The sequence below is a fragment of the Rhinoderma darwinii genome, chromosome 2, assembly GCF_050947455.1.
Source record: "Rhinoderma darwinii isolate aRhiDar2 chromosome 2, aRhiDar2.hap1, whole genome shotgun sequence".
In the NCBI taxonomy this organism is placed as follows: Eukaryota; Metazoa; Chordata; class Amphibia; order Anura; family Rhinodermatidae; genus Rhinoderma; species Rhinoderma darwinii.
The window spans coordinates 464,382,159-464,526,337 of NC_134688.1; the positions used below are offsets into that span (position 1 = coordinate 464,382,159).

General features: G+C 44.6%; 1 protein-coding gene across 2 annotated transcripts; it reads left to right on the top strand.

Annotated features, from left to right (window-relative positions):
* The first annotated feature begins 10,040 nt into the window (after positions 1 to 10,040).
* DYRK1A (dual specificity tyrosine phosphorylation regulated kinase 1A) lies at positions 10,041 to 92,459 on the top strand. Of its 2 annotated transcripts, XM_075854606.1 has the most exons (12): positions 10,041 to 10,504; positions 42,545 to 42,616; positions 71,815 to 72,014; positions 73,213 to 73,305; positions 74,197 to 74,385; positions 75,991 to 76,138; positions 77,679 to 77,965; positions 78,050 to 78,196; positions 79,168 to 79,308; positions 80,329 to 80,635; positions 85,638 to 85,762; positions 87,627 to 92,459. In XM_075854606.1, exons 2-12 carry the CDS (start codon positions 42,607 to 42,609, stop codon positions 88,233 to 88,235), a joined length of 2,256 nt encoding a protein of 751 aa, XP_075710721.1. In that variant the 5' UTR covers positions 10,041 to 10,504; positions 42,545 to 42,606; the 3' UTR covers positions 88,236 to 92,459. The 2 variants fall into 2 exon arrangements, with proteins under 2 accessions (XP_075710721.1, XP_075710720.1); XM_075854605.1 differs by lacking the exons at positions 10,041 to 10,504; positions 42,545 to 42,616 and adding an exon at positions 57,514 to 57,577.
* The last annotated feature ends 51,720 nt before the right edge of the window (positions 92,460 to 144,179 follow it).

The following is a 144,179-nucleotide window of genomic DNA, read 5'->3' on the forward strand; positions in this document are numbered from 1 at the left end:
AGGTTTTTCTCTCTCGTTCTGGTCCCAAGAGGAGGGGGCATATGAGGGGGGATACTGTAACGTCCGTGGTCGCTGACCACAAACTCCTTCCATCCAGTCTACGCCCTTCTCTCAAGAGATGTCTGCACATGCCAAGCCTGCCTTGCTACTGTCCGAGCTGCAACAGGTACCCTATATGAACCAAGGCGGTACGGCCCAGTGGGTCAACGAACCCTACGTGACAGCACCTAGAGGATTTTGGGGCCTCCTTTTTATTAGAATATATTTTAGGCACCATGTCAGGTTTGAAGAGGTCTTGTAGTGCCAAAACAGTGGAAACACCCCCAAAAAGACACCATTTGGCAAACTACACCCTTAAGGAATTTATCAAGGAGTATAGTGAGCATTTTAACCCCACAGGTTTTTTGCTGAATTTAGTGGAATTAGTCCGTAAAAATTAAAATCGAATCGCCTTCAATAGATGGCAGACCGAAAGCCTTTGTTAGGCTTCCAGTTGCCATGGCAATCGCCCCCCCGCAACAATCTGCCCCCGCAATCGCGTAGCGGGTGCCAATGTTGCTATAACAACTTAAATGCGGCGGTCGCCATTGACTGCCGAATTTAAGGGGTTAATCAGTTCAGATCATCGCTGTGATTCGACCCAATATTTTCCCCCAGTACTAAGGCTGCTAGTAGACATTTAATGAAAAATAAACAAAATGTAAAAAAAATTTAAATGATTATTTTCTTTTTTGAAATGAAAGTCATAAAACATGCTAAAACATATACATATTTGGTGCCCCATTGTTACAACTCATACAACAAAGATATGTAGTTTATAAAAAAAAAACAAAAACAATGGAGTCATTGATTTATTTTTCCATTCCGCTTGAAAAATAAAATTATATAAATAAAATGTTATATGGACCTCAAATTCATGGCATAAAAAAATGACACCTCAAATCGCAAAAAACAAGACATGGCTCACACAATACAGTGAGGTAAATAAAATAAAAAAATGCTAAAAACATTCAAAAATGTTTACCCATATCCAATCTCCATGATAGGAGAAAGTCTGTGAGGACTTCCTACAAAAATGTCTAACGATTGATGTAGCCAGTAAGAGATAGATTTCTCCAATAATATCTTGGCTTTGCATATTACAATTGCCTTTCGTGCTGTAAAAAACGTATTTGCCCCTCACCCAATTTCTTCTATTTTTGATAATTTGTCAGATTGTATGTTTCAGATCATACAACTAATTTTAATATAAGATAAAGATGATTCGAGTTAAATCAAAATGCAGCTTTTAAATGATCATGCCATTTAGTAAGGATAAAGATTTATTCAAAACCTATACCATCAATAGGAGAAATAAATTAACCCCCTAAACCTATTAACTGGTTGTGCCACCATTGGCAGTAATAACTGCAATGAAACATTTGCGATAACTTGCGATCAGTCTATTACATGGCTGTGGAGGAATTTTAACCCACTCTTCTCTGCAGTATTGTTTTAATTCGGCTACATTGAAGGGTTTTCGAGCATGAACTGACGGTTTAAAAGGGAATGTGTCGCTAGAAATGTTTTTTTTTTTTAGCTAAACAGTTAGTATATAAATGATTACACATTGTTCTAATTTTTTACATTTTTTCACAAGTCAGGAAATATTATAAATTAGATTCTAATTTATAACATTTACATGTGCTGGTCACTAGAGGGAGCAATTCAAAAAATTGCAGCATTGGCATGTGGTAAAGCAACCTCATTGCTTTATGCTGCAAAATTGGAGAAGACACACTCGCTCTAGTGTGCTCAAACAATCCCCCCTCCTTTATCCTGGCTAGTGCCAGGAGAAAGGAGGGGGTTAATGTTCAAACCTCCTACACTGTGTGCCGCCATTTTTTGAGCGAATGCACAGTGTATGAGGATTAGATACAGTGGTAATCAGACAGTATAACAAGAACATACACACACACACACACACATCAAATACACAAACATAACTTACCTGCTCCTGCCGCTGCCTCTGCTCCTAGTCCTTGCTTCTAAACATATGGCCGGAAGCCACGACCGGAAGTAGTTATCTTACTGTCCGGCCGCGTCTTCCGGTCTACATGAAAATGGCGCCGGATGTAGCTCTGCCGAAGACCTTCCTTTTGGATTGTGTGGGAGCGGCGCATGCGCCGTTCCCACACAGACGGCGTACAGTATATTGAATGGAACGGCTCCCGTTCGCATTCTTTATGGGGATGTATGTGCCGTATTCCATCTCTGTATGTGACGTTAATCGACACATGCAGAGATGAAAAAAAAAATATGCCAACCCCCATAGAGAGGTAAAAGAAAGAAAAAAGTACAACACAAAAATTTAATAAAATAAAACCAAGGTCTGAACATGTAGGACCCCTAGATAGTGGTAATGGGGAGTTGGTCACAGGGGATCAAGAGAAGGCAGAGTTACTAAATGGGTTCTTTAGCTCTGTATATACAACAGAAGAAAGAGCAGCTGATGTAGCCGGTGCCAGTGCTGAGGAGTTGATGTAGCCGCTGCCAGTGCTGTTAATATATCAGTTGATATACTGAATTGGATGAATGTAGATATGGTCCAAGCTAAATTAAATTAAATAAATGTGCACAAGGCCCCGGGACCAGATGGGTTATACCCTAGAATTCTTAAAGAGCATAGTTCAGTTATTTCTGTCCCCCTCTTTATAATATTTAGAGATTCTCTGGTGACTGGTATAGTGCCAAGGGACTGGCGCAGGGCAAATGTGGTGCCTATTTTCAAAAAGGGCTCTAGGTCTTCCCCGGGTAATTATAGACCAGTAAGCTTAACATCCATCGTGGGGAAAATGTTTGAGGGGCTATTGAGGGACTATATACAGGATTATGTGACCAAAAATAGTATTACAAGTGACAGCCAGCACGGTTTTAGTAAGGACAGAAGTTCTCAAACTACCTGATCTGTTTTTTTGAAGAGGTGAGCAGAAGCCTAGACAGAGGGGCCGCTGTGAATATAGTGTTTTACTGTCCCTCATAGACGTCTAATGGGTAAATTAAGGACTATAGGTTTAGATATTATAGTTTGTAATTGGATTGAGAATTGGCTCAAATACAGTATCCAGAGAGTTGTGGTAAATGATTCCTACTCTGAATGGTCCCCGGTAATAAGTGGTGTACCCCAGGGTTCAGTGCTGGGACCACTATTATTCAACTTATTTATTAAAGATATAGAGGATGAAATTAATAGCACTATTTCTATTTTTGCAGATGACACCAAGCTATGCAATATAGTTCAGTCTATGGAAGATGTTCGTGAATTGCATGCAGATTTAAACAAACTAAGTGTTTGGGCGTCCAGTTGGCACATGAAGTTTAATGTAGATAAATGTAAAGTTATGCATCTGGGTACCAACAACCTGCAGGCATCATATGTCCTAGGGGGAGCCACACTGGGGGAGTCACTTGTTGAGAAGGATCTGGGTGTACTTGTAAATCATAAACTAAATAACAGCATGCAATACTTCTGAATCTTTTCTGTGAGATTTCCAGCAAGGGAAACGAAATCTTGTTTACCTCGTAATCTCGCGAGATTACGTGTGGCTTGCTGGAATCTCAAAGAAAAGATTCAGAAGTGTCAGGATTCTGAATACACATGACGTCCAGGCTGGAGGTCATGTGTATTCATTATCAGGACACTTGTGTATGTGGCTGCATATTGTTCTAGTAAGAACGTGATGCTGCTGTGTAAATGAATGGAGAGGAGTGCATGATGCTGATTGGTCACTGATTCGTCAGCATCATACACTTCTATTCACAACGCCCAGTTAGTAAAACAAGTAAACATGCTGTAATGACGGGGTAGGGAGACAGACAGGCGAGCCATAATCTACCTGCCACTCAGTCCCCGCCTACCTGCAACGACCCGTCCTAGGCGACGGGGTACAACTGGGCGACGTTCCCTACGCTCAGTAAGTGCACGACAGACAAACAGACAAGGGTACACAGAAGCTAGGGAAACGGGGCAGCTGCCCACGGAGACACCGTGAGCAACGAGAGTAGTGAACGAGCCGAGTCAAACCAGGAGTGCACGAGGTACAAAACCCTGAGCAGGAGAGTGGTTAGTAAGCCAAGGTCAATAACAAGCAGGGGATCAGTAGTTCAAGCAGCAGCAGAGCCAGGAAACAAGCAGAGCAGAATCACAGGCAAAGGAGGAACAGGAAAGGCAGGTATAAATAGACAGTGGGCGGGAGCTAGCTCCGTCTGGCCAGGCTGTGATAGGCTCTCCCACTCCTAAGCCTGCCATCCTGAGTGGTGGAAGATGGAGTCAGTCTCACAGACATAGGCATAGGAGCAGGTGCAGACTGATTACCCACGGGCGTCGACACAGAAGCTGTGTCTGGCAAATCCTTTACACACGCCCAGTTAAAAACACAATACACGCCCAGTTGGACATACGAAAAAATACACGCCCAGTTGTCCATTTCAAAGCTCATTTGCATATATATATATATAGAGATATATATATAAAGTAGCTCATAACTTGGCCAAAAATTAACGTTTTAAAAAAAACAAAACGTTACAGTTATCTACATTGCAGCGCCGATCACATGCAATAGGAGATAGGGATTTGAGAATCTGGTGACAGAGCCTCCTTAAACCCATTTAGCCTTGAAAAAAGACGACTAAGGGGGGACATGATTAATTTATATAAATATATTAATGGCACATACAAAAAATATGGTGAAATCCTGTTCCTTGTAAAACCCCCTCAAAAAACAAAAAGGTTCAACCTGCAGAGGCGACAAGTCTTCTTTAGGCCTCATTTACACGAGCGTGTGCGTTTTGCGCGCGCAAAAAACGCTGCGTTTTGCGCGCGCAAAAGGCACTTGGCAGCTCCGTGTGTCATCCGTGTATGATGCGCGGCTGCGTGATTTTCGCGCAGCCGCCATCATAGAGATGAGGCTAGTCGATGCCCGTCACTGTCCAAGGTGCTGAAAGAGCTAACTGATCGGCAGTAACTCTTTCAGCACCCTCGACAGTGAATGCCGAACACAATATACACCAACCTGTGAATAAAAAAAGACTTTCATACTTACCAAGAACTTCCTGCTTCCCCCAGTCCGGGCTCCCGGCCGTTGCCTTGGTGACGCGTCCCTCTCTTGTCATCCGGCCCCACCTCCCAGGATGACGCCGCAGTCCATGAGACCGCTGCAGCCTGTGCTTGGCTGCAGCTGTCACTTGGACTGAACTGTCATCCCGGGAGGTCGGACCGGAGTTATCGGTAAGTCAGAACGTCTTTTTTTTTTACAGGTTCATGGATTTTCGGAGCGGAAGTCACTGTCCATGGTGCTGAACCAGTTTAACGCTTTCAGCACCGTGGACAGTGACTGTCTCCTGACGTCGCGTACCCGAACATTTTTTACCGGTTTCGGTCAAAACGAGTTTGGCCGAACCCGGTGAAGTTCGGTGCGCTCATCTCGCATTTGACACTCCGTTTGGATGTTTGTAAACAGAAAAGCACGTGGTGCTTTTCTGTTTACATTCAGGAGTTTGACAGCTCTTGCGCGAATCACGCAGTTCGCACGGAAGTGCTTCCGTGCGGCATGCGTGGTTTTCACGCACCCATTGACTTCAATGGGTGCGTGAGTGCGCGAAAAACGCACGATTATAGAACATGTCGTGAGTTTTTTTCTGCGCACACGCGCTGAGCGCAATTCACGCATCGTCTAAACTGCCCCATTGACTAATATAGGTGCGTACGACATGCGTGCAAAGCACGCGCGTCGCACGCGCGTATATTACGTTCGTGTAAATGAGGCCTCACTGTGAGGACTGTGAATCTATGGAATAGTCACTGCAGGAGCCGTCACAGCAGGGACAGTAGATGGCTTTACAAAAGGCAAAGATAATTTCCTAGGACAAAAAAGTATTAGCTCCTATGTGTAGAAATTTGTCCCTTCCTTTTTCCCGTCCCTTGGTTGAACTTGATGGACATGTGTCTTTTTTCAGCCTTACTAACTATGTAAAAACACAAATAAATAAAATGTATTTTAATAACATACTAAAAGCAATAACATATAAATTATTTTTTTTTCGTGACACCTTCCCTTTAACAGAGACAAGTGACGCCGGCAGTTCTCTAGATGTTCCTCTTGGTTCTTTTGTGACCTCCTGGATGAGTCGTTGATGCGATCTTGGTGACATTTTGGTTGGCCGGACACTCCTGGGAAGATTCACCACTGTTTCAAGTTTTCTCCATTTGTGGATAATGGCACTCACTGGGGTTCGCTGGAGTCCCAGAGCCTCAGCAATAGCTTTGTAACCCTTTCCAGACTGGTAGATTTCAGGGGCTTTGTTTGGCATAAGTATTTGAATCTCTTTAGAACGTGGCTTCATGTGCTGCTTTTTGAGAACTTCTAGTCGGCTTCACATTGTCAGACAGGTTCTATATAAGTAATTTAGATTTCACAGATCTGCCAGCAATCATGGCTTCCGTTTGCATTACCATTGATTTCAATGGTATTTTTTCTCTTTCAGTTGGTATGTTTGCCTCCGTTCCGCTAGGTTTCCGTTTATTCACTGAAATAATAGCGTAGTCGACTACGCCATTGTTTACATGAAAGAGACAGAAACCTAGCGTAACGGTGCCACACGGCTCCATTAGCCAGGCAAAGACCAAAAGAGTGTCCTCTTGGCCTCTTTCGGGCTGGTATACATCAGTACACATTCTTTTTGAAGGACAAAATAGCGCATTAGAATACACTTTTCCATCCCGCAAATAAAAAATATACCGCACAGTATGTTTTTTTTAACGTGGTGGCCTATGTGACGGATGTCACTGTATGGCCTCCATTAAACGTAAGCGTGGGAATCTCCAGTGATGGAACTGTCCATCTATGGACGGGTAGTGTTTGCAGTCCCCGGCCAGAGTATCATATATGGAAAGTGACGTCAGGAGCTTCCCCGGGCACAGCTCTTCAGGTAGCGTTCTACCCGGTGGGTCTGGGTGACTTATCCCACTGTATACTTAATGTAAGTATCTCTCTCGGCGGCTTGTCCCTCCTCAAGGCCACCGGCGTCTTCTATTGTCCTCCACTCGCGTCCTCAGTGCGCTCCGGCTGCCTCTTAAAGGGCCAGCGTTTGTGAAATTCAAAAGTGACTCAACCAATTCCTTTTACCCCCAGGACTATTAAAGGCACCTCCCCTATCCACCTGGTGCCTGAGTAACATTGGATCAACCTTATTGTATCCTGCGAAGGTTCCTGTGTGCACCTGTATCCAGTCTGCTATTGTTACCTGTTGTCAGTCGGTATCCAGTCATCTGCCCTGCCTGTATTAAGCCCGCTATTGCTCCCTTTTGCAGCCTGTATCCAGTCTGCTATTGCTGCTCGTTGTCTGCCAATATCGTTATCTGCTGTCGGACGGTGTCCAGTAAGCTGCCAGTGTCCATCTACCCACTACTTGCATGTGTCTAGATATCCACTATCCACCCGTGACCAGTGATCTGCTATCAGCTTCTAAGGTACCATCTGCAACTACCTGTTTATTGTCTGTTTGGCCAGCAGCTACTCTGCCGGGACCACCTCAAGAGGTAGCGACCTGGTAGCCTCCCCGCAGTGATGACCAGATCCGTGTATAGGGGTTAAAGGGTTAAGACCGGGGAGCCTACTTAGATAATGCCCTTAGAGGTGGTCATAAACCAAACCCATGGAGTAGCCCATGGGTCCGCAAACCGCTAGTCGTAAAACACTTAAACAGTGGGATACGTCGCAGCCTTTGTCGGAGGTATACGTCGGGAGTACTTGACGAATACCTCCAACGGAAGGAAGAAACGCAATGTGAACTAGGTCTAACAACTTAAAGAGGCTCTGTCACCAGATTTTGCAACCCCTATCTGCTATTGCAGCAGATCGGCGCTGCAATGTAGATTACAGTAACGTTTTTATTTTTAAAAAACGAGCATTTTTGGCCAAGTTATGACCATTTTTGTAGTTATGCAAATGAGGCTTGCAAAAGTCCAAGTGGGTGTGTTTAAAAGTAAAAGTCCAACTGGGCGTGTATTATGTGCGTACATCGGGGCGTTTTTACTATTTTTACTAGCTGGGCGTTGTGATGATTAGTATCATCCACTTCTCTTCAGAACGCCCAGCTTCTGCCAGATCACGCTGAGACGTCACTCACAGGTCCTGCATCGTGTCAGACGAGCGAGGACACATCGGCACCAGAGGCTACAGTTGATTCTGCAGCAGCATCGGCGTTAGCAGGTAAGTCGATGTAGCTACTTACCTGCAAACGCTGATGCTGCTGCAGAATCAACTGTAGCTTCTGGTGCCGATGTGTCCTCGCTCGTCTGACACGATGCAGGACCTGTGAGTGACGTCACAGATCTGCACTGCCAGAAGCTGGGCGTTCTGAAGAGAAGTGGATGATACTAATCATCAGAGCGCCCAGCTAGTAAAAGTAGTAAACACGCCCCGATGTACGCACATAATACACGCCCACTTGGACTTTTACTTTTAAACACGCCCACTTGGACTTTTGCAAGCCTCATTTGCATAAATACAAAAATGGTCATAACTTGGCCAAAAATGCTCGTTTTTTAAAAATAAAAACGTTACTGTAATCTACATTGTAGCGCCGATCTGCTGCAATAGCAGATAGGGGTTGCAAAATCTGGTGACAGAGCCTCTTTAACATTATTTACCCGCAGGGTCAAAAAAAATAAAATAAGAATTTGTTATTTGGTCAGCTTAGATTCCCAAAAAAAGTCGTATGTATAGCTCGCATCGCTCCATCGACGGAAAAATAAAAATGTTATGGCTCTCAGAATATGGGGACACGAAATGCTTTCCTTGTAAAAGTGGAAAAACAACATAAAACTATATAAACGGGGTATTGCCGGAATCGTATTGATCCTCAGAATAAAGTTAACATGTCATTTGTATTGCACGGTGAACGCCCTAAAAACAAAACTATAAACGTAGTCGACTCCGGTATTCATCCCGTCAAAACCCTTGCACAACGGAGACAAACTGAAACCATTGGCACCGGATCCATCACGATTGAAACCAATGGTGATGGAAACGGAAACCTTTGGTTTCAGTTTGTCAGTCAGCGCTCCGTTTCTGACCGAAAGCTCTGACGGAACGGAGCCCTGAGGCAGATGTGAACGAAGCCTTAGGGCCTGTTCACATCAACGTTCGCTTTCCGTTCCGGGGTTCCGTCTGAGGTTTCCGTCGGGTGAACCCCACAACGGAAAGTGAAACTGAAACCACAGCTTCCGTTTGTCACCATTGATATGAATGGTGACGGAGACATCGCTAATGGTTTCCGTTCGTCACCATTCCAGCAGGTTTCCGTTTTAACGACGGAATCAATAGCGGAGTCGACTGCGCTATTGATTCTGTCTGAAAAACTTTCAGTCGCGGGGTTCACCCGACGGAAACCTCCGACGGAACAGAAAGCAAACGGTGATGTGAACAGACCCTAACTGATATCATTTACTGTAGACTTGATAATATCTCTTTAACATATAATGCCACACAACCATACTATCTCTTATACAGGGTGGCACGAAAACCCTTTGTGGATGCACTCGCCTATAGATGTAGTTGTGTCGCTATTGCTCCCGACCACGCCGCCCTAAGTATCTAATAAACACAATATTTACATAACTCGATTTATGAGCTTGCGAGTTCACGCCCCAGCCGTTTTTTTTTCCCATCTCTCGCTGTCCCCGCCCCTCCGTCATGTGACCCTCCCTCATCGTCACTACCCTGACCACAGCAGCAGCGGCGCCACCTCCTCGATCTGCTTACGTCATCGCGCATCCGGGGGACTTTGCGCTGATTGACAGTCTCCATAGCAACACGTTCATCTCGCCGCCATTTTGTCGGTCTTTTTTTTTTTTTTTTTTTAAACCGATTTGTTCCCGCCCGAATAAATAACGAAACCTGTGTGAGGAAAAAAAAAAAAAATAAATAAACGATAACGTGAATAAATTATTCGTGACTAAATATTAAAAACGATTGAGAAGTGGGCGCGGGAAATCTCACGACGATGCTGATAATGATGAAGGAGGAGGAGGTTGTTGTTGTCACGGTGTCAGAATCCGGTGGTGGTGGGTGTCGTCGGTGTATGAGGGGGCGGTAGTGGCTTCCCTCTCCTCCTCCCATTCCCTCCTCCTCCATTGCTCCGCAGCTTTGGAAACGCGCGCCATTTTGTGACTCCCCCCTCCCTTCCTTCTCCCTCCATCCTGTATACGGCCGGGACCCGAGGAACAACCGCCGCCTCCTCCCTCAGCAGTGGCAGCAGCAGTAGACTGTGTGGCATCCGTTACACCGGGATATGAGCGGTAGTGGCGGCAGCAGGCGGGGAGAGCTGGGGATGCTGAGCGGGCTGGCTGTGTGAGGAGACCGGCTCATCATCACCGTCATCGCCGCCTTTCAGGCCCCGGGCACCGCCGTGTCTTTGCTCGATGTGACTGGAGAGCTGTGGCGAGCAGCGGAGGAGGACACGGGTAAGGACGGAGGAGCCCCCCGTATAACTGCACACAGGGGTCTCCATCGCCCCCTCCTCTCATTTCTGCTGCTGACATTTCGTCTCTACATTTGTTTAAGGTGCCGCCAAGGCAACCACCGGCCTCGGGAGGGGGAGCTTCTTATGTGGGGGGCATCCTGCCCTGGCAGGGTTATGAATAGTGGGGGCAGTGGGTGTGGTGAGAAGCCCCCCATGTTGTCTGTATATAGATGAAGCCCCTCTGTGTAGATGTCCGCAGGTTGTTTTTTTTTTATCTTGTGTTTTTTCTCATTATTTGTTGCTGGTTGATTTGCTCTTCACGTTTATTTTGTGTCTTTTTCTCTTCTTTTTTTATTCCTTGCCGCCCGTGATTCAGCCTGGTGACAGCGCTGTCATTTGCTCTGACTGGCTCCGATCACATGTGGTTGGATGTATAGGATTCAGGCTGACGTGTAGGGGTTGTCATGATGACCTGTAATGTATGTATGTGATGGTTGTTTACATCCTGGAGGATGATGAGTGTGATCCCTGCAGACAGTGCGGGATGGTTTTGGCTGCTGGTGGTGGTTGTTGTTGCCCGGTAGGTGTCTGTAATTTTGTCATTTCCATTCACGTGCAGGACTGCAACTACAACCCCCAGTATGTTATGCCGGATGTATTTAGAAAGCCAGGACATGCTGGGGGTTATAGTTACGCAGCGGCAGGGAGTCACGTGTTGCAGTCAACAACTCCTATCCTGCTGAAGGCTCGTAGGCCATGCTGGGAGTTGTAGTATCAAGGGCCCAACATTTTAATTTTTTTTTAATGTTTTTGAAGTTATTTGGGTTGTGTTTTATACATGTCGTACAATTGTCTTAAAGGGATTGTCCAGAAAAAAAATAACCTAATGACTGTATAATGAGAAGTTATGCAACTTTCCATTTCAATTCATAGTTTTATATTCGGAGACTGGAAGCGTGTTTTCCCACTAAAACAAAGCAGGATGGTGGTTGATCGCCGGGACCCCCATTGGTCACGAGAACAGGGGTCCCGATTTCCCTTTTTGAACAGATCGGCAGTCTCACGTGCGCGCTGACGCTCCATTCATTCTCTATGGGGCTGACGGAGGTATCCGAGCACTGTACTAGGTTATCTCAGTCCGTCCCATAGCGATTGCATGCATGACGACCGATCCGTTCAAAGAGGAGACTGGTGATCGGTGGGACCCCCCGGTGATTTATGGTGGGATAACCCCCTTTAAAGCTGGCGCTGACTTATTACTTTTTATATTACGATGTATCATCTGGTCAAATCCTCTTAAACACAGCTGCCCAAATTTCTATCCGGTCCTGGATTCCTGCTTTTTGAAGCACTTATCTACACTGATACATTGTAACAGACCCTCCGCTGTGAGCAGCACTCGGTCAAGATGGTTTGAGCCTCGGAATGTAAACCATGTAACCCATCCAATGACTAATAAGTAGCGATCTTGAGAACTGTAGGGAGTTGAAATGCAAAGTACATTAGGAAGTTGTGGAATTGAAAGGTTCGGGCTCTGTTCACACCTCGACTGAGGATTCTGTTCATTATTAAAGCCACGAACACGTTTCATATCCAAACGGCACCGAACGCACCCCATTTACTGCCGTCCGTTGGAATTCTGTCAAGGGCTCTGCTATTTTGACAGTAATGATAGCGTTGCAGGCAGGCTTGCCTTGCTGTCAATAGTGACAGGAATGATAACCGAGCCCCTGGAGCAGATGTGAACATAGCCAGAAGACCCCTGTCAAGCCAAGTGGGGGCTCCACGCATTAAGAAGGGGGATGATACCTGGGCTTCACGAGACTGGATAAACCCCTATAAAAAGTTTGTCGTAAGGGTCAGAATATAAAATTTGTTTCGGGATACTTTTTTATTCATTTGTAGAAAGTTTATTGTATGACACTGAATGATATCATTTCCCAGCCCGGTGCTTCTTATACCCTATGTGGACAGGGCCGGAGACTCTTATAACTTTGGGTTATCGTTCTGTATCGATAAGGGCAGGACGAATCTCATTAGCGATGTTGCCAGGACTCCTGCAAACTATAATGGCACCTAACTTTTTTTTATTTTTTTGTACGTTTTTGAATTCACATGTGGCAGTTTTGTTGCTGAAAATTTCTGCCACTGAAAATCGATTTCCATTCGTGTGAATGAGGCTTCCTGAAATCCACCATGCACCTGTTGCAAAAACCACCCCATTCAGATGTACGGAACAGATAAGTCGTAGAAATTTTCTGCAACTAATCTGGCGCCTGTCTATTTACCCTAAAGGTCTATGTAGGTTCTCGTGTCCTAATATCTTCAGTGTAGGAAATGATGTTAAAGGGGTTGTCCAGGTTTGGGGGGGGGGGGGCAGTTTTTGATACTGATGACCTGTCTACAGGATAAGGCATCAGCATCTGATCGGTGGGGGTCCGACACCTGGATCCTGCACTGATCAGCTGTTTCGACTTCCTCCAGGTATCGGAAGCTCTGCAGTGGGTAATGCTGGAACAGCTGATTAGTGGATCCCCACCAATCATATACTGATGACCTATCCTGTAGATAGGTCATCAGTATGAAAAACTGCCCCCCCCCCCAAACTGGACCAGCCCTTTAACCTTCAGCACGCTGTTGTGGAACTACATTTCCCAGAATGCTCTGACAGCCTTTGCCTGGAATAATAAACCCTTTGGCTGTCGGTGCATGCTGGGAGTTGTAGTTTCTTAACAGCGGGAGTGCCGAAGGTTTCTGACCCTTGCTCTATCCTCTGATTGTAATCCATTTTTCTTCCCCAATATCTGAGCGCCCGATCTGAGGAAACTTTCCGATGGATTATTAGAAGCAGTTACCTAAATATTGGTGTGAGTGGATCTGGGGGCTGGCAATGTACTTAGAAATTGGCTACTGGGACCAAACTTTGAGTTGTTTTTCTCTGATGACTATTACCAGGTCTCTAAAATCTAAATCTCCAAAACTTTACAGCAGAGGTCCCCAACTTTTCAATAAGGGCGAAGATATTGCGCCATACCAAGTTATATCCCCTACCCCGGACTCTGGTATCTCTCTCCCGGGATTGTGTTCTGTCCGGGACTTGCGGCCGAAATACGTTCCGTCCTTTACGGACCGAACATGCTCGTGTGAACCCAGCCTTATAGTGCATCCAGATATTATTGGACATCTCTTGTATCACCCGCTCATGCTTACGTGTTGGTTTGCATGGCGTCTCCTGAGAAGTTAGAGCTTGGTATATTGTTTGCTCAGCAAACACAAAGCTCATTGACAAAGCATGTAACCATCCCATCAGAGGGGTAAGTTATGGGGAAGAACATCTTGGATATGTTCGTTTATTCGGTAAGGAGCTGTTACAGTTGAAAGTTGGGACGTATCGTGCACATTTCTAAAGTTTTAGGGTATGTGCACACAACGTGTTTTCGACCGTTTTTCGGGCTGTAAACGTCCCGAAAAAACGGAAGCACCACGTCACCTGGTGACAAGGTTTCTTTAAAGGAGTTCTCCCGTAATCCTTATTTATCACCGATCCAGAGGATTGGTGATAAATATCTGATTGGTGGGGGTCCGACCACTGGGACCCCCACCGATCACGAGTATGGGCTTACCTTGCCATTTTAGGAGCGGTAGAGCGCACTCTCGGCCACCGCTCCATTCATTTCTATGGGGCTGCCGAACGCTATCTTCGGCAGCCCCATAGAAATGAATGGAGAGGTGGGAGTTGTAGTTTTTTTTAAAATAACTGGAGACTACGGCTGTAGTACATATTGAAAAAAGTCCATCACTATATGTAGTACTTCTTCTCCCTTCCGGGCATCATCCGGTACACCCATTAGGAAGGTGCGTGAATCACTAATTTGAATTTGAAGTGGAAAAGTTTCTTCAGTATTTCTGGACATGTATTGTTTCTTTAATCCCAGTTCTATGAGTGACCAGGAGACCGTCCTAGGCCTGATTGGCTTTTTAACTGTCTGCGAACCCCGGCTCTCACCTCTCCTGGTGGAGGGGTGCAAATTTTTATCCAGAACTGCATTTACACCACTTTTCTTGTGAGCTCTAAGGCCTAGTGCATACAACCACAGTGATTTTGCGGTCTGCAAAACCACGGATCTGTTGCAATCCATTGGACTTGGTTCATCCGAGTGTCATTAGTATTACGGGATCCGCAAAAAAAAATGTGCAGGAACGGTCATGCACGATGGGCGAGTCTGTGCCGCAAATGCGAACCATAAAATGACGTGTCCTGAATTTTTGTGGCCCAGATTCACAGCCCCCACACAGATCCGGTTGTTTCATTGAGCCATGGATATGTATGGGTCCGTGTGCTATCAGCAAAATTGCGGATCGCGCATGGACATAAAACCACGGTCGTATGCATTGGGTCTAACTTCACATCCTCAAGCATCCCTTGCTGGTTGGTGAAGTGTCTGGACATAGGATTCCTTGCTTTTGCTTTTGGTCATTTTAAGGCTATGTTCACACGCTAAGTCAAAAACGTCTGAAAATACGGAGCTGTTTTTAAGGGAAAACGGCTCCTGATTTTCAGACGTTTTTTAAGCCACTTGCGTTTTTTGCGGCCGTTTTTGGAGCTTTTTTTCAATAGCCTATGAAAAACGGCTCCAAAAACGTCGAAAGAAGTGACCTGCACTTTTTCACTGCCGTTTTTTTTAAAAAACGGCATATCGGAACAGAAAGTTTTTCCAATTGAAATCAAAGGGCAGATGTTTGGAGGCGTTCTGCATCCGATTTTTCGGCCGTTTACGCCCCGAAAATAGGCCGTGTGAACATACCCTAAGAGTTGAAGTATTTACACCAAGACGGGACATTGACAGGGAGCCCATGTGTCTGGAGTTTGGCACATAAAATAGTAGCCTATAAAAATCACATTATAGTTTTTTATTTGAATTTGACATTTTTTCTTTTTGTAGTAATTTAGTTTTATGGCAGTGATCTATGTTTGGGGTTGTAGCTCCCCTGCACGTATAACAAGCGGCCTGTTGTGTGTATAAGGCATCAGAGCTCTGACCCCGTATAAATGATATCACAAAGTGCTCCAAGAATTAGGCTATGTTCACACGCTTAACAAAAAACTTCTGAAAATACGGAGCTGTTTCCAAGGGTAAACCGCTCCTGATTTTCAGCCGTTTTTAAATCAAACTAGCGTTTTTGCAGCGTTTTTTTTTTTACACCTGTTTTTGGAGCTGTTTTACTATTGTGTCCACGAAATACGGCTCAAGGAGTGACATGCCCTTCTTTTTACAGGGCATCCTTTTTACGCGATGTTATTTGAAAATGAGGCGTAAAATAACGTCCCGACGGAACTGAACGACCATATTTCTCATTGAAATCAATGGGCAGATGTTTGTAGGCATTCTGCTCCCGATTTTTTTTCAGCCGTTATCCGGGACGTTGACAGCCCGAAAAATGGCTGAAAAGAGCCCCTGAGAGAATCAGTACAAAATATACACGTGTCTAGAGGTAACTGGATCCTAAAGCTTACAGCACTTGGTCCTGGTTTACACCAAGCACTGTACAGTAGTCCGGAGCCTGACATGTAGTACATATAGGAGCGCGGCCGTGCTGTTCGCTATAAACCAGCCCAATTGTGAATGCAGCTGTAGAGAAGTGAGTGTAATATGAGGTAACTCAAGATCCGTAGTGGAGAAGTGATGGATAGATAATCCTTTTCTTACTGGTCCATCCTGTCATACAAATTTGCTCTATGCATCAACATCCTGGAAAACTTGTACTTATTGACAATCCGAGCTGCAGTGTAAAGCATGAGGGAAGGCCAGAGCAGCAGTCTGAAGGATTTCATACTACTTGAGCTGAAGAAAGCTGGCTGTATTCAGGTTTATAACTTAAATAAAACAAACCTGATGAAGTAATACACAATTACTTGTATAATGATATGGAAATTGTACAGGTGTCCTCACTCTCTGCTGCTGGTCCTATGGATATACCTTGTGCTGCTGTGCCGGGTGATTACAGCATTCGAAAGCAACCTTTTCTTAGATTATGGCCCACGTTTATCAATATATTTGCATAATTCTTTGTATTTCACTCAAATAGTATTGAATCTGCTTTGACATTTTATTAAAGGGGTTGTCCAGCCACGGTACTATTTTTCATACTGGTGACCTATCCACAGGATAGGTCATCAGTATATGATCGGTGGTAGTCTGACACCCACGCCGATCGGCTGCGTCCGGACGCAGGGTGTTATGCAGATGGACCCCCACCGATCATATACTGATGACCTATCCTGTGGTTTCTTCAATATTTTTTTTTGCAACTGTATCTGCATCCTCTGGACACCGATACCATTGAACTCAGGGGATAAACATTAATTCAATGGTGTAGCATTCAAATAGGGGGTGTGGCCTAAATGGTTCATTAATTGTACTCCAGGTTACATGTTCAATTAATCGCGATTTTGATTTGGGTTCTAATCGCCCAGCCCTATAGAAAAGTACCAATGTTTTTGCAAGTGACAAAGTTAATAGCAGCGATGCATGTCGTGACACATTTATCAGAGGGGATACTTCAACTCTTAGGGTATGTTCACACGGCCTATTTTCGGCCTTTTTTTCGTGTCGTTAAAGCCCAAAAAACGGCTGAAAAATTGGAAGCGATTGAGCGTTTTTCGTGGCATTTTTTTTACGTGTAAAAAAACAGCTGCGAGAGAAGTGCAGGACACTTCTTGGAACATTTTTGGAGCCGTTTTTCATTGACTCTATTGAAGCGCTCCAAAAACGGCCGTAAACAACGCTGCGTAAATCGTGAGTGGCTTAAAAAACTTCTGAAAGTCAGGAGCTGTTTAACCTTGAAAACATCTGAAAATACGGAGCTGTTTTCGAGTTTGCGTGTGAACATACCCTTAAAACGAAAGGTTCACCATGGTGTCCATACCTTCAGATAATCAGCATGTTTCCGGAGTTCCCAGCTCGATCTCCTCCATCCTACCCACCCACTCATTGAAGGTTGGAGGTTCTGTTGACTTACAATGGAGTGGAATCAATAATTTGGCCACTGTGATCATCTGAGTAACCAGGTCATTGGAATTGGGGCGGAACTTGTCTGATGGGATCCAGAGGAGCATCAGAGGGGCGTTAAGGAGGAACTCTAATGATGTGACCTTTTGTATATCATCAGACACCATATCACTTTAGAGTTTGATTAAAGGGCAATCCCACCAAATGTGAGATGTTACCAACTTGGGATTTCCATCTCCAACACTTGTTGGATAGGATTAAGTTATTTTTATACAAAAAAATCAGGTGTTCTGTACCATCTGGTTACGACTTTAAAAGAATTCTCGTGGATCTTCACCCCTCTAGAGAAGCCATGAATTTGTTTCTAAATAAAGGAAATCTCTTCCAGTTCCTTTTCCCAGGCTAGTAGAAAGCTAAGTTTGGCAGGAGGTCCTTCCAAAATCAAACCAGAATATATCTTGGAGAGTAGGCCTTTAGGGAGAGTAGGCCTTTAGGGAGAGTAGGCCTTTAGGGAGAGTAGGCCTTTAGGGAGAGTAGGCCTTTAGGGAGAGTAGGCCTTTAGGGAGAGTAGGCCTTTAGGGAGAGTAGGCCTTTAGGGAGAGTAGGCCTTTAGGGAGAGTAGGCCTTTAGGGAGAGTAGGCCTTTAGGGAGAGTAGGCCTTTAGGGAGAGTAGGCCTTTAGGGAGAGTAGGCCTTTAGGGAGAGTAGGCCTTTAGGGAGAGTAGGCCTTTAGGGAGAGTAGGCCTTTAGGGAGAGTAGGCCTTTAGGGAGAGTAGGCCTTTAGGGAGAGTAGGCCTTAACAGGTATGTTTCTAGCCAGGTGGGTTCTGGGATGTTGGGAAACTTCTTTAGAAAGAAATGAAGCCCAGGGGATGCAAGAAAGGAAGGTTGGAAGGTGTATTTCCAGGAAGAAGAGACTGCAAGGTAGGGATCTGACCTACACCAAGAGCTTCCGCAATAGTATAGTCCTTTAACCCCTTCCCGACATTTGCCGTATCCATACACTAAAGTCGGGTAGGGGGAAGTATGGAACGGGCTCACGGAGTGAACCCGCTCCATACGATGCTGGTGTCGGCTGTTTGTTACAGCCGACACTTTAGAGTAACGAGCAGCATTTAAATCGTTAGAAATAGGGGGTGACCCGCTCTAACAGCTCATCGCGCCCCCCACAACGCAATCGCAGGGGAGGGGAGATGGTTGCTATGGCTGCCTGGGGGCCTAATGCTAAAGCCCTCTGGCAGGGCTTAATAGTTGCCTGTCAGAATCACGATCTACTGCAATACATTAGTATCTAACGATCGCTGGTTGAAGTCCCCTAGGGGGACTAATAAAAAAAAGTAAAAATTAGTTCGTTTTTTTTTTTTTAAATTTGTAAACAAATTCAAAGTAAAAAAAAAAAACGCTGCATCCGTAAAAGTCTGAACTATTACAATATATCATTATTTAACCCGCACGGTGAACGCCGTAAAAAAAACAAAAAACTGTAATCACCAGAATCTCAATTTTTTTGGTCACCTCATCTCCCACAAAAAATGAAATAAAAAGTGATCAAAACATTGCATGTACCCCAAAATGGTATCATTAAAATCTACAGCTTATCCCGCAAAAAATAAGCCCTCATATCACTTTATCGACGGAAAAATAAAAAAGTTATGGCGCTCGGAATTTGGCGACACAAAATACATTCTTTTTTTTACACTTTTTGGTTTTTACTTGTAAAATATAGAAAAAAACTATATATATTTGGTATCGCCGTAATTGTTTTGACCCACAGAATAAAGTTAACATGTTGTTTTAATTGCACAGTGAATTCTGTAAAAAAACGGCGCGCAAAAAACCATGGGGGAATCGCTGTTTTTTTCATTTTTTACCCCACAAATATTTTTTTTCCCGTTTTTCGTAGTACATTATACGGCAAAATAAATGGTGCTCCGAAAAACTACAACTCGTCCCGCAAAAATCAAGCCCTCATAGGACTATATAGACGGAAAAATAAAGAAGTTATGGTTTTTGGAAGGTGGGGAGGAAAAAAACGAAAATGCAAATCTGAAAAAGGGCTGCGGCGGGAAGGGGTTAAAGAGGACCAGAAAGCTTCATGGTTACATGTGCAGCTAGTGAGTGTAGGGAGTAGGTGGCGCGGTGTAAGGATTTTGGTCGTCGGAGCACAATCGTGAAAGAACTTCCGAAATACTAAAATGGTACCTTTGACCGTGGGGCTTGTTGAATTGGTAGGACTTGTTTTTAGAGAGGGACACCATAGCTGGGCTTGTAAATCCCGAGAGAGTAAGTCTCTCAGCTTCCAAGGCCGGAGATGAATCTTTGGGTTTATTTAAGGAAATCCATCTGCTAAGATGCATGGCCTTATAATGGGTCAGAGTGTCTGGGGGGGTCCGTGTCGCTAGAGTGGGGTTTGAGAATCAAATGTCTGTGCGCTAATCAGGGTTTTCTAGAATTCCAGAGAAATCTAGAAAAAAGGCACTTGATGGAGTATAAAGTGTTGGGCAAGTAAAAGGGGACAGTTTGGAGCGTTTACAATATTTGAGGAAGGATGTAAGTGTCTAGATACATATTTTTTTTTTTCTCCCTATCCAGGATAGAAACGGGGATATGCAGAAAATTCAGTTGGGTTTTAACTTTTGTGTAGCAGGGGGGACGAAGTTTGTGGCATAAAGTTGAGGGCTTTCTAGTAAGCTTTGATGCCCAGGTATTTAATGCTATGCTGTGGCCATTGGAACGGAGCGAGGTGTTGTAAGGCATGCATATCTGTTGGGGGCGCAGAAACATTAAGAACTTCAAATTTGGAATAATTTTTTCATTTGACACACCCCCAAAAGAGTCAAAGGTTTGTAATATTGTTGGCAATGCTTATTCAGGCTTTGTGACCAGCAGTAAGAGGTCCTCTGCAAGAGCTGCTGGTTTATGAGTATGGCTTCCCAGTGGTAGACCCAGAATGTCATTGGTTTGTATCATTTTCTGGATAAGTGTCTCCAAAGTGGGAATGAACAAGGACGGGAAAAGGGGGCAGCCCTGTCGTGTACCGGTCCTAACGCCAAATGTAGGTGTAGTGTATAGAGAAAACCGCAGAAATACATTTAGCACCGCCACTTTTAATTAAAAAAATTATCTTTATTCCATATCACAATTAAACCAACTACATTCAATAAAAAACTGTGGACCATGTAAATAAACTTACAGCACAAGGGAGGAATTCTATAACCAGTATAAGGGGTTAGATGGAGAAAACGCTCCAATGTTGCAAAATCATATAAAATGCCAGTGCAATAAATCCCAAAAATAATCCACATTACTATAGTAGCACAATATGTATACGTCCTATAGGACGCGCAGACCCCTGACCAATCACTTCGTCAGGGAGACGCGCTCAGTTTTCTGGAGTTTCCCTTTAGGTTAGGGCTTCAGGGGGCCTGCGAGACCTGATAAAATGCTTCTCTGAGATTTTGTGTGTTGATATTTTGCAGCAGAATAGTGGGATGAAAGTAACATGTAGATGTGACTGCAAACGACCGCGGCGCTTATGGTCACGAAAATCACAGCAAAAATGACTCCTGTTTACACCCTTATATTATGGAGCGTTAATAGTATGAGATTTACTGCAGCAGAGTAGCAGTAAGATTAGTTTGACAACATACAATGGGGCAGATTTACTAATACTGTATACATTTTAGAAAGCGTAAATTTGGACCAGGCAGTTAGAAAATGTGCAAAATTATTAATTTGGTGCATCACGCTAGACGCTTTTCTCTCCCTTATACCACCTATTAGTTAGATCAGTGCACGGCGGCACATTTTAAGCGACGCCCCTTTCCACAAGAACACGCCCCCTGCCATGCCACTCCCTTTGTCAAGCGTGAAAACTATTAATGTGGCACACAGCATGTACCCCAAAATTCTGGCGCATTTTCAATAGTAAATCTGCCTCAGACTTGGAGTACAATTTGACTTTAAAACTACCCTTCTAGTATATGGCACTGCTGGCATGAATTCTCTGCCCAGTCTAAAGTGGTGATGGAGGGTAAACATGGTAGACAGAAGCTCTCACATTGGAAACTTGCTTTTATCCTAATCCTTTACGTAGCAGTCCTCTTATATACCGGCATCGTATGGGGGAGGGGCAGGAAGTTGATGGTGGTCTGTGGCCCATCTTTGATTGCAGTACATGGCAGATTTACTTGCTCTGAGTAGAAAGCAGTTTATAGTTTACACCAATGCCATCTTCTAACCAGGAATATTTACCATGGTATTTTCCTTTTTTGTAAGTTTGCTGTACGGGGTAAATCGTACAAGAGTTTTCTGGGTTAATGTAAATAATGCAGGACTGTATTTAGACTCTGGGTGGAAACAATGAATGTTTCTATTTACTGGCAGCAAGCAGAGTAGAGTTTATTAAGCTGGCCATACACTTGAGATGCCATCTGAACTAGGGATGCACGATGCATCGAAACTTCGATACTGTTATTTCATGTATTTCGATACTTCGCTGTGCCGCCACACAGCTAAGTATAGTAACACGTGACTGTATGAGAGCGGGGCTGCGGCTGTGTGATACAGCCACTGCCCCGCTCCTGAGTCCTGACATTAAGTGCGCACGCGGTCAGCATGAGGTTATGCGGCCAGCGCTGCACTAATGAGCGCTGGCACCGAAGACCGAATATGGCGGGCACACTGCAAAACACCCCTATGTTCTGTCTTCAGAGCCTGCGCCACCGCTCATTAGTGCAGCGCCGGCCGCATCACCTCATGCTGACCGCACGCGCACTTAATGTCAGGAGCCGGGCAATGGCTGTAGTACACATCCGCAGCCCCGCTCTATAACGGCGGAGATCAGATAAACCTCTCATCTCCACCGCTATTCTCCTGAATGCTGCGATCAAAGCTGACCGCAGCATTGAAGAGGGAGTGAGAAGGGGGGGATGCCCCTTGAATGGACATACCATATATGGGCAGACAGCCCAGGGTCCATTGAAGGACCCCAGGGCTGTCTGACCATATTTCCTGTTGTTGGGGCATACTGAGGTACGTCCTAACAACTGCCTGTCTACTATCCGTACACAGGCTAATGTACTGGCATATAGATCTATGCCTGTGTACTATCAGTATATAGATATATGCCTGTGTACTATCAGTATATAGATGTATGCCTGTGTACTATCAGTATATAGATATATGCCTGTGTACTATCAGTATATAGATATATGCCTGTGTACTATCAGTATATAGATATAGGCCTGTGTGCTATCAGTATATAGATATATGCCTGTGTACTATCAGTGTATATAGATATATGCCTGTGTACTATCAGTGTATATAGATATATGCCTGTGTACTATCAGTATATAGATATATGCCTGTGTACTATCAGTATATAGATATATGCCTGTGTACTATCAGTATATAGATGTATGCCTGTGTGCTATCAGTATATAGATATATGCCTGTGTACTATCAGTATATAGATATATGCCTGTGTACTATCAGTATATAGATATATGCCTGTGTACTATCAGTATATAGATATATGCCTGTGTACTATCAGTATATAGATATATGCCTGTGTGCTATCAGTATATAGATATATGCCTGTGTACTATCAGTATATAGATATATGCCTGTGTACTATCAGTGTATATAGATATATGCCTGTGTACTATCAGTATATAGATATATGCCTGTGTACTATCAGTATATAGATATATGCCTGTGTACTATCAGTATATAGATATATGCCTGTGTACTATCAGTATATAGATATATGCCTGTGTACTATCAGTATATAGATATATGCCTGTGTGCTATCAGTATATAGATGTATGCCTGTGTGCTATCAGTATATAGATATATGCCTGTGTACTATCAGTGTATATAGATATATGCCTGTGTACTATCAGTGTATATAGATATATGCCTGTGTACTATCAGTATATAGATATATGCCTGTGTACTATCAGTATATAGATATATGCCTGTGTACTATCAGTATATAGATATATGCCTGTGTGCTATCAGTATATAGATATATGCCTGTGTACTATCAGTATATAGATATATGCCTGTATACTATCAGTATATAGATATGTCAGTACATTAAAGTTTAAAAATAAAGTAAAAACATAAAGTAATGTTAAATTTTAAAAAAAATCCACATACGCCTTTTTTACAATAATCAAAAATAAGTCTCAATATATAAAACATACACTCGTATTGGCGCGGCCGTAATAACCTGCACAACTATTTTTTTGCGTCATTTATGATGTGTACGCTGTAAAAAAAATAAAAACTGCTTTCTATCACTTCTTGTGAGGCACGAGGTGCGATGATGAATTTCACCTCCATGTGCCTCACATTAATAGTAATTAACCCCATCATGTACCTTACACATTAACCCATTATGACTGAGAAACATGATGGGGTTAATTACTATTAATGTGAGGCACAGTCAAAATTCATCATCACACCTCGCGCCTCACATTAGAAAACGGAAGAACTTTTTTGTAATTTTTTTTATTACTGTTGGCAAAGTATCGTTTTGGTATCGAAATCGCAATACTACACGAAGTATCGGTATCTAAGTCCAAATTCTGGTATCGTGACATCCCTAATCTGAACCCATCGATCTGGTGTATATGGGACCTCTCAACTGTCCACAGATGGCAGATGCGGGGAGGGCACGGACGATTGGATATGTGACGCACACTAACTGGTTCTTTATTTCAGGGGGTTCTCCACTTTGGACAATCCCTACTTGTTAGTCACTTGATAATAAGCTGATCACAAAGAGTCCTCCTACAGGGACCCCCAGCGATCAGCTGTAATCGGTTGGGAAAACTTGGCAGTAAGTGTTCAATTTTCCTGCAGCACCGCCACAGGGGAAATGAAGCATTACACAGTGTCCATTCATAGCAATGTGAATGACGTTCTATGTAACCGCTCTCCACTCTGGCCTAGAGATGAGGATCCTGAAGATAGGACCCCTCTACTAACTCTGAATTCCCTAAAAGGGTGCATGAATATGGGTTTTCTTAATTGGACAACCCATGTAACTGTTGGCCTTGTGGATATCCAGTAAGGTCCTGTTCACATCAGTGTTGCCCTTCCATTGAGGGGTTCCATCTGAGGTTTCCGTCAACAGAACTCGGTCACAACGGTGACCAACGGAAACCATTAACAATGTTTCTGTCACCATTGAGATCAATGGTGAGGGAAACGGATGCTACGGTTTCCGTCTGCCTTTCAGTTGAGGGGTTAATCTGACGGAAACCTCCGACGGAACCCCTCAACGGAAGGGCAGCGCTGATGTGAACAGGCCTTTACATTCATCTGTATCGTCCATATGGTTGCAGTGTTAGTAAACAGTGACCCAAGCTCACCCCGAGTTCATCACTCAGGGCGGCATTGTAAAAGTGACTATAATCCTGCCAGACCAACGTTGTCAGCAGACGCAGCTTACTTTACACCAGCCCTGCGTGGCTGCCGGATCATGGACTCCATAACCTGAGGTCTTGGGTTAGAGTTCTATTATCCACGATTTCATACGGATAAAACCTCTGTGTGTCATTGAAGTGGTCTCCAACTGCGGATGTGAGGGCATTCTGGGAGTTGTAGTTTTGCAACAGTTGGAGACTTGCTGCTATTTTCGACTTCATTCATTCTGACTTTGTAATTCTTTCAGTATCTGATATCATTCTTCTATGTACCAGTTTCTGCTTAGCTGTTGAATTCTACAACTTTTTGCACCTCTGTATGTGAAAGTGTCTAATTCAGTAGAAACTGTGCCTTGTCTGTCTCGTGTTCTTGGAGAAATTGGTTTGATGAATAGTGATATTGACTGGGTGTAAACAAACTTCTGTGTACTGTTCTTGTACTTTCCGCTCCAAACCCGCTTTTACTAAGAAGCAGAATGATGTAAATGATAGGATTGTACGGTTGTTCATATTTGGGGAGGCTTGCGGCGTGCATTTACTTTTTTATGAATCTATTGTCTATATTGAATTGACGTTACTAAACCATAAAAGTAATTTGTGGAGGACTTTTAGCCCTTATGCACACGACAGGGTTTCCCGGCCGTTCAAAAACGTCCGTCACGCGGCTGCAGTAGGAATAATAGACTCCAAACGGGGCTATTCACACGACCGTTTTTGTTTTTTTTGACGGCCCGGGAAACAGGACCCTGAACAGACAGACGGAAACCAGAGGTTTCCGCTTCCATCACTGTTGATTTCAATTGACGGATCCGGTGCCCGTTTTGTCTTTTGTTGTGCGCTGGACTCGTCGTTTTGCCGGAAGCAATAGCGTAGTTGACTACGACCTCTGGTTTCCGTCTGTAATTTTGTGTCCAGGGTCCCGTTCTGACGGAAAGCTCCGACAGAATGTCAGAACGGGACCCCAATGCAGATGTGAACAAAGCCTTAGTGAAACATTGACCCTTAGGCAGAGCTTAATAGGAGGACAAAGATGGCAGACCTGGGGGACTAAATTAGGCCCCCGGGCTGCCATGACAACTAATGGCACCCCGCAAACTCGTCGCGGGGTAGACTATTGGACGTCGGAGGGGGCCGTTCCCACTTTTTAATGGCTTAGATGCCGCGGTTGCTTCTGACCATGGCATCTAGGGGGTTAAATGAGCAGGTTCCCACTCGTTGCAGTGAAGTGTCGGCTGTGATATACAGCCGACGCTCAACTTATGCAGTGGTCTCCGACTGTGAGCCCGCTCCATTCTTTAGCCCCCGGCCTTCGCCCTATATATGCGGCAGGTGTCGGGAAGGGGTTAGTCATTGTATAATGACAATTCTGCAACTTCTAAGGCCCCATGCACACGACCGTAAAAACTCCCGTAATTACGGGCCCATAGACTTCTATTGGCCACGGGTACCTCCCCGTATGCTTACAGGAAGGTGCCCTTGCCGTTGAAAAATATAGAACATGTCCTATTTCAGGCCGTAATTACGCGGAAGTCTATGGGGCTCCCATAATTACGGGTGACTGTGTGTGTGCATAATTACGGGAGCGTTGCTAGCCGACCTCAATAAATAGTCACTGTCCAGGGTGCTGAAAGAGTTAAACGATCGGCAGTAACTTTCAGCACCAGGAACAGTGGCTACCAATCACAATATAGATAAAGCTGTAAAAAAAAAAAAAAGACGTTCATACTTACCCAGAACTCCCTGCTTCTTCCTCCAGTCCGGACTCCCGGGATGACGTTTCAGCACATGTGACCACTGCAGCCAATCACAGGCTTCAGCGGTCACGCGGACTGCCGCGTCATCCAGCGAGGTCGGGATGGATGTCAAGAGAGGGACGCGTCACCAAGACAACGGCCGAGTAAGTATGAATTTCTTTTACTTTTATTTCAGAAAGGGCTGCCCCTTCTCTCTATCCTGCACTGTTTTTTTTTGCTTGCTATCAACAAATCAGAACATTCTTGTTTTTAGCCGGAGACTGATAACCTGTGCAGGCCGAAGACTTCTCACAGCTGAGGGTTTGCTACAATTGTATCCAGTCCAGACAATGGTCTATAATCTAAAGAGCTCGGTCTTTAGGCTGACACATTTTGCCGCACTGACACATTGTGCCAAAAATCAGTAAAGGAGAGAAATTTTGTGCTGCTGATTTTATTTTAATTTTTTAAATGGGAATCTGACACCAGCACAGACTTGACTCTACAAGGCCTCATGCACACGACCGTGCCCGTAATCACGATCCGTGATTATGGGTACGGACGGCTGCGGACAGTCATCCGCATTTGCGGACTGTACTCCCATTACAAAGTATGGGAGCGCGGTCCGTAAAATAAAAACATGTCCTATATTTTACGGAAGGTTTATTCGCCCTGGACACCAAGGTGTCCGTCGGCCATATAAATTAATGGGACCGTAATTACGGATGAAATCTATGGTCTATGGTCATGGCCTTAGAGACACGTCAGTGTTGGGCGTTGCACCCTCATTTTTTGCACCGATTTACTATATGTAAATAAATGTGAGCTCCTGCCTGATTGGCTGAAAGGCATCATGTGACCACAAGACTTTAGTACTTGATGGCTGTGATAGCTCCAACCACCAATGTCTTTATGGAGCTCCTTATAAATGCTCTGACTTAGAGGGGTTCTCTCTTCAGACATCGCTTGGATACCCAATGACTGACTCTTGGCGGTCCGCTGCTTTGCTTCTTCGGCCTTTTTTGGTTGTCGCATGGCTGGCCAATGTAGTTCATGATGATGGGCTCTCCCTTTAAGCTATAGCAACCCCTTCAATTTCTAAGATAATTCCTGTAACTGGAGGGTTTGGTCTCGGGAAGGTGAATGGGTAAATGATGTAATGACCGGACGACGTCCGTTTCTCAGATTATATTTCTCTATAATGTCTGCAGGGTGAAGCTCCGTGTTGGTTAATGCAGCTTTCGTTGGAGACTGTACATAGTAGTAATCTTTGTGTATGTACCAGTGGCATCCTGATCTTGCGTTGCCATGGAAACCTACACCGCTTTCCCGGCCGCTCTACGTCTTCTCAGTATATGTGAGCAATTTGCAGCAACAAGGGAACGTTTTCTTGTTTGGAGTGATGGGGAGAGGAATTTTAGTAGGAGTGCACCCCCCCTTTCTGTTCGCCCCCTTTTTTTCGGGACACGTCTTACAGCGCCTCTGTCTTGCAGGTTTTGCACAAGTATTTTTCAATGTAAGTGTATTCTGTGATGGATTTTACATTGTGATCTTCCTAAGACCTCATTCAATAAAGGGAACACTGATTGGAACTCCAAAAAAAGGGACAGGTGCTCTTTAAATAATTTTTTGGACAAAACCTTATCCCCCCTACACGGAGTATTTTGGGGGAGGAATATCTGCCTCAAAATTCCATTTGGAACTTTGAGGCAGATATTCCTCTCCCTGCACGCCGATTTTCGCGGCAATTATCGCGCCGTTTTTCGCCCGCGGCCATTGAGCGCCGCGGGCATAAAACAGCGAGATATACGCTTTCTCCTGCCTCCCATTGAAGTCAATGGGAGGTCAGAGGCGGAAGCGCCCGAAGATAGGGCATGTCGCTTCTTTTTCCCGCGAGGCAGTTTTACTTCTCGCGGGGAAAAAGACGCCGACGCCTCCCATTGAAATCAATGGGAGGCGTTCTCGGGCCGTTTCTGCCGAGTTTTGCGACGCGGTTTCCGCGTCAAAAAACTCGGCAAAATACCCCGTGTGAACATAGCCTTAGGCCCTGTTCACACGGAGTTTTTTGCAGGAGGAAAATTCCTCCTGTAAAAACTGACCCTGGAGGTTTTCATGTTTGACGTGGTTTTTGACGTGGTTTTTGAGGCGGTTTTCCAGGCGGTTTTTGCCGAGGTTTTCACACGCATGAGGCTGGGTTCACACAACCATGTTACGTACATAATGTACGGAACGTATTTCAGCCGGAAGACCCGGATCGAAGACAGTGCAGGGAGCCGGGCTCCTAGCATCATAGTGATGTACGACGCTAGGAGTCCCTGCCTCTGCGTGGAACTACTGTCCCGTACTGTAATCATGATTACAGTACGGGACAGTCGTCCTGCAGCGAGGCAGGGACTCCTAGCGTCGTACATCACTATGATGCTAGGAGCCCGGCTCCCTGCACTGTCTTCGGTCTGGGTCTTCCGGCTGAAATACGTTCCGTACATTACGGACGTAACATGGTCGTGTGAACCCAGCCTGACATCCTTCTGTCAACGGATCTGTCACCATTGAAATGAATGGTGATGCAAACGGAACTTACTTCACACTTGCCTTTCCGTTGAGGGGTTCCCCTGACTGAAAGCACCGACGGAACCCCTCAGCAGAAACCACGCTGATGTGAACAGGCCCACATTAAAAAAAACATTGTTTTCTCTTTGCATCATCATTGACTTCAATGCTGATGGATCCGTTGCTAATGGGATTCCCTACACTGCGGTATTGGTTCAGTCGACACGACAGAACCCTTTGCACAACGGGGACAAACAGAAACCATTAGCAACGGATCTGTCACCACTTCACACTTGCCTTTCCGTTGAGGGGTTCCCCTGACTGAAAGCACCGACGGAACCCCTCAGCGGAAACCACGCTGATGTGAACAGGCCCACATTAAAAAATAAAAGTATACTTACTTCTTGAATCAATTTCCCAACATCAATGTCCATTCGGTGGTACACCTCTGCTGTCGTCATTTCTGTTCCTGAAATGTTAAAAAAAAATAAAAAAGAGATGACATACATGAACAACTGCATAACAAAATTAAAAAATTAAAAATAAAAAAATCTAAAAAAAAAATCTAAAAAAAAAATCTAAAAAAAAAATTTTAAAAAAAAATTCTAAAAAAAAAAATGCACAGCTCCATACATGTATAGCATGTATGGAACATAGGAGCAATTGCACTTACTTGTATTCGATTTGGATGCAGGACTTCGGTTTTCTGTATCCCTGAGTTCTGTCCACGATGTTTTTCAGGCTCCACGAGCAGACAGGAAATGACAGCCCCTTGCTGGGCTGGACTAGCAGCAGGAGACGACTCCTGCAAAACACTCGGCAATATACTCGTCAGAAAACACCTCACTAGTTCGAGGTGTTTTTTGACGTGTCCCCATTGCTTTCAATGCGGTTTTGGACGCGGAAACCGCATCAAGAAGGGTCATGTCCCTTCTTTTTGCCGCGAGGCGTTTTTTTTACTCGCGGTAAAAAACCGCCTCCGTCTCCCATTGAAATCAATGGGAGTCATTTTGGGTCGTTTTTGGCGCTTTTTCCGACGCGTTTTCCGCGTCAAAAAACGTGTCAAAAAACTCCGTGTGAACAGGGCCTTACTCTGCCAGATAAAAAAATAAATAAATAGAGACGTCCACGGGGGAGGAGATTTATTATAGGGGTTTTCCAACACACATGTATCCCCCTATCCATAGGATAAGTGATACATGTGTGATCGCTGGGGGTCCAACCGATGGGACCCCCCGTGATGAGAACGGGGGACCGAAAATCCCCCCAAAGTACTCCATGAGATTGGAGCGCATGCTTGATCAATGCTCCATTAATTTCTATAGGACTCCAGAGAACGGTCTCCGACCGCTTCATAGCTATGGGGGGGGGGGGGGAGGGCATTATACTGTGTGGAGGGCAGATATAAGGGAATTATACTGTGGGAACAGCTATGGGGCATTATACTGTGTGGGGGCAGTGTCGGGGAGTATATTATACACTGGTATACAGCAGGCTCAGGGAATCAATTTTAATTCAACGGCGTAGCATGCGAATAGGGGGCGTGGCATGTAAAAGGGGTGTGGCCTAAATAGTTCAGTAATCGTACTCGAGGTTATATATTCAATTAATTGTGATTTTGATTTCGGTCATAATTGCCCAGCCCTAGTTGTGTGGTGAATTTGTGGTTTAGAGGTGGTAAATGTATTATAGGTGTGATTAAAATCCTGACGTGAAGTGCGCCAGCCACGAGGCGGCAAAAGAGAAAAGTTTCTAATATATCCGACCAGTTACGCCAAATCTATCACGTCTCTCCTGCCGCTTTCACCAAGTGGTAAATTCATGCACCATTCATCACTATTCCTAATTCTCCCCACTGTTTGGTGTAAGGCTCAGTTCACATCTCGTTCAGTGCACACGTTTGTGGTATATGACGACGTATACGTTCTTAAAGTTACAGAAACGTATTCATTTCTAACACACGCTTACGTTTTTTGCAGTATAGATCGTATACGTTTTTATACATTTGTGTCCGTTCTAAAAACTTTTTGTTCTTGAGCAAAATCAAACTTTGTAAAGTCAAGATTTCCCGTATATGGTGACAAAAACCTATGTTTTACGTATGCGATCGTGGGGTTAAGATTGCCTACGTCGCTCGTTGACTTCAATACAAACAAAAACGTATACGTGTGGCTTAAGTTTTGAGAAAGTACTGAAAGCGTAGTAGACTACTCGATTCAGGACATGGAAAAATAAGGGTAGAACGTAAGCTTCCAAAACGTGTGCAAACGACACCATTAGGGCGTCCGTCCTGACCATATCAATGTACACGCTGTGGTACGCGTTTTGACACCGTTTTTTAATGTCAAAACCTGCTGGTCAGACGTACAGTAAAAAGGAGATGTGAACTTCGCCTAAGTTATGGCCATACGGCACATTTTTTTTTATACCCAGTGCCAGGAAAAACCTCTGTACTAGAAATTGCAAGGTTTGCCGCTAAGGCTCTGTTCACATCTGAATCATGTTTTTTTTTAGTATTCTGCTACATTATAGAAACAACACCGGGGCCACCGGATACGTCACTTGATAGAAACCAATGATGTTCGATTGACTTTAATGGGACCAGTTGGGTTTCCGTCATGGCGTCGGTTGTTTTGCTGCATAAAATAGAGCAACGTGCTGTACAACTTTGTCTGGCAAAACTGACGGAATTTACGACCGAGGTGAACATGGCTTTACACTGACGCTGCTGCAGTCGTACTCCTGGAAGGTAATCGGACTCTCATTGAACTACGATGGTCATCTGTTGTTTTGCGGCAATGGTCATGTATTTTTACTTTTTTTTTTTTTTTGGGGGCGGTGCAAAAAAGTTGCTTCAGTAAAACCAGCACGAAATGTGCACCTTTGTGGCTCATGTTTAGCACAAACAATGCGGAAAAATTATTAAAAAAAATTAAAGATCCTCCTAGTATTGGTAAATGGAACATAGTAGTGATTAGAAGGGAAAGGGATCTTTTTTTTTTTTTTCGGGACTTCCTTTCAGTCATCCTAGTAAAGAACACTACAGTCAGCCTCTCCCCAGTCTGAAATGGCTGATAGCAGGGAACAATAGCTGTTTCCCCGCTCCATAGCAAGTGTTCTGGTGTCTACAGTTTTATCAGTGTATTTTCAGATGTTTGGGAGGGGGGTACAGGCCATTTTGTCTTTATTGGACAGTATTCGGAGCAGTTGTTGTGCTGAATGTTCTATGAGGAGCAGAGCGTGATGTGCCGTCTGCAGGAGATGATCTGGAGTAACCTGACGCTTTGTGTTGTTTGCTTCCAATCCTGCTCCGTGTGATTCACTTCCGGGGGTGGATGAGTCAGCCCAGTCACTCCATCCATTTGTGACCTTTTCTGGATGTTTTTTAAAGCCCAAAAAGTATTATCCCAATAAAATAATGGCCGTATGTTCTTGTTTCTTAATGGATTTAAAGGAAACTTATCAGCAGGAGTAGTTACTTTTAGGTCAGCTGCGGGAAAATGTTACATGATGGCGCCCCTCAGCGGGCTCACAGAAGATAGGGGGCTGGTTTGTCTGTTTTTAAAGCCTCTAGTGGGCGCTGTGTTTAGTGAGTGCGGTTGTACCCTCCTCTTCAGTTGTTTTATGTTGAGATCTTCAATGCCGTTAACCATAAAGCGATCCCTAGGATTTATTAATGCAAGGATCTATACAATGGCGGATATTTCTATGTAAATAAACTTATATCTTACTATTGAAGTGTTCATTGAAATTCCATCATGTTCTCCCGCATCATTTGGTTACATCAGTGGCTCCTGCTGTATGGTAGACAAGTGTCTAAAGAGGCGCCAAATATAAGACTGCGTTCACACCAGCACTCGACTTTCTGTTGTCCTGCTCAGTCAGAGGAGCAGATCATCGGAAATACCAGAAGCGACGGTGTCATTTCATGGCAGACACCACCGGCGGCTGCTGGAAACCATTTGACTTTAATGGATTGCGTTGAGTTTTCATTGGGGTGTCCGTGGCTTTACCGGAAACTATAGCGCAGCCGGTTTTCAGCTGGAGTGGGCCACTAACGGATCCTCCATTGCAGATGTGAATGAGGCCTAACTTTATGCCACCTCTTGGTTGGCTGTATTTTTTTTAAATCAAAATTTTGCCACGATGTGTAGCATTTTAGCCCACACCCTTTTCCTCTAAACCATTCCCCTGGTCGAGCGCAACAAGTGTCTAAAACCTCTAATGTAGCGCACGTCATTTGCGCCAGAATTCTGGCGCATTTCTAATAATAAATCTGCCCCATGAGTTGTGAAAAAATAAGCGTTTTTTTTTAACGCGGAACCGCGTCGGAAAACGCGTCTAAGAACGGCCCAAAATGCCTCCCATTGATTTCAATGGGAGGCGGAGGTGTTTTTTTTATCTTCTCGTGAGCAGAAAAATCGGCTCACGTGAAAAAGAAAGGACATGCCCTATCTAAGGGCGTTTCCACCTCTGACCTACCATTGACCTCAATGGGAGGCAGAGAAAGCGTATTTAGTTGCGGTATTTTTGGCTGCGGCGCTCAATGACGTGCAGTCCGAGCAAAATCTGCCTCAAAATTCTAAACGGAATTTTGAGGCCGATTTTCTGTCTGGAAAAAACTGTGTGAACCTGGCCTAAGAAATATCCTATTATCTATTCCAGTAGTCTCTATCCTGTTCTTTCATGCTGGGATTTGTAGCAGCTGAACAGATACAAGTTGGAGATAATTGATCTCGGTAAACCGTACATGATATGTGCAGGATCACTGCCGCGGTGTACTGTAGAGGACGGTGATGTGTATGGGGTCGTGTGAAGTGCTGGGGCAGGTGGAATGGGTTATAAAGATTTGAGATGTCCCCCAATCCCAGATCGCTCTAAAGGTCCTCTTACACTGCCTGATATGGGCCGTGAAAATGAGCGCCGATCAACGTGACCGCTCGTTGATTGGCTCTCGTCTGCACCTTTCACAAGGAGCTATGGTCACTATTGTATGGAGACGAACGTTATTCCAATCGCTCGTCCCTATACATTTCTATCATGTTGGCAGCACGTCGCCCTGTGTACACCAGGAGGTGTTCTGCCGACAATGATACGATCAGCCGATGAACGAGTGTTTGGGCGATCATCGACTGATCATTGCTCGGTCTACACAGGGAAATGATCGGCAACGAGTGTACATCTGATCATTGGACCGTGTAAAAGGGCCCTTACTATTCTCCATTCTTTAGATGTGGGATCGTCTCAATGATGGCCTATGTGGAGGGAGGCGGAAAGAAACCCAGCACAAGTGGTTAGTCATGGCCATTCTGAAGCTCATCTTGATTGGTTGTTCACTTTTACCTTGAGATGGACACAAGGAAAAAAAAAAAAAAAAAAAACTTTTTTTCTTTTTCTTATTTCCCCCCCCCCCCCCAAACATCAGTATGTAACGGGGAGAAAACCAGTTCCTTCAGAAGTCCGAACCATGTGATTATATGAGAAGAGGAATGAAATCTAATGTCCAAGGCCCCCCCCCCCCCCAAAGCTTATCAGCATATTTACCATAACTCCTGATCTTTTACACCTTTTGGTAAGTTTTTGATGCACATATTCCTTACTATTTGGATGCCCCTTTTCTTTGAGTTTGTGGCCAGTTGTATTGGGACTGGCTGGTGTTGTAGAGATTATTTATACCTGTTGTGGTCACCTCACACAGGTTCTTCTGATGCTTTTATAGTCGTTGTATCATCTATTCTCACTCTGGACTACTAAAATGTGTAGTTCTACATCTGGGTATAATTCGCTTATGTTTAAACGGTTTGTTCAGTCCGACTACTTCGATTATAGAAGTCCTCGCCGTCTAGAGAACAATGGAGTTCCCGTTGCATTATCCAGTGGACAGTGTAGTCTTGTGTTTGCTGCACAAAATTCTGGTAGTATATTTCTTTTATTTTATTTTAAAGTACATTATTGGATCTCGCAAATGAGCAGGATTCTGAATGCAGCTCTGGGTGTGACTACAGTATAAATCCCTAGAGTCAGGTAGCTTGTGCGCCCAGAAATGTTCTGCTGGTGCCTAACTTTTTGGGATTTTTATGTAGACTGTTGGAGTTCTTAATGTTTTGTATAAACCATGGAGTGAATGAAGGATGAGCTGGCAGGTGAGCGTTTCATGTAGGTTGAAATTGTAAAATCTTGTTGAGTTTACGACTTCGAGGGGTTTTGCTGATAAATAATCAAATAACTGTCAGACGTGAGATTTATTAGGCATGAGTTAAGTAAATGGTGCCCCCTTCCTCCAATGGATGTTGAAAGTAAAAGGGTCTTGTACTGGTATTCATGAGATTGGGCCGCACTTACACGACCTCCTGATTGTTAGAAAGGTTATATACATTGATGCATCTTCTATTATATCCGTATTTATTGTGCGCTTGTAAGTTCATCATTCACTGGATCCCCCACATGATGCTGACCACAAAGGGACTGCAATGCATTATGAGAAACTCGTCATCTATGCGCAACACCCGTGTGACCGCGCGCAACACCCGTGTGACCGCGCGCAACACCCGTGTGACCGCGCGCAACACCCGTGTGACCGCGCGCAACACCCGTGTGACCGCGCGCAACACCCGTGTGACCGCGCGCAACACCCGTGTGACCGCGCGCAACACCCGTGTGACCGCGCGCAACACCCGTGTGACCGCGCGCAACACCCGTGTGACCCATACTATGGAGGGCCCTCCGTGAGCCGCTGTATGGCACCATTATAACAGTCAGTGGTTTCTATGAGTAGCGGGATCGTTGAGGGGTCGATGTTGGATGATGCATACATTTTGGTCTTCGATCAGACTAAATTATCCTGGATTACTCGTGATTCTCCCGACATGATATTTGAAGAAATGTTGCCTTCCCCGGTGTACTCGTCCTATGTTTTACATATATTACACTTCTAGTAAGCACGTGATACTTTATACCATAGAGTTTTTAATAGTTTTCACCCTTGTCAGCAGGCGGGCATAGAACTTGGCAGAAGACGTACCTGACTGTTTTGTAAGGTCTTATTCACACCAGTGTGTTTCTCGTCCGTGTGCTGTCCATTTTAATAACAAACGGCACCCTGACCCAATTCAATTAAATGGGACTATTCACACATTTGTAGTTCGCGAGACCCGTGTCCGTTGCGAGAAACTCACTGTGTCCCCTATTCTGGTCACTTTGCACGTACCAGACTCGCCCTGTATGGTTGCGGGGGGGGGGTAACGGTCAGCACACAGACATGCGTGAAAAAAAGCGGACAGCACACGCATCGGTTGCTAAAGAAATGTGGAGAAAAAAACAAAAGTGAAGCCAGGAACCGCTCGCAGAGGAGAAAAACTTATAATACACGGAAACCACACTGACGCAACACAGACCGTGATATGCATGAAAAACTGTTTTGTTTTTTTTTTGTTTTTTTTTTTTAAACGGAAACAAAACCGGACACACTGGTGTGAATAAGGACTAAACCGAACGGTCATTTTCAAACCTTTTACCTGCTCAGACCTGAGACCTTCTCCTGCGCATTCTGTGAACGCTGCATTGTGGGAATTAAGACCAGGACATCATTTCATTTTAACAATCCTGTGCCTTTCATGCTGCATCACGGCTGGACCGAGATCCGTCTCAGCAGCGGTTGTGATTCTGTGCATTTGAAGTGTCTTGCGTCTCTTATATAGGTCACCTATTGGAGGGAGACGAGGGATGATTCATAGACTATTCATCACCCGTATGCAGCCAATCCGTGGGACTCCATTTCTTCATACACCTGCTGTGTAGGTTTGGAGAGAAGTCTATAGACATATACATTTTTATCATAATCCCTTCTAACAGATCTGGCAGCCTGGGTCTCTCCAGGTGTTGTGGAATTACAAGTCCCATCATGCTGTGCGAGTCAGGGGCTGGCATGACATGCTGGGGGTTTGGAGCTGTGGAACAGCTGGCCAGCTGTCGGGGGTAATTGCCATTAAATAGACCCCACAAATATTGCAGTTACAGGTGCAGATTAATTCTGATCACATTAAATCTCCGTGACCCTGTCCCAACCTGGGTTTGTCCATTTTAGCCACACCCATTGCGACCAGGTGCACAAAATCAAGCTTTAGCAACGGATTGACTTGCAATGGGGTCCATTGTTGTTCTGTTGTCTGATGGGAGTAGTGCTGCGTGCACGGGGCCGGCAATGCAAATGTGAATGGAGCGTTATTTTTTTTTTCATACACCAGTAACCGAATAATGGAGTTTTCTTATGAGAGAGATCTGATCGATGTGTCTGACCCCCTTCATTCTAGGTCATCCGTTTTGAGAAAGTGGACAACCCCTTTAATACCTTTCACTCTGGCCAATTATCGGGCAAATGAGCATTCATAGAATGCTCGTTCATATAGTTTAATACTGAAAATATTATCGTTGTCCGTAGCTTGGTTGCCGACTTGATATTTATGTATGGGGACGAGCGATTGGAGTAACGAGCGCTTGTCCCCGTACTAGGTTCTTGTGAAAGGAGCAAACGAGCGCCGGTCAACGAGCTGTCTCAATGATCGGTACTCATTTACACGGCCCAGGTCGGTCCATGTAAAAGTACGTTTAGATTAAGATGCACCCACGTGAAGATGGAAGAGGGGAAGAATAGAGCCTGCCAACTTATGCTCACGTTAAAACACGATCCAGAAAAATACAATATATAACTAGGTTAACGGTAACCCATTTATAATCCTGCCTACGCAACTGAAGGTTTGGTTACACGGGACGGCAGTCAGTGGCGTCCATGCTCAGAATGGTCGCTAACAAGTGCGGCCGTATCAGATTCTGTCCGGTGTGCCATTCTATTGACATGGTTGGTAAAAGGCGTTGCGTGACGTGTTGAGCGGTAGGTATGGAACTCCTGATGTAACATAAGCATGACTGGAATAGTGACGTACAGTTGGGTTCAGTTCCCCAGAGTTTGCTAGATTTTTGATTTTTAGAAAACATAATTCACAGATTTATCCTTTACTCTTAAAGGAAATGTATTCCCCCTAATTTAAACAGATAGTTTCACTTTCTTTTTTTCTTAATCGGTTTTGTTACATTTTTTTTATTTTTTTAATTCTATTTTCTGTACGTAATTATGGGGTAGTCATCTTGCCTGAGCTGATGTTAACAACACTTAGAGAGATGTTTTACAGCAGCCACATGGACCATAAGAACCTGTGAACTAGAGGGGACCCATTGACTTCTATGGGAAAGTGTAGTGGGCATGCTCTGTGACCTGTACAGAATTCACTGTGCAGAGAGGGGGGGCCTATAGTCACTGGTGGATTCAGTGTTATCTATTTTGAGGTGTTGCCTGGCAGTGTAATCCTGCCTGCGATGATAATCAGATTATTGCTGAGAAGTGATCTCTACAGAACAGGAAGGATCACACTATTGGGAGGCTCAGTGACCAGTGTGAAAACTGCAAGATTTTAGGAATATTGTTTTATATAGAAAATATTATATATATATATATATATATATTTCACTACAAATTCTTAAATATATTTAATATAACACAAAAACTTGATTTAAACCATGTAATTTTCTGATGACACACTCCCTTTAAATCACTACTCAACTAGGCAGATTTATCATTCAAGAATCCAGGAAAGTTAGATTACAAACCCTAATGGGTGGTGTGATAGTTGTGCTCAGTTGTATGACAGTCCAGTCTCCCATCCCCCACGCTGCATTGTTTAGTTATGGTGCGTGGAATACACCTCTTATATGGTTACATGGCGCTCAGGTCTGTGCCATAATCGTAGGTGCATTTTACTGATTTGGTTCTTTTATGGAGACCTCTTCGCAGTTTAATAAGGGGCATATTGGCTCCTGGGTTGCTCCCCATGCTATACTGCAAGCATCACATCACCTTCCGTCTGAGGTTTCAGTCGGGTGAACCCCTCAACGGAAAGGCAAACTGAAACCTCCTCTTCTGTTTTCCTCACCATTGATCTCCATGGTGACGGAAACGTTGCTAATGGTTTTCGTTTGTCACCGTTGTGACAGTTCTGTTTTGACGGAATCGATAGTAAAGTCGACTGCGCTATTGGTTAAGTCAAGAACCGAACCCTGTCAATGGTGACAAATGAAAACCATTAGCAACGTTTCCGTCACCATTGACATCAAAACGGAAGCTGAGATTTCAGTTTGCCTTTCCGTTGAGGGGTTAACCCGACGGAAACCACCGATGGAAATAATCAACGGAATTGCAACGGTGATGTGAACAGGCCCTAATCCACAATGTGTAAGTCCGCAGTCCTGTTGGTCTCTTGAACTTCCCATCCTTTGCTTATGTATCAATACAATAAAGGATTCTCTTCGGGGCCAGAAAAGTTTAACGGTCCTTAAAGGGGTATTCCTGTATCGGCAATACAGGTGGTTCTTTTTGTAATCGAAAGTTATATAATTTTTCAATATACTTTATCAATTCCTCAGTTTTCAAGATCTCTGCTGACTGCCAGTAGATAAAAAAATCTGTCCTGGTCATGTGATGGACACACAGCTGCAGGACTCGTTTCAGTACAGTTATCAGAGCTGTGACTTGTAAGCGGAGGGAATTCATAAAGAAATTTTACCACTTTTTGGAATATCCCTCTAAGGCGGGAATAGGAGTTTAGTAGCAGTAGGAGTTTAGTGCCTGGTACGCGGACTTTACCTGCCGTTTTTTGTTAATTAATTTCCCGGCCTGACTGATGACCATTTCGTTTTGGTCAGAGAATAAATATTTCAGAAGAACATTCGTTCTTATTTCTGACATGTGGAAATGGCCAAATTAAATCTCCATTTCTTCATGGCTTGTAGGGATTGTCTTGCCGTTTGCTAGGTAATAAGTGTTTTGTATAAACCGGACAGACCACAGCTGTTTACATCACGGGCCCGTATATAAAGTGAAGAAGAAAAATAATTGCAAGGACCAATTGTAATCGTAGCACAAAAATGTTGCCAACTTTATTATAAATGACCCGTGGCTCTGATGAATACTTTTTGTTTGGGTGAGGTTTTGCGGTTTTTAGCAGGATTGTGCCAGTCTCTTCCTAGAATCGGTGCTATGGGCGGTTATTATTTGGAGGTTCGATAACAGATCCGCCGTGGATCACATCAGTGCAATCGTTTAACTGTCTGCTACATGTGAGCCAAGAGGACAGTTTCAGCCGTTGGGCAGCCCATGTAGTTCTGTGAACTGTATGATTCTAACAAATTGAAATTGACAAAGCAAAATGATTTGTATGTTTATCAAGTTCATGGAAAGTACATTTCATTGTTTGGTTGCCATCCTTGCACGCATGCATAATGTCATTGTAGGCAAACGAATGCAACTTGCAGCTCGACTTTTTCCTTCGCAAGGAAGTAGGTCTGTGAACAATTCTCCATTTTACAGTTGACATATAAAAGCAACTTGCATAGATACATTACTTATCTTGTACCGATCCTGAGTTCTACCCTTTATTATACTCCAGAGCTGCACTCACAAACCTGCTGGTGCAGTCACTGTGTACATACATTACATTACTTATCTTGTACCGATCCTGAGTTCTACCCTTTATTATACTCCAGAGCTGCACTCACAAACCTGCTGGTGCAGTCACTGTGTACATACATTACATTACTTATCTTGTACCGATCCTGAGTTCTACCCTTTATTATACTCCAGAGCTGCACTCACAAACCTGCTGGTGCAGTCACTGTGTACATACATAACATTACTTATCCTGTACTGATCCTGAGTTACATCCTGTATTCTACTCCAGAGCTGCACTCCCTATTCTGCTGGTATAGTCACTGTGTACATACATTACATTACTTATCCTGTACTGATCCCGAGTTACATCCTGTATTATACTCCAGATCTGCACTCACTATTCTGCTGGTGGAGTCACTGTGTACATACATTACATTACGTATCTTGCACTGATCCTGAGTTACATCCTGTATTATACTCCAGAGCTGCACTCACAAACCTGGTGGAGTCACTGTGTACATACATTACATTACTTACCCTGTACTGATCCTGAGTTACATCCTGTATTATACTCCGGAGCTGCACTCCCTATTCTGCTGGTGGAGTCACTGTGTACATACATTACTTATCCTGTACTGTTTCTGAGTTACATTCTGTATTATACTCCAGAGCTGCACTCACAAACCTGCTGGTGGAGTCACGGTGTACGTACATTACTTATCTTGCACTGATCCTGAGTTACATCCTGTATTATACTCCAGAGCTGCACTCACAAACCTGCTGGTGGAGTCACGGTGTACGTACATTACTTATCCTGTACTGATCCTGACTTACATCCTGTATTATACTCCGGAGCTGCACTCACTATTCTGCTGGTGGAGTCACTGTGTACATACATAACATTACTTATCTTGCACTGATCCTGAGTTACATCCTGTATTACACGCCAGAGCTGCACTTATAGTTTTGCAGGCTTTTGAGCTCCCAACAGTCCTTGCTGGCTCACTGTCTCCGCAGAACTTTCTGTGTTGATTTTGTATACTAGAATTTGTCATCTTTACACCAGACACTGTTCAGTAATGTGATGTTGGAAACACGGTCTTCTTGAGTTACAGCAGCTAAGCTTTTAAGGCTGGGTTCACACGACCATGTTACGTCCGTAATGTATGGAACGTATTTCGGCCGGAAGACCCGGACCGAACACAGTGCAGGGAGCCGGGCTCCTAGCATCATAGTGATGTACGACGCTAGGAGTCCCTGCCTCTGCGTGGAACTACTGTCCCGTACTGTAATCATACTGTTATAATAAAGTTGGCAACATTTTTGTGCTACGATTACAATTGGTCCTTGCAATTATTTTTCTTCTTCACTTTATATACGGGCCCGTGATGTAAACAGCTGTGGTCTGTCCGGTTTATACAAAACACTTATTACCTAGCAAACGGTCATGATTACAGTACGGGACAGTTGTCCTGCAGCGAGGCAGGGACTCCTAGCATCGTACATAACTATGATGCTAGGAGCCCGGCTCCCTGCACTGTGTTCGGTCCGGGTCTTCCGGCCGAAATACGTTCTGTACATTACGGACGTAACATGGTCGCGTGAACCCAGCCTTAGGGCTTTTCTGACAACCAGCTTGCTGACTGTTTTCAATAACAACCAGCAGAAGTGTGAATGCATGTAGTATTGCATTTTATTTAGTTACCCAAACGTCTATGTGGATATTATATATAGATGTAGTCTTCAAAGGTCAATGTAGAGTGTGGGGTTCACAGAAATACAATGTTTGTAATGTAGTGTTTTTCTTTTTTCAGTGTTGCGGTTTGCTGCTGGACTCTCCCCTCCATTCACAGGATATGAGACTTGAAAGAAGACGATGCATACAGGTAAAATCGGTCTACGGATTCCGTTTCACTATTTAAAGTACCTGTCATTCCTCAGATGGGGTAAAGCCTCACGTCGGTTTTTTCCTTTTTTTTTTCTTCTCCAGTGGTTGGATTTCTTTCCACTGGCGCTTCAACCTTTGAGGATTATAATACTTACGTTTCTTTGGCCAGTCCATCCCAGTTTAGTTGTTTATTGTGTGCTGGAAGATTCCCAAGAGCCATATAGAGAATGCACCTAGAAAACAGCGACTGAGGCCTAAGGCTTTGTTCACATCACGTCTGAGCCTTCCACCGGTCTGATGTGTTGAGCATATTGCCCGATGTATACCTCTGATGGAAGGCTCTAATGTATGCCATTCTATTGGTATACAGTGACATACGTCGCCCATATGCTCCCTTGTTAAAAAAAATAAAACAAAAAACCTATACCCATCGGTATGTGTTTTTTTTGGGTTTTTTTTGCGCTGTGCCTGTAAATAGAAATATACGTATACGTCGGGAGCTTTTCCCGGCGTATATGCTCAATTGTGGTGTGAAGAGCCTAACTTTTTTTTATTTTTTATTGAGACTTTAAATCCGGGGTCACTAAAAAAAAGTCACATTGGCTCCGAAGGTATTATGTTTACCTCCGAGCACAAAGAGGCTGCTGACCCGCTTTATCATTTGCTAATTTTGAGTATTAGGTTTGTTTTTGTGCAGCGCATTTTGCAATCGGATAAACAGTCCCTATTCCAGGATCTGTATTTGTTTTAAGCGTGAGCTTCGTGTTTTCTGTAAAACTGAAAAGTCCTCTCCACAGTACTAGTTGTGAGGGGCCCAGTCTCGGTTGTGTAGAGTTATTTGCTTTTTCTTCTAAAGCGAAAATCTTGTCTCGGGACAAAATTCTAAATGTGATGGTGTATATGGAGTAATATCTGGTGCCCTTCAGTTGTGCCCCTTTGCCATGGGACCGCAGTTTTAGGGTCCCCTCTGTAATGTTTCAATATGGCTGCATTGCTTCTAAGACATGAGCAGATCTGGCCAATCCGAGAACAGTGGGAGTGTCTCAGACTCCTAGTCTAGGAAGAGCTGCAGCCATTTTGGGACAGCACAGAGGGGACCCTAAAACGGCAGATCCACGTCAGCGGCACAACTGGAGGGCACCATTATATTTAAACTGTTGTCCCGGGACCAGAGGTTCGCTTTAAATGTTGTTGCCCAGATAGTTGTGTGCCCCTCCAGACCCTTTAATTCCTATCACTGCTTTAGTCTCCCCTTTTTGACGGCAAGGCTGGATCCATCCCTGGAAACTGGTGGCCAATGTGGTGTCTAACTTTTTTCCATTGTTTTCTATGGAAGTTCTTATTGCAGGGGGCTAAAAGCTAATGTGATTCTGGATTGGGGAACACCCAGGAATGTCCAAAGTGATTCTTTAAAAAGGCTCTGTCACTAGTTTAGTAATGCCCTACCTCCTTGCTAATCTAATAGGCGCTGTCACACTGATAATAGTGAAAATTACGTCCCAAAAAGTTCTATTTTAAAAGTTATGATCTTTTTTTCTAAATATGTAATGTGGCTATACTAGACAAGTGGGTGTGACCACCAGCGATTCTCCTGAGGTGGAGCTCCTCCCAGCCTCTGACGCCGTCCAATCCACATGAAGCTGCTTCACACAGTGTGAGAGACTGAGGCTGGAGGGAAGAGGGGATCACTTCAAATAGCCATATCTCCAGCTGTAGACCACCTAGAACAGCGGTTCTGGTGGCATATGAAAGAGGAGATTCTAATCTTTCATATGGCACCATGATCACCAGTTGAGGGGGAGAAGCTGTATGCTGATTGGACAGTGTCATACAGAAAACATTACACCGCCCAAAGTGAAAAGAAGGTAACCTCCCATTTGGCAAGTATAGCCAAATTATATTTAAAAAATGCTAAATAATGTTTTTGAAAAACAAATGATGCTAGTTATCAGCAGCATGGCGTCTAATAGATTAGTCAGGAGGTAGGGAATTCATAAACTAGTGACAGATCCTCTTTAACTGGCTACTCTACATATTTAGGTCCTGATGTTTTTTTTTACCCTACTATTGGCATGACTTTAGCTTTTTGTTTGTACGTTAGTGATTGTCTGCCCTTGAACAGGTTCACTATTCTGTGCTAATTAAAATGCTTACATTTTTATATTGCTATAAATCCCCAGTATGGACATACATATAAAAGATTACATTGTGGCTACCACTAGAGGATGCTGACTGCATACGGTCTTATTATTGATTTCAATGTATAACCGTATGCAGGGAGCTCCCCCTAGTGGCGGCTACAGGCAGACAGAATGTTATGTTTTACACCTGTCTATTCAGGGGAATTGGCAGCAAAACTCTTCTCCAATATAGTAAGAAATTGATTAGACCAGAGTTTTGAAGCTAAAAGCAATATGATGATAGAATGTGGAAATTCACGTTAACTTTTTAGGAATTGTTTAGGTAACTGGTAACTTCACTGGTTGCCAATGTTATGGATGTCTTAGAGTTGTTCATAGAAGTGAGACTCTTCCAGGCCTGCAGTGTGTTCCGGTTTCGCTATGATAAGTCCATTGCTGGATGGTGGTGCGGCAATCTGATTATCCCGGTAAAATGGAAATAACCTGCAGGACATTGTAATGGACTGTTGGGAAATGTTCCACCATGAGGTATTTAGTCTGAGCAGCGCCGCCTCAGTCCTGCAGTACAATATATTTCTTGGCTGCGTCTACGTTCTTAATCTGTTCGTTTTTACACCAATCTGAATGTGTCCGTGGCGAGCGCCCTCCCACCAGCTACATCTGTTACACGTGGAACTTCAGCTTTAATTTTGACTGGCAAATTTGGAAATGTGAGCGGTGAAATCTGTTTCTCTTGTATGTTCTCCAGCTGCTGGCGACTTCCGTTCAGAAATATTTTACTTCTACAAATTGTTCATTAGTGATTTGTGTAGGATGGTGATGTGGTAGTACATGGTAATATAAGAATGGCACAAGATTTGACCAGTAGTCTCTCTAACCGTGCCGGATCACTTAAAGGGGAACTTTATTTGTGACTTGACTGACACTTCTGATGGGGAGCTGGGGTCAGGAACAGGAGCTTATTCACAGCTTTAAAATTATCCCTAAATTTCAATGGCCCTATTACATCCACATTTTAGGGTCCATATTATGGCCTCCGCACGGAAACTAACTTGGATTACCATAGAACCGTCTTTTTGCATCTTTGGGTCCGGGTGTTGTCGCTGTTTTCAGACTTTGCGCGGGGATTGCAGAGCATTTCCACGGTGGACTTGTCCTTAGTGTAACTAAACTTTTGACATGTCATGGTGACAGAAGTTTTGATCGGTGGCGGTCTGAGCACGCAGACACCCACTGATCGCAAAAACAAAGCGGCACTGAGCTTGGGTGAGCAATGTGCTGCTTCGTTAATGATTAACTTTTTCTGTCAACGGACTCATAGGCTTTCTATTGAGCCCATACAACGCTCCGAGGAAAGCCGATCAGAAACTAAGTGGCACAGCGCTCAGCCTAGAGCTTCGTTTTAGTGATCGGTGGGGGTCTCAGTGCTCGAACCCCCACCATTAAAAACTTCTGAAGTGTCACTACATCCTGTCAAAAGGTTTTTTTTTTTTGTTTTTTTTTTTAAAGTGGTAGTCCACAAAAAGCATTCTCTCTTCATATGGTCTTTTATTTGCCTTTTGTTAGGTATTTTGGGGCAATAGATGGGGAGACTACTACGCTATAAAGGACCTTGGTCTTCCAGTAGTAAAATGAGCCCATTGTCTGTGACACACGTGACGATACTTGGGTAGGACAACTAGACGGCACATGTCTATGGCGGACGTGTTTCCACATGGGGAGAAACATGCTCGTCCTGCTATCAGATCAGCTGGATACAGTGCACCTTGTATATTGCTTTCATGTTGTTGTTTGGTTATCGCTCTGTCAATATTAGCACTATAAAGCGTTCGAACAACTACCACAATGTAAAACTAGTTGGCGGAAGTTTACAGGTCCCACAAAACTTGGCCAAGATCCGAGAAATGCTGTCAGATAATGACTCCAAAATCTGCTACCAAAGAGCCATTATCAGAAAACAGTAGATGTGACTCTGTCTGTGTAATAGATGTCACCTGGGTAATAGGTCTGGGTTGGTCTTACGTTTTACAGATTCAGCTAGAAACCTTTTGGATCATCCATACTCGCAGATGGCTGGATGCAAAAGGAAGAAAAAGGAAAAAATAAAAAAATATTTTTTGTATTTTTTTTTTTACACCGTATTGTTTTCCTTTCTTACCATAAATTTGAGGTTATGGCTGACTACTGGATAAGAAGGCCACCAGGATGGTTCAGTATTTCTACGGCAGTTGCGGAAAATTGTCCATTTCAGCCGACCATTCTCTCACGTATTTGGCCACCGAAAAATGTTTGTCCCAACGCTCCTGTGCATGGGCCATATTTGGAGCAAAGACCCGCTGCAAAGATGGTCTTCTGATCTATCAGACTCGTGAGTGACCATGTATTAACATGGCTGAATATTCATTTGAATATCCGATAATCACCAGCTGCCAGATCTACTGGGGCTTGCTATTGAGAAGGGGTCTTCCAGTGAATGATGCATAGGTGACAATATACAAAGGTACATAATGAACCTGGTCTGTGGTCCATCACTGGATCATTTAGGCAGCACTCAAATTGCTTTCCTTTTGGTCCATACATTTCTTACAAGAGTAGATTCCATAGGGAAGGGTTCCCGGCATTGGATTGTCGGGTAGTGTTCAGACCTAACATGGGCCGAGTCTGTAGCGATGTGGATGCCCCTGAACTGTTGGACCTGCACGCTGTCATTCATCCCGAGGCTTGGTGACCAGAGACAGACGCCTCTTAAATGTACTGAATTCCCTTCTGTATCAGTCTGGAGCCCCCGGCTGGCATACAACATTCCCCAAGAGAATGACGACAGACTCCACCACCAGCATCTGAGGTCGGCAGGGTGTCTGGGAGGCTGCAGAACATAGAACTCAGCGGATTAATCCAGAAATGTATTCCTTGTCCTGCTACAAAACGATATTCTGCTTTATAGCGCAGGCTCAAATATCGGGGAATCGCGGGAGATACAACTCCTACATGATGATGGTTTTGGCATTGTAGAAGAGACCAGCTCACATCTTTTCTACAAGACTTTGAGAATCTGTGGCGCGGACTACAGGCTGCCACAAACTGCAATCTGTGTGTCTGAGGGAGTACAATGGGGAATTTTATATGGATCCGTTCAGGTAATATCAAAAGATCGAAGAATTGCAATTCTAGTATTTCTCCACTAAAATCTGCCAAATTAACCCTAAACGTACAGTCCCTTTAAAAATGACTGTACACGTGGCAACAATGAGACATTAAGCAACCACATATCAAACTGTCTGCCTCATACTAGTGTTCTCCACCTAGGTCTTTACAGGGACAAAACTACTACCAGCATGCCAAAATGATGAGAGTTGTAGTTTTCTGACCGCTGGAGAGTCAGATGTTGGAAACCACTGCTCTGAATCATATGTGTATTGTATAGCCTGCCAGCTATTATTATTGTTTTTATGGTTTATATTCATAAATCCTGATCGGCGTTTAATGAAAAGCGCCGCAACTTTCTAAGTTCACCATTTTCAAGATCTCGATTTGCTGTCGGGGAATAGAAATATTCTTGTTTACACTCGGACTTGAGAAAACCTGTGGTAATCCTGTCCTGCGCACGTGTGCATGGCTCGAAGTGGTTCAGAGCTCGGCCTTGTCACGAGCCCTACAGCTGTGTCGGCCGCAAATGATCAGGACGGGTTTTAGAATGTTTCTTCTTTCGCACCACTTTCGAGATACCTGCTTGCGGTCAGTAAATAGAAAGACCATAATAGATCGGAAGGTTTAATAACTTTTAATGAATAAGCCTGATTTATGTCAAACTGGAAAATATGTGCATTACCACATGTCTGGGTATGTGTCTATAGTCCTCTTCCGTAATATGTACGGTTTCTGCGGCTGTTTTCCTGCCAATCTCTGATCTAGGAAAGTTATGTCTTCCTTGAGGTACGAAGACTGCTGTAAGGGGTCACCTTGGCTTCAGGGTCTACATACGGAGCATATCCATCCACATACAGGCTGCAGATATCTATACATCCCTGGTAGGTTCACCAGCAGCTTCTCTTCCCAGCGTCTGGTTATAGAGGTGAACCTGGAGTTGGTAAATATAAGTGAGTGTTCACGCTTCTGTGTCTTCACGCTGTTTTTGAGTCGCACAGAAATAGCAGAAACGGGAATAGAATGGCTATATATAGCCCAATTGTCGGGCAGAGCGCGCTGCCGCACGTGACTGCAAATATCATGTGTCTGATAATTGATGTGAGGGGAACATGCGAAAAATCTGAGTGTGCATCGTTTCTATGTGAGTGTGAGGGTCGGCGTCCCTGCCATCTGGCAATGGACGGACAGCTGGTCTGGGTATAGGAGGCATGTCTGTGCTATAGGTTTACTGGGCATTCTCATATACATTATGGGTCATGCTAGTGAGGGCTGGCGGGTATGGAATGAGGTACTAGAGTCCCGTCCAGGAGTATGATGATAAAGTCCCTAATTTATGTTACACAGCGTGTCCCTCATCCTAGAAATGTAAATGCGGCCATAGAAGCTGTGGTCTTCTATATTATCTGACCAAGGACGGCTGCAGGAGTAAAGTGTGGCTGGTAAGAGGTAGTGCAGGTGTCATCTATTCAATGCCTAGAAAGGGATAAAACGGCAGGGGCAGAGCGGAGTACAGGGGGGCTCTCCTCCAGGGCCGCGCGCATGTCCTTGTCAAAACGACTTAAAGGGGCTGTCCAAGAATAAAAGAGGAGAAACTAGATGCAGGAAATGTGGGAAGATAACAAACCAAACAATACTTGCCTTTTAATTGTCCCACCGATTTGGCGCTGATTCTTTGGTGGCCTCAGCGGTCACATGCTGTACATACCAGCATCGTTGATTGGCCGCAGCAGTCACATGGTTGTACAGCATGTCATCACGTCAGGAAAGTGAACACAAACCAGCGGGGAGCACAGTCGCATCATTGGTCGAGCGGCGGGAGCTTTAATAGGAAAGTATTGTTAGGATTGTTTGATCATATTCCTTCTTTTTTTTTTTTTTTTTTTTTTTTTTTTTTTTTTAAATCTTATCCCAGAATTCCCAGAGGAAGGAAAGTATTCCCTGCGCTAAAAAGGAAATAACTTTTATAAAGTGCCGATATCATTGCGTCGCGGTCGGATGTGACTCCCATTGTTCTCTTTGGGAAATTTATTATGGCTTTTGTGGTGTTGTGTAAGTTTCCATATTTTCTATTTGCAGTAGTCTGCCATATGTGGGGGATTGGCAACATGCACTCAGTTGAGTGTTTGGGTATCAGTATTAGGCCCTGTTCACATAACGTCTAATTTATATATATATATATAAAAACATTTTTTCGACTAATTGGCCAAACCTAGTCCTAGAGTATACTTTTCACTACATTTGACCGCCATTATGTTGACATACTTTTTTTTTTTTTTGGGGAGGACAGAATAGTCTACTCTACTTAACTATTTTGTGAAATTAAACAGGTGTTTTTTTTTGTTACAGTGAGGAATGTAAATGTTATGCTTTATAATGTATATGTCAAAAGAAATGGTAATATTAGATTGGCATATTTTGGTCTACGTATGTAGCATATACATTAAACTCAGACTCAAACCGTAATGTGAACAGGGCCTTATTAGGCTGAACTTAACACTCCTTGTTCTAGTCTGTCTTCTAGTAATAGAAATGATCAACTTTCTTGTAATCCTGTTCTAATAGTTCTGTGTGAAAAGCATGATACAAGTGTGATCTTTATGGAATAACAAAAGCCTATGTTATCCGGTGCTGACTGGCTGTACTTGTAGTAATTCATGTAAATGAGCAAACCACGATCATTAGTGGAAATAGTCATTCCTTTATTCAGTCAACCAGCTGAGCTCCAGTTATTCCTACATCACATTGCTGGACAGCGCCTTTTACAAATCTGCTACTTCCCAGAATGCAAATCTCCAGAACAAGTATGTGCAGACTCTGAGCCATCCAGGTATGCTGCAAGATTTCAGCTTTGAAGCCTGCAGAATTCAGAATGCAGCTCTGGAGTATTCTAAAGACTAAAATCAGGGTCAGACTGACAGTTAGGGTATGTGCACACACACGATTTACGTCCGTAATTGACGGACGTATTTCGGCCGCAAGTCCCGGGCCGAACACAGTGCAGGGAGCCGGGCTCCTAGCATCATACTTATGTACGACGCTAGGAGTCCCTGCCTCGCTGCCGGACAACTGTCCCGTACTGTAATCATGTTTTCAGTACGGGACAGTTGTCCCGTAGCGAGGCAGGGACTCCTAGCATCGTACATAAGTATGATGCTTGGAGCCCGGCTCCCTGCACTGTGTTCGGTCCGGGACTTGCGGCCGAAATACGTCCGTATATTACGGACGTAATTAGTGTGTGTGCACATACCCTTACTCCACTCTTTATGTAGATTTATTCTAGATGTAAACTGAAAGGACAATCACTGGAACTTTCTTCTTGATGGGTATAAAAAGAGTTCTCACACTGCCATTTTTTTTAAATTTGTTTTTATAACTAAACCAAAGCCAGTAGTGATGACAAATATAAAGGAAAGACTTCTATTTTATTTATTTTTTTTCACTTTTGGTCCTATCTAGCGATTGACTGATTCTGTACACAATTAGGACCACCCACTGGGCTAAAGTCCAGGATGAGCAGGGACTCTGACTAAATTACAGCTCATCCTGAATTTTTATTTTACCACAAAACTATATATCCATCTGCTCCTGCTCTAAAACTTGCAGCCCACAGATCAGACACCACGTTCAACAGGACAGGTTCCCTTTGGTAGACTTTTAGGGTATGTTCACACAGCAGCGTCCGTAACAGCCGAAATTACGGGGCTGTTTCCAGGAGAAAACAGCCCAGTCATTTCAGCCGTAACGGCATGTGCAGGCGCTTGAATGCCGCGTCCATTGTGGACGTAACTGGAGCTGGTTTTCCATGGAGTCCATGGAAAACGGCTCCATTTACGTCTGAAGAAGTGACGTGACATGACACTTCTTTGGCGCGGGCGTCTATTTACGCGCCGTCTTTTGACAGCGACGCGTAAATATACGCCTCGTGTGAACAGACAAACGTCAGCCCATTGCTTTGAATGGGCAGATGTTTGTCTACGCTTTCAAGCCGTAATTCCAGGCGTAAAACGCCCGAATTACGTCCGTAATTTGGCGGTGTGAACATACCCTTACTTTGCTTCACGAAGTTGGCATCAAGGTGTAATGTTACCATTGCTGGATGATGCTCCTAGTTACAAATGAAGAGGATGATTGATACAAGTTCACAAAACTTTGCAACTTTGTTACTGTTTGCTCCTCATATAGCTTGGATAACCATTCTGCGCTATTTTGTTCGGCAAAATGACGGCGCACCGAAAGAACCCATTAAAGTGAATGCATGCTGTTGCATAACAGAAACAAACGGCACCCAACAGATCCGGTACTTGCGGCTTTCTCGTTGTTATGCTCTTATGACTAGGGTTGTCACGATACCAGAATTCGAACTTAGATACCGATACTTTGTGTAGTATTGCGATGCTCGATACCAAAACGATACTTTGCCAACAATAATAAAAAAAAAAATCTTCCATTTTCTGATGTGAGGCGCGTGGTTTGATGAATTTTGAACCTCCACGTGCCGCACATTAAGGGTCAGTTCACACCGTTTTTTTTTTAAACGCTTTTTTTGACGCATAAACCACGGCCGAAAATGCCTCCCATTGATGTCTCGCGGGAAAAAGAAGCGACAAACCCTATCTTCGGGCGTTTACGTCTGACCTCCCATTGACATCAATAGGAGGCAGAGAAAGCGTATTTTGCGGCGTCTTTGCACGCGCCGCTCAATGCGTGCGCGCGAGTGAAAAACGCAGCAAATGGCCTGCAGGTAGATCAAAATCTGTGTGAACATACCCTTCTAGTAATTAACCTGATCATGTTCCTCAGTCATAATGGACAACATTGGGTTAATGTGTGAGGTACATGATTGAGTTAATTACTATTAATGTGCGGCACATGGAGGTTCAAAATTCATAACACCTCGTGCCTTACGTAAAAAATAATAAACTGCTTTTTCACTTATTAAACAGGGTAAGCAGTATAAATGACGCTATAAGTTTCTTACGGTCGCGACGATACCAAATGTATCTACTTTTTACCAACTGGGCGTTGTACAGAGGAGTATGGCGCTGACCAAAGTAAAAACACGCCCAGTTGTCTATTAAGAAACTAATTAGCATAAATCTAAAATTGTTTATAACTTGGTCAAAAATGACCGTTTTTCAAAATAAAAACCACTGTCCCCTACATTACAGCGCCAATCAGATTATGTAGGAGAGAGGGCACTTATAATCTGGTGACAGCCTCTTTAATGTTTATTGTAAAAAAAAAAAAAAAAATAGTTTTTTTATTTTGAAACGTTCATGTTCTGGCATATATCTATATACAGATAGTACACAGGCAGTTGTTAGGACATACCTAAGTATGCCCTAGCAACAGGAGATATGGTCAGGCAGCCCTGGAGTCCTTCAATGGACCCTTGACTGTCTGTCCATATATGGTATGTCCATTGATCGTGTCACAGGCATCCCCCTCCCCCCTCTCATTTACCCCTTGATTGCTGCGGTCTGCTTTGAGCGCAGCATTCAGAAATTGCGGCGGAGATAAGAAGTTTCTCTGATCTCCGCCGTTACAGCGGCACTGCGGCTGTGTAATACAACTATTGTAGCGCGGTCAGCATGAGGAGATGCGGCCGGCGCTACACTAATGTGCAGCAGCATCGGCACTGAAGACAGAACATGTGGGTGTTTTGCAGTGTTCCCGCCATGTTCTATCTTCAGTGCCGGCGCTCATAAGTGCAGCGCTGGTCGCATCAGATCATGCTGACCGCGCCCGCTCTTGGCAGGACTCAGGAGCGGGGCAATGGCTGTGTTACACAGCTGCAGCCCCGCTCTGACTAAATTCATGTGTTGCACTACTAAGCTGTGCGGCCACACAGCATAGTATCGAGATGCATGAGTTAATGGTATTGCACCGTTTGAGGTGGCACGGCATCGAAACCGTATCGAAGTTTCGATGCATCGTGCAACCCTACTTATGACGCAGCAGAACATAACGTGGAAAGCAGGTGTAAACAGAGCCTTACTGCGGGTCATGGAGGCTGTGAGGGAAGGACTCGGGCCAAGTTCATAGGAAGTTATACCACATGCTTTGTTTTTCTTTTGACTTTTGCAAACGAAAACATATTAAAGGGTATTTTGGGTCATGGACCGGTTTTCATGCCGATGACCTATCCAGTAGATCTGGTCGGTGGGGGTCTGACACCCGGACCCTGCACCTATCCGCTGTCCTGGCCGCTGGAAGTTATGCGGTGTTCGGTGCCGGATGCAGAAGGCTCCGTACACTGTGTGGCGGGCGTGCTGGCTTACTGCAGCTCTGCTTCTATTCGCTTGTATAGGCTGTGAAACTGTGACCGGAGCCATCTGCTTCCGGCATCCACCATTGCATAACTCCTGGTGGCAGCCGGAACAGCTGATCGGACCCCCACCGGTCATATATTGCTGACCTATCCTGTGGATAGGTCACCAGTATGAAGAAACAGCCCATTCTTAGAAACCCCCTTTAAATGGTACAAGGGGACAATTCACAGCGGGTACCATTCATGTGACCTGTATAAAACTCATTCATGTGCAGTGCGGCTCTTCACAGGATGCAGTCAATGGTTTTGCTTTTTCATGCTACTTTCTAGCATAAACTGAAAGACAACCAAGAAACTTTTTGCATGTGATTCAGAATTTTGGCTTTTCCAATTCTCTGAAAACAAAACAACAAACCCTCTCGTTTCAAGAAAAGTTGCACTTGCATTCAAGCCTTGTCGATTTGCATTTAAGGTGGCAGATAAAAAGAAATCATTAAGAAGGACCACCTTAAATGTGATGTTATTGGCCTGGGCGGCTTCTTTTCCACTATATACCGGTTACTACATCCGTCTCATGCACGCAGTTATATTTGGGATCTGTGTTTGTGCCTATAGATATCGGGGCCCCATACTGTAATACATGCCATGCTAAGGAGTGCGGGGCTATGCATGAGGCGGAGATTATTTCGATGATGATGGAGTAACCCATTACTCTTCAGCCTTCGTAGCTGGTGTGTACGTGACCCACATTGCATCTGTGACATGAAATGAGCCTCAAGTCCGCTGTCGCTCAGGTCTCCGATTTCACCGCTCCAAAGTGTAAATTAGAGCAAAGGTGGACGTCCGATTTAGCGACTGACTGTATAAAGAAAGCACGCGAACCCCCATTCCTACACAGGGACGCTGAGCTCCACCAGGCTAACTTTGATGGGGCATCCCTCATTCACCAGCTGTTGGGTTTCCTCTCTTGCAAGCAGCAGGGAATCTGTGGCTGTCAGCTGTTTAAGGAAAACCACGCTCCGCAGCATTTCCAAACCCCGCACAATCTCAAATCTCTCTTTAAAACGTCTGATTGATGACAGGGATGAAAACGGTCCTTATTTGCATTGCGCTGGTGTAACCGGATACTTAACCCTTCGCCTGCCGCCGCCTGGGTGACCTTGGCCGACGAAGCGAAGGCTTGCTAGCCCTGGTCATGATCTGAATGACTTCTCTCCGGCTACGGTCTTGGTGTTTGTCAGCTTTGCTGCCGTGTGGAAGCCGATGGCTACAAGTCTGATCTCTGATCGCTTTGCTCTAGGTTTAGGATCTGATGTTTTTAAGAAATAATAACTTTAGGCGCTCCGGTCCTGCGCCAATTTGCTAGGAGCCTTTTTTTTGTGACGTACAATGGCAGATCTCTTGCTGGCTTCCATCTTCCCATTCCCAGATACCGGTCCCCTACCAATGTTTTGTCAGGAAGTGCTTCAAGGTGTCAAAGGCCGCTACGTAGCTCCACCTCATGGGCAGTGCGTGGCAGGTTTAGTGAGGGCTGTCACCCTTTTCTTTCCACTTAGAAGACAGGTTTTCTTTTATTAAAGGGGTTTTATTGATGGCGACCTGTGTGTATGGCTTATTAGGTCTCTCGGAGCCCCCCTTTATCAGTCAGGCTGAAGAGCTACTAAGAAAGAACACCGCAGGTTTCTGAAGCTTTTTTTCGGCTTTGGATGATCCCTACTTGTTAGGGTCACATGACAATAAGCAGAGATTCTCCCTGCTGGAACCACCTGTGATCAGCTGTAATCTGTGGGCAAACTTGGCAGTAAGGCCCCATGCACACGATCGTGCCCGCAATCGCGGCCCGCGATTGCGGGCACGGCCGGCCGCTGACTGACAGCCGCATTTTCGGGCCGTGCTGCCATACAAAGTATGGGAGCACGGCCCGCAAAATGCTAAAGAACGGACATGTTCCATAATTCCCGGAACATTTCCACAGCACTGACACCCTTCCGTAGTGCTACGGAAAGGTGTCAGTGTTCAATGAAAGTGAATGGCTCCGTTTTTGCGTTTTTGCTGTCGTGTGCATGGGGCCTAAGGCCCCATGCACACGAACGTGCTTTTGCAGCCGCAATTTCCCACGGGAGAATTGCGGCCCCATTCATTCTTATGGGCCCATGCACATGAGCGTGGTTTCCACGGTCTGTGCATGGCACAGGAGCCCGGACCGCAGAAAGAACGGGCATGTCTTATTACGGCCGTGTTCTGCGGTCCAGGCTCTTATGGACACGGCCGTGCTCATGCCTACGGTCGTGAGGCCTAAGTGTTCCGTTTCCTTGCAGCGCCACCACAGGTGAAATGAATACAGGACAGGTCCTCCAGAGAGAAGCCCTTTGTAACCGCTATGGCTTTTCTATGCTGGACAATCCCTTTTAACCGTGCTGCATCCAAGTATCTGTAGCTTCCGAACTCATGGACCCCCAACTCTACCTGACTAGAAAATGCTCAACGTTCCACGCACACCCATAGCAGCCAATCACAGCGCAGCTTACATTTTTTTCAAGAGCAGTATAAGAAATGAAAGCTGCGCTGTGATTGGTTGCTAAGGGCAACAGCTTTTGCTTTGGATAGTTTTCATGAATTTGGAAACACTGGTGCAAATAAAGCGGAGATGTCCATAGCAACCAGTGATTGTACCCTGAGCCGCTCTATCCGACATTGTATCTGTGTGTTCTATTTCCTCCAGGGTGACCGCTTCGGAGTGTGCAATGAGCCGCATACCGTGGTGAACTACAAGTCCCATCATGGCTGATGGTGAACAGTGGTAGTCTCTGTCATGCCTATACAGTGTGGGCATCCCACTGCACCAGCGGCGTGCCCGTGCACACAGGATCGGTGCAGCAGTGTAAACCCCCGTATCATCGCGCTGCATTGCCCTGCCCCGATGAATTGCAACACAGCAGCAGCAAGTCTATAACCTGCTGTCACGGTTTTGCAGCTAATCCCCCCCCCTTTCTTATTTCCCCCCTGGTGCCCCCCGATTAAGCTTTAAAGTGTTAACGGAAAAGTTGGAGGGAAGCAGCGAGACTGTGACAACAGCTCCGTCTCCATTCCTTGTTTATTGTTTGTTTTCCTATTGGACAGCCGGCAAGCGGCTCTGCCCTGGCAACTGGAGCAAAGTCGATTTGCATAGAGCCTTGTCGATTGGCTCGCCTTTGCCGGAGCCCGTCCAATCACGTCGCGCTGTCAGAGTGGCAGGCTATGCTAATTAGCCGCTGTTGCTGGGGCGCCCGGCGCTCGCTCCCCCCCCCCCCCTGTGCTGTTCTTCTGCATTGTGTTGCCTGGCGAGAGACGTTGATAAACGAGTATTTAATGATCTGCAGCAGTCTCCTGCTCACTGCAGGCAGCACACACTGCGACCACGGTACAAGCGAGGGTGTGATTGGCCGGCTTTAAATACCTATATACAGAGCGGGCGAGAGCCCCTAATATGTCATCTACTACTGGTGGGGTCTGACCCAGTGCATGGCAGGGGTTAATGGTGTGCGGCGCCAGCCTTAGTGCATGCCCGGGAAAGTGGTGCTGCATTCTAAAAATACCCGGCCTAGGCGAGTGTTGGTGTCGCAACAGGTGGGCACCGGGGGTGACTCCGGCAGATAATTTTAGTCCTGCAGTCACATGCTTTCGTTCGCCCAATCCGACATTTTTTGGTGTTTTTTATTTTTTTGTTGCATTTTTTTCCCCCTAGCTCTTAACACTGTCAGTCAAAAAAGGGGGGAGGGGTGGTATTGGGGTTTTCGGGTCAGACATTATTAATCGATAGAGGATTAGTGCAGTCTATCAGGTAGGACGTCTGCGGGTGGAGAACTGTTTCTCCACAACTCCTTTTACTATATAGTCTCTTCTACTCAATATAAAGATTTTCTTCTGAATTTCATCTTTGTACGTCGCTCAGTATGACTGCTCGTGAATATTCATTCGAGGTCCCGCCCTCTTATCATTGAGCATTTATCCAATCAGATAATTGGCCTGTCATGTGACTGCACCACTGCTGAGCAAACAGCGAATGTGATTGGTCAAGTAACAGAAATCTCTAGGCAGCGCCAAAGGGGTCTGATCTCTCCATAGAGTCCATTCATCCTGGAAATGGGTGGTTTTCCACCATCAGAGAGTTTACCAATGTGATCGTCCGTGTACCTGTGACATATAGTTATTTGGAATGGATTTCTCATTTTAAAAGGACTATAGAAAGTAAAGCTAGTGGGTGTTAAGGTGCTGCCTCAATGGGTGGACTTTACGTCCCAGCTGAAGGGGGTGCATGGCTGGCAGTGTTTATTGCCGGAGACATCAATAAGGTGGCGACTTCAATTTTTGTGGTGCTTGCAGTCGTCTCCAGTAGTTGAACACTATTTCAGTAGTGCCACAACTGTTCCAGTATAAGGCTATGTTCACACTGAGTTTTGACGCGGAAACCGCCCCACAAAGCTCGTCAAAAACGGGCAGAAAATGCCTCCCATTGATTTCAATGGGAGGCGGAGGCGTCTTTTTCCCGGGAGCGGTAAAAACGTCTCGCGGGAGAAAGGGACATGCCCTATCTTTGGGCGTTTACGCCTCTGACCTCCCATTGACATCAATGGGAGGCAGAGAAAGCGTATTTTGCAGCGTTTTTTTGCCCGCGGCGCTCAATGGCTGCGGGTGAAAATCGGCGTGCAGGGAGAGGAAAATCTGCCTCAAACTTCCAAACGGAATTTTGAGGCAGAATTTCCGCCTGCAAAAAAAACTGTGTGAACCCGGCCTAAGGACGCCAGTACACATGGGTGGCAACAAGTCCTGTCCGTAGTCTCAACTTTAGCTCTAGCTGACCATATTCACCCACGATGCCAGATAATCATCTTGGGTTGCCCATACATGTAGCGGCCGTGCAGCGGTAGTAAATGCGGAGTTGATATAAGGGTTTTGGACGAGCAGCCTTTAGCAGTAGAACGCATTGAAACCATGTACTTCACCTGTACGAGCCGCGCGGCCAAGAACGAGATTTTACTCCTTGTGGCAATTTGGTTTTTGACCGCACATCTTGTCTAGGTGAAACACATGCTTTCAATGTGCATTTAGGGCTTGTGCACGTCACGTTTTTACCTGCGTTTTGCGTGTACGTTGAAACCGCTCTAGACATACACACTAAACGTATCCATAGGTCCCCAGTACTCCAATGGAGGCCAAGTGTTTTTTGTTTTGGCCTTCGTCGTGCTGGTATACGTCAGTATGTGTGTTTATTTTGGGTGATGGACTAGTGCAGTAGACTATGCTATTCCAGCCTAAGGGATCCTGCAAAAAAACAAACAAAACTCCGGTTTTTCAGATTATCTATATATGATCGGTGGAGGTGCGACACCTGGTACCCACACCGATCAGCTGCCTCCAGCACCAGAAGTTTTGCAGTGGTCGGTGCTGGAAGCAGATGGCTCCAGTCACTGTACAGTGGCCGTGCTGTAGTACTGCAGATCTGATTTATATTCATCAGTCTGGGCATGAAGCAGTTTTTCAGACCAGCCTCTTTTTTTTTTTTTTTTCTTTTTTTTTTTAAGGCATCTGTCAGTCTGTTTAATGTATGTCAGGTGTATATGTTAAACGTAGGGCCAAAACATGAAGTCCTTACCTGTACAGGCCGCACGACCAAAAACCATGTTGCAGCACCACATTCACTACCGCTGTACGGCCGCAATGTGTATTGGCGCTCAGATTATCTGACGTTATGAATGGCTGGTCCTGAAGTTGACGATTACAGACAGGACATGATGATTGGGTAAAAGCCATGCGTGATTAGGGAGAAATCATTGGTTACAGTGTGGATTACATGGAGTGCTGCGTGACCGCGTTTTAACACACAAAAAGTATTGTCGCCTTTTAAAACAAAAAATCTAAAATCTTGTTGGAGGTTCACGCATTGGCCCACATTTATAAGTGCTTTGTGCCAGGTTTTGGCTTAAACTGCACTGCTAAAATCTAGCGAACATTTTAGTGGTAAAATGTACGACTTTTTGACACTCGCTACATTTGGAAAGTTGTTGAGAAAAGTAAACGTGGTCTCTAAGGATGTAGTTTAGGCTAGACTTCTTAAAGGGGTATTCCCATCTCAGACATTTATAGCCGATCCACAAGATATGCCATAAATGTCTGATAGGTGCAGGTCCAAGAGCTAGGACCCATCCCACATCTATCTCCTAGAATATGGGTCCATTTCCCCGCCTGGCGAGGTGGCCTCTGGCAAGGTGGTCACGCTCACTGTTGTACCTGGTTTTCGTAACGCCCATTAACTTCTATGGGAAACCGCGTATCACACTGCGCTCAGCTGTTTTCGTACTCACAGCCACTTTGCCATTGAGCCTCCATCTTTGTTCTGCGGCCTTCACGACTTGGGACCCCTGTTCTCGAAATATATTTGATTCAGAGTTCTGGGACCAGGATCTATCAGACCTGTGGATATGCCATAAATGTCTGAGATGGGAAAACTCTAACTAGAATAGGTGGAAATGGTGCAAATCTATCTAATCTAGAGTTCAAAATGTGCCAAATTTATTTTGAGACCTGCACCTTTTAATAACCTGGCAATTTGCGCCAATTTTCAATAAATTCTCCCCATTGAGTCAATAACCTATTGTAATCCAGAGTATGGCAGTCAGGGAGCGTTATCTAGCTTCTGTCTCTATTCGGATAAATCTCTTCTCTGGACAAGCTTTTGGAGATCAATCACGGGTTTATGGTCATGTTCTATATATACAATAATTATATTGGATGACTTGGTCACTCGTTTGTGTCAGAAGCGTCACTTGATTTATATGGTTGTGCTAAATGTATTCCTATATGGTCTCTGTTTTTTGAGGATTCTCTTTTATCACCGGAAATTAACTAAATCTCTAGTGCTTTCGCTGCCGCCACCTGGCATTGAGTGGTTCTTGAATTATTTTATCATGATTAGAATTCGGCCTCGTCCACAATGGCTGCGGAATTGCGGATGGAAAATATGCAGCAGAACACAGTAGCAGCAAAGTGGGTGAGATTTCACAAATCGGCGTGCTGCGGTGTGTATTTTTTGTACTGCAGCATGTCGATTCCTGCTGCGGAAGGTAGACTGAATTATTGCGTTTTTCAGAGATGTCGTCACTATCTCTTAACATGAAGAAAAACGCAGCAAAATCTGCACCATTTTCTGCAGTAAACTCTGGAAATGGTGTGGTGGTTTATTTTTTTTTTGTTTTTTTTTGCAGCGGAATGGCTTTTTCTGGAAATAAATGTATCGGTGTACGGACTCAACAGAAAGTCTATGAGCCCGTACTCGGATACATCGGTTTCTCCAGAAAAAGCGGAACAGACGTGACTTCTAGCGATTGGTGGGGGTCTCCGTGCTCGGACCCCCACCAATCCAAACTTCTGACTACGACCCGTCAGAAGTTTGTCAAACGTTTAGCTCCTCTTTAAAGGAATTTCTGCAGCAATTCCGTTCCGTGTGGATAAGCCCTTATTCTTCTGCTATTCTCAGGTGCTTCTCTGTAAGGTGGGGTTCACAGGGCACTTGTGTGAGGTTATCGGGGCCCTTTTTTAACTATATAATGTGAATTCCCGTTTACACAGGTAATGGTGGACTCTGCACTTTTCATTTCCCTAAAACCAAAGCCAGGCACACTTATCAACAGGGTAAGAACAAAACTTTACAAGGGAAGAATGAGATGTTGTTTTCATTTTGGTGCAAATTGTGTGAAATGTTATGTTTGGAGCAACTTCGGAGGCACTCGACCCGCTCCCTTACACCAGCGCACGGCTGTCCTACATGCAGTGTAACGTTTCATAGAAATATTAGTTCATAATAATGCGGTGCGGTCATTGCCATTTATTTAATGACGTCACTTGTACCGTTTTTCTAACACCGGTCACCGCCATTTTTCTGGCATTACTCGCTTGCTAAATGTGTCCCAAAAATGGTGCAAAATGTATCAGTGTCACATGCTGTATTAAAGTTTGCATCTAGCTAAATGTTAGACACCTTTCCTTACACCACCTGGAGACTGGCTTACTTTACATAATATTTTGCACCAAAAATGTCACATGTCGTTCACAAATGTGCAAATTACCAATATTTTTTAGCCACGCCCCCTTCTAGATCCGTTGTGTGAACGTACCCTTAGTCGCTCGGTCACGGTCATTGTTTTTGCCGTGATTCTCTGTTCTTAGTTTGTGTTTGTTTCAGTGTAATATACGTTTGTGTTGGATCACATATATGAATGAGTACAGCAGCTTCTGGTGGTAACATGCCGGACTCTCCGCACTAGGGGACACCACCATGGATACTTGATAAAACTAAGGCCTTATTCACACGAGTGTGTCCAATTTGCGTCTGCAAAAAAATGCACCGTATTTCATGCATATGACTGTCCGTATTGCGTCAGTGTGGTTTCCACGTGGCATCCGTTTTTCTTGTCGGGGTTTCTCCTCTGCGAGCGCTTCCTGATTTTTTATTTTTTTTTCTTCTTTGCTTTTCTTAGGAACTGATCAGTGAAAGAACGGGCAGCGCACACATGTTGTCTGTGTGCTGTATGTTTTTTTGTGTTTTTTTTACGCACCCGTAGACTTCGGGCAAGTCTTGTCTGCAAAAACGGACCAGAATAGGGTGTGTTGTGAGTTTCTCGCAACGGATGCGCGCTCCGTAAAAAAACCCCAAAAAACCAAACCCGGATGTGTCAACAGCCCTATTGACTTGTGTGGGTCAGTGCTATCCGTGGTTAAAACCGTTATCACACGGACGATAAATATGTTCCTGTGACTAGCGCCTTAGGCTGGATGTAACATATCAATATAGAAGGGGTGAAAATCGGAGCAAAAGTTTGTAGCGGAAACACTGCGAATAAAATCTGCACCATTTCTATCACGTGTGAATCCGTCCGAATACTGATCACATTAATCCCTCCCAGAAATATTCTACTCAGCTGTTAAAGGGTAACTACCTTTTCGGAACACTTCTGACATGTCTTAGTGACATGTCAGAAGTTTTGATCGGTGGGGGTCCGAGCACTGAGACCCCCACCAATCAATAAAATGAAGCGCCATTTGCACCAAAATAATAACGTCTCATTCTTCCCTTGTAAAGTTTTGTTTTACCCTGTTAAGTGTGCCTGGCTTTGGTTTTGGGGAAATGAAACCGTGCTGAAAAGTGCAGAGTCCACCGTTACCTGTGTAAACGGGAATTCACATTATATAGTTAAAAAAGGGCCCCGATAACCTCACACAAGTGCCCTGTGAACCCCACCTTACAGAGAAGCACCGGAGAATAGCACAAGAATAAGGGCTTATCCACACGGAACAGAATTGCAGCAGCAATTCCTTTACAACTAGCAGACATTCCGCTGCAAAAAAAACCGCCAGAAGCGCTCGGGTGAGCACGGAGCCGCTTCCTTTCTGATCTGCTCTTGGAAAACTCAGCAGTTGGTGTTCGGGCTCAGTAGAAAGTCTATGGGCTTGTACACCAATTGCTCGGCTTACCGACAAAAGTCAGTCAGATACGAAGTAGCTCCGCTCTCACCCAAGCGCTTCTGGGAGCTGCTGCTTAATTTTAGCGATTGGTGGTGGTCTCCGTGCTCAGACCCCTACCGATCGAAACTTCAGACATGTCACTAGGTCATTAAATATCTAAGGGCCTGTTCACATCAGCGTTGGCTTTCCATTCCGGGGTACCGTCGGAGGCTTTCGTCGGGTGAACCCCTCAACGGAAAGGCAAACGGAAACCTTAGCTTCTGTTTGCGTCACCATTGATATTTTCTGCCTGCAAAAAAACCTCAGTGTGAACGTACCCTTAGAATGTATTTTTTTTTTTTACATTTTTGTCACTATTTTTCCTGGATGTCTCTAGGACCCCCGGTCTTCCTTCTCATTGTGTGCACCTCTGTGATTACATCATCTGGGGTTATTTGATGACTAAGGGAATGCAGTAACCCCAGATCTGATTTCTTTGATTTCAGCTGTTGAATAGAAAGTTCAGCAGTCGCATGTCAGAGAGCTGTGCACCCCCACAAACTTTAAGGAGCATAGATCTGTGTACATGCTCGTTAATACAGATCAGGAGAGATCCACTTGTTCTCCCTTCCTATTGGGGGGTGACGGGTGACCACCTCTGAGTGATACATAATGGTTCTGGATGGTTATCACTATTGGATTGGGAATCGGTGTTGGTGGGGGGGGGGTTCTCCTCTTCACCCCTTCAGGGAGGCTTTAGTAGATTTTAGTGATGTGGGAAGCTGCTTTTAAGTTGCCGCATGGAGGACAGAGGGTTAACGTGCGATCTTTTGTCTGTCACTCGGTGACGTGGTTCGGAGGCTGCCTGCCTACACTGTACACTCCAGTTCCAAGGACACATGGTGCATCTCCGACACCGATATCAAGCACGGAACGCGACTATTGTGTTTGTACAGGATAAATAATTCAATAAAATCTGCACCGGAAACGAAAGCACATTTTACTTTTCTTCTTTTTTATGCCATAAAAAGAATAATTCCCTTGTTTACGAATGAATAGAGCGGCGCTGTACGGTAAATGAGGACTCGTATTGACTGCTCCGCGTTCAAAGGCTTTGGGTCGTGCTGCTATGACTTATGTGGGTTTTACAGGTATTTTGTATATAGATTTGGATCAGGCCTTCAGTGTAACACCCCCCCCCCCCCCCCAATTCTATCAGTTTTGTAATTTTGTAGGTCCAGGGTGATCATGGTGACAGAGTTGTGAAATTTGACAGGAACCACCAACCATGTAATGTCTATGGCCTAGCCAATGCTGGACACTATAGACCCAGGGATGATCGATTGTGACCCCTGTTGGAAATAGGGGTCATAGTAATGCTTTTTTTTTTAGGAGATGTCCACCAGCATGTGACATTTGGAATAAATCTCCATGCATTTTCCCTCTTTCCCTGCTTCGTGGATATCTGATGACTTTGTGAGAGGTGCAGTCTTTACACCAGGCTCTGTACAGTAATCTTATGTAGGAAAAAGGAACCTTCCCACTGCGTTATAGGAGCCCAGCGGAGCTTTTAGGGGTGTCTGTCAACAAGCTTTGACGGTTACCGATCACAACCAGCAGATTTGTGAATGCAGCTCTGGAGTATATTTTGTATGTAGATTGTATCGATATATAAACTGTAAAATGGTTTTCAGTAGCGGCTTTATATGCGGCTGATGTCCTTCACCATGCGGATGTATACCCTCCAGGATCTCAACATTGGAGATGTGAAATAAACTCTTGCCCCCATAATCACTACTTTTGCTGGATGTCCTGCTGGTCATACCATGGACCAACACTACAGTCCGCCTCTCCCCAGCATGAAATTGCTGATCACCTTGAACATTAGATTTTACTCTTTATAGCAATTGGATCTGAGACGGACGATGAGATATTAAAGGGGTTGTCCAGGGTTGGAAATACATGGCTGATTTCTTCCAAAAACAGTGCCACGCCTGTTCATGGGTTGTGTCTGGTATTACAGCTCGGCTCCTTTTTGAAGTAAATAGGACTGAGCTACAATAATAATAATTTTTATTTTATATGCGCCAACATATTCCACACACATTACAATTCAGGGGGTACATTGTACAGACAATATCCGACATTACATAGTGACCAAACTAATTTACAATTCAAACAAGAGCTTACAATCTAAGAGGAAATAAGGGGGACACAAAATGTAATACGCGCTTGTTCAGTACAATGGTCTGCCATCTTTTATACATATGGGGTAGTAACATAAAGCTGCGTGAGCCGTCACCAGCCGGTATCTGTATGACAGACATGACATGTATTAGGGTGCAAGGGGTGTGGGGGATACGGCTGAATCAGGGGGGGGTCAAGTTCTCATGACTAATGTAATAGTGGGCAAGGAAGGGAGTCAGATTAGGGAATGTTATAGGCCTGTCTAAAAAGATGTGTTTTCAGGGCACGTTTATAACTGGATGTTGGGAATTAATCTGATTGTCTGGGGTAGCGCATTCCAGGGAACTGGTGCAGCACGAGAGAAATCCTGGAGACGGGAGTGGCAGGTTCAGATTATGGCGGATGTCAATCTAAGGTCGTTGGCAGAACGTAGAGCCCGAGTAGGGTGGTGGACAGAGATGTAAGGAGGTGCAGCACGGAGGAGAGATTTATGGGTGAGGCAATACCACCGCTGTTTTTAGAAGGAGCAGTCAAGTTTTTCTAATTCTGGACTACCCCTTTAACCTCCAAAAGCTCTTACATGATCACATCTAATCCTGATTTAAAGATTACTTATGTTTCGTTTTTCTTTTACGATGTCTCCGGTCGTGCGACGTCCGACCGTCCAACAACTGCGCAAGTCAGATGACTACATGAATGCGCAGCCTTTACCCTCTATTAGGGTTTGATCCTTGGAGGACAGGGGGATGTAGACGGGATCTGCATTGTACTGATGACATCACTGGCCACTGACATCAGCTGGAGAATGTGGAGCTTGAAGTTGCCGTCAGCTGTTTGAGGTTGTTGTGCTTTTCTATGGTTTGGGCAGGTCTGTGTGTTTATTCCGTGGGGCGATGCTGCGAGTGTTTACACAGAGTGCACGTGAGGTCAGGAGGGAGAGCCGCTCATCGGTCACCGCGCATGAATGGGCGTGAAACTGCGCACAAGACTGGCCGCCATTTATGAGAAGTTTAGTATTTTTCTGCTTTTCTGAAATGCTTCTCCAATTGATACTTTTTGACATTGTAGTTGGGCCTAAAGTGCACAGCGTATGAAAATGGTAACATTGTATCCTGAGCTGCTGATGTCAATCATGTCTGGGCATGTAAGGCTATGTTCACACGGAGTATTTTGGGGGAGGAATATCTGCCTCAAAATTCCGTTTGGAACTTTGAGGCAGATATTCCTCTCCCTGCACGCCGATTTTCGCGGCAATTATCGCGCTGTTTTTCGCCCGCGGCCATTGAGCGCCGCGGGCATAAAACAGCGAGATATACGCTTTCTCCTGCCTCCCATTGAAGTCAATGGGAGGTCGGAGGCGGAAGCGCCCGAAGATAGGGCATGTCGCTTCTTTTTCCTGCGAGGCAGTTTTACTGCTCGCGGGAAAAAGACGCCGACGCCTCCCATTGAAATCAATGGGAGGCGTTCTCGGGCCGTTTCTGCCGAGTTTTGCGACGCGGTTTCCGCGTCAAAAAACTCGGCAAAATACCCCGTGTGAACATAGCCTAAGGCTGGGGCTGCACGCCGTGTGCCAATCGGGTCTATTGATTGGAGAAAAAGAAAAAGGTGTGAGCGACCTGGTCTGGATCGGAAAGTCTGAGGGTAAATTCGCACACGTCTGATTTTCTGCAACTGTAACATACAACTGAATGCGGTTTTCAGGCATCCAAGCCTGTTCTGCGGAAATAACCCCGTTTACATGTATGGAACAAATTTGGCGCTTGTGAATCTTCCCTATGTGGGGGAGGGGTTCTTTTCCACCTCAATCCATTTGAAAAACACAGTGTTGACTGATAACAGAGTGCAATAGATGCACGTATGGTTAGTGCCTATTAAACGGTAACTAAATCTACACTGTTAAAGGGGTTTAGACGTTTATCTGCAAGCTATACCATAAATATGATGGGTGGAGGGTCCGGACTCCTTTTCTGCGAGCCAAGTTGTCTGCATTCATGGGGAGACTGGAGAAGTTTGGGCGATTAAGCGTCTGTCTGGACCTGTTACCTGAGGTGCCTGTCTGTAAATAATTGTATTCCCCATAATAGAAAAGATGCTCCAGAGTTGTTATGAGTACTTTACTATGTGCCGTTCCTCTGTTATTCCTCTTTAAAATGTATGAATAAGTTGACAGCTGGGTGTTACCAGTTGGGGGGAGGGGTGTCCTTACACAGACTGACCATGTCCAATCAGCGCTGACAGTGACTGTGTAGGGACCCGCCTCTTTGTCGAGGGGAATGGTAACACCCAGTTGTCAATTTATTCATGCATTTCTAGGAGGAATAACAAAGGAACAACACCACACCGAAAAATAAGAAAATATGTACTTATTTAATGGAGAATACAAGTATTTTTTAAACCGGACATGTCAGGAGAGGTGATCGGTCCTCTTTAAAGCCTATTAGGCCTCAGGCCCACTTAAATTTTTTCCTTCAGGGTGCTAGTTGTTTTTTTGGACGGCTAGCACCCTGACCCATTCATTTCAATGGGGCCATGTACACATGTAGTTTTTTGTTTGACGGTCTTGTTTTTCCGTTCCGACAAAAGTACAGCATGTCCTACTTTTGTCCGAGATTCCATGACCGTGTGGCCCATGCAAGTCAATGGGTCCGTCACAAAAACTGAAGGCACACGGAAGGCATCCGTGCGCAGTCTGTGTGACGGAGCCGTTGCCTAGCAATGGCCGGGCGGGCAGAGGCACACATAGAAAGTTATTGCACTGCACTAATCGACAGCCCCTTCTCTCTATCCAGCACTGATAGAGAGAAGAGGCTGCTGATCAGTGCTGGAACGCAGCGATAGAAAGAAAAATAAGTTCATACGTACTCCGGCCGTTGTCTTGGTGACGTGTCCCTCTTTTGACATCTAGTCCTACCTCCCTGGATGACGCGGCAGGCCATGTGACTGCTGCAGCCTGTGATTGGAGGCCACCTCAGGAGGCCGGACTGGAGGAAGAAGTAGTAAATTTTTTTTTTGTTTTATTTTTATTTTCTTTGTTATGAACCATTAATCTACATTGTGAGCGCCACGCATGGTACTTACTGTCCAGCGTTAGTCTCTGTCCAGGGTGCTGCACTGATTGGCAGTAGCTCTTTCAGCACCCTGGACAGTGAGTACCACGCGCTGCGCTCACAATATCATATACATAGTGTGAATGGGGACAGTTTCCTCTCGGAAACTGAAACACAGTAGTGTACACGGGAAGCACACTGATCCGTGAAAAAGGTGATGGAAGTGTGCACAAGGCCTTAGAGTTACGGAAACTGCAAATAAAGCCACCTCAGTGGGTTCAGGTGACCCCCACCTATCAGACGTGCGTGGCTTATCCTGTCAATCTGATTATTCGAAGACTTTAAACGGGGAGCTTAGTGATAACGATCTAATATGTGTTGGATAAATGACATTTGATCACGTTGGTAAAGTCTACGAGTTCCCACAATAAAGGGGCCGCACCGGTCACATTGTACCATTCACCACGCTCGCAGATTCCGCCAATGTAAATTGGGAAATTTTTGGTTCTCACTTTCGCTCGTTGGCATTGTAATACCGGGCAATATGTAACCCTCATTCACACAGGGCATATAAGAGCGTTATTTCTGGGCCAGATATAGAAATCTGTTCCCTGAATCTCCAGGGTTTCGCGGCCACAGTCACTGATTCTGCTGCTGTCACCAGGAAAATTGTAATCGACTTTAAGACCAAATACGTTGGGCAAACCCATGCGCAGGCATCTATCCCGTCCTGGTAGTTTGGTACAATGTTAGGCCCCCTGCACACGGCTGTAGCTGTGTGGTACGGTCCATGATAACGGCACGGACGGGCTGCGGACTGTCACCTGCATTTGCGGGCCGCGCTCAAATTAAAAAGTACAGGCGCGCGGTCTGTAAATGCAAAAAATAGGACATGTCCTATTTTTGCGGGTCACTTCTACAGCCCGGACACACCCGTAAGTATATGGGAAGTTTTCCGTGGCCCATTGAAATGAATGGATCTGTATTTTTATCCGCAATTACGGATCTGTAGTTGCGGATAAAAATTTTGGTCGCGTGCATGAGGCCTTGGTGTAGGTAAAATGTGTTCTCCTGGAGTCCGGACCGTTCAGCGCAAGGAAAATTTGCAGAGACCGAATCCAATGGTAACAACCCTTAGCGGTGATCTGTATCGGGCTCTGTTCGCACTGCGTCCTGGCTTCCGTTATTACTGGATCACTGACCGTTATACAATGGATCGGTCATATTGGATCCTGACTGGTTTCATTGGTTTATAGTTTGGTCTGTCCAGGTTTCAGGTTTTTATTACAGGCAAGGATCGTGCAGCCAACTACGATATTGTGGTCATTTGTTTTTTTTTTTTTCTTCTGGGTTTTGGTAAATGAGGCCCAATCGGTGTAATGTTTAGGGCTTATTCAGAAGAACGTACTATACGCCTGTGTGACGGGCTTTTTTTTTTTTAAATGCGGTCACATGGGTGTATTTCAGTGGGGCCGTCCACACGCCCTGTGTTTTAACGTGTGAAGGGTCCGTGGAAAAATAGGACGTCCTATTTTCGTCCGTATTCACAGATTCCTCAAACTCAAGTCGGAATTTGCACTCATTCGTGTGAACCTGCCCTCAGACTGTAGATTATCTGCACTGTCCGTGTCTATACAATGGCCCCCGTCATCGCCACTTTATGGACAGGTTTAGACCTTATTTACACAGGACAGTTTTGTGTTTTTGTTTTTTTCTTGCTTTTGCGGTTTTCTAAGCTATAACCAGGAGTGGATCTTAAGGGGAGGGGAAAGTATTTAGGAAAGATTCTACTAATCCCTGGTTGTGGCTTCAAATCCTTCACCAAAACTGCACTGTGTGAATATACCCTTAAGGGTGTGCTCAGACCTTGCTGTTAAAACTGCATCGAAGAACTTGCATGTTTTTGAGGAAAAAGAACAAAACACAAAATTGCATCAGACCACGGTGCGTTTTTTGGATGCTGCTTTAACAGCAACATCTGAATTAGGCCTAAAACAACGACCGTCACACGGACCGAAGAAATTCAATGGTGCTGTTCAGACATTCGTCGTGTTTCACGTAGCGTGTGTCCGCTGCACGAAACTTATTGCAGGTCCTGTTTTTGCGTACCACGTAGCCCATTGAAGTCAATGGGTGCGTGAAAACAACCGTTAGCACACGGACGTCATCCGTGTGCGGTCTATGATTCACACACCATTTGCTAAAGAAATGGACAAAAAATAGCTTAGTTTTGTTTTTGTTTTTTGCAGACTTAAAAAAACCGCATGAAATACGCCCGTAAAAAACGCAGATGCCACACGGAAATGCAACGTAAGAGAAACGCTGCGGGTTTTTTTTACGTGCGCAAAATGGACACGTTTGTGTGAATCTAGCCTAACCCAATTCATGCACATCGCAGAGTTTTCATTTAATTGCATCAATTCGCTCTAGGTAAAAACTTTAGAATGTGTCAATTGATACAAAGATGTTGTACGTGCTGCCATAGGGATGTTGTATTCCCCCGCCGGTCCATAACATTGTAAGCAGTTATCTTCTGGTTGTGGCGGTACGTATACTCTGGCCGTCCTTCAGTGCTGAGTAAATGATCAGTATTCTACTTGCCGTGGCTGTTCGCACACCATGATTCATCTGCTTGCTGCAGATTTTCAACAAGAAGTCTTGCACTGCCATCTAGTGTCTACTTAGTAAACTGCAATTAAATAAGAGTTCCCCATGTAAAACTTTCTAAGGCCGTGCTCTGATTCCAGCTTACACCTAAAATGTAACGCACGGTTATTCTGGAAGCACGAGAAGCCGAGCTTATACTTTATTGTAATACATTCACTGGATTTCCACTAAGGAGCGAAGTTTTTCCTGATGCAATGTCAGATGGTTTTCATAGAAATTAACGTTTAACTTTTTATTTTTTACATTCCTATCTTTCCAGGAGGAGAGACTTCAACATGCAAACCGTCATCTGTCCGGCTTGCACCCTCATTTTCATTCCATGCTGCGGGTCTACAGATGGCTGGACAAATGCCACACTCTCATCAGCAGTACAGCGACCGGCATCCGCAGAACCTAAATGACCAACAAGCATCTGCCTTATCTTACAATGACCAGATTCAGCAACCGTTGGCTAACCAGGTAGGTTGGGCCTTTGCCTATTAAATCATTGGAACGTTTCACCCATGCAAGGGCCGTTGTCATATTTAGAATACGGTCACGTATTCACGTCATATAATGCCGGGTATCTGTAAGGGGAGTCATGTATTTTTTATTTTTTTAAATATATCCCTCCTACCCCTGCCACTTTTTTGAATAAATTGAAAAAAAACATTTAAGGGTATATTCACGTTAAGGTGCAGTTGAAATAAAAAAAAAAACACAAGAAACCCATCTGAAAAACATGCATGTGTGTTTACAGTGATTTGGTGCGTTCACTACTGCATGAATTGCGGTAAAAATGCATGTGAATTTTAATTGCACCACAAGGTGTGAATATATCCCAAGGCTGGGTTCACATTGTGCATCTTTGAAATCGTGGAGAAAAAAAAAAAAACACCTCTAAAAAAAACACATGCATTTCCATACCCACATGTTGAATGAAATGTGTTTCAGCTGCTCCGACTATGACCAGTAATTGTAAACCGGATTACAGCTGAAACGCTTTCTGAAAACTAGGGAGTATTTTTTTTTAACCGTGGTTCCCCCCCCCCCCCCCCCCCAGCATTTCAAAAACCGCTCAGTGTGAACCCATCCCAAGAGACAGAACAAAGACCCCATTTATATATTTGTACATCATTAGGTTTGTTTTATATTTGATCTCTAATCGTAATTTATCAAGAAGTTCTAGCGTTATATGAACCATTTTGGAACCAATTTTACGTGAAGCGTAAAGCAAGCAGAGGCGTGTAATAAACCACGTGGACAAGTATGGAAATACAGTAAAATCCCTTAATCCAGCACCCGAGTTCTGAGTCCATTGCTCTTTTTCCAGTCCAGATCTGCATTATATTCTGGAATTTCACATGACCAGAGCAAGCAGTCTGAGTGGAGAAGTTAGACCTGGTGGCAAAGTCGTATTAGCCGTCTGATAGTCCAGAATATTTGATAATCTGCCACCTGTCAGGTTATGTACTAAGGAGTTTTACTGTAAGGCTTTGATACCACAGTGCGTTGTGCCGCTAGTCATACTATGCAGAGTATTCGTTCTGTAGGAAATGGCGCACTCCAGGATAATTTTGCTTCGGTACGTGGTCTCCGCCTTCCCCGGCTGTGTAAGTGTCTATGGAAGTCCTTTTTATTGAAGTAAAATATTGTGTCTCATTTTGTCTTTCTGCAGCGGCGGATGCCTCAAAACTTTCGTGATCCAACTACAGCACCTTTAAGGAAACTGTCAGTTGACTTGATCAAAACTTACAAACATATTAATGAGGTGAGGAAGATGAACACGATGAATGACCAAGGTCTTCAAACACGTAGGGCTCGTCCACACGTAGCGGAATCGCTGCGTATTTTCCGTCCGGAATGGCGGACGGGAAAAACGCAGCTGAATACAGTAGCAGCAAAGTGGGGGAGATTTAACAAATGGCATACATTTTCCCAGCCAAAATTCACCTGCGGTTCGTATCTTTCGTTCCGCAGCACGTCAATTCCTGCTGCGGAAAGTGGACTGAATTGCTGCGTTTCTCAGAGCAGATGTCGCCACCTCCCAACATTGAGAAAAATGCAAGAAAATCCGCACCATTTTCTGCAGTAAAAAAATTGCAGGAATTGTTGCGGTTGTTCCGCAGCGGAATGTGCGCTAGTTTTAACGGAAATGCTGCAGCTATTCTGTTACGTGTGGACAAGCCCTTAGACATCTGCAAGACGTGTGTTTTGGGCAATTCTATTGTATTGGTAACCAGTTTATAGAGACTGTAAGCAAAACGTACCATGATATACTCTATTAGGGCACCACTTCATACTGTAATCTGAAGGATGATGAATAAGTGCCCTCTTCAATGCCACTGCCAGTGATACTCTAAAGCCACAATGATGAGGATTAAGACCAGTAAGATGCCCCTTTATCTCACCCATTCTACCATGTTGTTGTGTGGTCTACAAGACTATTTTTTTAATCTATGGAAACATCCACGCAGTACTAAAGGGGTCCCCAGAATACTGGTACCCAGAGAACAAGTGGACCCCTCCAAATTTGGAATAACTTTTCATGTGGTATTTATATTCCCTTTACCCCCTGCTTGTCTTAGGTGTTTCTCCTGTTGAGCTTTGATTTCTTTCTGTGTTGCTTTTACTCAGAATACTTTTTGTTCTTTTTCTCCAGGTCTACTATGCAAAAAAGAAGCGGCGGCATCAACAAGGACAAGGCGATGACTCCAGTCACAAGAAGGAAAGAAAGGTTTACAATGACGGCTACGACGATGACAACTACGACTACATCGTGAAAAATGGCGAGAAGTGGATGGACCGCTATGAAATAGACTCTCTGATTGGAAAAGGTTCCTTTGGCCAGGTAAACGCTGCACCCGTTTCAGATGTTGAAATCACAGGATACATTGTTCAGCCTAGAGCAGAACCGATCAAGAACAGGTATCCGTAACATTACAAGCCTGGAGTTGCAGATTTTGTACGGTTTATGCTGGATCTGCCGTGTATTACTGGGTGTCGTGTTTAAAGTAGATCTCCACTTGTGATCTCCCGACCGGACGTCAGACGCTGCTGAACGCTGGGCAGATCAGTGACAACCATGCAACGCCTAGAAGGTTCGTGCATTGGTCCTAGTAATTAGATTGGACCCGTGCGTTCTACTCTGAGCGTTGTTTCATTACCACAGCAACTGGACCGCCCAGCGTGCAGGAGCGTCTCCTCTCCCCATGTCCGGTTGGGCAGTAGATCACATATGGAGGCAAACGTTAAGGGTTTTTATTCATTGTGTAATAAAGTTATATCATTTTCTAATGTACTTTAGAATGAATTTCATGATTCTCAAGCTCTCTGCTTGCTGAAATTCAGTGGGAACTTTTATTGTTTACTTGCGAAGGGTGAAAATCTGTCGTGGTCATGTGATCACACAGGTGTATGGCTTGTTACTAGCGACTGCTCAGATTTCTACTGTAACGAGCGGTGCCCCTGTGTCCATCACATGACCAGGACAGGTTTTCAGCCTCCAGAAGTAAACAATGAAAGTTACCATTGCATTTCTTCAAGCAGAGTGTCTATCTGGGGTCATGGAAAAAAGCCGCCCTAAGGCTTCGTTCGCATCTGCGCTAGGGCTCTGTTCCATCTGAGCTTTCCGTCGGAACAGAGCACTGACCGACACAAACGGAAATCATAGGTTTCCGTTTCCATCACCGTTGATTTCAAAGTCGACTACGCTATTGATTCCGTCAAAACGACGGAACCCTTGCACAACGGAGATAAATGGAATCCATTGGCACCGGATCCGTCACCATTCAAATAAATAGTGATGGAAACGGAAACATATGTTTTCCGTTTGTGTCTGTCAGGGCTCCGTTCCGACGGAAAGCTCAGACAGAACGTCAGAACGGAGCCCTTACTCAGATGTGAACGAAACCTAAACTACCCGAGACTACTAGGGATGTTATCTACGCTGTAAGGCTGGGTTCAGTCTGTGTTATGGACTGCATGTCGGGCATATTTCCCAGGCCGAACACCGTTGTTATGATGCAAGGAATCCCTGCCTCCCCGCGCGAATACGGTCTTGTACTGTAATCGTATTTCCAGTACGGGACAGTTTTCCCGCAGGGAGGTAGTGACTCTCCGCATCATGGATATATAGGATGCTAGGAGTCCAGCTCCCTGAACTGTTTGGTCCGGGAAATATGGCCGACACAGTCTGTATTTCACGTACTTGACACGGCCATGTGACGCAAGCCTAAGCTACATTTAAACCACCTAAAACCCTCACCAGTGTTCCCTACCCTCCCGTTCCCTTCCTTGCTTGGCTCCCCCCCCCCCCCCCTCCATCTGCAGAAAAGGAGGGGTCCCCAGAAGATGCTTTGTGCAGTGCGGAGTACAGAGAATCGGGGACCTTTTTCGCTTCGACTTGAAATAAACAGACCTCATTGCATAGTAATGGTGTTCTCCGCTGTTCTAGGTTGTGAAGGCGTACGATCGGGTGGAGCAGGAGTGGGTGGCTATTAAAATTATAAAGAACAAGAAAGCTTTCCTAAATCAAGCCCAGATTGAAGTGCGACTTCTCGAGCTGATGAACAAACATGACACGGAGATGAAATACTACATAGGTAAAGCTGCTTTCATTTATCTGCTGCATCGCCTTCCTTCTACTCTCTGATCTCCCCCCATAATCCAAAACGCAGAGGATTCTGCTCCTGGGGGTGACTGATTTGACAGCTGCAGGTTAGAAGGTCGAAGTAAATTTCTGGAAATAGTTCTAGATTTGTTCTAAATTTCTACACCATTCTCCAATGTAATGTCAGTGCATATTCACACACGGCCGATCTGCTGCGACTGAAAGTGTGTGTTTCTACTAATCCCATACAGATGAATGAGTCAGGAGCAGAAATTTCTGCAACTAATTGGTCATGTGTGAATATACACTAAGGCTATGTTCACACGGAGTATTTTGGGGGAGGAATATCTGCCTCAAAGCTCCAAACGGAATTTTGAGGCAGATATTCCTCCCCCAAAATACTCCGTGTGAATAGCAATTATCGCGCCGTTTTTCGCCCGCGGCCATTGAGCGCCGCGGGCATAAAACACGCTTTCTCCTGCCTCCCATTGAAGTCAATGGGAGGTCCGAGGCGGAAGCGCCCGAAGATAGGGCATGTCGCTTCTTTTTCCCGCGAGGCAGTTTTACTGCTCGCGGGAAAAAGACGCCGACGCCTCCAATTGAAATCAATGGGAGGCGTTCTCGGGCCGTTTCTGCCGAGTTTTGCGACGCGGTTTCCGCGTCAAAAAACTCGGCAAAAGACCCCGTGTGAACATAGCCTAAATGTGCACTTTTTCCCATGATGCACAGCTGTAGAGCACTTGGCAGCAATTTTCTCCACTGTCTGAGGAGTGCCAATCCAGTATACATGTAAGGCTCCGTTCACATCACGTGTGAGCCTTCTGTCAGACGTATACGCCAGGAGTATTCCTCCTCGATGGGAGGCTCTGACATATGGCACTGTATAGGCATACAAGGGCATATGTCGCCCATGGACTCCCATGTTAAAAAAATGCGTCCCGCGTAGTGAACATTTTTCTTTGCGGGATTTCTCTGCATAGTAAAGCGTAGACAACTATACTTTTCTTACCGAAAAAAAGTTTACTCACGGATACCAGCCAGGCGGAGGCCAAAATGACATATATTTTTTGGGGTGAATAGAGCCCTATCGATAAGTTTGACATATGGAAGCTTTTCCCGGCGTATATACACCAAAACGAAGGGCTCAAACGCAGTGTGAACAGAGCCTTATGGGATTATAACATTAGAACTGCTCGTACTTGCTCCTGTACTTTTCGTTGTCTGTGTTTGCGAGTGTTTCCATTTCAAGGGGTATTATATGCATGAACACACAGGACAGGACAGGTGAGGTGTTGGATTGGTGGGTTTCTGATCTTTGGGACACAAACTATTGGTATAATTGGGGGGGATCTATCTCCCCGTTGGCAAATTCAGAGAGGTGAGGAGGTGTATACAGCAGTTACTCGCACATTTTCCAGAACTCTTTGGGAGTTTCAGAATCTAGCGATGGGTTGGGGTCCCAGGACACCTTTATGTTACCATTCATTTGTTCATTCTGACATTGCCTCTTATTTCTACCTTTTTTCCTTTAGTGCATTTAAAGCGACATTTTATGTTCCGAAACCACCTCTGCCTCGTGTTCGAAATGCTTTCATACAACCTCTACGACTTATTGCGCAACACCAACTTCCGTGGTGTTTCTCTGAACCTGACACGAAAGTTTGCACAGCAGATGTGCACGGCACTGCTATTCCTGGCTACTCCTGAACTTAGTATCATTCACTGTGACCTAAAGCCTGAAAATATCCTGCTCTGTAACCCCAAGCGAAGCGCCATTAAGATTGTGGATTTCGGAAGCTCGTGCCAGCTAGGGCAAAGGGTAAGTGCTCATTAAAATGTAGAATACTCTATTAAAGCCACTTCAAAGCTTCAATTATATTGGATTGTTCCCTTCTGTCCGCAGATATACCAATATATTCAGTCTCGTTTTTACCGGTCTCCAGAGGTTTTACTGGGAATGCCTTATGACCTTGCGATTGACATGTGGTCCCTTGGTTGCATTTTGGTTGAAATGCACACCGGAGAGCCCCTCTTCAGTGGAGCCAACGAAGTAAGAGAAACTATAGATTCGTATTTTACATATTAAAAGTGCAGTCGTGCTGTGGAATAGTTCACTTAGGGATTCCCTAATGTGGCGCCATCTACTCAACGAGTTCAGCAAGAAGATGGTAGCGATGTGCAGTACCCGAAACTATGTGCAGTACCCCAAACGATATGCAGTACCCACTGATTTTAACCATGACCCGGTTTCTAGTGTCCTGTATTTTGGGGTGTCTAGACGATGCTCTGCTTCAAGGGGTTGTCCGGTTTCAGTAAATTTGATATTTTATTGATACCATTTTTTTAATTCTTTTTTTAATATACTTTCTGCAAGAATTCCTCACGGTTTTCAAGATCTCTGCTTGTTGTTATCCAGCAGTAACATTCATTGTTTACTTCTAATTGATACATTTCTGTGCATGGCCATGAGATGGCCACGCAGGTTCACTTCTCGGTACATGGTCATGTGACGGCCACGCAGGTGCACTTCTCGTTACATGGTCATGAGATGGCCACGCAGGTTCACTTCTCGGTACATGGTCATGTGACGGCCACGCAGGTGCACTTCTCGTTACATGGTCATGTGACGGCCACGCAGGTGCACTTCTCGTTACATGGTCATGAGATGGCCACGCAGGTGCACTTCTCGTTACAGTATGTGTATCAGAGTTGTGTCTTCTAACGATCCCAGCACCTGTGTGTACGTCACATGGCCATGCACAGAATTTTATCCACTGGAAGTAAGCCATGAATGTTCCTACTGAATAACAGCAAGCAGAGATGCTGGAAATTGAGGAATTAGTATGAAAAGTATATTGAGAGAAATATTTTTACAAGTCACTTCTACATTTTTGTGTGGAGCGGTCTCCTTGGAAATGACTAATTTTTAAGACTCGTGTTCATTAAACTTCGTGTGCACTGAGACCTGTCCTGTATCTTTGCATTGACCAGTTTGGATTGGACTTGCATGTCTCTCAATAGGTCGACCAGATGAATAAAATTGTGGAGGTTTTAGGAGTACCAACTGCTCACATCCTCGACCAAGCACCAAAAGCCAGAAAGTTCTTTGAGAAGCTGCCAGATGGCGCTTGGAACTTAAAGAAGACCAAAGACGGAAAAAAGGTAAAACAACTATTCCACTAAGTGCTAGAAACTTCAGTGTAAAGTACTCAGGCCAAATATTGTGATCTAGACCCCCCCCCCCACCCCCGCAGCCAGGCCTGTAAGGTCAGATTGCAAGTGTTAAAGGGGCTCAATGTTTAAACATTTCCCAACTATATTGTCCAAAAGTAGATCCCCATTAATGGCCACAGATAATAGCTAGATGTTTTATCCCCCCCCCCCATGCTTGGTGCGGATGATGCATGCATCTTGCGGCAGCCTAGTAACATAACTACCAACCTCCATATATTACCGGTAAGGGTTAGTTCCCATGTTGCGTAAATACTGCGGACTCTACGCAACTGCATTCGTTGAGAGAAAACAAATCTCATCCACACGCCGCGTAAATACAGAGCGGACAAAATGCTCAGAAAGTGACCTGCGGTGCAGAATTTTATTCCGCAGCATGTCAATTGTATTTGCGTAAACGCTTATTTGTTGCAGGTTTTCCCCATTTTAATTCAATGGCGAGGTAAAACCCGCAACAAATAGCAGTTGTTGCGTTTTTTTTGCGGCTGTTTCGCAGCTATTCCGCCACAAAAAATGCAACTCAGGAAATTAAAAAAAAAATCTTATACTTACCCAGGAGTCTGTTTCTTCCTCCAGGCTGGCCTCCTGGGGTGACGCTTCATCCCATGTGACCGCCACTGCAGCGATCTCATCCCAGGAGGCCGGCCCGCTAGCAGTTTGGTGCGGTTTTTCAACCGGAAATCCTTCCGACGAACAGGGCAGATACGCTGCGTGCTTTTACACCGCCTAGCCGCCACGTGTGAACTCAGCCTGAATGTCTTTAAAATATTCCTATCTCGTGCTGCCAGTGAGAACTAAAATGATACAACTTCCTTACCTTAGGGGGAATAAAATCCACACTGTTCTTCCTTTATAGGACTTCATATAGGGTCATCATGTGTCTTTTCCAGCTCCGGCCAGTCACGAAGTGTGCGTGGTTTACATGACTTTTTTTTTGCTTTATCTCCATAGGAATACAAACCGCCAGGATCCCGGAAACTTCATAATATTCTTGGAGTGGAAACTGGAGGCCCAGGTGGTCGACGTGCAGGGGAATCAGGTCACACTGTAGCGGACTACTTGAAGTTTAAAGACCTCATTTTAAGGATGCTAGATTATGATCCTAAGACACGGATTCAACCATACTATGCTCTACAACATAGTTTCTTTAAGAAGACTGCTGACGAAGGTACAAACACAAGTAATAGTGTATCTACAAGTCCAGCTATGGAACAGTCCCAATCGTCAGGAACCACCTCAAGCACATCGTCTAGCTCAGGTAACCTACATCTGCGATGGTGTCTTTTTTTTCTTTTTTTTAAATAGATATCGCTCTAATATATATATCTACAAAAACCATAGGATAAAGTAACGGCATATATATATATCTCTATCCGACGGGAAACACACACCCCCTGGTGCCCTCTTTTACCACAGTTACTAATTAAGGTGCTTAAGTGAGGGGCTCTCAATTCTAAGGATCCCAAGAGGGGTTTTGTCTTAGACCCCATGCACACGACCGTAAAAATCGTCCGTAATTACGGTTCCATTAATTTTTATGGCCGACTGACACCTTCCGTGCAGCAGAAACCTTCCGTAAATTTAGTATGTGTCCTATTTTTTTATTTTACGGCCCGTGCTCCCATACTTTATAATAGGAGCACGGCCCACAAATGCGGACGGTCGTGTCCGTAATTACGGACTGTGATTACTATAACATTTTAGAAATACTTCACTACAAGCATCAGCTATCAACCCTAAGGCTGGGTTCACACGACCTATTTTCAGACGTAAATGAGGCGTATTATGCCTCGTTTTACGTCTGAAAATACGGCTCCAATACGTCGGCAAACATCTGCCCATTCATTTGAATGGGTTTGCCGACGTACTGTGCAGACGACCTGTTATTTACGCGTCGTCGTTTGACAGCTGTCAAACGACGACGCGTAAAAATACAGCCTCGTCAAAAGAAGTGCAGGACACTTCTTTGGACGTTTTTGGAGCTGTTTTCTCAGACTCCAATGAAAACAGCTCCAAAAACGGATGTAAAAAACGCCGCGAAAAATGCGAGTTGGTCAAAAAATGTCTGAAAAGCAGGGTCTGTTTTCCCTTGAAAACAGCTCTGGATTTTCAGACGTTTTTGGTCACTACGTGTGCACATACCCTAAGGGGCCATGTTTAGACTCGGCTGGGGATTCCACAAAGAAAATCTGTAACCCAGTACGTACGTGATTTCTGTCTTTAAAGAGTCTCTGTCACCACATTATAAGTGGCCTATCTTGTACATGATGTGATCGGCGCTGTAATGTAGATTACAGCAGTGTTTTTTATTTAGACAAACGATCATTTTTAACGGAGTTATGACCTATTTTAGCTTTATGCTAATGAGTTTCTAAATGGACAACTGGGCGTGTTTTACGTTTTGACCAAGTGGGCATTGTGGAGAGAAGGGTATGACACTGACCAATCAGTGTCATACACTTCTCTCCATTCATTTACACTGCAGATAATGATATAGCTATATCGCTATGTGCAGCCACATAAACACACGAACATTACTACAGTGTCCTGACAATGAATATACATTACCTCCAGCCAGGACGTGATGTGTATTCAGAATCCTGACAATTCTGTAGCGTCTCTGTGATTTACAGCACAGCGACCTCTCGCTGTAAATTACAGTTTACAGCGTAATTTCGCAGAGAAATGGTCAGGATTCTGAATACACATCCCGTCCTGGCTGGAGGTAATGTATATTCGTTGTCATGACACATGAGTAACGTTATAGTGTGTGTATGAGGCTGCACATAGTGATATAGCTGTATCGCTATTTGCAGTGTAAATGAATGGAGAGAAGTGTATGACGCTGATTGGTCACTGATTGGTCAGCGTCATACACTCCTCTGTACAACGCCCACTTGGTCATATAGTAACACGCCCAGTTGTCCATTAAGAAACTCATTAGCATAAAGATAATATAGGTCATAACTCTGTCACAAATTATAGTTTTTCTAAATAAAAAACACCGGTGTAATCTACATTACAGCGCCGATCACATCATGTACAAGATAGGCCACTTATAATGTGGGGACAGAGACTCTTTAAAGACCCGGTTCACACAAATCCGGTTTATTCAGCTGCGAATTTGAAAATCTGCAGTTTGTCTGTTCTGTCACGAATTCAATGCAAGGAGTGAAATCCGTGGCAAAAATCGGCATGTAATAGATTCAGATCTTGCTGCAGATTTCCTCCAAACTCACTCTGAGGGTACATTCCCACGCGTTCAATGGCACTGGTAGTGCGCTGAGCTGACCATTACCCTGAGGCTAAATAGTCTGATGTTTTACCGTGAATTACTGCCGTTTTATGATGCTGTTTTTGCCCACATGGCTTCTACAGGTGAAATAAGGTAAAAGCACAAGGTTCGCCTTTTACAAACCGAACAGCCAAAAACTGCATTGCTAAACAGCAGTAATTTCCGTGCACTTTTTTTTACCACTTGGTATTTGGTTACATGGCACAATACTGCTGCTAAACAACACATGGGCTTGAATCTTAATCCTTTAGGGTATGTTCACACGCACTAATTACGGACGTAATTCGGGCGTTTTTGCCCCGAATTACGTCCGAAAATAGCTCCTCAATAGCGCTGACAAACATCTGCCCATTGAAAGTAATTGGCAGACGTTTGTCTGTTCACACGAGGCGTAATTTACGCGCCGCTGTCAAAGTGACCTGTCACTTCTTTGGCCGTAATTGGAGCCGTTATTCATGGACTCCAATGAATAGCAGCGCCAATTACATCCGTAATTGACGCGGCGTTCAAGCGCCTGCACATGCCGTTACGGCTGAAATTACGGGGATGTTTTCAGGCTGAAACATCCATGTAATTTCAGCCGTTACGGACGCTGTAGTGTGAACATACCCTCAAGATAAAGCAACTACTAGATGCCCTAAAAGAAAAAAGAAAAAAAAAATGCATCAGTGATGCTACACTGCACCGAATCCTCGTTCCGGGTGCTGTTATAAATCTGTTTACTGAAGGGCACCACATGCAAACATCGCGGCAAAAACAGTAATACAGCTAAAATAATAGACCCTTAGAGAGAATCAATCTGTTAAAAAACAAAAAAAACACTACTTGTGGGTTAAACATGGGGGGGGGGGGGGGGAATAGACCATTCAGTTAAGACTGACAGTCGATTAGTGACTCCACTGCCAAATACTTATGTAGACGGTCCCATCATTTCACAGAAATGGAAGTATAAGGTAGAAGTCCCTCCAGTCACACACACAGTCCCACTAGTCCCGCACTACGGTCACGTTCACCGCCTGCTGTTTTTTTTTGTAATCCTCCAAAATTAAAGGGAACCTAACATTTCATGGTTTAAATCTTTAAAATACATGGCTTTATTTATCATGCTCTGAAATCACAATGACAGTCAGGGTTTCCTGGCACCAGGGTGCAGTGCATTGTGGGAACTCGTGTGACAGGTAAGCTAGCCATTGATGTCAAAATTCTGAAAGGAGCATAATGTCAAAAATGACACAATGGTTTTTAAACCAAATCACAGCAATTTCTCCTTTGACCTCCTCTCTCTCCTCCTTTTTGATCCTATTTTTTTTTTTTTTGTATTGCAATCAAACGTATATGAAATGTGTGCCACGAGATCCACCAGTGTCTGCCTGTAAGACCCCATTCACACGAGCGGGAATCACGTCCGTGTGCAGTGCGTTGAAACCACGCCCAGCACACGGACGCATTGTTTTCAATCGGACTATTCACACATGCGTGATTTTTCATGCAGCGTGAGTGCTTTGCGTGAGACTCACTCACATCCGTGTGCGGTGCGTGATTAACATGTCATTTCAATTGAAAATAATAAGAGGCAACCCCGTCTAACAGCTCATCGCGCGCACGCAATCGCGCCGTGGGGGGGGGGGTGATGGTTGCTATGGCTGCCTAGGGGCCTAATGAAGACCCTAATGGACCCCAGGTCCGCCATCTTTGTGCTCCTATTAAGCCCTGCCTCCGGCCTGCTTATCAGAATCACGATATAATGAAATACATTAGTATTGTATTATATTGTGCAAGCGATCTAACGATCGCCAGTTGAAGTCCCCTAGGGAATTTGTTAAATAAAGTTTTTCGATTTTGTTTTTTTTTTTTTTTTTTTTTTTTGTAAAAAAACCAACAAAAAAATGTAGAAATTAAAAGTTAACCCGTTAGTGACCGGCCCATCGTGTTTCTATGCCGATGCCATAGACTTTTTACGTCGCGGCATCGGAATAAGTTTACAGAGCAGGGAACTGTCAGATCTCCCTGCTCTCAGCTGCTAGAGGCAGCTGAGGGCTGGGAGCGTCCCTGCTCTGCCGTGTGAGATCGATATTAGTATCGATCTCACCCGTTTAACCCCTCAGATGCGGTTTGCAATAGCGAGCACCGCATCTGAGTGGTTTTGGAGAGAGGGAGGGAGCTCCCTCTCTCCCCCACTGACACCCGGCGATACGATCGCCGAGTGTCTGTGTCTCCAATGGCAGCCGGGGGCCTAATAAAGGCCCCCAGGTCTGCCTGGAGTGAATGCCTGCTAGATCATGCCAGAGGCATGACCTAGCAGATGCCTGTCCGTGTTAAATGGACAGGCAGTAATACACTGCAATACAAAAGTATTGCAGTGTATTACAATAGCGATCGGAGAATCGCATATTAAAGTCCCCTAATGGGAATAGTAAAAAAGTGAAAAAAAAGTTTAATAAAGTTTTAAAAAAAATGTGAAAAAAAATGAAAAACCCAGCTTTTCCCCTTACAAACTGCTTTACTATTAAAAAAACAAAATAAAGTTAAAAAGTTACACATATTTGGTATCGCCGCGTCCGTAACGACCACGACTATAAATCTATTATATTATTTAACCCGCACGGTGAACGCCGTAAAAAAAATAAAAAACTATGGAAAAATTGCTGTTTTCTGTGAATCCTGACTTTAAAAAAGTGTGCTAAAAAGTGATCAAAAAGTCGCATCTACTGCAAAATGGTACCAATAAAAACGACAAGTCGTCCCGCAAAAAAAAAGCCCTCATACAACCGCATCGGCGAAAAAATGAAAACGTTACGGCTTTTGGAAGGTGGGGAGGAAAAAACGAAAATGAAAATCTGAAAAAGGGCTGCGGCGGGAAGGGGTTAATATTTATCAGTGTCTTTTTTTTTTTCTCTCCAAACCTTTATCGATTTTGTATTCCTTTCCTTGAGTTTGATCTGAAATATTATTTTGTATTTGTAAGGTGGCTCTTCTGGGACGAGTAACAGTGGAAGAGCGAGGTCTGATCCAACTCATCAGCACAGGCACAGCGGAGGGCATTTTACTGCTGCTGTACAAGCGATGGATTGTGAGACGCACAGTCCTCAGGTGAGTTCTCATCACATGCAGACCTAAGAATTACCACCGAGGTCACAGACTGTAGAAGATGCCATCACATAGTGGCACAGGAAAAGGAGATCTGGAACGTGGCGTTTTTGTTGTTCACCTTCTATATGGAATATGAATAGTGGTTGCGTTACAAATCCGGGGAGAAGCAGGGCCTGTAGAGAGGTTCTATCTGAACACTAGGTGGCGGTGTAACCTTTCCATATCCCTCTCGTTGCGTCTGCTCTGAGCTCAGCGCTGTAAATGACACACCGGGGTTATTGCATTAGATCAGTCGTGTCTAAAGTCGACTCCACGGCCATCAGCCCGATGTGGGGGGTTCCACGTACAAGAAACAAGGCAGCACATCCAGGAAAACAGGGAGATGTATTCACCAACCAATGCAACGTTTCAGTCCGACCGGACCTTTCTCAAGCATGTGGGGGGGGGGGGGTGGTTGTCACTGATCTGGACTGAGAATGTGGAAATGTGTGGCTAGTAATTGTTTCCTTTTACATCAACTGATAATTGTGACACTTCACCGGTGAGACAGCTTTTACAGGGAAAGTCCCTCCACCCATTGGATGTACGACTTACCTTCAACTGCAAATCAATTTTGTGCAAAATAACCTTTTATCTATCATTTTAACTTAAACGGATTGTCCAGTTTCAGCAAAATTTGTTATTTTTTTGTATAATTAAGTGATACAATGTCCCCGTATTCCGGTATTGAAGGGGTCTTCCCACAGGCACACACATGTATCCTCTATTCACAGGATAGGGTATGTATGTGTGATCGCTGGGACCCCCAGCAGTGAGGAGAACGAGAGACCGAAAGCTGGGGGAAGCCAGCTGTCCCGAAAATACCATAGAAATGAATGGAGTGCTGGCCACGCATGCACACTATTCTCATGGAGAACTTCGGGGGACTTTCGGTCTTCTGTTCTCCTCATCGCTGGGGGTCCCAGCGGTCGGACCCCAGGCTGCCATAGAAGTAATTGGTTGAACTTGATGGACATGTGGCTTTTTTTCAACTGTACGAACTATGTAATCGGCACCTTGCCATCGGGTCGCAGGGTGCCAGTGGGGTGAGAGAGGAAGCCGCCTCCCTCCAAAACCACTCCACTGCGGTGCTCGCTATGGAGCGCTGCATCTAAGGGGTTAAACGGGCGGATTTCAATCTGCCAGGGCTGCTCCAATCCCTCATCTACTGGTAGCTGAGGGTAGGGAGCTATTACTGCTTCCGGCAGCGCTGCTTTATTCTAATGCAGCGCCGTGAAAAGGCGTATGCATCTGAATAAAGCCTGTTAGTGGCCGCAGTAAGAAGGCCTATTGCCGGTCACTAACGGGTTAATCCTTCACGGTTTTGAAGATCATCTTGTTCTACAGTAGAAACATTCATTGTTTACTTCCAGTGGATAAAATTCTGCCCATGGTCATGTGATGGACACACCGGTGATGGGATCGTTACAGGGTCATGTGATGGACACACCGGTGATGGGAGCGTTACATGGTCATGTGATGGACACAGGTGCTGAGAGCGTTAGAAGACGCAGCTCTGATACACATACTGTAACGAGCCGTGCACCTGTGTGTCCATCACATGACCATGGACAGAATTTTCCCCATTGGAACAATGAATGTTTCTACTGAGTAACATCAAGCAGAGATCGTGAAAACCGTGAGGAAATAATACAGAAATTATATTGGAAAATTGTATCACTTTTAATTATAAAAAAATTTATTTATTAAAACCGGATAACCAAGTGCAAAGCAACTTGCTAATTTCTTGTGCAGCCGGAAAACACAAATGAAGACATCTGACCGTATACTATTCCAATGTAACCACTTTCCCCTCTCGTTTTAGGTTCGACAACCGTTTCCTCCGCCGGTGGGTTGGACTGTCACTGAAGCCCCCAAACAAGTTACCATTGAAACCCACCCAGTCCAAGAAACCACATTTCATGTCCCCCCTTTACAACAAAATGTACCACATCATCACGGGAATAGTGCTCATCACCACCACCATCTCCACCGCCATGGACAGCAATCATTGGGTAGCCGGACGAGGTCCAGGATCTACAACTCTCCTTCAAATAGCTCCTCCACCCAGGATTCTATGGATGTTGGGCACAGCCACCACTCCATGACATCTTTGTCTTCCTCAACTACTTCTTCCTCAACATCTTCCTCGTCTACTGGCAACCAAGGCAATCAGGCCTACCAAAACCGCCCTGTGGCTGCTAACACCTTGGACTTCGGACAGAATGGAACTATGGATGTTAATTTAACAGTCTATTCAAATCCTCGCCAAGAGACTGGCATTGCTGGCCATCCATCGTACCAATATTCTGCGAATACAGGCCCTGCCCACTATGTAACTGAGGGACATCTGACAATGAGGCAAGGAATTGATAGAGAAGAGTCTCCCATGACAGGAGTTTGTGTTCAGCAAAGTCCTGTGGCTAGCTCGTGACTAAATCCAATTTAGGTTTGTTTCTTGTGTGTGTTTTTTAATTTACTTCTTAAGATGTGGTGTTTTTTTTGTTTTGTTTTTTTGCGTTTTTGTTTGTTTTTTTTTTTTTAAAAAAAAAACAAAAAACAAAAGAAAAAAAAAACAAAGTGCAAAAGCTGCTTTTATCAGAAGGAGATAAACACACTTAACCGCTACAACAGGGAAAAGCTGACTATTTTTATAAACTTGAAACGATTGCAAAGGGACAATGAAGTTGAAACGATTTTTATTTTTTTAGAGCTGTGTCCAAATCCACCTTATTGGAAAGCTCGGAGGTTACGTCCTCTCCTTTTGCTCTCCCTATACCACCCCCTCCTCCCCCCCCCCCCCCCATGTACACTCTTATTGCAATTATTTTATAAAAATTATATATGTATTTGTACATGCATATATATATTTGTATATTTTAACCATAGTAAGTTATACTGAACATAGTCGGTTGCCAACATGATTAAAGAAAAAGCAACATTATAAAACGAAAAAATGCACCCCCCCTTACAGTCCTTTTTTGGGGCTTTTTATGTCCAACAAAAAATGGACACCGATGCAGTACTGTAAGGAAGGACCTTCGTCAAAATCCATACATTTCCATGTAAAAGGGACGGTTAAATGGTCGCGCCGAGCAGTTGACGTGCAAAGTGGCGGTTATCAGCGTATCCTGGTGCGAACCCGGGAAATAAAAGCAGCCATTTAATGGGAATTTGTGGGTCTTGCAAGTAGAAAGACCAGTCGGCTAAAAATCAACCTGTCTTGTGAGGTGCACTGAAAAGCAATCAGCCGGTCCGTGGTGGCCCGTCCCGGGGAGGTCGAAGTGTTGGTCTTTGGGATAACCTTTGGCCTTATGGAATCGGACTCTAAGTTAAAAGAGACTACCATTTCAGATGCAAACACTTGCGGACATGTTTTTGCAGACAGTCCTTAATGCTGAAAACGCAGAATGGGGTAATTCAAGAGGCCTTTCTTTAAAAAAAATAAAAAATAGACTTTTTGTGACCCTTTTTAATTGTAGAGGTTTTGTTTTTGTTTAAAAAAAAAAAAAAAAGATTTTGTTTTTCCTCCCAAGGTCACTTTGCGTGTGTCATAAAGCTGACTTCTTTAATGGTTGAAGGTCACAGGAAATATTGGTTTGCGTTGGATGGAAATAGCTACACGTGTCCTTTTTTTGCTTCTTTATTTTCCCCTTTCCACCTGTTTTTATTAAAAAAAAAATTATTTTATTTATTTTTTGAAATTTCCCTCGGACTTTGGCGCTTTTTTTTTTTTTTCAGCACGTGGTATCTCCACCATTACTTCTGCACAAAGATGTCTTCTGTTCATCTTGAACGTTTTTAAAAAAAAAAAAAAAAAATTAAAAAAAAAAAGAAATGCAGAATTTTATGTGACTGCTTATTTTTGCCTCACAATTATGCTGTGAATTTTACAAAAAATATTTTAATTTGAAATTTTTTTTTTCTTTTTTTAATTTATTGTACCAAAGCTGTTTTTATAGCACATAGATGTCTGTAACCAATAATGTAGCAGTATCGCACTTTGACACGAGGCGTACGTTAGAGCGTTTTTTCAATCTTCAGTTGATAATTATGGCTGTATTATAGCTTCTACAAAACTGGAACTGTTGTCAAAACTATTAGCGAAATCTTTGCAGTAATTTCTGTACCGAACATTGAATGAACCTTGTCACACGACATTCTCAATATTCAGGCTGTCAGAGGTATAAAGCGATATTCATGAGTATTACAAGTTTTCTATCATTTTTAAAGGTTTTAAGGGAATTGTCTGGCTTCCAAATTTTTTTTTTTTTTTTTTTTTTAATTTTTTTTAATTAAAGAATGTTAAATATATACCCGGGAATAAACTTGCTTCAGTTGCATATTTAGCCCCTGACACTTGAGGTCCTTTTGAATAAAAATGTTTCTATTTTTATTATATTTTAAATGTAATTTTTTTTTATTTTTTTTTATTTTTTTTTTTCAAGATACCATTTAATCCATAACCTAGATGAAGTCCTGCAGAAAAAATATTCTATAGAATTTTATATGGTATCAGACAAATTTAATATTTTGCCAGAATCCTATTCACTAAGTCAGCAGGGTATATAGATGATTGGCTGCATTAGGGTTCAGTAATTCTTTAAGGGTATGTTCACATGTGGCATTTTGCCCAATTTTTTGGGGTATTTTTTTCTTAAATATCTCTTTTAATAAAAAAAAAAAAAACAGCAAAAAAGTTGCGGAAATGCATTGTGTGAATGTACCCTAAGCTGTATTCGACAAGTGGTACCAAGTCCCGTAAGTGCGAGTTCATGCCATTTTTGCCACATTTTTCTTTAATTTTTTTTATTTCAGTCAAATATTTTACTGTTAAAAAAAAAAAAAAAAAAAGTGAAAAATTGTCGCAAAACTGGCACATGTGAATTGAGAGCAACCCTCCGTTACAAACTGGTGTTTACATTTTGGTTTTTAATTGGTTTCAAATTTTTTTGGTATTTAATGACTGGTTAAGTTTGATTCCAAATGCTTTCCATATTTATTTTGAATGTTTTGTTCATAGGTCATCATTTTAATTAAGAAAATTAATTATTTCAATGCAGAGGGAAATATTAATACATATAGTATAAAATTGACTATTTTGTGGTTCAAACTAAAATTTAGAGTCTGTTACAGAAGGAAGACTTTTCTGTATATTGAAGTCTATTCTCCCATAAAACGAGGGCACGCCGGCTCCTAGTGCCAATCTGTAGATAACAACATTTGTGGATCTTTTGGCGCCAAATATTCGTAAGGTTGATCTCATAAAGCAACCAATATTTATTTACGTTTTTGGATACAATATAACATCCATGGGGGGCCTTGCCAGGTCTTATTTGCGGTTTGTTCTAGGGGTAGTCAGGAGGATTGACCTTAATCAATATTTTATTTTTTATTAAATTTTTTTTATTTTTATTTTTTTTTATTCTCTAGTACGACCCGAACTTTTTTTTGGCAACCTCTGATCCTATTTTATCTTTTTATGATATAATATCTCTGGTTTGTTTTAGCCATTTAGTGGTAGTTTACATGCCAATTTTTCTGGGCAGGCAAAAAATTTCCCTCCATTTCCTCCCTAATTTTGTGTCAGACTTTGAATTGGCAGCGCTCCCTTATTTTATTTTTTTTTTCCTCCGTGACTTATTTTTCCCGTGGCTTTTTAATAGGGCATTCGAATCTAATTCAGAAACCGTGGGCAAAAGCCACCGCAAAATGAGCGCCGTTTTTTTTTTTTGCCTCCCATTCATTTCAATGTGAGGTCAGATGTGGAAACCATTCGAAACCGCATGCCAGGTGCTTTTTCCACGAGCGATCAAAAAACACCCAGGAAAAAAATGAAAACATCTGCCTCCCATGTAAATTAATGGGGGTCGATTTGGGGATTTTCTCGGTGCTGATTTCGATGCAGTTTCCACGTTAAAACCGGCGCATCTATCCCATTGATTTCCATGGAGGTCAGAGGCAGAAACCGCTCGAAGAAAGAGCATGCTGCTTTTGTGATCTGTGAGCGGCCAAATGATCGAGGGGGAAAAAAAAACCCCTACCTCCCATTGAAATCAATGGGAACAATTTGGGACGTTTCTTACCGCTGATTCTGATGCGGTTTCTGTGTCAAAATTAGTGCCAAAAAACGTAGTGTGAACTACCCCTTATAGACTGTGTATACTTTTTGTGCTGTATACAAAATATTAACCGCTTCCAAATTTGACGCCGAGATCAGCCTTGGTCCATATTGTCACCAAAATATCTGGCGCTTTTGTTCGCCCTGCATCCACATCGGTGATGGCCGCTAGTGTCCCCTCTTCACAGGAGAATAGACTTTTACATAACGAGAAGTCTGTACCTTATGAAAACATTGATTTTCTCAATATGAGTGTCAAAAACGAAAAAACTACATTCACATGCTCCGACATCTTGGGTACAGTCCAGTTTTGTTTGCTTTTCTACACAGTTTGGTTACAGGACGTCTGTGCATTGTAAAGAAACAGCATGGGAAAAATAAAAGTGAAAAAAAAAAAAAAAAAAGGTACCTATACCTGTGTTCAGATTGTACGATCTAGTCCGGACTTGCTGTGTATATTGTAACGTTAAATGACAAAAGAAACGCCCTTTGTAATATAGTCCTGCAGTCTTATGTATGATAAACAGTTGAATAATTTCTGCTCGGACTCTTTCCTTTTTTTTTTTTTTTTTTATGGAAAATAGAAAATTTTAAAAATGCCGTTTTCTCTGCCGTTTATTCTTTTCTGCAAGATTTTTGTATTCTGTATCTGTTTTAATTCTAAAGGGGCATTTATTTGTGTTTGGTTTTTTTTAGTTCGGTTTTTTTGTTTTTGGTTTTTTTTCTCGAATTAATTTTTCACTACATACTTAAAAAAAAAAAAAAAAAATTTGTACTTTTTATTTTCTTTGGTTGTCTTGCGCTCTATCGGTTAGATTACTCACAAATGCCTTTAACTTCAGTTGCTCGGTGAAGGCCTCGATAGGTTTTGATGGGTTTTATTACCTTTTTGAGTAGGAACGGGACAATCTTGGGTATAGCGAGAGGGGACGCTGACTCAATTTGCCTTTTTTTTTTTTTTCTTTGCCTTACTGAAAGTCGACTTAGCATCAGTTTGACAAAAGTAGACGATTAGCAACATGATGTGCCCTATTTGTTTGACAAAAAAAATTAAATATATTTATACAAAGTAAAAAAACAAACTATATACAGCATCTATTTTGCTCATTAGAAATGAGATCTCTAAAATAAAAAAATATATTTCTTAGTTCACATATATATAAATATATATTGAATGCCAAAGCCAGCTTTACTTCAATGTTACTGTATCAACCAATTATTTGCTATTGTTAAAAAAAAAAATCACACGGAGCACTTGATGTGTCCAGGACACGTGTTATGTTAGGATCACTCATTACAAGAGTTTAGTCATATAATCTGACCATAGCAAAGCTGAATAATATCGTATTTTGTAAGAGGGGTGGAAGGGGGTCCTTTTTTCCCTGCAGAAAAAAAAAATTCCATGAAAACAAACCCAAATGTTCTAGATTTTAGTAGTCTGCTGCATCGGAGTTCAGTACTTTTTTGCAGGTGTTGAAATTGAAGGTTTTTTTTTGTTTTTTATTTTCGGTGTCTTAAAAAAAAAAAAAAAAATCAAGTTAATACTTTGTAATTCTTGGAATGGAACTGCGTGGCAATTAGTTTGCCTCTGAAAGTGGCATATTTTTGTATTCTTTACTGTAGATTTAAGGATTCCGTTCACCACAAAATGTATTTTGTCATACTCCCTTTTAATCTGTATATAAACGCAGCTTAATAAATAAGTGTACAGTTTATCCCTCAACTGTGTTTTCTTCACTACTCCTTGACCTCGCAGAGTATATAAAGCACTGACCTGGAAAGCAGAATGATGTCATTTTAACGTGACATCATGTGCGTAGGCATGAAACGGAAAATACATTTTTGGACGTTTTTAGGACAAGTAAAATGATATCATGCTGCCTTCCACAACAAGCAGCATGAGGAAGAGATGTCAGTGAGCAAAACACACACCGGACTCCCTCAGTGGCACTAGCAACAGCGTCTTATTCAGATTGCTGGATTGCAATGAACACCCCATTAGCGTGGCGCACGACGACTGCTCTTACTGCCTGTCGGCGAGCAGTATGGTAAATTGGGTGAACAGTTTACACATAGAGTTGACTTACAATGACTTGAGTAACTTTGTAAATACATTGCATTTGACACATCTTGGTCGTCCCCGTATTATAGTCCACATGTGGATTCACAAATCTGCAGGCTCCAGAGCGGAAATCTCGCCGCATTCTTCTGTCGATGTTTTCTCTAAAGATTTGCATTCTGGTGAGGCCAGCTTAAGGCCACATGCGCACGACCATAATTTTGATCCAGAATTACGGATCCAAATATGGATACATTAATTTCTATGGAAGCACTGACACCTTCCCATATATCTACGGAAAGGTGTCTGGGCCGTAGAAATTACCTGCAACAAATAAGATATGCCCTGTTTCTTTGAATTTGCGGACCAGTCGCCTACACTTTAATAATGGGAGCACGACCCAAATGCGGGTAACTGTCTGCGGCCGTCCGTGCCTGTAATCGTGGACCGTGATTACGGGCACGGCCGTGTGAAGGGGACCTTAGGCCTTGGACCCCACCTGAACCTTTATCCCAGCCACAAATAGGCATGGTAGCTGTGCATGTGCATGGCCCTCTCTATTTGAGCATATCTAGCAACTCCCATAATTAAAAAAAAAAAAAAAAAGTCACACACGTTTTTGGCCACCTGAGCTGGATTGGATAACCAAACGGCCATTGGGTGGTCTGTTGAGATCCAAGGTGGTGGAAGCCCCAGGGCACTTGCCCTGTGTGCCCTCCCTATTATCTGACCTTGCAGTAGAGTGTAGTCCAGGGGTCAGCAACCTTTGGCACTCTAGCTGTTTTAAAACTACAATTCCCATCATGCATTGGCTGGAATAATAAAGCGTTCTGGCTTATGTCGTTTCACAACAATTGTAGTTCCGAAGGTTGCGGACCCCTGGTGTAGTCTTCACACCCATCACTGTACAGTAATCCGATGTAGGAAAAACTAACTGTCCCCCTGCATTATAGGTGCCCAGCTCAGCTGTTAAAGATGTGTTTGACAACAAGATTGTTGTCTGTTTCCAATGACGACCAGTAGAGCTAAATCCCAGATGTTCCCTCCAGTACAGTACAAAACAAGTAATGTAATATACTTACAGAATTACCCAATGTAATACACAGATTCTACCTATAAACTGTTAAAAGTTGGACATATAAAATATTTTTTATGACAACGTTCAGTAGTGGGATACGGTGGAATTTCACCACTGAAAATATTCATCTTCCCTGATTGATAGCAAAGTCAATCAAACTCACAACCTCCTTTCTCTACACACAAGTCTTTGGCGACTACACAACATTACTGTAGCTTGTTCAGTGCGGGAGGTAATGCCTAGCAGTGCGCTTTCTCTGTTACACAGACCTAGACCGGCAAGGGTTCCTTTACAGTATTTACAGCTGGATGATATTCATATAGTATGTGGCGCTTGGACTTCCTGCTGGGAGAGGTGGAATGGTGTGCCTTTTTTCTTTCACAGTCTGGACCCAGAGCGGATCATATACCTGCTACAGAGACCACCGGCTGCAAAATAGTGGTTAAATAAAAAGGTAAACCTTATTTATGCCCATGATGTGATCTTCATATGTATTGCTGGTTGCATCAAGCCTTATGGAGCATTCACAGCCAAAGCTGCATTGGTAATGTAATTCAAGGTAGGTAAGCATTTTCCGACCTTATTTATCACATGTACTACAGGTAATTCCAATGACTGAAGATCTTTTTATTTTCCTTATATCAAACAATAGATACAAGTGAAACCTAAACCCCTAAATGAGAGTACATACATACTTCCCGCACCGTGCTGTAAAGATATGTGCCTGTGTAATATGCAGCCAACATCCCACTGTAATAGCGGAGGCTGGCGATCACTTCTGGTCACAGGCATTTAACCGCTTAGATGCGGAGGTTGTTAGCGGTAGCGACAGTTAAGTGATTTGTCAGAGGGGCAATAATTCAATTGAGTGGCTCTGATGGTTTGGTAATGGGCCTCACAAAGGTCTGTAAGGCTATTAGGCTCTGCCTAGGTTGCCTGTCCGTGCATAATACATTACAATACAGTAGTATTTCACTGTATTATGGAGTCTAATGGAGAATCGCAAGTTGAAGTCCACTAGAAAAAAAAAAAAAAAATGTGGTTAAAGTTTTGAAAGAATTCCAAAGTAAAAAATATTGGCCATTAAAGTATTGTTGTGCAAAGTATTAAAATAAGCCATATGTATTTGGAATCGCCGTAATCGCAACGTCCAATATAATAAAGTTAACCAGTTACTTATACCGCATGGTGGTGGGCGAATGGGAAACATCCTATATTTCTGCTATTGTATTTTAAGATTAGTTTTTATTCCAAAATTGTTTTGTTTCTTTTCCATCCCACTATCCCTAAATTGATATAATAAAATTCAGTAATATAAATCATATATGTACCCAAGGTGCCATTAAAATATACAACTCATCCCACAAAAAAAAACAAGCCCCCATACAACTTTCCTGATGGAAATCTAAAAAAAAAAATTTCTACATGAAAATTTTCTTCCTGTCCGAAGGCATCACACATTGGAAATAAAGTGGCTCCGTCCATGTCCGGGACCGTATCCTATCACTAAAGAACAACAAAACATACAGGTAACGCAGCCAATCACAGTACAGAGGATGATATAACGTACAATTCTTCCATCATATGATTGCGTAATAAGATACAGAAATATTACATCCTCGGAAGCGCATGGGGGAGGACGTTTTTAGGATACGGCAGCACTTCATACTCCAGGGGCCAAAGTTTGACCAGCCAGCCCCTAGTGAATGTATTTGGTTTAGCCCAGGAAGCCATGCCACAATTCTGATCCACAAGATGTTGGCAAACTCTGCCCAGGATGCTGCTGTTGCCTTCGTAGAGTGAGCAGGTAGAAGAACCTCAGCGGTAGGTCATGTGAAGCGTAAAAATCCAAGATAATATCTTTCAGCCTGGGTTCACAAATTGTATAGTTGTAGCTAAATTTTGGCTGCAGGATTCGCACCGAAATGGAATAATCTTAGATGGTCTCTCGATGTCCGGTGGCTCATGGTCTAGGCCCCCAACGGGAGGATTGCGCATCTGTAGTAATTATTGGGTTTCTCCGACAAAGGGATTTGCCTCTCGCGAGCTTGTTGTTCCTGCGCCACCAGGTCAGATTTCACCTCGTTCGTCGTCCGTGAGACGAGTGCAAACTGTTGTTTTTTGGTTTCTCTACGTTTGCCAACCTGCCCAATTGTAGGTCTCCTATATGAGATGTGGTGGAAGTTAGCAGGTCTAGAGCTCATTATCTGGGTAGGGAGACTCTAGATTGTCTCGAAAGAAGAGTGAACTTTTGCTGGATTATCCACAACCGATCCACTTTGAGAGTTTCATTGTTTCTGAACTGATGAGCCTGAAACTTCTTTTCTTGGACAGGCTGGAGCTCTGATTACAAAAAAAAAACGTTGGAAGATAACATTTGTATTGTACTGTTTACGTGGGGCAAAAAAAGTGCTACCGGAGTGGCGGCTTTTATCAGCCAATCATCTTGGTATGAAACAATCACCTGAAGTCTCAGAGCTATGGTCCCTTTGGTGAGCACTCTGGGTCCTGAAGTGAGAGCAAAAGGTCCGGTCTCTTGTACTGCCACGAAATGTTTTGTCTCCTGGTCTTATAGGGACATGAACGCAAGTCCATTGAAACCATGAAACATCCATCCTTTATCATTGTGGTGAATGATATTATAATGTCCATCTTTAATTATTTTTTTTGAAGAAATTTTTTTAGGAAGTCTGGTTGGGGAACAGAAAAAAGATTCAAATATTTTCCTTGAAACGGTTCTTATTTTGGAACAATCTATGGATATTTTTTTTAGGAATTCTGTCTGTAAAGTTCATACAATAGTCTACTGAATCATTATGAATATGTATACGCGAGGTTTTTGGAACTCCCAGAGAGTAACCTTGAGAAATTGAATTCAGCATCCAGCTAATTGTCAATCCATGGGGCCTGGAGCAGAAGCTTGAAGGCTTGGAATCACCCTGAAATAGTTTCTTTCCAAGTTTCTCTCCTGGGTGATTTGTGGATATTCTGGACATTCTGCTCTTCCTGGATAAAATCTAGATATTCCTCTGGGAAAGCTATTTTGCATACTTCTCCCGGGAGCATTGCCTTTACACTGCCTACCAGCTTACTCAGCAAGGAGAATCAATACCTTCCAAGAGCTGCTACAAATGCGTCTCATTCTTCCAAACAAAACCTTTCTCTACTGATGAGGACCAACATCTCCGAAACAGTGCTGTCAACAAATGGATGTCTGGTTTGGCTAATAACTTGAGTCAAGGCTCTATAAAGAGTCGGATATTCACTTACAGGGTAGTTCCCTATAGGTGGCACTAGAGTTTTTCTGCATACTTTTTCCTTGGGAGCATTGCCCTAAAGTTTTCATACCAGTTGGATCTGCGCAGAGAATCCGTACCTTTCATGGTCTACCTTTGCTGGAAATTCCCAATTTTCAGAATCTATAGGATACAGCTTGTATACTGCTTTGACCCTGATCCCTAAGTTTTTTTTCTTCCCTGGATTTTTCCAGGATACCTGTTATTACTATATAGCCAGTCAGGAGTCTCAAAAAAAATAAAAAGAGGATCAACCTCCTCTTTTGAATTCCATCTTATTTATATCTTTGACCAGTATCTGAATTCTCTTGTCTAAACATACAATCGGCCTCAAGGACTTCAGGATCAGAGTCTGATGACTCAAATTCACCTTCAGATAGAATTTCAAGACCTGAGAAGATTAGGAAGGAGAAGCTTGACCAGACCTGTTTTTGGATTTCTTGCTTGGACCAGTCTCGGCCTCTGAAAAAGTCTCTACAACCTTTCAACCAGCTGAAAAATTCCTTTGCTTTTGCTTGTAAAGGGTTCTCCTCATGAGGTGTGGAACAAGGTTTACAAATATATTTAGTGCAATCTCCAGGTAATGGCTGATGGCAACGAAGGCACGTTCTGTGATTAGACTTCTTCGCTTTTCTCCATGTCTAATTAACTAAGAAGGTGTGCCTGCTGCTACCGAATAGAGACATTAATGCTATTTCTGAGGATGAATATATTATAGACAGTACTTTTCTAGCTATCGAAGATGAGACATCGCGATATGGCTAGTAAGTCCACTAGCCATACAGATCTAGATCATAATAGCTAGTACACCTAGTTAGAAGTTATTTCAAACTAGATCAAGCTTCTACACCCACTAGTTGTGCAGAACATTGCGCCCTAAACTAGTCACTAATCATAATCTAGTGCACCCATTAACTGAATAGAGCATTAAAAAATAAGCCAATACACCAACTTGATGGCAGAACATTGCGCCCCAAGCTGGTACAATGACTAACTGAACAGAACATTGCATCGTAAGCCAGTACACCCAATAGCTGAACAGAACATTGTGAAATATACCATATATATATATATATATATCATTTTGCAACATACACTACTACACCTAAAAGTATCGGGGCATAACTAGGAAAGGCGAGGCCCCATATATGATTGTTTACCTCTCAGTAATAGTCATGCACTTGCCAAATAATATCACAATACAATGACCCAATTGAACCTCCACACCATGACCACATAAATCTGTCACAAAGACTAATAATAAATATCACCATACAGTGCCCATATAGGTGCCACATTCCAGCACTACACTGGTGCTCTGCAGAGTATTATCACCCTGTGAATACAGTGCAATGTATATAGTACAATTAAATCCAGTGACAGGTGATGTCTTCTCCGATTGGAGTCATTCATTATTCCTTTTCTCTCCATCCGACTCAGACCGCCATGATGATTTCTACCGGCTACGACACGTCTCTGCAGAGTTTGCTTCTCAGATGTCTTTAGCAATTCGTTTTTTGAAAACATGTTCTCTCTGTACAGCAACTTTCCATCCTGGTACCGCCTTTAACAGTGTCCTACTGCTACAAAAATTGTGCCACAGAGATCATGCTCCCAAAATTAATAGTTGCAAACAGTGCCCCGCTTTGTGTCCCACAAACTTTCATAGTGCCCTCTTTGTGTGGCACACAGTAATAGTGCCCCCACACAGCGATGATGACCCCTCACAGTAATAATTCTCCTTAGTACCCCTCACACAATAAGGATTCCCTCTCCTAGTAATTATGCCCCCTTAGTGCCCCACACCCAAAGTAAGGATGTCCCTCTCACAGTAATATTTCCCCCTTAGTACACCTCACACACTAAAGATGCCCCCTTAGTGCCCTTACATATAAATAATTCCCCACACACTAGTGATGCCTTCTTAGTGCCCTACACAGAGTAGTGATGCCCACCTAGTGCCTCCCACACGAAAATATCAAATAAAAGTAATACTCACCTAGCCCCGTATCTACGGCAAAGCGAGCAGCTCACTCTTGAGGCCTTTCACAGCCCTTGCAGTCTGCGGCTTGGCACTGTCAGGCGCGATGACGTCACTGCAACTCACCAACCTGCGCTGTCGTCAGGGGTCAGTGAGTGAATGGTGGAGCAAGGAGCTAAAGGCTACCTGCTCCACCATTGTATTCAAATCTATCTGCGTCCTGAGGATGCAGATATAATTGAAAGTGGTGCTACTATGGTAGTAATTACGCCACTGTGTAGCATACCCACTCTTGCTGAGCACTACAACCAAGTAACATTCACTTTGTGAGCTATGTATAACAACTAGGACAACTTTTTGATGAATTTTTTTTTTGCTTTCTTGGAAGGTGAGATGATAAAAAAAACTTTTTTAGTTTTTTTTTTACGGCGTTCACCATGCGAGATAAATAACTATATTTTTATAGTACATGTAATTTTGGATGCGTAAATACCAATTATGTGTAGTTTCCAATTTATAAAGCATTTTGTAAGGAAAAAACTTTATTTTCTTCAAACTTTTTGTATTTCTAGAAAATTTTCTGAACTTTCTTTTGTCATCTAACCTCCTGAACTCTTTAATCAATTACAATACTTTAAGTGGTTAAAGCCGGAGATGTCCTAAAAGTACTATTACTACGGTTCGTGTTAACTATATTGTTGCTGCGACGTAATAGTACGTGAAGGGTTTTTTAAAAAAAAAAAAAGTTTGAAAGTAAAAGCTAATTGGCCATAAAAAAATGTGAAAATAAACTAATGAAGTGTAAGGTTATAAGAAAAAAAAAAAAAAGTGGTGTTAAAAAAATAATAATTTTTATTGGATTTTAATTTGTATCCATATTGAAATATTCTAGTTTTCAGAATTGCCACCCGTGCACTCATGATAGGCTGACATTCCCTACAGCTCCGTCTTCAACCATCTGCCCTTTCTTCTACTGTCTGAGGGGGCAGAGGGTGCGGTGTCGCACATAATAATCATGGAGAAACATAGGACTGCATTGAAGCTGTATACACAAAACGGCAGGAGAATTTTTAACCAAGACTGTTTGCATTGTCGGCTCCTTTTTTCTATTTTAGATGCATTGGAGCAATTAGAAAATGATTGCAAAAGTATAGACGCCCTTTAAGCAATATCCGGTATGGAACGGTAATTGAAGACGCCGGAATTGACTGCTTTTGGATCAACGACTTAAAAAATGACCTAACATGGTTGTAATTCTGTGTAAAACATCTATTGTTAGAACACAAATGTAAATTGATCCCTACTTATTCGCTGCTATTTTAGGAACACAAAAGGTAGTTTGATTCCGACTCCTTCCATATGCAGAAGATGCAGTAATTACAAGCTCGGGAAGCCAAAGTAAGTGTCTTATAGTTGCTAGGAGAACAGGTCTGCTGCCCTTTATGCGAGCTTTGCCATTTACTGCTAAGTGCAGGGTAATTACAGCCTGTAATATTGCTGTAATATTTGTCACCAGGATCTTTTTGAGGACCAGAGATTAATTATAATATTGCGGTCGCTGGTTTCCTCTTGTTCTCGATTCGAGGAAAGGTTTTTCCTGCTTGTTAACATATTTATTCCCAGCATATTAAATGTATGTGAGATTGGCAAACAGAAGCTTACCGGGTTATTTTTTTAATTTTTTTAGAAACCGCGCCACTCTTGTCCATGGGCTGTGTCTGGTATTGCAACTCAGCCCTATTGAATTGAATGCTCCAATACCAGACATGTGTCTAATACAAAGACAAGCGTCTCTGTTTCTGGGGGGAAAAAGCAGACCCGTATTTTTAATTTCAGACAAAAAAAAAAGTATTAATACTCCTACTCAAGGGTTACAAATAAAAAGTTAATTCCCAGCAGACATTTTTGGGTTTAGGCAAAGGGAGACAACTGTGGCTGTATTGATACTGGTTGGGAGGAAGTAATGGGGGAAACGGGGGTATTATTCTCAGAATTTAATCCAGCCATGTGGTAAAGACCGGTTACCAATTAGTATATTGGCAAAACAATGGCAGCCCAACCAGGGAACAGAGTTACAGGTCAGAATGCATACAAGTAAGAGACATTCAAAAGTTTGCCGTGACAGAGAGACGTTGATGCTAAGTTTCCCGACGAACCTGAGTTGACACTGAGGCATGACTTAGCATCAGCATCTCAAAGATGTATGTGCGCCATATTCTTAAGAGACGAGTCGAGGCTGGGAGAAGTTGTCTTGGCCGCTTGGAGAATAGGAAAAGTAAATGATGATCAGAGAAGACGTCACCTGTGAGTCACTGAATGTAACTATCGCATTCACTTATATGGTCTGCAAAGCGCCTGTGGTTGAACCAGTATCTACCACTTTATGGTCACAGTATGGTGTAATCTTGGTCTTTGTATAGTGGTTTTTATTCAGTAACAATATGGTGGTATTATTCTGTCACCACTTTATGCGGTGGTAATATGTGCTCATGGTGTGGCGGAATTATACAGTAACAGTATTTTAATCAGTCACTACGCGGTGGTAATATGTGGTCATGGCATGGTGGTATTATTTGGCCCTTATATACAGTATTTGTAATGTTGGTCTTGGTATTCTAGGACTTGATCGCTAACAGTATGATGCTAGTATGTGTGGTGATAATTGCTCCTTGTAACGTTCAGCCGTTTTTCGGCACGTTTACGGCCTGAAAAACTGCTGAAAACACGACATGTGCACATACCCTAAGAGGAAGGAAGGAGAGGGAAAGAACAGTGTGGAGCAGTGCAGGAAAGAAGGAGATCTGAGGTTGGACTTGCCAGTTAGACGTGAGGAGACTGAGTGGCAGCTGGATTCTGTACAAGTCAGCGATAGAGCTGCCAGAAAAGCTCTGGTGGTTTATTATCGTCCCCTGGGCTACGAGCAGTGTGAGCGAAGGAGTCACTAAAAATCAGGCTACTGAAGGCCCCTCCATTGTTCTTGGCCGGATAGCAGCCCACTCCCCTAGGCAACGAGAATACACAGAGTAATGCAGATAGCACCAGTTGACTTCCACTTGCTTTCCGTCCAAAATATGAGAGCAGGTCCCAGAGTGAACCCCTCCTCATCTCTACAGGCCTTCTGGAGGACACCCATCGTGCTACACAGAACTTATCTTTTACCAAACCTACTACAAGGCCCAAGTCCTGGCACTGATCCATACCAGCCCCAAAACGGAACTTTTAGATTTTTCATGTTCTTAGTGGATTACAATTTAAAAGTGACGCCTCCTAGTTCTTGGTGGATTACAGTGTTTATCGATAATGTCTCTGTCATTGCCTCCTACCTGAAATAAAGCTTGCAGGATTAATCCCTGCTTGAGTACTACAGTTGTAACTGGCATAAAGCACATGCACCCTGCTGCAAGTGTCTCCAATATGGCCGCCCCAGGGAAGTTTTAAAATAAATAGCGGCAACATAAAAAAAAAACAACAACATTTTATTTCTCTTCTACAGACTTACATCTTATTACTGAAATGAAAATCAAATACAAGAGACATTCACTGAAATAATATGACAAATGGCCATTGAGGTGTAAATGTGGTTCAGTCAATAAGAGGCTCCAGCTACGTGTCTCCGCCATCAGAGCAGACCTAATTCTCTGTTACATTCGGCCCTTAATGTAGCATAAGATAGAAGAAGGGTTTACAGATCTGTCCCTGGGAGTGTGAATGTGCAGTTATGTCTCATTATAACGGGGCTTAATCTTGTGTTAAGCAATGCTGCCTGTGGGAAGAAGAAGTGGGAAGAGATTTCTCATTAGGGAAGTGTTGAAGAATGTGAACGCCCGGAATTTATTACCCAAACGCTTCTCTGCTGCGGTGATGGAGTCTGGTCTGCAAGTCACAGATACTCCAGCCTAAGCTCAACCCATAGAAATGACTAGAGATGAACATGGTCAATGCGGGTTGTGATTGGGACTCCTGCAGCATCTTGGGGATTACGGACGCGAAGTCTGGGTCTCTGTGAGTACAGAAGCCGCTTACTGGGGTGTGATGATTACAATTTTCTGCGCTGCCTGGGAGGCTGTCACTGTGCCAAGGATTCTAGAATATCAAGAACAATTTTGTACTTACATGAAACTTTATTAATAAAATGTCTATAAATGAACCTTTATTAATAAAATGTCTATAAATGAGCCTACTGATCTCCTGAACAATGTAAATGATCACAATACAATCATATTATACGTTATACATAGAACACTACAACCCCCAACGTGACCTGATCACTGGACATGACATAATACCATTCTATTATACTTTATACATAGAGCACTATAACCCCCAACACAGAGGTGTAGCAAGGTTTTCCAGCACCCAGGGAAAGATTCAGTTTCTCCTTCCCCCTCGCCATGTTTTTTTCTCTAATCAATGACGTGTCATTTCTTTTCCACATTTTTTTTAATGTAACTCGAGCATGAAAACATTTGTACATTTTACAAGCAATATAGTTCTATACACAACACCAGAATAGTGCTCAGTACATAAATACAGCCCCAGAACCAAGCTCAGTACATATATACAGTACCAGAACCAAGCTCTGTACATAAATACAGCCCCAGAATCAAGCTCATTACATGTATACAGCACCAGAACCAAGCTCAGTACATATATACAACACCAGCACAAATACAGCTCAATTTAGTGCAACCCCTGACGTATAGGTTTGTACTAAATTGTTTACAGCTCCCAGCATGGCCTGAACACTGGTAAGGATATGCTGTTTCACAAAAAATAAATCGTATCATAATCATACCACCCTTCATCTCGCTGCAGATCATACAGTGACTACAGTGCTGATTAGAGGCAGAATAAACATTTACATTAAGTGACTCACCGTTGACGTCTCAGATTCTAGTTCTTTTTCTCCATCCAGTCCAGAACTCTATGACAACTTCTCCCGGTCACAGCCCATTTCTGCAGTTTGCCGCTCAGATGTCTTCAGCTTCTCACTTTTCCAACATTTCTACACCTATAAACAAAGATAAAGTTCTCATTATACCACACACTACGCCACTAAATATAATAGCGCCATACACTGCACCTCTAATTATAATAGCACCATACACTGTGTCCCCCACACACACCGTGCCTCCTGTAGATAGTGCCTGCCATAGAGCCCCCTGTAGATAGTGCCCCCTGTAGATAGTGCCCCCATATAGCCCACCCCTGTAGATAGTGCCCCCATATAGCCCACCCCTGTAGATAGTGTCCCACATATAGCTCCCCCTCTAGTGCTCCACAGATAGCACACCCCTGTATATAGCCCCCTGTAGATATAGCCCACCCCTGTATATAGTGCTCCACATATAGCCCCACCCTGTATATAGCCCCCCTGTAGATATAGCCAACTCCTGTATATAGTGCTCCACATATAGCCCCACCCTGTATATAGCCCCCCTGTAGCTATAGCCCACCCCTGTATATCGTGTCCCACATATAGCTCCCCCTATAGGGCTCCATAGATAGCCCACCCCTGTATATAGCCCACTGTAGATATAGCCCACCCCTCTATATAGCCCCCTGTAGATAAAGCCCACCCCTGTATATAGTGTTCCACATATAGCCCAACCCTGTATATAGCCCCCCTGTAGATATGGCCCACCCCTGTATATAGTGCTCCACAGATAGCCCACCCCTGTATATAGCCCCCCTGTAGATATAGCCCACCCATGTATATAGCCCCCCTGTAGATATAGCCCACCCCTGTATTTAGTGTTCCATATATAGCCCACCCCAGTATGTAGCCCCCCTGTAGATAGCTCCCCCTGGTAGATAAAGCCCCCCCTGTAGATAAATCCCTCCCCCCATAGATAATGGCACACACTTTTTTATTACGATAAAATAACAAACTATTTAAACTCACCTTATTCCCGCTCCCACGCCGTCCGGCAGCAATGGAGACCTGCTCTCTTCTGTGCAGGTCTCCTGGGGTTGAACGCTTCCCTGTCAATCAGCGCCTTTCAACGACGCAAGCGGCGCACGGAACGTACCCGGCCATTCATTGCTTCTAATTGTACCGGTGTCCTATAGACGCAGGTACAATTATAGTGCATGAGGGGGAGGCGCTGGCACCCCCCTCTAAGTTGCGCCCAGGGCACATGCCCCGCCTGCTCCCCCGTAGCTATGCCCCTGCCCCAACATGTCCCGACCACTGGACATGACCATAATACAATTATATTATATTATACTGTATACATAGAACAGTACAACTCCCAACGTGACCAATCCACTGGACATGACCATAACACAATTCTATTATACTCTATACATAAGACACTACAAGCCCCAACGTGGTCCAGGGAAATTAAACTATAAAGATAAACAAAAATTGTTCTAAGAATTAAAAAAAATAAAAACATCATAAAAGCAGGTCTCAAATTCCTTCAAACTATAGCACACAGAATTCATAAGGCCCCATCGGAAAATTCAGAATGGGCCCCCTGCCCAAACTGATTGCTCAGTTCAATACACATCAATAAAAGTTAATAATCCACCTTTATGTTTGCATAATAATTCCATAATACTGTAAGGCGGGATTCACACGACAGGATCCCGCCCAAGCCCGAGTGCCATTTTGCCCGGACGGTTTGCATAAAGTTTTGCATCCGTTCCGGGCCGGGCAGATCTGGACAGTGACATCAGCGGCAACTCCTGAAGGGGAATCCCCATGTGTTCGGGGATTCCGCTTCAGGAGTTTCCCCTGATGTCACTGCCCAGATATGGACAGAGACATCAAGCGCTCTGTTCAGGAGCGGAATCCCCGAAAACACGGGGATTCCGCTCCTTCAGGGAGCTAAAATGGAGCTAGCGCATAGCAGAGCGGGGAGATACCTCCCTGCTCTGCTATAGTGGCGTCGCTACAGTAGTAGCAGCCACAGCAGCAGCAACTTCTAGCGGCGCCATCGGCCATGGAAGGTGTCGCCGGGCCAGGGCGCTTTTAAAACAAGCAGGGGAAGGGAGCCAGCGCAGAGCTCCCTCCACCTGCTGTACACCTCGGCCCTGCCACACAGTGTACAGCACTCTGCGCTGTGAGGAGGAGGAGATAGAGCGCAAGCGACAGAAAAACCCGGCCATCACTCGGGACACATTCCGGTGATGGCCGTGTATTACCCGGCCCCGGCCGAAAATAGAGCACGTCCTATTTTTTGACGGCCGGTTTTCCCGGCCGTCAAAAAATCGGTCGTGTGAATAGCCCCATTAGGGGTCTATTATTCCTAATGCAGCCGGGTGCCGGCCAATTTATGAAAGGCCGGCACCCGGCCGGGAAACCCTGTCGTGTGAATGAGGCCTAAAGCTTAACTAGGGCAGCTCTGTTTTTTCTGACTTAATAAATTATATAATTCTTGCTCCATGCAGCCACCACTAGGGGGAGCTATCTGCGTATGGATTTATACAGCTAGTATTAAACTCAATGGGAAGTGTCTAAATCTGTATGCAGTGAGCGCCCCATAGTGGTGCCTGCAGGCAGCCTCTATCACAGTGTCATGGCAACAGGGAAAGCAGTTCAGAGCCAGGTCCGTCCCACCACAGGTTTCATAGCAGTCAAATGTCATATCTCTAGTAGTTATGCCAGGGCCACCATCAGGGCAGTATAGCTGGTACTGCAGTCAGGGGCCCGCCCGCTTCTTATTAACTTTAAACATTTCTATCAGGGCCCCAGCATTTGTTACTTGGAGAAAAGAACGAACCCTTCAACTGGGGCCCGTTCCTTCCTCCGAAGTAACTAACGCTGAGACACTGAGAGGACTTCGGGGAAGCTGCTGCATGTGGAGAGAGCCGCCCACCAGACAGGTCCTTCTCTACGCATCCGACTGGACCCTGCAAGACTGGTGAGTGCCCCATCCGCCTTCACATCCCTTCTGACCCCGCTTGTAGAAAATAAAGTGTTGTTTTCGTTCACTTAGCGTTTTTTTGCCACGATTTTCGTAATTTCGGCAAAAGTGGCGCAGGTTTGCCGCGATTTTAAAAAATCGCCTCACTTCTGCCTCATTTATGCAGCGATTACAAATATTGCATAAAAAACTGTACAAAACATTAAAAAAACAGTGCTTTTAGGCACATAATTTTTTCGCTGCGATTTTGCAAATCTCTTCGCAAAAAATGGGACTTGACTACCCTGTGTGAATAGACCCTAAGGCCGCCTCAGACGTGGTGGATTTGTCTCCTATTTTCGGTGCGGTACAGCTCATGCGAATGGGGTTTTCAAAACCCCATGCACATGCCGCAGAAAAAAAGCTGCATGGGCTTTAGGGCATTCTGGTGATTGTCAAACACTGCGGATTTTCAGCAACAGATTTCATTGTGGAAAATCCGCAGCATAATACAGTAGCAGCAGAGTGGATAAGATAAAACTGCAGTTTTTCACGTCCGAGGTGCACCCGTGCGGGACGCGTTGTCACGGATCCGCCATAAACTAGAGTCTATGGAAGGATGCATGACACGCAGGAAACTAGGACATGTCCTATTTTTTCATGGACCCTTCACACGCCCCGTTGATACAACGGTCATGTGAACGGCCCCATTGGAATACAGGAGTACGTGTGTCACACAGACTAGATACACGCTCGTCTGGTTGAGCCCTAAGTGCTCCTTACATCTTCGCAAGTGCTTCACTTTCTTTTAAGGTGCCCTCCATATCCTGTTATCGCCCTAAGTTTATCTTGTACGTCAAAGTTCCCGAGTCCCGACGTACACGTTAAATGTGTTCATAGGGCTCCATTATGTCCTTTTGCTATCCGTCAGTTTGGTATACTTCGATATACCTTTTTTTTTTTTTTTTTTTGAAGGATGGAATAGCGTGGTATACTCTGCTATTCCATCCTGAGAGATCCCGCACAAAAAAAAAAACGTATACCGCTCCTGGCATCACTATATGAACAGTAATGTCAGGAGGTTCCCATTGCTGGAGTCCCCAGGCAGAGCATCACAAGCACTTTGCCCGTGGACTTTGGCCCAGGGAAAGCTCCTGACAACTCTGTCCATTTATGGACAGTGACTTCAGGAGTTTCCCCAGGACCATTCCCCAGGCGTATCCCATTGTGTGCCATACAGTGGGAAACTTTTTGGTTGAATTCAATAAAATCCAGGGTATCAAACGGTCACTGACTGCACCATGGTTTTGTTCACTGTAACTTGACGTCAGTAACAAAATCAGTTACTGCGCATAGCGTACAAACATGAGCGGCGCGCTACACTTTCCGTTGCCCACCCCCGGTAATGGAGGGGCGGCTCAATCTCTTTGGCTGTATGGGGCCCAGTAATTCCTGATGTTGGCTCTGAGTTAAGCCACGGGACAGAACAAATTTTGATGAGATGGAACCAATCAAGGACATAACACTTATCTTCATGGTTACATCCATTCTTTACACAGATCAGGGGAGAGAACCAGACCAGATGGAGCTGACTGAGGGGTGTGGCTTAGCTATAGAGGTGGGCTTAATTTGCCTGGTTTAACCCCTTAGTGACCAACAATACGCCTTTTTACGTTCGTCACTAAGGGGCCTTAGGCTAGGCTGACGCCTTTTCACGTGAGCCTAGTCTAAGTCTTGCACGGGTCTCCCGTGCAGGCTGGAGCCGGGGCTCAGCTGTCTGATGACAGCTGAGCTCCTGCTCCAACGCCCGCGATCGAAGTTTACTTCGATCGCGGCCGTTTAACGCGTTAAATGCCGCCGTCAATAGTGACCGCGGCATTTAACTTTGTTTACAGAGGGAGTGAGCTCCCCCTGTCACCCATCGGCGGCCCGCAAATGCAATCGCGGGTCTCTGATGGGGTGTCATGGCAGCCGGGGGCTTGATAAAAGCCCCCAGGTCTGCCCTGGACATATGCCTGTTAGGACGCACCAGAGGCACGTCCTAACAGATTGCCTGTCAGATTTACACTGACAGGCAATAATGCTCTGGTATACGAAGTATACCAAAGCATTATAGCAGCGATCTGAAGATCGCACAGTAAAGTCCCCTAGTTGACTAATAAAATAAGTAATCAATGTGAAATAAAGATTATTAATAAAAAGTACAGTAAAAAAATAAATAAAACCATTTTTTTTCCATAAAAATACCGTAATGACTCCATTAATAAAGTCAATATGTAATTTAAACCGCAAAGTGAACACCGTAAAAAAAAAACGCAAAAAACAATGGCGAAATTGCAATTTTTTTCCATTGCCCCCCCAAAAAGTCATAATAAAAATGAATCAATAAGTCCCATGCACCCCAAAACAGTACCAATTTAAAACTATGTCTCGTCCCGCAGAAAACCAGCCCAAAAAAATCACTACATTGATGGAAAAATAAAAAAGTTACGGCTCTTGGAAAGCCACGATGCAAAAACAAATAATTTTAGTTCAAAAGTGTTTTTATTGTGCAAAAGTCGTAAAACATAAGAAACCTCTACATATGTGGTATCGCCGTAATCGTACCGACCCATAGAATAAAGGTAACATGTTATTTACGTCGCACAGTGAACGAATGATGTCTATTCACAATCCCGACACTTCGGTAACATTTGTGTGTGACTTACAGCACAGCAAGCGTAATCTCGCGAGATCATGCTGTAAATGACAGCACAACGTGATCTCGATGTGCTGTGCTGTAAGTCACACGCAAACGTTACCGAAGTGTCGGGATTGTGAATAGACATCCCGTCCTGGTTGGACGCGATGTCTATTTACTGTCAAGACACTTCAGTAACGTTAATGTGTGCATATGTGAATGCACATAGTGATCCTGCGTTGTTCACTATGTGCTGAGTACATGAATGAAGAGAAGTGTATGACGCTGATTGGTCACTGATTGGTCAGCGTCATACACTTCTCTCCACAACGCCCACTTGGTCAAAAGTAAAACATGCCCAGTTGTCTATTAAGAAACTCATTAGCATAAAGCTAAAATAGGTCATAACTTGGTGAAAATAGATTGTTTTTCTAAATAAAAAGCAATGCTGTTATCTACATTACAGCGCCGATCACATTATGTAGACGATAGGGCACTTATAATGTTGTGACAGAGCCTCTTTAAGGGGTTTTCCAGTCCCTAAAGGATAGGCCATCAAAAGCTGATCGGTCAGGGTCTGACTCCCGATTGCTGCTTCCCCTTCATTTCTACTTGTTCACTGTGAATCTGCGACATTTAGCAGCGATTCACAGTATTACAGCCTTCTTCCATTCACTTCAAACAAAGTGGTATTAACATCCACACAAAAACTGTGCGCCGGGAGCTCCATGGCATGGGGGCCGGGCAGCTGCATGCCAGCCTTACATCACCAAGTACAATGCCAAGTGTCGGCTGGAGTGGTGTAAAGCCGCCGCCACTGGAGCGGTGGATCTGTTCGTGGAGTGACGCTTCTCTATCTGGCGGTCTAATGGATGAGTCTGGGTTTGGTGAATGCCAGGAGAACGTTACCTGCCTGACTGCATTGTGCCAGCTGTAAAGTTTGGTGGGGGAGGATAATGCTATGGGGTGGTATTGTAGTGGTCGGCCCCTTAGTTCCAGTGAAGAAAAATCTTAATTCTTCAGCACACAAGACATTGTGGACAATTGTAGCTTCCAACTTTGTGGGAACAGTTTTGGGTTCGTCCTTTTTCTGTTCCAGCATGACTGGCCCCAGTGCACAAGGTCCATAAAGACATGGTTAGTTGATTGGTTGGTTGGTTGGCGAGTTCGGTGGGGAAGAACTTGAATGGCCGCACAGAGTCCTGACCTCAACCCCATCCAACACCTTTAAGATGAACTAGAATGGAGATTGTGAGCCAGGCCCCCTCCCCCAACATCAGTGTCTGACCTCACAAATGTTCTTCTGGATGAATGGGCAAAAATTCCCACAGACACCCCAAAATCTTGTAGAAAGCCGAGAAGAGGGGAAGCTGTTTTATCTGCAAAGGGGAGGGGGACCAACTACATATTAAAGCCTATGGATTTAGAGATGGATGTCAAAAAATATTTGATGTGTAGATTCTCCATATATCACAGATCAATATTAATTTAGAGTGGGTGTTCGGGTCCCTCCCCTCTACTCTATATGGTTTTCTGTACGTGTCACTTTTCATCTGAGGTCTCCAATGACAAGCAGAAAACCTGACGGAGCTGTCAATCTCGTGCTATGTTCACACAGTCATTATAAAATGGGTGTTCGTTTCCCAGCTCAGACGTGCGCAACAACAACAGCAATTTCATCTAAGTGCCTGTAATTTTCCCAGGTGTAAAACTGTAATCTGCATAATGAATTACGTTGTAAATCCCGGATCAAGTAAACACATGGTAACGTTCAGGAAATCAGACGAGAGTTTCTGATTGGCTTAACTTTATGTTCTTTGTGACCATGGTCGGACTGGCCCACCAGAGAATCGGGGAATCCTCCAGTGGGCCCAGGCTCTAACACAATAATGGGCCTTAAAGGTCCAGCAGTAGACAACCCCATTTGGAGGTCACTTTGGAGCAATCACTTGCCACCAGGGTCTATTTCTCATGAGTTGATTCACAAATGACCTATTAGACCTTATGGATGATCTGTCCTGTGTACAATGATAACAAGGACTGTGAAGAAATAAAAAGTGGACATGTTCTATATAGATGGAGGGTGGGTCCTCAAAATCATATTCTCTGGTGGGCCCAAGGAACCCAGTCCGACGCTGTTTGTGATAATCAGCTGCTGCTGGATTGTTAAAAGGCTTCTTCACGTAAATGCATTCTTTTTTTAGAAAAATCTGATTAATAACGCAGCCTGAGACGGTGAATGATGTAGCAAGATTGTCGCCATGCTGCCTCTCCTTCTCTGTTGGCAGCACAGGGTTAATCTAGCTTTAATATAGACTGGTTGCTAGGGATATGATGCCCAACAACCAAAGCCTCTTGTATGGGGTTGTCAGGCAGCACGTCCCTACCAACCACTCTGTCTCAGATTATTCAGGTCTTTATCTCATGGCCAAATTAGCACTGAGCTGAGGGCAAACAAGGGGCAAGGAGGCTTAAGGTCCTTTTACACGGGCCAATTACTGGGCAAACGGGCGTTCATAGAACGCTCGTTCCCGATCATTGCTCTGTGTAAACAGGACAACGATCAGACGATGAAGAAGCAAATGTCAGCTGATTGTAACGTTTATGCAGCCGAAAATATTATCGTTGTGGGCAGCACATCTCCCATGATAGAAATATATAGGGACGAGTGATCATCGTAGAGCGCTCGACCCCATACATAGCTCCTTGTGAAGGGAGCAAACGAGCGCCGATCAACTTGCTGTCTCATTGATCGGTGCTCATTTACACGGCCGGGCCATGTAAGAGGACCCTTAGCTAGACTTAAAGGGGTTGTCATTACATTAAAGTAGGGAATTTTCAGAACTTTCCTAATATGTATCTACTCATGTTACTCCTTTTATGGTTAAGGGGTAAATAATTAACCAAACCCAAAATCTCCATGGTTGAATTGCATTGTCCGACCGCACCCTAAACAGTGCCACCGTAACTTATAGGCTATGTGTGGTATTGCAGTTTATTCAAATAAATGGGCTGAGCTGCAATACCAAATACTGCCTATGGCCAAGGGTGGCGCTGCAGGGAAAAAATGGATTTGTGTTTCGACAGATGTATATGAACAATAAATCCTGTTCCTTGTTGTTGCAACATGACGAATAACCAGGTAGCAGCTAAATTTCTCCCAGTTAAACTTTCACAGTAGAACCAAAGCTTTTATTTTCTACCTTTTCTTGTTTTATTGCCGCCCTCCTCCCTGCTTGTTCCTGAACCGCTGTTGCAAGTGAACGAAATTAGACATTGTTGTCAATCGTTCTTACCTACTCGATAGTTATTATTGAATCTTCAATCAGGGCTGAGAAACAGGTAAATTAGCAGCTTAATTGTGGATCTATATATAACGCGCCCCCACGGCTCGGCTCAGCGCCTCTGCTGCGTGACCTTTAGCTGCCTATTATTATGCCCCGTTTGCACTCTTCAGGCTTTATTCCAACAGGCTTAATCTACGGCTTTCCCCGTCGGTGTTATCATTCAGCATTTTGTCGTATTCTCCTTGCGGAAAGCAACTTTTATTCAGAACGAAAAGTGCCAAAAAGTAAGATCACTGGAGGTGTAACATTTCTGAACTGTATTATGCTGAATATTCGTTTTTGTACTTTTTACATTTTCATTGAATTCTTGATTTATGACTCGTCTGCTGTTCCCCGGCGGATGAAAAAATAAAATAATAAAACATTAATAATGGAATTTTTTTTATTATTACACCTGCTGAGCCCAAGAACTGTTGGAGTTTATTTTGGTGTGACAAGTAATCTTCTCCTTTATATTTTTGAAGCTACGGGTATAACCGGGTCAGTGATGACAAGTGCCTTAGATTCATTTGCACCATTCCGGGTCTGGCGCTGTGATACTTTTGTCCCTGCCGAGCAGCGCTAAAGAGGAAGTTGTATCTGATTGGTTGGCTCAGTGGTTAGCACTGTGGACCTGGGTTCAAATCCGACCACGGGCAACGTTTGCATGGAGTTTGTATGTTTCCTTGTGTTTGTATTGGTTTCCACCGGGTTCTCCAGTTTCCTCCCACACTCCAAAAACTTTCAGGTTAATAGGCTTCCTGGGAAATTGCTCATAGTTTGCATGTGTGTGAGATTAGATCATGATTATATGGCCCATTGGGGACAAAGACTGATGTGCATAATGACAATCTCTGTAAAGCGCTACGGAATATGTTGGCGTGAAATAGATAAATGGAATTGGTCACTCTAATGTAACTTCCTCCTAGTGGAGAAAGGGAGAAGTGCAGCACGGGTAAATGACGGGTATTGTATGGAGGCTCCTTGGCTGGCACTAGGGACTTTGCGGCTTGCATTTTCTTAGGTGATCCGTGACTGGAGGTGTTATAAGACATTGGTTGGCACTTTTATGGGGGTCTGCTATGAGTACACGATACCTGGTCACATTGTGGGGGCACAGACTTTGTCTGATAATGTTATAGCAATACTGAATAAGTAGCGTTTTACAGGGTTGAATGAGGATGGTAAATGCACACAAGTGTCCTGGACTCCCCCTTGACCAGGTCCTGTCTGCACCCCATCTCGAGGGCATGGCTGGGTTATCACATAGCTGCTATGTACGGGGCTCATGCAGGTAAGTGTTAGGTCTTCCACGAATAGCATCCCGTAATAGTGGTCACCTCAGCAGTGTTAGGTAGAGGCAGACATGGACACTTAGGGGGAGTATACCGGCATCTGACATCCATACTGTGCTCAATAGTGCAGACTATAGATGTTCAGCATGCACCAGACATCTGCTCCTCCTAGAAGGCAAGGATCGCCCCGTCAGGATAGTTTCTATCCCGAAAAGTATGGGCGAGATGTGACAAAAAGTGAGCACAGGGCTTATCCGGTGGTCCTGACTGATCAAGGCTGAGAATATTTCTAGACGACCTCCATGCTTAAACAGTTGAGATGATCAATGATACAGGGGGTAGCTATAAGGGTGCAGAGGTAGCCGTCACACCCAAGCCCTGGTGCCCGAGGGGGCCCCAAAGGCTCCTTTGCCTCAAAGGAAGACCCCAGTATTATAAATTGCACATGGTAGGTGGGGGTCCTGTTACAGATTTTACATTGTCCAGGAAAGTCCCCCTGCTTTGCATATGAGATGTATATTTATTCTGTTTTTAGACCAGTGGAATGGAACGGACATGCAGCTGACATCAATGTCGGGCACGATCTATCCATTACAGTGTTTGAGTTTTAATAATAAAGTGCCATATTATTTGTGAGTGATTTCAGTGCCAAACAGTTTTCCATGGAAAAAAAATACACCTTGAGTATCTATGATTAGTGAAATTAATATAATATATGTACACAGTGACTCCAGCAGCAGAATAGTGAGGGCAGCTCTGGAGTAAAATAAAGGATGTAACTCAGGATCAGTACAGGATAAGTAATGTAATGTATGTACACAGTGACTCCACCAGCAGAATAGTGAGTGCAGCTCTGGAGTATAATACAGGATGTAACTCAGGATCAGTACAGGATAAGTAATGTAATGTATGTACACAGTGACTATACCAGCAGAATAGGGAGTACCGCTCTGGAGTATAATACAGGATGTAACTCAGGATCAGTACAGGATAAGTAATGTAATGTATGTACACAGTGACTATACCAGCAGAATAGGGAGTACAGCTCTGGAGTATAATACAGGATGTAACTGAGGATCAGTACAGGATTAGTAATGTCATGTATGTACACAGTGACTCCACCAGCAGAATAGTGATTGCAGCTCTGGAGTATAATACAGGATGTAACTCAGGATCAGTACAGGATAAGTAATGTATGTACACAGTGACTCCACCAGCAGAATAGTGAGTGCAGCTCTGGAGTATAATACAGGATGTAACTCAGGATCAGTACAGGATAAGTAATGTATGTACACAGTGACTCCACCAGCAGAATAGTCAGTGCAGCTCTGGAGTGGGTGGAGTAGGAGGTGTGGAGAGAGCTGCTGAGACTACCGTGCAGGCCTTGGATCCAGGGACTTTCCTTATTCTATCTGCCCAGGCCTCATACCATCTGCCTGGGCTTGGAAAGTACCCTGAGGGGGGTTCCATCCTAGGATGGAGCCTCAGACCTCTACCTCCCGGAGCATGCCAGCGGGGGGTAGAGGGTCATCCCAGCGGGCTGGGAATATGCAAACAGTCGCGGGGGTGAGGAGATCATCTCGGGGCAAGGCTGTCCTGGCTCCCCCTGACGCTGGAACCCTGGATAAGGGTATGGAGACGCGGTCCGGCAGGGTGATCGAGGTGTTGTCATCTGGAGAAGGACCAGCGCCGTCCGGACATTTGGATGACGGTCGTGTGGAGGAATGGGGACAGCTGAGGACCGGAGAGACGGTGGAGAACTTCAGCTCCCGTCTGGCTATGCGGTTGGAGGAGTATCGGGACCTCAGGAAGTCGCTGCAACGGCTCCGTGCGGACTTGGCGGTCGCCAGAGGAAGAGCTGCAAAAGCCTCAGGAGGTAAGAGGTCCCGATACCTTTTAAATGTGAAATCCTTGTTGGAGGAAATAAAAGAAGTGGAAGAGAGACGTGAGGAGATTTTGGCAGGCGGAGGGGTGTTTGGTGAAAAATTAAAAAATGAAGAGAGGTTTGCCGAGATGGCAGAACCTATAAAAATAGAAAGTGTGGAGGAAGACAGCAGAGCCCCAGACACAACAAAGGAAATTGTGGGGGAGAAAATGGAGCATGAGAATGCAAAGTCCAGAGAAGGCTCAGATTCTGATGCACCCAGGAGCAGTGAGGAGGAGGAGGGTGGACTCACAGCTGGGAGAAATCAGGAGAGTTTTGATACTGACAGTGAGCGGCCTCCAGGATTACTTACACAGATCCGTAACGTGGAGTCGCCGGTATCCTTCCAGGGATTTTGTTTCGGTGCAGAGTTACCCGCAGAGGAGGAAAAGCAAAAGAAAAAAAAATTTCATTTAAAATGGTGTATACAGCAAGATCCTTCCTGTGCTCTGAGCCAGATGCAAGTCAGGATCAGGGCGCAGGTCCCGCAAGACCCCCAGCTCAAGCCTCTGCAGTGGGGCTGGAGCGGGAATGCGGGGAGAGTGTTACGGGTCCGGCATTAGAACACGTGGTGGTCAAAATGGCGCCGGACGCCAACCCCTGCAAAGGGGGCGGTACTGGTGGCCTGGTGACGCCAGGGGGTGTGTCCCCGTGTCCGGTTAATGGCGAGCCCGGGAAACTGGTCTCTGATGCGAGTCAGCGGTCTGGAGAACGGGTAAACCAGAAACCGGATGTGGTGTCTGAAAGCCAGAAGTCTGTCGGTGTCGCAGTAAAGCCGTCAGACGTTCCGGACAAGGGCGGTCACAGAGGGGGCTCCGGCTCTGTTGGCCACTCCTCTGTGGGAGGGGGGAGTGGTCCGGCGCCGGAGGCGGCTCCAGTGACATCAGTGGCTCCTTCGTCCGCATCACTGAAAAGTGGTGTAGGCGAGAAGGGGGCTGCTGGCGTCGGGGGCGGCGGTGGCCCCTTTCCCAAAAATGTTCCGCACATAGAAAAGATGGAGGTTAATGAGGCGGAGGGCACAGCGGGGACACCGCTTATAACATCTGGTGGCGTCCCTGCAAAGGTGCCTGATGATGCGGAGACTGAAGCAGTGTCTACCCACACAAAATGTACAGGAAAAATACATAACATAGGACCAGGCCTGGCCAGAAGGATGACTGCAGGGGGACCTGGTGGGTTAAATAAAAAAGTTGCGGCTGTGGATGTGGGAACTGCTGGGGGTATGCAGGTGTCTGTAAATAAAGTTGCTGGAGTGTCTGCTGGTAATGGGGTGTTGAGTGCTGTGTCTGTAGGTGGTGAGGTGGTGGGTGGTGGGGATGGGGTATAAACCAGGGGCAATGGGCCTGGCGCTCCTCTTGCTGTGACATCCGGCAGGTCTTATGCTGGTGTGGCAGCGGGGGGACAGCGGGCCCACCCATCTTCATCCTCAAGGTCCGGGGACGGTAACTTGCAACAACGTCTCTTGGACGCTTTAAGAGAGGGAAAGCAAACCCTAACCATAGGGGGAGTGCAGAAGGACCTGTCTTTCTGGATAGACAGATATGGTCTAAATGCCTTCCGAGAGCAACGAGGAGATCAGTGGTCGCTCCCAACAGCCGGGCAGGCTGTAGCCAGGAGGAATGTGGTCCGTCTCCGGTGGCGTGGCAATGATGCGTGCCCTCCCAGAAAGAGGGTGGTGGAGCTGCTGCTGGGGATGGGCTTCAAGGCGAGTGACATCTTTGCCTTGATACATCCTCATGGCTCGGTCGAGTTTGACATCAGCTTTGTTCACCTAGGGGGCCTTGAGGTCTTCTGGGGGAACTACGAGCTGATGAAGGACGAGCCTGGCTGGCGAGACTTTGCTGCACAAGCAATTTCTCGCCAAAGTGGTCCCAAGAGAGTGACCGTTCTTACCCGTAATGAGTCACTCTCTTGTATTGATATCATGACCTGGTTGGGAAGGTACGGAGAGGTAGTAGAGATGCCACGGAAGAACATGGATGAGTTTGGCATCTGGTCAGGGGCCTGGACGTTCATGGTTAAATTAAAGCGTCTGGGACAGACGGTGTCCCACATACCATCGTCTGCTTTCCTGGGAAGAGATCGGATCCTTGTCTTCTACCAGGGGCAGCCGAAGTTGTGTCACCGGTGTGGCGACCCCTAACATTTGAGTGCAGGCTGCAAGGTGCAGAAGTGTGCTCATTGTGGGGGGATTGGTCATCTAGCCGCATCGTGTGACCGGCTTCGCTGCAACCTGTGTGGTGACTTAGGTCACCCGTTCAGTCGGTGTCCTCGCTCTGTTGTCAATGCTTGTTCCAAACCTGCGGAGGATGAAAGGAGGGAGGCCTCCGTGGGTGAGGGTGCGGGCAGGGACGATGGGGCACAGGGGCAAGGGAAGAATGCAAAGAAGGGTCCCCCTTCTCGCCAGAGAAGGGCGGAGAAGCGAAGGAAGGAGAGGATTTGGAGGGCGCTCCAGGAAACTGGGACAACCTCTGATTCGGATCTGGATGCCCCCCCTGAATCTGATGCCCCTGGGGAGGCCGAATTGAATGGGGAGATGAGGAGGATCCAAAGGGAGCAGAGGGCTGAGGACTCTCAGTCCTCCCACTATGAAAGTGTGGGAGAGGAAGAGAGGACTCAGCCTACAGCAAAAGGGACACCGGGCAAAACCCAAGGGCCAAATACATCTGGCCCCGCCCTGGCCCAGGAAGGTAAATCCTGTACCCCCCTGGTGCGCTCTACTGATCGATACCATGCTCTCGTGGACATTCCAGCCTCTCATACTAAGAGGGAGGGCATGGTAGGGCACCCTAGAGTCGTTGAGCCTCCCCTGCTGCAGGGGCCGTTGCCCCCAGAGGGGGAGGTTGACCCGGTACTTGGGGATGAAGATGGGAATAGGGTGGTGAATATGGACTCCTCAGTTTGCAAGAAGCGAGGCAAAGAAGGGGGGTCCTCATCAGATAGAGGGGGGGGTGGGAAGAAGAAAGCCGTCTAACTCAAACATCCATGATGGCGGCACCCACTCCGTTGACGCTGGCATCAATTAACGTTGCCAGCATTAAGTCAGATAGGGCGAGATTTGCAGCCTTTGATTTTCTTGGCCGAGTTGAAGCCGACATTTTGTTTTTGCAGGAGACCAGGCTGTCACTTTTGGCAGATGTCGTTAAATCTAGGAGGGAGTGGCGACGCGGGCCCTCCTACTGGTCTCTTGCGGCTGAGCCCTATAGCGGAGTGGCGGTCCTTTTCACCGCACCGGTAACATGCCGACGGATGATTGAGTTAGAAATGGGGAGGTGCTTGATCTTAGATGTCCTCATGAGGGGACAGGAATTAAGACTAATCAATATATACGGACCCCAGAGCAAATGGGACCGTAAAAGTCTCTTCATGAGGATTAAGCCTTTCCTTTTTTCAGGTCGACAAGTTATCTTTGGAGGGGACTTCAATACTGTCGTGAGGCCCCGAGATAGAGGAGGTTCCGGGGATAAAAAATTGACCTACGATAGTGTAGCATTAAAAAATATAGTTAGCGATGCTCGCCTGGTGGATATCCACATCAGGCATACCCCAGGCCACTCGGGTTTCACCTATCGTAGAGGTAGTTGTAGGTCTAGGATAGACAGGTTTTTTTTGAAGGAGGAAGCCATCTCTTCACCAGTGTCCGTTGTTGAGGTGGAGTTCTCCGATCACTGTATGATTATTTTCTCTTTGAACATTGCAGAGTCCCTCCAGATGGGAAGAGGTATATGGAGGCTGAATTCTACTCTCTTGGAAGAAGCGGAGATAAGACAGGCCTTTGAGGATTTTCTTCAGAGCCAGGTACCTTTGTTGGATCTCAGTGGTACTAAGTCTGAGTGGTGGGAGTTGTTTAAAGTCCGGGTGGCAGGATTTTTCCGCAGGCTCTCGAGCCTCAGGTCCATGAGTAGGTACCGCCTATATCAGGAACTGAGGAGGAAACTCGAACATCTGGTCTCAACCGGGGGTAGTGGGGAGGAGATCTCCGTGGTGAAAGCTTTGCTCAGGAGGTGTCAGTATGATAGGCACACATCTTTAGTTCTTGAGAGGGATTTCGGGAGGTACCGCTCGCCCGACCCCTACAGGAACTGTAAGATGTCAGTGAGTCGTAAGGTTGTGACAGGACTGATTGATAGTACAGGATCTCTGAAGAGATCCAAATCAGGGATCTTGGAGGTCGTCAGATCCTTCTACTCGCACCTCTTGGGGAAGCAAGATCCAAACCGAGACGAGATGTCGGCTTTCCTGGCTGAAACCATCCCTGAGCCAGGGGTAGACCCCTCTCTCGGTGTTTTGATAGATTCGATCAAGGAAGAGGAAGTGGGATTGGCGATTGATGGGCTTGCCCTCAAAAAATCGCCAGGGCCGGATGGCTTAACATCCGAGTTTTATAAGACTTTTAAAGGAACCCTAGTTCCCCTCTTGACTGAGGTGTTTAATGAGTGCCTTTCCTCGGGTACTTTGCCAATGTCAATGAGGAGGTCGGCCTTGATCGTTTTATCGAAGGGTAAAGACTCGACCCGTATTGAGAATTGGCGTCCCATAGCGCTGCTCAATACGGACAGAAAGGTTCTCGCAAAGGTGCTGTTTAATCGGCTGGTGAAGTTTGCATCCCGGCTCCTTTCGCCGGTCCAGCATTGCTCTGTTCCAGGCCGCAGCACATTTAGTGCTGTCCTCAGTGTCAGAGAGGCAGTGGAGCAGGGAAATTCTGGTCGGTGGGAGGGGTACATCCTGTCCTTGGACCAGGCCAAGGCTTTTGACCGGGTGGACCACGAGTACCTCTGGTCGGTCCTTCTGAGGTACGGCCTACCGGGGGGGTTTGTCAATTGGCTACAGACCTTATACACTGGGGCTGAGACTTTTGCGCTGGTGAACGGTTGGGTTGGAACCCCCTTTGAGGTTGGGTCTGGTGTCCGCCAGGGTTGTCCCTTGAGCCCTTTGCTATATGCGTTCGCAATTGATCCTTTTCTAAAAAGGATCGATCGTGGGCCATTGGCGGGAGTCGGGGCCGGCCTGGAGGGGCCGGAGGCCACTCAGAGGGTGGTTGCGTACGCAGACGACGTCTCCATTTTTGTCTCCTCGAGAGGGGAGGCAGAGTGGGTGATGTCGGAAGTGGAGCGTTACTCATTGGCATCTGGGTCCAAGATCAACCGGGATAAGTGCAAAAGTCTCTGGCTGGGAGGAGGAGATCCTGGTTTTGATCTCCCGGACACCCTTCCAGAGCCTCAGGGGTCTGCTAAGATCTTAGGAGTCGAATTTGGCCCGGGTGATTACCCCAAGAAGAACTGGGAGGATAGGCTGAATCTAGTTGCCCAGAAGGTCGACCAATGGAAGGGTTGGTCCTTAACCCTGAGGGAAAGGGTTCACTTGGCCAAGGCCTACCTGGTGCCCATGTTGCTTTACCTGGGCAGTGTGTGCATCTTGCCAGAACCTCTCTGGACTCGGGTCTATAGCCTGTTCTTCCAGCTGTTATGGGGGAACAGGCTCAACCTAATCAAGAGGGAGGTTACTTACCTACCAAGGACACTAGGCGGGTTAGGTATGGTTAACCCGGTGGTGTTCCTAGTGAACACCTTTGTTAAGATCAACCTGGCAAACCTCTGGCAAGAGAGGGCTCCTTGGTGGATATCCTCCTGCAGGGGGTGGTTTCGGCCTTTCTTCCAGGAATGGGAGAGAGGAGGGCAAGTGAAAGACCTGCGTACACCTCACGGACATCTCCCGGCTTATGCCACCCTGGCGCTGAAGATTGTTTGCCGGTGGGGTCTGGAGGTGTGGGAGATCAGGACCATGTCGAGAAAATTTCTTGACAGGAGGGTCCTGATGACCCACTTCCAGAAGCCCCTGGCGCTCAAAGACTGCCCAAGTAGTGACCTCGGGGTGGGATTAAAACTTTTAAATTCAGCGAGGATTCCCCAGAAGTTTTGGGATCTGGCTTGGCGTTGCTTCCATGGGAGACTGTATGTGAGGGACAATCTAAAGTGCAGAAGCTCTGATGATCGGGATTGCCCCCGGGAGGAGTGCGGCGGAGTGCTGGAAAGCATGGAGCATTTCCTGCTTCATTGCCCTTTCAATACAGAGGTATACAAAAGGGTGGGAGCCTCCATTGGTTGGCCAGGCCTAACCAGCCTCTCCTATGCTGGGTGGGCCTATGGAGTGTTCGGAGACCTCGGTGGTAGGGACCATTGCACCTTGTTTCTAGTCAGTATAGTGGTCAGGCACTTTATGTGGAATGCACGATGTCTAGTTTCTACCCAGAAGAAAATCCTCCTAGTGGATGAGGTTGTTAGCAATATCATGGGTGACCTGGTGAAGGTGCATTCTTTGGAGGTTGGCAGATTGGGAGCATCCAAAGCCTCTCGTCTTTGGAGGGGCTTTTCCTTTTGGGTGCCTTAATGTGTCTGCCTTCATGAGGGAGGGGGAGTCGTCACCGGTGCTCAACTGGAGGTGGGGGTCTGCGTTCCGCTGAGGCACCAATAAAAAATATAGCGATAGGACTCGGAATAAGGGAAAGGTGAGGGTCAGCATAGGGTCAGCTTTCAATAGGGTCAAGAAAGGGTTAGTAATAGGGTAAGGAGATAGGGCAAGCGATAGGGAGGGTGCAGCGGTGGACGTGGTACCTTGGCCTCTGGGGGGGAGCTGGGGGGGGGCTTTCCCTTCTCTCTATCTGGTGATGGGCTAGGTAAGCACTGGAAGATTTTTGTTTTGTTTAGGATTGAAATGGCAGGAAAAAGGTTTACAAGCGACCGAACTTGGTGCTTTCGGGTACGGTGTATTTTGTATATGGTTTGGTATTTGGACAGGTTGGTGACGTGTATTGTATTATAATGTAGAAATGTTGTTAGAATAGGGATAGACTTAAGGGGGCTAATAGATAGGTTGGGAGGGGGTCGGGGGGGGGGGGGGGTTTGCCTGACCCAGCCCCGGACTATGCGGACATGGGAGGACATGGGGCGGGGGGCTGGGCTGGGGTGTTGGGTGTGGTATTGGGGGCCAGCATCTGGACTATGCGGACGTGAGAGGACATGAGGCGAGATGCTGGCTGGGGTGGTGGAGTTTAGGTAAGAAGGGTAAGGTTAGGGAAAGTCAGGATGTGTATAGTGTGATTAAAAAATATATATATATAAAAAAAAAAAAAAAAAGGATAAAAAAAAATAAATAAAAAAAAAATTGGGATTAGTATTATTATATTTTGGATTGGTTTTGTTATTATTATTATTTTATTTGTTATTATTATTATTATTTTATTTGTTATCATTATTATGTTGTTTCTTTAGGCCCTTGGTTGACGCGGGTCGGGGGATTTTCTGTTGGTACTTTGGATTACGTTTATATGATGTTTGTATATATTCTAGTTATTGTTTAGTTTCGGATGAAGTGTAGATGTAAGTATATAAGAGTGGGGTGTATGTGGCCGGGTCTGGTATCGTTTTCTCTTCTCATATACAGAGATGTATATAAGAAAATTTGTTTATAAGAATTGGGTTGTGACTTTTTGGTTATATGGAATTAGTTATGTATTTGTTTTTCAGTTTATGTTTTGTAAATTTATATAAAATAAAGAGATACAGGATGTAACTCAGGATCAGTACAGGATAAGTAATGTATGTACACAGTGACTCCACCAGCAGAATAGTCAGTGCAGCTCTGGAGTGGGTGGAGTAGGAGGTGTGGAGAGAGCTGCTGAGACTACCGTGCAGGCCTTGGATCCAGGGACTTTCCTTATTCTATCTGCCCAGGCCTCATACCATCTGCCTGGGCTTGGAAAGTACCCTGAGGGGGGTTCCATCCTAGGATGGAGCCTCAGACCTCTACCTCCCGGAGCATGCCAGCGGGGGGTAGAGGGTCATCCCAGCGGGCTGGGAATATGCAAACAGTCGCGGGGGTGAGGAGATCATCTCGGGGCAAGGCTGTCCTGGCTCCCCCTGACGCTGGAACCCTGGATAAGGGTATGGAGACGCGGTCCGGCAGGGTGATCGAGGTGTTGTCATCTGGAGAAGGACCAGCGCCGTCCGGACATTTGGATGACGGTCGTGTGGAGGAATGGGGACAGCTGAGGACCGGAGAGACGGTGGAGAACTTCAGCTCCCGTCTGGCTATGCGGTTGGAGGAGTATCGGGACCTCAGGAAGTCGCTGCAACGGCTCCGTGCGGACTTGGCGGTCGCCAGAGGAAGAGCTGCAAAAGCCTCAGGAGGTAAGAGGTCCCGATACCTTTTAAATGTGAAATCCTTGTTGGAGGAAATAAAAGAAGTGGAAGAGAGACGTGAGGAGATTTTGGCAGGCGGAGGGGTGTTTGGTGAAAAATTAAAAAATGAAGAGAGGTTTGCCGAGATGGCAGAACCTATAAAAATAGAAAGTGTGGAGGAAGACAGCAGAGCCCCAGACACAACAAAGGAAATTGTGGGGGAGAAAATGGAGCATGAGAATGCAAAGTCCAGAGAAGGCTCAGATTCTGATGCACCCAGGAGCAGTGAGGAGGAGGAGGGTGGACTCACAGCTGGGAGAAATCAGGAGAGTTTTGATACTGACAGTGAGCGGCCTCCAGGATTACTTACACAGATCCGTAACGTGGAGTCGCCGGTATCCTTCCAGGGATTTTGTTTCGGTGCAGAGTTACCCGCAGAGGAGGAAAAGCAAAAGAAAAAAAAATTTAAGAAGAAAAAAAAGACAAAGGAAAAAAAATCTGCTGAAGGTTCATTTAAAATGGTGTATACAGCAAGATCCTTCCTGTGCTCTGAGCCAGATGCAAGTCAGGATCAGGGCGCAGGTCCCGCAAGACCCCCAGCTCAAGCCTCTGCAGTGGGGCTGGAGCGGGAATGCGGGGAGAGTGTTACGGGTCCGGCATTAGAACACGTGGTGGTCAAAATGGCGCCGGACGCCAACCCCTGCAAAGGGGGCGGTACTGGTGGCATGGTGACGCCAGGGGGTGTGTCCCCGTGTCCGGTTAATGGCGAGCCCGGGAAACTGGTCTCTGATGCGAGTCAGCGGTCTGGAGAACGGGTAAACCAGAAACCGGATGTGGTGTCTGAAAGCCAGAAGTCTGTCGGTGTCGCAGTAAAGCCGTCAGACGTTCCGGACAAGGGCGGTCACAGAGGGGGCTCCGGCTCTGTTGGCCACTCCTCTGTGGGAGGGGGGAGTGGTCCGGCGCCGGAGGCGGCTCCAGTGACATCAGTGGCTCCTTCGTCCGCATCACTGAAAAGTGGTGTAGGCGAGAAGGGGGCTGCTGGCGTCGGGGGCGGCGGTGGCCCCTTTCCCAAAAATGTTCCGCACATAGAAAAGATGGAGGTTAATGAGGCGGAGGGCACAGCGGGGACACCGCTTATAACATCTGGTGGCGTCCCTGCAAAGGTGCCTGATGATGCGGAGACTGAAGCAGTGTCTACCCACACAAAATGTACAGGAAAAATACATAACATAGGACCAGGCCTGGCCAGAAGGATGACTGCAGGGGGACCTGGTGGGTTAAATAAAAAAGTTGCGGCTGTGGATGTGGGAACTGCTGGGGGTATGCAGGTGTCTGTAAATAAAGTTGCTGGAGTGTCTGCTGGTAATGGGGTGTTGAGTGCTGTGTCTGTAGGTGGTGAGGTGGTGGGTGGTGGGGATGGGGTATAAACCAGGGGCAATGGGCCTGGCGCTCCTCTTGCTGTGACATCCGGCAGGTCTTATGCTGGTGTGGCAGCGGGGGGACAGCGGGCCCACCCATCTTCATCCTCAAGGTCCGGGGACGGTAACTTGCAACAACGTCTCTTGGACGCTTTAAGAGAGGGAAAGCAAACCCTAACCATAGGGGGAGTGCAGAAGGACCTGTCTTTCTGGATAGACAGATATGGTCTAAATGCCTTCCGAGAGCAACGAGGAGATCAGTGGTCGCTCCCAACAGCCGGGCAGGCTGTAGCCAGGAGGAATGTGGTCCGTCTCCGGTGGCGTGGCAATGATGCGTGCCCTCCCAGAAAGAGGGTGGTGGAGCTGCTGCTGGGGATGGGCTTCAAGGCGAGTGACATCTTTGCCTTGATACATCCTCATGGCTCGGTCGAGTTTGACATCAGCTTTGTTCACCTAGGGGGCCTTGAGGTCTTCTGGGGGAACTACGAGCTGATGAAGGACGAGCCTGGCTGGCGAGACTTTGCTGCACAAGCAATTTCTCGCCAAAGTGGTCCCAAGAGAGTGACCGTTCTTACCCGTAATGAGTCACTCTCTTGTATTGATATCATGACCTGGTTGGGAAGGTACGGAGAGGTAGTAGAGATGCCACGGAAGAACATGGATGAGTTTGGCATCTGGTCAGGGGCCTGGACGTTCATGGTTAAACTAAAGCGTCTGGGACAGACGGTGTCCCACATACCATCGTCTGCTTTCCTGGGAAGAGATCGGATCCTTGTCTTCTACCAGGGGCAGCCGAAGTTGTGTCACCGGTGTGGCGAGCCCTCACATTTGAGTGCAGGCTGCAAGGTGCAGAAGTGTGCTCATTGTGGGGGGATTGGTCATCTAGCCGCATCGTGTGACCGGCTTCGCTGCAACCTGTGTGGTGACTTAGGTCACCCGTTCAGTCGGTGTCCTCGCTCTGTTGTCAATGCTTGTTCCAAACCTGCAGAGGATGAGAGGAGGGAGGCCTCCGTGGGTGAGGGTGCGGGCAGGGACGATGGGGCACAGGGGCAAGGGAAGAATGCAAAGAAGGGTCCCCCTTCTCGCCAGAGAAGGGCGGAGAAGCGAAGGAAGGAGAGGATTCAGAGGGCGCTCCAGGAAACTGGGACGACCTCTGATTCGGATCTGGATGACCCCCCTGAAGCTGATGCCCCTGGGGAGGCCGAATTGAACGAGGAGATGAGGAGGATCCAAAGGGAGCAGAGGGCTGAGGACTCTCAGTCCTCCCACTATGAAAGTGTGGGAGAGGAAGAGAGGACTCAGCCTACAGCAAAAGGGACACCGGGCAAAACCCAAGGGCCAAATACATCTGGCCCCGCCCTGGCCCAGGAAGGTAAATCCTGTACCCCCCTGGTGCGCTCTACTGATCGATACCATGCTCTTGTGGACGTTCCAGCCTCCCATACTAAGAGGGAGGGCATGGTAGGGCACCCCAGAGTCGTTGAGCCTCCCCTGCTGCAGGGGCCGTTGCCCCCAGAGGGGGAGGTTGACCCGGAACTTGGGGATGAAGATGGGAATAGGGTGGTGAGTATGGACTCCTCAGTTTGCAAGAAGCGAGGCAAAGAAGGGGGGTCCTCATCAGATAGAGGGGGGGGCGGGAAGAAGAAAGCCGTCTAACTCAAACATCCATGATGGCGGCACCCACTCCGTTGACGCTGGCATCAATTAACGTTGCCAGCATTAAGTCAGATAGGGCGAGATTTGCAGCCTTTGATTTTCTTGGCCGAGTTGAAGCCGACATTTTGTTTTTGCAGGAGACCAGGCTGTCACTTTTGGCAGATGTCGTTAAATCTAGGAGGGAGTGGCGACGCGGGCCCTCCTACTGGTCTCTTGCGGCTGAGCCCTATAGCGGAGTGGCGGTCCTTTTCACCGCACCGGTAACATGCCGACGGATGATTGAGTTAGAAATGGGGAGGTGCTTGATCTTAGATGTCCTCATGAGGGGACAGGAATTAAGACTAATCAATATATACGGACCCCAGAGCAAATGGGACCGTAAAAGTCTCTTCATGAGGATTAAGCCTTTCCTTTTTACAGGTCGACAAGTTATCTTTGGAGGGGACTTCAATACTGTCGTGAGGCCCCGAGATAGAGGAGGTTCCGGAGATAAAAAATTGACCTATGATAGTGTAGCATTAAAAAATATAGTTAGCGATGCTCGCCTGGTGGATATCCACATCAGGCATACCCCAGGCCACTCGGGTTTCACCTATCGTAGAGGTAGTTGTAGGTCTAGGATAGACAGGTTTTTTTTGAAGGAGGAAGCCATCTCTTCACCAGTGTCCGTTGTTGAGGTGGAGTTCTCCGATCACTGTATGATTATTTTCTCTTTGAACATTGCAGAGTCCCTCCAGATGGGAAGAGGTATATGGAGGCTGAATTCTACTCTCTTGGAAGAAGCGGAGATAAGACAGGACTTTGAGGATTTTCTTCAGAGCCAGGTACCTTTGTTGGATCTCAGTGGTACTAAGTCTGAGTGGTGGGAGTTGTTTAAAGTCCGGGTGGCAGGATTTTTCCGCAGGCTCTCGAGCCTCAGGTCCATGAGTAGGTACCGCCTATATCAGGAACTGAGGAGGAAACTCGAACATCTGGTCTCAACCGGGGGTAGTGGGGAGGAGATCTCCGTGGTGAAAGCTTTGCTCAGGAGGTGTCAGTATGATAGGCACACATCTTTAGTTCTTGAGAGGGATTTCGGGAGGTACCGCTCGCCCGACCCCTACAGGAACTGTAAGATGTCAGTGAGTCGTAAGGTTGTGACAGGACTGATTGATAGTACAGGATCTCTGAAGAGATCCAAATCAGGGATCTTGGAGGTCGTCAGATCCTTCTACTCGCACCTCTTGGGGAAGCAAGATCCAAACCGAGACGAGATGTCGGCTTTCCTGGCTGAAACCATCCCTGAGCCAGGGGTAGACCCCTCTCTCGGTGTTTTGATAGACTCGATCAAGGAAGAGGAAGTGGGATTGGCGATTGATGGGCTTGCCCTCAAAAAATCGCCAGGGCCGGATGGCTTAACATCCGAGTTTTATAAGACTTTTAAAGGAACCCTAGTTCCCCTCTTGACTGAGGTGTTTAATGAGTGCCTTTCCTCGGGTACTTTGCCAATGTCAATGAGGAGGTCGGCCTTGATCGTTTTATCGAAGGGTAAAGACTCGACCCGTATTGAGAATTGGCGTCCCATAGCGCTGCTCAATACGGACAGAAAGGTTCTCGCAAAGGTGCTGTTTAATCGGCTGGTGAAGTTTGCATCCCGGCTCCTTTCGCCGGTCCAGCATTGCTCTGTTCCAGGCCGCAGCACATTTAGTGCTGTCCTCAGTGTCAGAGAGGCAGTGGAGCAGGGAAATTCTGGTCGGTGGGAGGGGTACATCCTGTCCTTGGACCAGGCCAAGGCTTTTGACCGGGTGGACCACGAGTACCTCTGGTCGGTCCTTCTGAGGTACGGCCTACCGGGGGGGTTTGTCAATTGGCTACAGACCTTATACACTGGGGCTGAGACTTTTGCGCTGGTGAACGGTTGGGTTGGAACCCCCTTTGAGGTTGGGTCTGGTGTCCGCCAGGGTTGTCCCTTGAGCCCTTTGCTATATGCGTTCGCAATTGATCCTTTTCTTAAAAGGATCGATCGTGGGCCATTGGCGGGAGTCAGGGCCGGCCTGGAGGGGCCGGAGGCCACTCAGAGGGTGGTTGCGTACGCAGACGACGTCTCCATTTTTGTCTCCTCGAGAGGGGAAGCAGAGTGGGTGATGTCGGAAGTGGAGCGTTACTCATTGGCATCTGGGTCCAAGATCAACCGGGATAAGTGCAAAAGTCTCTGGCTGGGAGGAGGAGATCCTGGTTTTGATCTCCCGGACACCCTTCCAGAGCCTCAGGGGTCTGCTAAGATCTTAGGAGTCGAATTTGGCCCGGGTGATTACCCCAAGAAGAACTGGGAGGATAGGCTGAATCTAGTTGCCCAGAAGGTCAACCAATGGAAGGGTTGGTCCTTAACCCTGAGGGAAAGGGTTCACTCGGCCAAGGCCTACCTGGTGCCCATGTTGCTTTACCTGGGCAGTGTGTGCATCTTGCCAGAACCTCTCTGGACTCGGGTCTATAGCCTGTTCTTCCAGCTGTTATGGGGGAACAGGCTCAACCTAATCAAGAGGGAGGTTACTTACCTACCAAGGACACTAGGCGGGTTAGGTATGGTTAACCCGGTGGTGTTCCTAGTGAACACCTTTGTTAAGATCAACCTGGCAAACCTCTGGCAAGAGAGGGCTCCTTGGTGGATATCCTCCTGCAGGGGGTGGTTTCGGCCTTTCTTCCAGGAATGGGAGAGAGGAGGGCAAGTGAAAGACCTGCGTACACCTCACGGACATCTCCCGGCTTATGCCACCCTGGCGCTGAAGATTGTTCGCCGGTGGGGTCTGGAGGTGTGGGAGATCAGGACCATGTCGAGAAAATTTCTTGACAAGAGGGTCCTGATGACCCACTTCCAGAAGCCCCCTGGCGCTCAAAGACTGCCCAAGTAGTGACCTCGGGGTGGGATTAAAACTTTTAAATTCAGCGAGGATTCCCCAGAAGTTTTGGGATCTGGCTTGGCGTTGCTTCCATGGGAGACTGTATGTGAGGGACAATCTAAAGTGCAGAAGCTCTGATGATCGGGATTGCCCCCGGGAGGAGTGTGGCGGAGTGCTGCAAAGCATGGAGCATTTCCTGCTTCATTGCCCTTTCAATACAGAGGTATACAAAAGGGTGGGAGCCTCCATTGGTTGGCCAGGCCTAACCAGCCTCTCCTATGCTGGGTGGGCCTATGGAGTGTTCGGAGACCTCGGTGGTAGGGACCATTGCACCTTGTTTCTAGTCAGTATAGTGGTCAGGCACTTTATGTGGAATGCACGATGTCTAGTTTCTACCCAGAAGAAAATCCTCCTAGTGGATGAGGTTGTTAGCAATATCATGGGTGACCTGGTGAAGGTGCATTCTTTGGAGGTCGGCAGATTGGGAGCATCCAAAGCCTCTCGTCTTTGGAGGGGCTTTTCCTTTTGGGTGCCTTAATGTGTCTGCCTTCATGAGGGAGGGGGGGTCGTCACCGGTGCTCAACTGGAGGTGGGGGTCTGCGTTCCGCTGAGGCACCAAAAAATTATATAGATAGGGCTCGGAATAAGGGAAAGGTGAGGGTCAGCATAGGGTCAGCTTTCAATAGGGTCAAGAAAGGGCTAGTAATAGGGTAAGGAGATAGGGCAAGCGATAGGGAGGGTGCAGCGGTGGACGTGGTACCGTGGCCTCTGGGGGGGAGCTGGGGGGGCTTTCCCTTCTCTCTATCTGGTGATGGGCTAGGTAAGCACTGGAAGATTTTTGTTTTGTTTAGGATTGAAATGGCAGGAAAAAGGTTTACAAGCGACCGAACTTGGTGCTTTCGGGTACGGTGTATTTTGTATATGGTTTGGTATTTGGACAAGTTGGTGATGTGTATTGTATTATATTGTAGAAATGTTGTTAGAATAGGGATAGACTTAAGTGGGTTAATAGATAGGTTGGGAGGGGGTCGGGTGGGGGGGGGGGGTTTGCCTGACCCAGCCCCGGACTATGCGGACATGGGAGGACATGGGGCGGGGGGCTGGGCTGGGGTGTTGGGTGTGGTGGTGGGGGCCAGCATCTGGACTATGCGGACGTGAGAGGACATGAGGCGAAATGCTGGCTGGGGTGGTGGAGTTTAGGTAAGAAGGGTAAGGTTAGGGAAAGTCAGGATGTGTATAGTGTGTTTAAAAAAAAAAAAAAAAAAATTGGGATTAGTATTATTATATTTTGGATTGTTTTTGTTATTATTATTATTTTATTTGTTATCATTATTATGTTGTTTCTTTAGGCCCTTGGTTGACGCGGGTCGGGGGATTTTCTGTTGGTACTTTTGATTACGTTTATATGATGTTTGTATATATTCTAGTTATTGTTTAGTTTCGGATGAAGTGTAGATGTAAGTATATAAGAGTGGGGTGTATGTGGCCGGGTCTGGTATGGTTTTCTCTTCTCATATACAGAAATGTATATAAGAAAATTTGTTTATAAGAATTTGGTTGTGACTTTTTGGTTATATGGAATTAGTTATGTATTTGTTTTTCAGTTTATGTTTTGTAAATTTATATAAAATAAAGAGATACAGGATGTAACTCAGGATCAGTACAGGATAAGTAATGTATGTACACAGTGACTCCACCAGCAGAATAGTGAGTGCAGCTCTGGAGTATAATACAGGATGTAACTCAGGATCAGTACAGGATAAGTAATGTAATGCATGTACACAGTGACTCCAGCAGCAGAATAGCGAGTGCAGCTCTGGAGTATTATAGAGGATGTAACTCAGGATCAGTACAGGATAAGTAATGTAATGTATGTATACAGTGACTACACCAGCAGAATAGTGAGTGCCGCTGTGGTGTATAATACAAGATGTAACTCAGGATCAGTACAGGATAAGTAATGTAATGTATGTACACAGTGACTATACCAGCAGAATAGTGAGTGCAGCTCTGGAGTGTAATACAGGATGTAACTCAGGATCAGTACAGGATAAGTAATGTAATGTATGTACACAGTGACTACCAGCAGAATAGTGAGTGCAGCTCTGGAGTATAATACAGAATGGAGCTCATGATCAGTACAGGATAAGTAATGTAATGTATGTACACAGTGACTCCACCAGCAGAATAGTGAGTGCAGCTCTGGAGTATAATACAGGATGTAACTCAGGATCAGTACAGGATAAGTAATGTAATGTATGTACACAGTGACTCCACCAGCAGAATAGTGAGTGCAGCTCTGGAGTATAATACAGGGTGTAACTCAGGATCAGTACAGGATAAGTAATGTAATGTATGTACACAGTGACTCCACCAGCAGAATAGTGAGTGCAGCTCTGGAGTATAATACAGGGTGTAACTCAGGATCAGTACAGGATAAGTAATGTAATGTATGTACACAGTGACTCCACCAGCAGAATAGTGAGTGCAGCTCTGGAGTATAATACAGGCTGTAACTCGGGATCAGTACAGGATAAGTAATGTAATGTATGTACACAGTGACTCCACCAGCAGAATAGTGAGTGCAGCTCTGGAGTATAATACAGGATGTAACTCAGGATCAGTACAGGATAAGTAATGTAATGTATGTACACAGTGACTCCACCAGCAGAATAGTGAGTGCAGCTCTGGAGTATAATACAGGGTGTAACTCAGGATCAGTACAGGATAAGTAATGTAATGTATGTACACAGTGACTCCACCAGCAGAATAGTGAGTGCAGCTCTGGAGTATAATACAGGGTGTAACTCAGGATCAGTACAGGATAAGTAATGTAATGTATGTACACAGTGACTCCACCAGCAGAATAGTGAGCGCAGCTCTGGAGTATAATACAGGGTGTAACTCAGGATCAGTACAGGATAAGTAATGTAATGTATGTACACAGTGACTCAACTTTCTCCATAGATCAATTCTGTATGTAAACTGTTAAATAATGCAATAAAATGTGTGTATAATACTAATCTCTGTGTCATTTTGCATTCCCAGTCAAGGGGAGGTGGAGCCCCATAATAAAAAGGGGGACCACTCCTCATTATGGTTCATACCAGAGGGCAGGGCTCCTGTTTGCCTTCACTTCTTATCCCTTATAGGAGTGAATAATGTGGCTCTTGGGCCATTTTCCCCATCTCTTGCTTAGGTTCTCACCAGTATGGGAAAGGGGATGGGGCCAATTGAAGCTTTTCTCTCCTCCATGGGGCCCATAGCTGCTGCAGGGGCCACCTCAGTGGTACATGTGCCTATTCGCTTTTAACATATAACAAGAAGGGAACGGGCTGGAGATTCACTCTGCATTTTAATAACAACCAGGTGGATTTTTTAGCCATCAAATGTTATTTAAAGGCTGACTGATTTTATAGTCGCGCTGATATTGTCAACACATATTTTACTCTGCATCTAATTACGGCTTTTATTTTCTTGCACATTAATCTCATGGTTACATAACGGCTCCGGAGCTTTGCCTGACGATGTCTTAGGAGGAAATTGTAACTTGTGTTGCTTAGCGACTGGAAACGTATTAACTCTGTGAATCTAATGTAAAAAACTCCTGCAAAGGAAAAAAGTGGAGTAATTACTTGTAGCAACTGCTCCAACCCGACATTGAAAAATGGCACTTGTCAACTCAGCTTGCCCCACTTTTTAGACTAAGGCGCTTCTGTCCACATTGACTCCTCAGGACGTCTTCAATTCCACCTCTTACCAGAATAACGGCCAACATTTTAATCCTCATTCAGAGAACATTTTAAATCCGCCCAGTAACTCCTTTTTGGGGTACATTTGCATAAGCCCCACCCCCTTTCAGGACCGTTTCGAGGGCCAATCTGGCAAAGCAAAAGGGACACTTGGAAGATGTGGGTTCCAGTGTTGAGCCATAGATCTCAGTTCAAGACTTTACAAATCATTAATAAGATCTTGTCTAGTTTGTGTATTCGTGGCGCCAAAAGGTCCAGAGATTATGGGCAGATTTATGAAGCCCCTGCACCAATTTTTCCAACCTGTTTTGGAAAAAGTGTGTGCTATATAAAGTGTATAGAAAAAGAGAAAGGATGCTTTAAGGATCTATCTATCTATCTATCTATCTATCTATCTATCTATCTATCTATCTATCTATCTATCTATCTATCTATCTATCTATCTATCTATCTATCTATCTATCTATCTATCTATCTATCTATCTATCTATCTATCTATCTCAATGAACCCTATCTATCTATCTATCTATCTATCTCTCTCTCTCTCTCTCTCTCTCTCTCTCTCTCTCTCTCTCTCTATCATCTATCTATCCCATATCTATCTATCCATCTCAATGAACCCCATAAATCTATCTATCTATCTATCTATCTATCTATCTATCTATCTATCTATCTATCTATCTATCTATCTATCTATCTATCTATCTATCTATCTATCTATCTATCTATCTATCTATCTCAATGAACCCTATCTATCTATCTATCTATCTATCTATCTATCTATCTATCTATCTATCTATCTATCTATCTATCTCAATGAACCCTATCTATCTATCTCTCTCTCTCTCTCTCTCTCTCTATCTATCATCTATCTATCCCATATCTATCTATCCATCTCAATGAACCCCATAAATCTATCTATCTATCTATCTATCTATCTATCTATCTATCTATCTATCTATCTATCTATCTATCTATCTATCTCAATGAACCCTATCTATCTATCTATCTATCTATCTATCTATCTATCTATCTATCTATCTATCTATCTATCTATCTATCTCATATCTATCTAATATCTATCTATCTATCTATCTATCTATCTATCTATCTATCTATCTATCTATCTATCTATCTATCTATCTATCTATCTATCTATCTATCTATCTATCTATCTATCTATCTATCTCATATCTATCTATCTATCTATCTATCTCATATCTATCTATCTATCTATCTATCTATCTATCTATCTATCTATCTATCTATCTATCTATCTATCTATCTATCTATCTATCTCATATCTATCTATCTATCTATCTATCTCATATCTATCTATCTATCCCATATCTATCTATCCATCTCAATGAACCCCATAAATCTATCTATCTATCTATCTCATATCTATCTATCTATCTATCTATCTATCTATCTATCTATCTATCTATCTATCTATCTATCTATCTATCTATCTATCTATCTATCTATCTATCTATCTATCTATCTATCTCATATCTATCTATCTATCTCATATCTATCTATCTATCTATCTCATATCTATCTATCTATCTCATATCTTTCCTATCTATCTCATATCTATCTATCTATCTATCTATCTATCTATCTATCTATCTATCTATCTATCTATCTATCTATCTATCTATCTATCTATCTATCTATCTATCTATCTATCTATCTATCTATCTATCTATCTATCTCAATGAACCCCATAAATAGATCCCGAAATAAGCAACAAGTATATACATAGTTCATCAAAAAAAAACTTTTATTTTTATTGATATAAAGCCATGTAAAATGTTTGTGTCTCCTTTAATATTTCAATGATTTTTTTAAAACCTGGAAGCTGCATTTGTACATGAATATAAAAGAATGATCAAGAGAAGCCGTAGAATATTCCATGTCATAGTAACTTCTTCATGACGCCTCCTTATTGATGTCTCCTTAGACTATTGCTCTTGAATATTATATCCAATATCTTTTGGCAAGAGAGTAGAATGAGTCGGCACACATTTCCGCGGGTTTGGGCGAGCTATGGCGGAGCATGCAACTGTTTTTTTTTTTTATTGCAAGCATTAAGAACCCCGGTTGAATTCTGATGTTATTTCACTTTATATAATCGTGAAAAACATTTTTCCTATATTTTTCACCAGTCCAGTTAATTATCACCTACACAATGTAAGGCGGCCATTTTGTTACCTGGCTCTATATTTTAACGATATTCAGCTCAGACCAAAACTAATACATTGAATGCCTCATTTATACACTCTGCCGATGTAAGAAATATGGGAATCACTAGTATCAGATATTTTTATATACAATGTCTCCCCTAGGCCGCCCCTTTGCCACACAGATAGCGCATGTTACAATTTTTTCCCTTTCCGTCACATTTATCTTCTGATTGTTTTCTTAATGCCGACACCTTAAAGGGTGACTAAACTTTCGGAAAACTTCTGACATGTCCTAGTGACATGTCAGAAGTTTTCATCTACTGGGGTCTGAGCACAGAGACTTCCACCGATCACTAAAAGGAAGCGGCAGAAGCGCTCGGGTTAGTGATGAACCGCTTAGTTTCTGTGGAGTTAGGCTTTAACAGAAAATAATTCTTACCTGTTTAAGTAGGATTAAAAGAAACAGCGCCACTCTATTCCATGGCTGCGTCTGGTATTGCAGCTCAGCTACATTCACTTGAATGCTGCCGTACCAGACCCAGACAATGGACAAAGTTGTCGCTGTTTTTGGAAATAAAAATGTAGACCCTTTTATCTAATCCTGGACAACCCCTTTAAAATATCAGGTGCTTGTAGTTCCAATATTTTTCACATTGTTTTGCATGGAGAACAGAAGGTCTACAGGTGTCCGATACTACTTTAACACTAGTGGGAGCCAAGTGTAAAGAATTTATTTGGTGACATCACTTTTTACCTCAAAATTTAGTGATGTCACTCGTTCACGGTGAGTGGAATGTTTGTGTAATGTTGTAGAATGACTCGGCTCACAAAATGGCCGCCTCTACGGTGTGTAGATGATGTCTATGGCGTACTCTATTCTCCTTAGTATTGCTTCAAGCAACGAAACGGCTGCCATCACCCCCACACGCATCCCGGTGTCAGACAATTATAATCTTATGGTAGTCGGATCAGTGATGATTCGTTATACAGACGCATACAAGAATAAAATATTGTCGCTGATCCACATGCAGGAAACGGAAATGATATATATAATTATTTTTCCAGCTTTTGATCAGCCATTTTCTTTCCAATGCATAAAATCCAACAATAATTCCCATCATTTCCTAATGTACATTTGTCCTTCGGAATTTTTTTTTTTTTTTCATTTTTACAAAGAAGAGACGGAACTTTCTGGTGTAAATTATAACTGTACATTATAATCGGTGTGTCTGTATATTTCCTTGGCGAATTCAGAATGGGAAACACAGATTGACCATCATCCTCTTAGTAATCATGTAAACTTGAGGAAAGAAATACAAATGGCGCCATTATATACGTCACCTTATCAAATCTATAGATATGTAAAATTTTTGAAAAAAAATGACATTGGTTCTGAATATAAAATATAGGCTGGATCTTTATATACCTTTAAGCTATAAAACACACCCAAATTTGTGGACAATAATATAAATATATTATAATATAAATATAAATATATTAAGCTGCATGGTTCGGGACAATCTCAGTGACCTTGATGCCCAAAACAAGCATTTAGAGTTCAACTTTTAAAAAAAAAAACTTGTACAGGAGAAATGAATGGTAGTCACTGGTTGGTTGCTATGGGTAACAAGGACATTTGTCCTGTCTTCTGATCAGTTCTGATATCTAAGGTTCATTGTGTTTATGGGCAACAGAACTCCTTATAGAACTGACCGGCCTGGCCGGTAATTAGATCTTTTTATCTGAATTTTTTTTCGGTACAAAATTAAAATTCTACGAAATCCTCTTTTGGCTTTCCATGTGGTCTCCTTAAAGACCATTACCCAACATGATGTATGTAAAACTAGAGGCAGTCAACATCACTGTATACATGTAGCATTGGCGCCCAGTCCCGATTCAGGACCATAATGAAATTGTTAAGAATGGAGGATTCAACAATCTCCTAACTTGGGTAAAGATCCCACCTGGAAAAGGAGAGATCCCTTTCCCTTTAAGGGGTTATTCCCATTCCCTATGATATGCCACTTTATAATCAGTGGGGTCGACCTCTGAGACTACCACTGATCCTAAAAATGAAGGGGCCTGAGAATAAAGTGGAGGAAAGTACCTGACAACCATCTAAACCCCAAAAATGGTACCCAGGGAGGCTATTATTTTTTTTATTTGCTTGCCACCCACCCAAGACTGGTACGTAAAAGGAAACTGTGTTGTAGGAAGGCATTGTTCTAGCTAAGAGTTGTATATAGTGACTTGGATGAGTCCTGGTCAAGGATGTAGATGAATGAATATTATAGATACCACATGGTAGATGGGTGGGCCTAATACAGATTTTGAATTGGGGTCCAGCTGCTTTAAGTTTCGCCTCTGGATCTGTTTATCGAATGACTGGATTTCATTTTGGTGGATCGAGAGGGAAGTCATGTATAAAAAAAAGAGTATAACCAGTGGTGTTACCCAATGCAGTCATTCAGTTACGGAATTTTTTTTTCTTCAAAATAACCCACAATAGTAACGCATCAGGGCCAGCATCAAAAATGTGGGAGCGGTGTCAATTCTTAGACTGGCAGATCCACAATTACGAGTGTAGTCTCTTACATGTGTGCAGCGTAGCCCTAGCAGGTGTAGTGGTAGCAATTGCAGCTGGGCCGAATGCCTTGTAGAGTCAATAGGCCACCCTGGCACAAAAACTTTTTGGGCATGCCCGGAACGTGAGGACTTATCATGTTAATTGCGCAAACTGTGTAGAGGTGGAACACTAGACTACTAATAATTTCATAGGTGCCAAGCATTTGCTTTTGTACCCTGGGCACAAAGTCTGATAAGGCTACGCTCCACACCCCCCCTTACCTTGAACCCAGCTGGAAGGTTATAAGAGAGGGGATGGGACAAGGAATGGTTGTGGTGGTCCATATTTTGCAAGGTATGAATAACAGTTGATATCTAATTGCTGCCTGGGGCAAAACCACTGGTTTTATCTGCATCAATATTTCCACATGACCTCCACAATATTCATCATAAATCTAATTTTTAACATGGCAACTATGCGAGAAACACATGACTCACAAAAATCTCCAAAGTCGGTTCAAATTGTCACCAAATTGTTACAAAGTATAATTTGTCAAGAGGTCAACATTTCTCTAAAAACCATTGTTCAAAATTATTTTTAATTATAATTTGCAACAGTCCGACCACCAGACATGGGTGTGACCTATACAAAAATGTTCTAGATGGGTGTAATTTTGGTAAACCTAGGTTTTTTCCGCTAGTCAGCAGATATGGGGTAGATCAGTAAATTACATCCAACATTCGTCCCATTTCTGAAAAACATAACGCCCTTAGTCCAGCTTCCCAAAAGCTGAGTGTAAACACATACAGGAAATTGGTTTAGATGTGAAATTAATGAGGGGAGGGGGAGTTATCACAGTGCAATATATCCGAATATACGCAGGACCTTTCCTGAGATACGTCTTCCACTTCAAATATACAACGAAAATATTCTTCAAGACCAGACCAGGCAGAATAATTTTTTTAAGGCTCCAGTATTTCTTATTTCGGTTTATAAATCTAATATGAAAATTTAGGTAATTTGGTTACGGCCGCCCCGTGAGTACATTAACACGAGCTAAAATCTATTAACGGAAATGTAGAGTCTGAGCTAGTGAGTCCCGGAGGATTCTGGATGTTCAGACATTAATGTCTCGGCTACTTTGGACTTTACAGGATGTTCTTTAAGATAGATAAAAATTGAAGGCCTAGCTCGCTTGGCTGGCCTGATTTCTATTGCAATCTCCTCATTTTTCCTGTTGTGTGAGTAGTAGAGGCCTAAAACAAGTCTGTGTTGTATGGAAGGTCAGTGTATTGTATAGCAAATACAACTTCCTGTGATCACTTGAGTTTTGACATGTACTTAACTAGTGGTCATCCACGCAGGAAGCTAAAATGCACTTCAAAATTTTTTTTTTAAGTGATTTTACTATAATTTGCTCAATATTTGGCTTGGTAAACTTTGAGGCTCACGGTAAAGAATAATATGCCATGGAAATATGAAAATTTAAAATTAGTAGAGCATGGTAAGTCGCCAATCCCCAGATTTTAATTGGATAAAGCTGATTTATATTCCCTTGGCATGAGCCAATGGTAGAATAACTTTTTGAAGCCCATGGCGAACAGAGGGAATTTTCACCATTCTACCATTCAGCATCAGCCCGTAAGGTCCTCTTAAACGGCCCGACGAGGGATGTGTAAGAGAGTGACGATCAACGGGACAGCTCGTTGATTGGCGCTCATTTGCTGCTATCTCAAGGAGCTAAATATGGGGACGAGCGGTCGTTGCTCCAAACGCTCGTCCACATACATTTCTATCATGTCGGCACGGCAGCTCCCTGTTTGATCGGGAATGAGCATTTTGTTAACGCTCGTTTGGTCGGTGTAAAAGGGCCCTAACTCTGGCATTTACCACCCTCCATCTGTGTTATATTTGACTGTACAATACATAAAGAGACCAAATGGCTGTATATGACTGGACGGTTGATAAATCCTTTTTTGTATACACTAGCTTATTGGCACTGTCTAACCCTACTTGCCATGCAAATTAGAGGTGAATCAGAAATTAGATTAGAAAAATGAAAAGACAACAGAACAGGCAGCAAAAACGAACAAACGCCTTATCCAGGATGATATAAAATAATCACAAATATATATAGTTCGAGCCAAGGGGAGGAAAATAAGAACAGTGAAAAAAAGAAATGACATAAATTATTCAAATCATCTTTTGTTAATGTTATGTAAAAGAAAATATAGACAAATATCAAATATTTTACTGAAGGGTCATGGGGAGACAACACAGCATGTAGGGAGAGTACCCTTGACTATCTATCTATCTATCTATCTATCTATCTATCTATCTATCTATCTATCTATCTATCTATCTATCTATCTATCTATCTATCTATCTATCTATCTATCTATCTATCTATCTATCAATTCAATTCAATTCAAAGAAGCTTTATTGGCAGGACCAAATACATATTAGCATTGCCAAAGCAAGTAAGAAGTAAGGGAATGAGGGATAGGGACTGAGGGCTTGGGGATAGGGACATATCTAGGGTCGGGGTTATACAAGTCCATGGCATATCATGTCTCTCTCAGTTTATGGCATGCAGTGACATATTGTGCCGCTGTGCCCACTGTGGTTTCCTCTTCACCCAGCAGGATGTAGAGTTTCTCTTCCTCTTCCATGGAGCTGAAGTCCGGTAAGAGATCAGAGAGTCTCCTGAAGTGAGTGTCCCTTACTGCTGAGTATTTGGAGCAGTGTAGCAGGAAGTGGGCCTCATCCTCCACGGCCTCCTGGTCGCACTGTTGGCACAGTCGGCTCTCCCTGGGCTTGTAGGTCTGTCTGTGGCGCCCGGATTCGATGAGCAGGTTATGGGCGCTCAGTCTGTAGCGGCTCAGGATCTGTCTGTCTCTGTGGTTTGGCAGTTTCTCCAGATATGGCGCCAGTTTATATTCCCGCTGTAGACTCCGGTATATTGTCAGTTTCTGGGATGTCTTTATGTCGTTCCTCCAGTCACTGATATATTCCTCTTGGCCTTTGTTTATTGTCTTCTTGATTTCGGCTTTTGTGAGGCCGCGCTGGGTGACATTTTCTTCAGGCCGGGTCAGGGTGAGATGTTCTGGGGGGCCTGGTTTACCTGGGACCCCTTGGTGTAACAGGGCTTTATGGTGATAGGAACTTTGCCTGCTGCTGTGTAGATGGGCCCAGAATGATAGCGCCCTCTTCTGGATTGTGAGGTGTAGTGGGAATCTGCCCAGTTCTGCCCGACAGGCACTATTTGAGGTGCTCCGATGGACTTGGAGAAGGTGTTTGCAGAATTCTAGGTGGAAGATTTCTGTTGGGCTGGAATCCCACCTTGACCAGTCTGGGTATGTGTCCGGACCCCAGACTTCACTGGCATACAGGAGGATTGGGGAGATGATGGAGTCAAAGATTTTCAGCCAGACCGTCACTGGTGGTTTGAGATGATAGAGTTTTCGTCTGATGGCATAGAAGGTTTTGCACGCCTTGTCTTTCAGAATCTCTATGGCTTGTTTAAAGCTTCCTGATTGGTTGATTTCTAGGCCCAGGTAAGTGTACCTGTCGGTCGCTGTGATTGTGGCGTTATTTAGTGTGAAGGTCGGGTGCCTGGGGGATTTTGAGTTTCTCTTCTGGAACACCATGATGTTGGTTTTCTTGGCATTGATGGGTAGTGCCCACGTGGAGCTGAATTTTTCTAGGATTTGCAGGTTGTCTTGGAGACCTTTCTCGGTTGGTGATAGTAACAGAAGGTCATCTGCATACAGCAGGAATTTCACCTGGGTGTCATGGAGGGCGAGACCTGGTGCTGAGGAGGATTCCAGAGCTGTGGCCAGTTCATTGATGTAGATGTTGAAGAGCGTTGGACTGAGGCTGCAGCCTTGTCTGACTCCTCGGCTCTGCTGGAAATCAGCCGTTCTTCTCCCGTTCACCTTCACGCTGCATCTGTTCTCTGTGTAGGAGCTTCTGATGACGTCATAGGTTTTACCTCCTATTCCGCTCTCCAGCAGTTTCAGGAATAGGCCCGGGTGCCACACTGAGTCAAAGGCCTTCTTAAAGTCCACAAAACAGGCGTAAATCTTCCCATGCTTTGTATTGTGGACGTGGCTCTTGATGAGGCTGCGC

What these genes read in the sequence shown, in the direction of transcription:
- DYRK1A (XM_075854605.1), top strand. Translation starts at nt 57,526, where the DNA reads ATGATCTGCAGCAGTCTCCTGCTCACTGCAGGCAGCACACACTGCGAC. An exon ending in CTTACAAACATATTAATGAG is followed by an intron (nt 73,306 to 74,196) that starts GTGAGGAAGATG and finishes CTTTTTCTCCAG; the next exon opens with GTCTACTATGCAAAAAAGAA. An exon ending in AGACCAAAGACGGAAAAAAG is followed by an intron (nt 79,309 to 80,328) that starts GTAAAACAACTA and finishes TTATCTCCATAG; the next exon opens with GAATACAAACCGCCAGGATC.